The sequence below is a fragment of the Brachionichthys hirsutus genome, chromosome 22 (assembly GCF_040956055.1).
Source record: "Brachionichthys hirsutus isolate HB-005 chromosome 22, CSIRO-AGI_Bhir_v1, whole genome shotgun sequence".
In the NCBI taxonomy this organism is placed as follows: Eukaryota; Metazoa; Chordata; class Actinopteri; order Lophiiformes; family Brachionichthyidae; genus Brachionichthys; species Brachionichthys hirsutus.
This window is the reverse complement of record NC_090918.1, coordinates 4,137,082-4,277,142: the sequence shown is the minus strand read 5'-3', so window position 1 is coordinate 4,277,142 and position 140,061 is coordinate 4,137,082. Positions and strand designations below refer to the sequence as shown.

Sequence of the window (140,061 nt, the reverse complement as noted above, 5' to 3'; positions counted from 1 at the left end):
AAACACTGATCTACATTCATCTGCAGGACTCGCCTGTAAATGTTACGGCTTTGAAGTCATGAACAAAGACATTCTCACGACTCTGACGTCACTCAGTACAAATGTTTCTTTGAGCAGCACAAAACAAACGTTTGGGACGTTCGTCCATTTCCTTCTCCAGAGATCCCACTTCTGACACCGACGTAGCGAGCTCAAGGAGAAGAACCACACTGGAGTCAAACTCGCGTTATTTATTTATACTGTACACTTTAATGGGGGGGGGGCAGGTACATATTTACATATTTTAATGGGGGGGGGGGGCAGCTACACGGAGGTACATATTTATATGTTCCATGAGAGACACCAGGGATACAATTTCAGAAATATGTCAAATCTAAAGGTCCGTAGAATACGCACAACAAAGAAGGGTTTTTGTATTACTGTCTGTGGAGTAAGACTGGAATAGACTGAGTAATGAAATGAAAAATATGTTGAGTTTGACTTTATTTAAAAGAAGGCACAAAGAAATGATTTTGCAAACATACAGGGACAATACCTGACAATATCACTCGTGAGTCCAAACATGGGGTGAATTGCTATCTTTATTAGCAAATAATGTATATTTAAGTTTAGTGTATATGTTTAAGTTTGGAAGGGGTAGGGTTAAATAAGTATTTACTTCTTCCTACTCCCCTTTGCTCACGTAAATTGCATAGTTAGTGCATTATGGTTATTATTTATTGTTTGAGTTATTGTTAATTAATAATACATGTGCTGCGTGTGTGTGTGAATATGTCTTTACATATGTGTGTACAGTATATATATGTATCTATGTTTATGTATATGTGTGCACATGTATTTGGCATTGTTTTATCATTTTTGGTTGTTTACGTGGTCAAAATAAATAAATAAATAAAATAAAATATACTTTAATGGGGGGGGGCAGCTACATAAACTCGTCCCCCCGTTCCCAGTCTCCACTAGTTCCCAGTCTGTTTCCATCAGTCGTTCAGAGCTTCTTAGAAGTCTCACCAGCATCAGCTGATCCTGGCTTTAGATCTTTTATTTTTAGTTCTAGGACATAGAATATTTCATCATCAAGCGCTGAGACATTTGCTGGCTCCACTCTGACTCTGAAGCTAAACTACAACAGCTTTCTGGCCCTTCGACCGACAGATCAGCTCTCAGAGAGGTGGTGGCTCTCAGAAGAGCCGTTGGGCTGGTGGATCCGGGGCTTCACTTGGAGCTGGTGTACTTGGTCACGGCCTTGGTGCCCTCGGACACGGCGTGCTTGGCCAGCTCCCCGGGCAGCAGGAGACGCACGGCGGTCTGGATCTCCCTGGACGTGATGGTGGAGCGCTTGTTGTAGTGAGCCAGACGAGACGCCTCTGAGGCGATGCGTTCAAAGATGTCGTTCACGAAGGAGTTCATGATGCCCATGGCCTTGGAGGAGATGCCGGTGTCCGGGTGGACCTGCTTCAGCACCTTGTACACGTAGATGGCGTAGCTCTCCTTCCTGCTCTTCCTCCTCTTCTTGCCGCTCTTGCTGGCGGTCTTGGTGACGGCTTTCTTGGAGCCCTTCTTGGGGGCAGACTTCGCTGCTTCAGGCATGACTATTCCTCTCTGCGTAAAAACGCGGACGACGTGCGCCGGGAGAGGCCTCTTTTATAGCCGCTCCATTCAAATAACGCTGTGTGAACCCCCTCTTCTGATTGGTCCAGCTGTGTTTCAGCGAGCAGCTGCTCCTCCATGGAGCGTTTCCTTCATCAGATCACGTGGTCAGGCTGTATTCCGGATGAGGTTTCCCTTGCTCTGATTCATGTGGAGCTCCTTTGAGAACAGAACTCAGCATGGATTTATGTCCTGTATTGGTCTCTGTCCTTCATCAATGATGGTCTCGCGCTTCCAGCGTTCCCCGCGCGTCATTCTCGTATCAAGCTTCGTATTATGGCAATAGAATAATTACTAAACATAATGACAATTATATAAATTGATAAATGCAAGAGCAATCAAGTGGAGATTAAACAATGTTAAGTAACTGATCTACAGGGACGGTTAGTTGGACAATAACTGTCTGCAGAGGTTCCCATTCACGCTTCACCGAAAGACCTTCGTGTGCGGCAGAGTTTTCGTGATAAACAGTTCTGGACTGCATCTCCGTGTTTGACACTTAGAAATTATGACTTCCTCCCACATTGTTACTTAGAATTTCCCTTGTATAAACACCTGCCTGCTGTTCCAAGAACCAAAGAATGTGTGCCTATATGAGCGAGATGTGCTCACTGCCCTTGGCTTCAGTCGGACAACCGGTGTTCTGCTTGTCTAACTGAAGTCCCAAAGCTTTGGTAAAATAATTAAAGACCAATCTTACATAATCATGTGTCTTTATTATACATGTATTTAAAGTAACAGAAAACTGCCAACACAATTGCACACATATATTTATAACACGAATAATCAGATAAAGGGGGAGGAGCTCAGTGTGTCATGATGTTAAGCCACCAATGCTGCCTAATGACAGCAGATTGATTATACTGATTACTGCATCAATTAGTTATAAGCTTTGTTAAAAAGGAAAGTCTTTAATCTACATTAAATGGTGTCTGGATGGTGGTCCAGAACCTCTTTGAAGCCGTCTGGAAGTTGTTTTCCATGGCCTCACCGAACTCCTCCCATGTCCGGGTTTTTGCCCCAGCAACCGCGGTAGCTGCGCTCCGCTTGGTCTGTCGGTACCTGTCTGCTGCCTCCAGAGTCCCACAGGCCAAAAGGGCCTGGTAGGACTCCTTCTTCAGCTTGACGGCATCCCTCACCACCGGTGTCCACCAAGAGGTTCTGGGATTGCCGCCACGACAGGCACCGACCACCTTACGGCCACAGCACCGATTGGCCGCTTCAACAATGGAGGCACGAAACATGGTCCACTCAGACTCAATGTCCCCTGCCTCCCCCGGTACATGGCCGAAGCTCTCCCGGAGGTGGGAGTTAAAACTCCTTCTGACAGGAGATTCTGCCAGATGTTCCCAACAGACCCTCACAATACGTTTGGGCCTGCCAGGTCTGTCTGGCATCCTCCCCCACCATAAGAGTTGACTCACCACCAGGTGATGATCGGTTGACAGCTCCGCCCCTCTCTTCACCCGAGTGTCCAAGACATGCAGCCGCAAGTCCGGTGAGACGACTACAAAGTCGATCATCGAACTGCGGCCTCGGGTGTCCTGGTGCCAAGTGCACATATGGACACCCTTATGCTTGAACATGGTGTTCATTATGGACAATCTGTGACGAGCACAGAAGTCCAATAACAAAACACCACTCGGGTTCCGATCAGGGGGGGCATTTCTCCCAATCACACCCCTCCAGGTCTCACTGTCATTGCCAACGTGGGTGTTGAAGTCCCCCAACAGAACGAGGGAATCCCCAGAAGGAGCACTCTCCAGTACCCCCTCCAAGGACTCCAAAAAGGGTGGATACTCTGAACTGCTGTTTGGACCATAGGCACAAACAACAGTCAGGATCCGTCCCCCCACCCCAAGGCGGAGTGAGGCTACCCTCTCGTTTATTGGGGTAAACTCCAACATACAGGCACTGAGCCGGGGGGCAATAAGTATTGCCACCCCTGCCCGGCACCTCACACCAGTGGCAACTCCAGAGTGGAAGAGAGTCCAACCCCTCTCAAGAAGAGTGGTTCCGGAGTCCTTGCTGTGTGTCGAGGTGAGGCCAACTATATCCAGTCGGAACTTCTCAACCTCGCACACCAGCTCAGGCTCCTTCCCCGCCAGAGAGGTGACGTTCCACGTCCCTAGAGCTAGTTTCTGGAGCCGAGGGTCAGACCGCCAAGGCCGCCCAGCTCACACTGCACCCGACCCCTCTGGTCCCTCCTATGGGTGGTGAGCCCACGGGAAGAAGGTCCCACGTTGCTTCTTTGGGCTGTGCCATCAGGCACTCGCCATCGTGCCCCACCCCCCAGGCCTGGCTCCAGGAGGGGGCCCCGGTGACCCGCGTCTGGACGAGGGAAGCCCAGGACCAATTTTTGTACTCGTCATTGGGGTTTTCTGAGCCCCCCTTGTCTGGCCCCTCCCCTAGGATCAGTTTGTCATGGGTGACCCTACCAGGGGCATATAGCCCCGACAACTGAGCTCCTAGGATCATTGGGACACACAAACCCCCTCCACCACGATAAGGTGGCAGCTCAGGGAGGGGCGTGTCTAACTTGTATGCTTTTATTTATTTATACAAGTTCTATTTTTTGCATTCTTTTTGAATAAAACCATTTAAAGTGATTTTTTCCCCCATTTGTTTTTCTTTTCTGCTTCTATATATCATATTTTAAGTATTTTATTTCTGCCTTTTTTGTAGCTTTTTTTTCTCTTGTTGTTGTTGCTGTTCTGTTTATGTATCTCCTAGCTTAGGTAATTTTTTTCTGCTTTTTTTGTACCTTATTTTTTTGTGCATCTTTGTGTTCTGATGTCAACTTATCCTTGGTGTGCTGTACCATCTGTGCTTTCTCCACAAATTCAGTAATATCCTCAAAAATTTCCCTTGATAGGAGGGGTATGAATTCCTCCACTATTTGGTCGATCTTGGTAGCCAGTGCATCAATGGTGAAATGAATTCTAATTCTCTCAGTAAGAAGTTGGATCTCTGCTTTCTGTAGTATAACAAAGCAGAGATCTTATTCTCACGTTGTTTGGTCTGCCCAGTGCACGTTCCTCTTCTTCTTGTTCTTCTTGTTGTTCTCCTTCTGAACTGACTGAACTTGGACCTGAACAGGCTGAACTTGGATCACGTCACCTACTGAGCTTGGTGGCGGTGGATTGCAGTGGTCTGGGTGGGGGTTGCCAGTCTTACTGCAGGAATCCTCATGGATGGAATCCGCCTCTGTGATGCTTTCAAGGATGGCCACTGCATGAGATCTTGACATATTGTCTGGGAAATTCCGCAAACTAAACACAGATAGAAATATATTCCTGTTATCAATACATTGAAAAAAGCATCCCATAAACCTCACTCAGAGGTGATGACGGTTGACATGCTCAGAGAAAATCTCCTTACCTCTCTGGACTCCTCACATATGTTTGCGGTGAGTTGTTCGATGATGATTGGCTAACCTTCCATCCTCTTGATGGTAAGACCTTCTTAATAAACCGCAGGAACACCTTCCTCTTCTTCTTGGCCTTCTTGTTGTTCTTCTTCTCTGCTCCCTCAGTCTCAACATCAGGCTGAACTTGGATCACGTCACCTACTGAGCTTGGTGGAGGTGGACTGCAGTGGTCTGGGTGGGGGTTGCCAGTCTTACTGCAAGAATCCTCATGGATGGAATCCGCCTCTGTGATGCTTTCAAGGACGGCCACTGCATGAGATCTTGGCATCTTGTCTGGGAAATTCTGCAAACTAAACACAGATAGAAATATATTCCTGTTATCAATACATTGAAAAAAGCATCCCATAAACCTCACTCAGAGGTGATGACGGTTGACATGCTCAGAGGAAATCTCCTTACCTCTCTGGACTCTTCACATCTGTTTGCGGTGAGTTGTTCGGTGATGATTGGTAAACCTTCCATGGTGGTAAGACCCTCTTAATAAACCGCAAGAACACGTTCTTTTTCTTTTTCTTCTCGGTTCCCTCGTTCTCAGTGTCAGGCTGAAAGGTTGTTGGAGGTGGACTGCAGTGATCTGGGGGGCTGTTGGCAGTCTTACTATGGGAAGCAGGTGTAATAAAGGGATGCTTCAGGACTTCTTGTGGTGTTATCCTTCTTATAACATCCATCTCCAACATAGCCTTCAGAAGCTCAAAGCATTGCTCCGTTTCAACCTTGTCTGTCTGATTGTTTTGCTCCAGCTGCACCTAGTTAAAGAAGCAATGGTAAAACCAAAATCAGAACTTTATCCTTATGATCCATGAAAACATTAATTAATTACAAAAAAAGAATTTTTAATACTTGCCTTTTTCAGATGATACAGGGAATGCTGCTGCTGACCGTTAGGACGAGGATGGAGAACCTGCTCAAGCGTATGAAGGAAAAAAACATGTTTTAGTGGGAAATATTTTCTGAAGGAACATATTTGTGTTTGCATGACGGTCAGAAAATCCTTTGCAGCTTTAAACATGTTATATTCATTGCTGAGAAGTTCAAAGGTGTACCTTTTGGCTCCACTTGTTGAACCTATTCTTCATGAAAAATCTTGTGGCATAAATCCCCTCGTTAAGAAGATGGTCAGGTGGCATTCCCAGGAACCTAACAATGTTTGAAACCTGAAGATAAAACAGAGAACAATTATTTTTACTGCATCACCAATTCCATCCACTGAACTTTCCTACTAATACTTCCTTTCAGATTGGTACCCATCATACAGAAGTGAAGTACATTTACAAGTCGATAAACGCAATAAATATTTCAAGACTATGAAATTTAGTGTACTCTTAGCAGCTAGATAAATCTATTGTTTCCAGCAGCTATAATAAAGTGAGGCATCTGTCGGTGCAGGATGGGATCACTTCAGAACGCCGGACCCAACTGAACAATTGACAAGCAGACTGATTACTACGGATAACTTACCACAGTTTCTTCTGAGTTGCCAGCAAATGCAATTTCAAACTGGATCATTGCGGCCATCACACAGCCCAGAGACCACATATCAACGGCCTCAGAAAGTTGCAGTCCGAAAAGAACTTCTGGAGCCCTAAATGTAGAAAAAAGAAGCGATATGTACCGGTACGTATTATAAATATTTAAAAAAATACATGGAGCATGTCCCAAATTAAATAACAGAAATGTATGGACAGGAAGTTCAGTACTAATTTACGATAAATCTGGAAAGTACCAATTTACATGAATATTTGAATAATCAGTATTTTAATAGACTTTACCTGTGAACACGTGGTTGAATCGTCATGCCAAGCTTTGCTTCAGACTGGTACATGGCCAAGCCAAAGTCTATGAGCTTGACACGAAAGGGTCTCCATTGATCTACAGTCATTATATTATCCAGCTTTATGTCGGAGTGGATTATCCCAAATTTCTTCAGAAATGCCAAAGCATCAGCCAGCTGTAGAACACAGGGAGGAATGTGTTTCAGTTTCTTACAGGTCAGAGCCAAACGCTTCACAATGTGCTCCATCTATTGAACTTACCTGTTGAATTATGGCTCTGACTTCACCCAGAACCATTGGCTTTCCCCTTTGAATTAAGACGTCCAATAACGTCTTGTCCAGCAACTCGAACACTGGCGCCTTTCCAATCGTGAAATTGAGCCAGCCATGACATTTGATGATGTTATGCTTGTGTGCTTTTTCAAACATCAAGTCGCCACAAATTTGAGTCTGGAAAAACATGACAAGTTTGATGAGATTAGTTCCTGATATTTAATATGTTCATGTTCATGAATGTCAGGTAAAATAATTCAGGGAAGGCAGAAAAGCACATTGTGTTAGCGTTGTCAATGCATTTACTATTAATGTGTCAGCCACTGGCATTACCTTAAAGGAATCCGTTTTTATACTCCTATTTATAAAATCTAGTTCTCCGTGCTCACTGACTAAACTAACAAAATGATAGATGTGAACAGCAAACTCAACAAGTGTCCACTTACCTCCCTGTTACAATGGCCTTGGTGCAGCGGTCGTTTCACCCCCACAAGCTCGCCGGTTTTGACATTCCGGCATTTCCTTAATTCTCCGAACTTGCCATTTCCCAGCGTCTGCATTATCTCAAAATTCAAGAGATCAATGGAGAAGCTATCGGCACCTGAAGGATACTGCTTCGTCCATGGGTAGGACCCACGGCAGATGAAGGGATGATTGAGGACTTCAGTCGGTGTGATTCTTTCCTCGGGATCCATTTTCTGCATGGCCTCCCGAAGCTGCATGCACTCCTGTAACTCCGCACTTTCATCGTTTTCATCGGGATGATTCTAGGAAGCAATGGTCAAATCCACCAATCAGTCATCATCAGAAAATCTTTTGGAACCGCAAACGTCTTATATTAATCGGACTTTAGAAGTGTAGAAGAAGAAGCACTAGATCTGTAAATTTGACATTACAGTATCGCCATTTGTCACCCCCAAACTACCATTTAAAGGTGACCATTATACCCCTTTCACCACAAGTTAGTGCAGAACTATGGTCAAAGTAGCAAACAGATGCTGCAGGACGTTGTCCGTCATTTCTGTATCAAGCCGCTCTGCCAGGAACGCTCTAAACCCGGAAGCAAAAGTACATTCATAGCGGCACGTGCGCATGCACGCTACCATGGTAACCTGTGAGGGACGGGAGTGTGCAGTTTACGGCACACACAAAAACATTCTTGGCAACTTTTGCCGCAACATTACCACAAAAAAGATACGTCATACTCGCCCCTTCTTCGACTCGTGCAAGAGAGAGGGAGAGCAGTGCGCAATCAAGGAGCGAGTGTCTCTACACACGCACATCGCGCCGCGTTTGTGTGTGTGTGTGTGCGCGTCTATAATGCGTGCGAGAAGCAGCCTCCTCCTCAGTCTGAAGGAGATAAACTCATTACAGTAGAGGTCTTACCAGCAGTTGATGAAGATCTTCAGAGCTGTAAGCACAGTAAGGCACTAAATCCATCATGACCTGGCCCAGAGACCACATATCAGCAGCCTCAGAAAACAGTAACCCTGAAGATCTTTCTGGGGCCCTGCAATTAGTAGAAACAAACATTTTAAAGATTAACTTGTTTCCTCAACAGAGCGGCAAACCTCCACCAAGGCGACATAAAAAAACAACACCTAATAATAACATATGAAAATAGAGAAAAAAAAGGAAAGAAAAATTCAACAGAGTAAATTGATAGAATTATTTTTATCATCCTTACGTAAATTTATCTGCTTCCAGCTCTGGATTATTCCTTTTATCCAATCGCAGGTGGGCCGAACTGAAATTTCCCAGCTTGACCCTGATCGTTTTTGCCGATTGATCGACTACAAAAATATTTTTTGTTGATACTTTGCCATGGATGACCCCGACAGACTTCAGGACAGACAATGCTTTGGCCACCTGCAGAAGACAAGGCATTGGTTACACTTTTCCACAGCTTAAATGTGAGTTCCTTGATGTCTGTTTGAATTGAATGTGTTCCTACCTGTTGAATGATTTCCCTGATGTGAGTCAGGGTCAGAGTGTTTCTGACCATGTACTCTTCCAAGTTGACGTCGAATGTCTCAAATGCCAGCTCCTGACGATAATGAAAATAGCCATGAAACTTGAGAACATGGTATGCGTCAAAGTTTCGACACATCAACTCCACCAGGATGGAACGCTGCAGGCACAGATAAGCATTAATACAAGGGAATCCACTGGAAACATGAATAATCTGTAACTGACTAATACTCTCTATTAAAGATGTGAGCTCATGAAGCCTACCTCATTGTCAAAACTGTCCTTGTTCTCACTGTGTTTGATAGTTAGAGTCCGAAGATCTAAAATGTTCTTCCACAAATTCCAGCCATTGGACTTCTCGTCAATCAAAATATAATCTTTCAGATTTAACTCAAAGAACATTTTTCTCATCTTAGGTGCTGCTCGTCTTTGATCCACTGCTAAAAACACACGGATGCCTTTGGCTCATGAAGTTATATTTATAAAAGAGTTGTCTTTGATGTCTGATGTCCCTTTGAAGATGGTTTCTTTAGTTTAATCTAATGTAATCTAGACAAAGATCAAAGGAGAAGCTTTTAGCACACACTGCATTAGCATTAACCCTTTCATGCTAACATTCACATTGTGGTGGCATTCATATCATATTAGAGACCATTGTAATGCTGTTCCAGAAATGAGCTAACGTTGATGTGTGTTGCTGGTTGCAGCAGCAAAGCGCCCAAAGACGACCTCAGATATCAGACTGAACAGTCGGACCATCCAGACCCACAGAACCAACCAGAGTGAAGACAGGATTTCCCTGGAGGAGGAACTGACCCAGCTGATTGACTACATGGAGGATCCGGCCACAGCGGCACCCAGAAGTCTCTTTGCTAAACTGCTGGAAGAGTCGCAAGACGAAAATGTGCAGAAAACTCCGTCCAGCATGTTTCCCACTGCTGCTCCTCAATGGAACCTCTGGGGTCAGTGGCCCGTGCAGAGCATGCCAACAGTGGAGCAATGCTACCCTCCTGCTGCTCCCCCCAAAACCTCCAGAGCAACCTCCAAACGGTGAGTTCCCTCTCTCTGGGCACGTTCATCCTGAATGGACTCTTCTTCATTTTCCAGTTCAGACTAAAATGTCTTCTACCAACTCACGTTGTGAATCTCTCTGTTGACTTGGGCGCCCTAAATGTGTGACAGGATTCGTACCTCCAGCAATTTGGACGACGGCCGTCCATACGTGAAGAAGCCTCCAAACGCCTTCATGCTGTTCCTGAGGGAGCAACGGCCTTTTGTGGACCCCAGCATCAGACGCCTGGGGAGCTGCGCCGTGAATGCAGCGCTGGGGCGGCAGGTAAGACGTTTAGTTTAGGACGTTTGGGACGCTCACATTTCATCAGTTTCGTCTAACAGCGAAATACGCTGCAGTTGAAATACCCAACATCTCACGCTGTCTTTTTGAAGAAGTCCCCCGTGAACGGAATCACTCCGTCCCGCAGGCGTCGCTTTGAGGGCCAATGAGCTGCAAGTCTTCCCACTTTCAACTGTCATGACGTGATGATGACGAATTGGATCTTGCTTCCTCCTCTTCCTTTTCTTTGTCCTTCTATTTCTGTTCTTCTCCTTCATCCGTCATCCTCCTCTTCCTGTCTCTTATCAGAACAGAACACACTAAAAACACAACCCAAGTCTCTTTATTCACATGATATTATAAAACAGGAGAGTTGAATTATTACTTAAAGGAAAATATTAGGCCTCTAAAATGAACCATAGAAATCCATCCTTCAAAAACAACAACAAAAACAACAACAATGTAAAGTGCAGATTTCTCAGTGCATACAATTAATGCTTAAGACCATAGCAACCCTCAAAGCTGGTCTGTAACTCCTAAATGAACATTAAATGTCTTGGACAACATTTATGGGAACGCATGTCTTCACACAGACCAAGGGAATAAAGTGTTAAGATTAAAAACGACTCAATTTAGGATAGAATCGATCATTTGCAGCATGTTTATAGAACTCGGGTAAACATGGGCTTATAGATGCATGTCTCTCAGGAAGTCTTCAGTATTTCTGACGCCAGTGTCTTTGCATTTCTCATTGTAGGAGCTAATGGATCCTATGAATTACACTTTGTAAAACATTTCATGGAAAATGAAGTTGATGCTGAACTATCTTTAGTTGCAGGTCGAATATTGTGTTATTTATGAGGCTTCCTGCTGCTTTAACCTCTGATTAAGGAGAGAGGGCAGCTGAAAGTGATGAAGGAGTGAAACGGTTTTTCTACCGCAACATGAGCCTAATCAATCCAGAAGCCTTTCTGCTGAACCTGAACCCGATCGTTGGCGAGTCATAAACCTCCTCGTCAGAAGCCAGAGCAGCCCTGAAAGCAGCTCCAGGGTTAGCAATGTGGCTAACTTCCACACACTTACTGTAACTTGCAGAGAACCAGTTGCATCACACAAGAGTTCTTCTTAAAAAAGAAAATCCATGTCAAACCACTCATATTTAGAAAATGTGAAAATGATGCTAAATATTAACACTTGGATTAGTGTTTTAGAGTATTTTAGTCGAGTAAATGTTGTCAGTGATCCTGAGTAATTTTTACCAGGATATAAACTCAGTTTTATAAAATTATTAACAATAATTCAAACTCAGCATAAATAATGATGTCATATATTGAGTTCTAAAAATCAAATACAAATAAAAACAGTTATCATCATCATCTATTGTCCCAATACAGTATGACAGCAAAGTCGGAAATACACCAAGAACTTTGACCTTTTGACATTTGAGATTTAGGAAGTTCATGATTAGATTTTATGGACTACAGAAAGTCAGATAGGAGCCTTTCTATAAAATAAGATGAAAACAAACAATTTTCTGAGGTCTACAAGAAAGCAAGACGCAAGCTCTCCAAAAACCTCCTCTTGCAGCGGCTGCAGCAGATCGGCGAGTATCCCGCCGTACTCCAATGAGTTCTACACTGGCAGAAAATACGGGAACGTGGAAGAGGTGGTTACTGCCATGGCCGTTGAGGAGTTGGGTTGGGGTTGGGGTAGATAGGCGCCGGTGCCGGGTTCGGATGGGTGGGCACAGCTGTGTTGGGGTTAGGTGGGTACGTCGGGGTCGGATACTGGGTCATGATGTGAGGCTGGCTGGGTGCGGTCGTGTGGATAGGCGTGGCGGCAGCAGAAGACGGTGGCAGGTGGAGGTGGAGGGGAGCGGATGGGGCAGAAGGGGCAGAGGGCACCGTTGGGGTCGGGACCCTCTGCAGGACGACATGTGGGTAAAGCTGAGAATCAGAGCGGGACATTCTGGGCATGGGGGGTTTCAGCAAACTCTCCTGACTCCTGCGAGGAAAGACGGAGAAAGTGCTTTAGTGTGTCTTTTTGGGATCAATATAGATTGGACAAGATCATTATTGGTTATCAGTACTGGTTGAAAAAATATGACAGCACCGTGCAGGTCTTTGTGTAAACAGGAAATACTTTATTAGACGGATCAAATCTTTGCACTATTTTTGCACCAGCTCGTGAGAAAAGAAACAGGACGACGAGGATGTCAGCAATAATTGTCAAAGTCTTCTGCAACGTGTCAGCAGAGTTTAAACTTTGCACTTCGGTGTTTGTGATGGACAGTACCTCTGGTATCCTCTGTTCTCGTATCCACCGAGCCCCCCAGTCAAGTAGAGGGGGCTATCAGGAGCCAGTCGGGGATTCATCTTCTGGGAGAGATGGAAGATTTTAGGAGGAGGGTAAAACTCCCATTCGCCTTCTTCCTTCTCCAGCCAACACTCACCGCGACGGGCTGAGCGCTTATCCCTGCGCCTGAGAGGGAAAGAACCCATCAGCCTTTATGCACCATGGGAAAACATGGGGGGGGGGGGGGCATTCAGGGTTATGTTGTGTTCATTTATTTATTGGAGCAATAAACGTGCATGGAAAATGGATTAAGTCCACCGGAACTTTCCAAGTTCTACAGAATAGCAGATTCCGTCAGGCACCAGAGAACCAACACGTCACAGTAAACATTACAAAGCATCTAAAACACAAAGTCCCCACCCATAAATGTCCATTTGAGACACATCAAGATAATAAACATATAAACATCCTCAGAAATACTCTTTAAATCGAATTGGGCCAGGCCAGAATGTGACTCCTCGGCCGGACGGATTTCATTTATAACGCAGCAACAATCGTCCCTTCACAGCCGTGCTCTATTATGCGTGCACCCATTTTCGCCGGTCCTACCTGCTCCGGCCTTCCTTCTTTGTTCGGTCCCGAGTGGATCGTTCCTGCAGACAGCAGATTAGAAAGGACAGGGACATTGCAAGGATGACAATGCCACTCACCACCGAGGCCAAGACGGCCACTCGGAGACCCCGGTCCTCAGGTCTGGGGATTGCTGTGGAGGGAACCGATTGCATTTACGTTCTGTTTGGAAGCACGTTCACAAGTTCTGACTCAAGAGTATGTAAATAATTAATAAATAAAATAAAAATCTGATGCTGTAAATCAGGAAATGCACCAGGAAAGGTCATCTTAAAATCCTAAACAGCAACCGTTTGTGCCATTTTTACTCGTGATTTTAACGATAATAAAATTATAATGGGATGTATTTTTGACCTACTGTTGGCTTTTGGAATGCAACAAAAGTCCTGCTCTCTTTTCAGTCACAACGAGTCACATGAAAAGTCTACATTTTGAGAGGCAAAGGTTACGAAATGTTCCCCAGAGATGCTTGACGTGCTGCACAGCCAGATATGATGAACGAGAATGGAGTAGCTCGTTTCAATTGCAAGAGACGATGAAGTACAGGACACGGGGAGAACATCCAAAACCTGCACAAATAGGATTTAAACCCGGTACGTTCTTGCTGTACGGTGACAGTGCTAACCACTACGCCACCTATAGTGTCCCCAAATTTAAATTAGTCGTCAAAGTATATCGAAAAATGTTATTCAGCAACCTTTTTTTCCTGTGACTAAACAAGGGCAAGCTAGATGTAGATCTGTAATAGGAGGAATTATAAGGACATATATCTAGATGGGAGGCGAGCAGCTACGTTAGATGATTATTCATTTTGAAGATGAACAGAATAGTTGTATATAAATCTACTTTTCTAACTACATCTGCTAGCACGCTCCCATTACCTTCACAAGCAGGCAGGTAGTTGCTCCATTCTGCTTTGCCTTTCTTGACTTTGCAGGAGATCTTTTGGCTGCCGACCAGCTGGTAGCCATCCCTGCACCAGAAGGCCAAAACGCTGCCTATTGATACTCCAGTGCCAGTCTCCACATAGAAGGAGCTCCGCCGTGGTGGCAGGACAGGGATGCAGGACAGACCTGGGGGGGGGGGGGGGGGGGGCAGAGGGTTGAGTTCATCCATCAAGAAACGGTTTGCGATAAAATGGTACAAAATGTTACCAAATTTACAAAATGTATAAAAACAAACCATTATATACCGTATATTAATCCTTAAATGCTTAGTTGATATGTTGGGAAATGTGTATAAATACACATACAAGTACCAAATTGTTTTTCCAGACAGTCAGAATCCTTTGATAATTGTTTAGAGGTTTATTATAAGAATACAACTTTACATTACTGAATGGCCACAACTACATCTCGTCCACCCACAAGGGGTTTCCTGTGGACTTTCTACAGTCCCACCTTGATAGCAGACCGCACCAGCCTTTTTCTTTTTTCTTTTTTACCCAGGATTCATTGCATGTGGATGCGACACTTCTCCCAATGGCGACTAATAAAAATCCCAAATGTTTTGGAGTCGTCTTTAAGAATAAAAGTGGACGCTGTCCGGAATAAACACATGAAATCTGCTGAATTGAGTTCGTTAAACTGCTACTATTGGATTTGGTCATGCAGACAGCTGATAAACTGCAGACATCGTCAATACGCAATAGGGGTTGAATTCTCCAGCTATCTATTGTAAATGCACACTGCATGCTGTGAAACCTCACGGGACTTAAATCTGGAATGTCCCCCCACCCTCCCCCCCGCAAGCCTCCAAAGAACGCTCAAATACATACACACACATTCCTTCAAAAGAAAAAGCCATTACCTCGATAAAAGGCAAATAAAATATTGAACACGTTACGTGAGAGTCTGTGTTTGAACATTCTAGCTGAGGTTTTCTTTTTTTTTTTTTTGCAGGCTGTTGCCATGCCACAGCAGGAAAGTCATTGCCCATCCCTAAAAAAAAAACCCCTGAGAACTGAAGTAAAACCGGTCTCCCGTTGAGTCAACATACTGCAGCAAACACAGAAGAGGGACAATGCTAGTGTGGAGGGGGGGGGGACAGAACAGCATGAATAAAAGAAGAATTAATGCTGAAAAGATTAAAATGTGTTGTTGATTTTCTACTCTATTTGCTCTCTCCTATTGGTTCTGTCCAATTCACAGAGCTTCTCCCTCATTGTGGACACTGTGGGGTGTCATTCAGCTTGCCAGTGGGGGGTGCTATACAGCCCTGGGTCAGCAAACCTGGCAACCCAACATGGCCATCCAAATATCCGCCCTCCTAAAGCCTTCCCTCTTGTCTCTGTCAGGGACACGCTGTAATAGAATAGCTTGTGATCGCATGAGATGTCCAAACACAGCGGGAAAGGATGGACACACACGCTGATTAAATGCCATGCATGTATAAGAACATGAAAATGAGCTATACAATAACAACACAGATTTTTAATACATTAGTAAAGATCTTTATTTATATTTCTACCTTATAAACCTCAAACTGTGTATGTTAGTCAATAAACGGAGCATTACGTCTAAACCTACGAGTCCGGGTCTACTCAAAAGTAGAGTCTTGCACCCAGCGTGTAAATAATGTCTTTTTTATTTTATTATTATTATATTTGACTCCAGCTGGGAAGCCTGCGATTTCTCCCAACTTCCCATTGGCGTGAGGATTAGACCCCCCCAGGATTTTCATTCTTGGGTGGACTATCCCGTAAACTCTCCGTACACTTGAGGGAGCCACAGAGTCGGAGGTAAATCATTTGTGTGCTCACCACGGCCACAAACAAGCTAACAATGGCTTTAAAAAAATAGATTTGGTCTAAGTTAGACTTTAACCAGACTGTGAGCGTCTTCTCTGAAGTTAACGACGAGCTTGTTCCTGTCTGATTTTGAGTAGGCTCTGCTCCCTTTGCTCCGGCTGCGCCAGCTAAGGTGACCCACCCTAAAACAAACAGGAAGCCTCTCTGTCCTCTCATTCGGTGAATCTAATCTATCTATTACCGAATCCCCCTGGCGCTCGTGTAGTCTGTACAAACATATCGACGCATGAGTTTGCATCAACCTAATATTACCGCTGTCTCCAAGGAGGCCCGAGGAAAGTGAACTGAATGACCCGCCCGTAGTCCTAGTTTTGAAGTTGTATTTGTTGCTTGAGACTTTTCGTTATCGAGATGTAAAAATGCTGAAGGTTAAATGGAGTTCGACAGCATTGGCTGGATCTCGCAGGAGATGAAGATCTGTCCAGTTAAAAAGGGCAGGGCCTAATTTGACACCGTCGTGTCAGAAGTTTAAACATTTTGCCCGACCCCTTTATAAAACGTTTGCTGGCTTCCATTCAGACGCAACGCTTCAACGTTTTTTAAAAGATTTGTCTGCCAAATGAGCTAGCCAGCTGTTAGCAACAACTAGCATGACATTAGCAGTGAAAGATGTAGCTACGGCAGAAAATATCGTTGTCACAAAGAGTGTGTGGACGAGCTAGCCATTTCATTTTGTGTCCTATCTCGAAAGGCGTGGTTGCCTGGAAACGGAGGACGCTGCGTGGCTCGAGGAACTCGACCCTGAAGTTTACTGTTGTGAAACTGCGTTCATGTTTTAGCCTATTGTGCTAGCATTGCATGCACCCCCGCTGTACTCTTGGCCCACCCTATTGTTGTTCCCGTCCCTGTATAATGAAATGGACCATCATGGCGTCGATTTTAACGAGGTCTTTTTTAAAAAAAAAAGCAGCTTTGGATGAGATTCTTTTCCTCTTCCCAGTCACTCCTTCTGCCCTTCAGTTGCCATCCAGCTCCGACCAATCAGGCGAGAGCACAGGCTCGACTGAGTCTCCCCTTCAGTGATTTTTGTTCAGCCTTAAGCCCTGGGAAGCTAATAATGAAGTTGGGTCACTGCCAGCAACCATATTGGTTTGACAGTCTTTGTCTGAAGCCGGCCGGCCTGATGGAACGCCCCCCCCCCCCAGGCATGGATGCTGGTACGCCCCAAAAGAAATGACTCCTGTTGATCGTGGGGTTTATTGCTCCGCCTCCACCCAGATATTGTTTATATGTATCTGAAGTTTAGCCCTTTACTAACTCATAATAGGAAAACAGACTAATTATCAATCTTATGTCAATTGAGTATTTAATTTGTTTGCTGTGCTAATCTGGCATATATAACAGAAAGTATTTTTCTACTTTCAGGAACAGGAACTTTAAATAGGCAGCGGTACCTACTGTGTGTGTTTGTGTGTGTGTGTGTGTGTTTGTACAGTGTGTTATTGTATTCCTTGGTGTCAGCATGTCAGTGACTGGATTTCCCGATCTTGAAATAGTTTGGAATAGGCAAAGGTAATTGGCTTTGCTCGTTAGTTAACCAGATTACACGTTAGCGTTTTAGTATTTGTGTGAAGAATAAGGAGTTTATTGTAAATTGTGAGGTTCTTGTTGCTTTTGTCCAATAATCTGGAACTAGAAGTGAACAGACAGAACGATCCTGTATCTTGTGCATAGAAAATCTGTTTCAAAAAAAAAAAACAAATACAATACCAGAGTGGATTCAAATGTCAGATTAAGAGGCTGATTACCCGCTGAGTAACTGATATAGGCTTCATTAGCGCTACCATTAACTCACGCACACACACACACACACACACTGTTGGGGGGTGATCTGGAGGAACAGGTTGTTGTTACCATGTTAGCGTTAATGCTCGCACCGTCTGCCCGTAATTGCCCATCGAGCAAACTCAGCTCTGAGACTGAGCTCAAAGCACTGAGGCTGATTCTCACATGCGAGCTTTACAAATGTTTTTGTACTTCTTGTTTTAGAAATGTACTGCAGTTGTGTGTAATCTGTGCTCGCTGTTCTGATTATCTCCTATTAATATAATGCATCATGCAAGTTATGAATGAAATGATCTGCCCTGTAGTGAAGGCAGCATGGCAGGCGTTAAATAATGTTAAGATTTAACAAGAGAAATATGATAAAGCATAAATGCAGTCTGGTTAATCAATGCCAGAACCCTGATCACGTTCCTTCCAGGAACGACTGGCTGCAGGTATTCCGGGATGAACTGCATGATCCTTCTCAGTTTAGCGGCGGAGCCTGATGGGCCTGGCTTCATTTCTAAGGCTGATCTTTAAACGGTGGATTCGGTGATCAGATGAAGGGATGGAGGGGATTTCAGATTCTGTCTGTTTATCATGCAGACTCTGAATCTTTTCCTCTTGTGACCGCTGAGAGTTGGGAGTGTGCAGAATTGCTGACTGAACAGCCGGACATGAACTCAAAGAGTATTTGCTGCATTTTATTTTAAGGTGAGGAAGCAAGAAGAGCTTTGGTTTGTTTCTGACAATGTAGAATAGTACATACAGCTTGCCCAACGTCATGCTGCTCAACGGAAAGGAGGACTTTCCGGACACACACACGCCTACACGCAGACACACGCACACACACACAGATTCTGGTACACTGATATTAATCATACTTCCACGAGATCTCATTTTTAGAAGCCGTCTTAAATATATCCTCTAAAATGCTGCAGCAACTGCGTGAGGCATGACGTGACCGGCCAGCTGATCGCCTGTGTCGGATTTTGCGTGTTATTAAAGTATAAAGAACTTATTCCTGCTGTAACAGACAAGCCACTGTGTTTATTCTGTAAACCTTTAAGAAGATTGGTGTAATTTGGGCCGAGTACCGGTATGTTCATTTCCACTGTGTGTGTGTGTGCTGAGTGCATTAGACACGTGAGTTTTTTTGTCTTTTGCTGTAGGCTTTTTATGCGTGCACGTGAGTGAGATGGTCGCAGGCCAGGGACAAAAGGAGAAACGGTGGGAAATGAATTAGAGAGAGAGAGAGTAGAAGGAAACGAAAGAGGAAGTGACAGGCAAAGAGGGGAGGAAACGAAAGAGGAAGTGACAGGCAAAGAGGGGAGGAAACGAAAGAGGAAGTGACAGGCAAATGGAAAAACAAAGAGGGAGAACCTGCATGGCAAAGGAAGGATGAACAATGAGAAGAGATAGAGAGACAGAGAAACGGAGAGAGTATCAGCGGGAGCGGGGGAGGAGGAGGAGGAGCAGCTCATGCTCCAGTGGAGGTGAAGTCATGCGAGCAGCGCTGCAGCTTTCTCTCAGGTGGGACGTCCAGGCCTCAAGCGTCTCGTCTGCAGCCGCTTCAGCCGCTTCAGCCGCCCTGCTGCTCACGGATGTTGCTGGAGCCTAACCCAGCTGACATACGGATGAGAGGCAGCGCACACCCCGGACGTGTCGCCAGCGTATCGCAGGGGGGGGGGGGGGGGGGCACACACCTTCAGAGAATTTGGAGAGATGAGTTCACCTCAGCTGCATGTTTTTGGAGGCCGGAGGAAACCGGAGAACCCAGAGAAAGCCCCAGCCTCCAGTAAACAAAAGAAGTGCATGCTGGTCCTTGAACTAGTCGTTCATTTAAAAGTACGTTTTTGGATTACGTGAATTGAGTTGAAAATTAGACAAGCCAAATGCCAGGTCCAGATTAAAGCAAGAAGACTTTGACACAGCAAGCACAATTTTCAAGAAATCTGAAGCACCTTAAATCTCGATTTGTTTTGCCTCAAGGGTTCAGAACTGGGTCCTCAGACGGGCTAACAATCAGAGAGTCGTGGTTCTTCCTCTGGCAGCATTTCAGGGCGTTCTTAGGCAGATGCTGAACCCCAAAATCGCTCACAGAGGAGTTCCTTTTATCATTTGACTGCGCGTGTGAATGAACCATCACGGAGAGGAAGAGGAAGAGGAAGAGGAAGAGGAAACACTCCCTCTCCCGATTGATCAAGTGGCAGCTTCCGCCTTGAGCGTGCCAAAGGAAGGATGTGGTGAGACGCGAGGAGTCGATGGACCTCACAATCCTTCCGGGGTTCATTCATCACAGGAATGTTAATATGGCTGGCGGTGTCTCTCTCATTTAGTTTCACATAAATATCACCCAGCATCATCATTTTCTCTTCAGGTCAGCAGCTGAGAAACTTTCCCTTGCAAGTAGGAAGTAGCAGGAAAAGCTTTATTGCTGGGACAGACTGTTGACAGACTCACCTGTGTAGTCGCTGGTGGTGCCGCCGGCTGCCGGGACTGCTGTCCGCGCTTCCGTCTGGAGATCCGTCTGGAGATCCGGCTGCAGCCCGATCGTGGTGCCGGTCCAGTCCTCCGGCGGCGGCGATGTGGCAGCGGTGCTCTGTAGGTGCTCAGGGCTTGGAGAGAAGCCTCGAGTCAAGGCCGAAGCCCAGAGCAGGGGCCACAGCAGCATCCAGAAATGGCTGCCTGTGGTGCCAGAACTTGGTCCCGGTCTGAGGAACATGGGGTCAGGCAACGAACCGGCCCGGTTCACTGCCTCATGGTCTCAGAGGGAGATGGAAAAACCCCTCAGAGGAGAGTTTGCTCCTGTCGTCAGCGTTTCCTCTCCGCTCCCCGTCCTTCACGTCTTCGTCCTTCTTGACTGTCCTTGTCTCCTCAGTCTGTTGGCAGAGAGAGGTCCTCCGTGTTTCCATGCGTGTGTGTGTGCGTGTGTGTGTGTGTACTGTAGATCCAGCTGTAATCTGCTTGCTCTCTGCTCATGTGCTCTCGCTGTCTCCCCTTTCTGTCCTCCTCTCTGCTCCCTTCATCAGCTGCTCTCTCTCTCTCCCTCGCTCGCTCTCTGATCTCCAGCTGGGCTAACTGAGCTCTTGCATAAGAGTAACTCACTCGCTGAGCTGCAACTCATGCAGTCCTAAATCCTGACATTCCCGGCCGCTGCTCTTTCCCTCTTTGACTCCCTTCCTAAGTTCGCCTCCCGCTTTGAATGAATTTAAGTTATAATTGAAGGTATAGACTTATAGTACAAACACTTAACAGTTCATTTCTGCTCCTTTCCCTGCAGGAAAAGAGTTTCAGCAATGAATGATTAATGATTACATTCTAATTGATTTCTTAGCCCCCCCACAAATGTGTCGTTTCACATCCTGATGTGAAGCGTTTGAATATATGTCACCGTTTAATGGGAGAGCACCGAGGCCTTGTTGCAGGAAAGGCACAAAATGAAGCGCAAAGAAAGGCGCAGCGTCCCCACGAGAGCTCCTCTGCTACTTAATGCATTCTAATGTGCCTCAGCTGCAAGCTCAGGTGTAATATAACGACTCGGATAGCACCCCAGTCAGAACATTGATGCATAAATAATCAATAATTCATGCAGCTGGCGCCTAAAATAGGAGAAAGATGAAGTGATGAAAGAAAAGACAAATAAGAGGAAGGTAATTGGAGGTGGAGTTAGTGATGGCATGAGTGTGGGAAGGTAATAGAGAGAGTTAAATACCGGAGGAGAGTAGTTGTCCTGCATTTTTAGCCTCCTCTCAAACGCTCGGCCAGTAAACGGGGACGGCGATGCGGTGGACGCAAAGTGCATTATTTATAGCCACAGCTTTGGCAAAAGGGACGCAGGGAAGCTTTCAAAGATCTGATCCGAGACGCTAACTTGAATCCATCAAATTGCAGCTGCAGCGAGCAGGTTTTTAACGTGAAGGTAGATCCAGCTTGTAATATCTGAGGTGGAGCCGGCGGCGCTGAGAAACGCTTTGGATGCACAAAAATGTCGCTTTTAGTTATTTTAGCAAACAAATTTCCTTTCAAGCTGCTTTTACATTGAAAAATGAATATGTCCACTGTGTGTGACATGCCCCCCCCCCCCCCCCCCCACCAGAATCTATTTCCGTTATCACGAGGAGTTCATACATATAGAATCTGATTTTGAAAAGTCCTCAAACAAAACTCCAAATGAATGTCCAGCATTTGCTGAGCTATTTATCTACGCAGCAAATGTCCTGTTGCATTGTGGGTCCGGTTTCAGCCGGGTCTTCAGCCGCCTCTCCCCGCGGCCATGCAGGCCCTTGATGTTCCTCTCCTGCCCTCGAGTTTTGGGACTTTCATGGGTCGGTACCCATGTCCATTGCTACTCTGTGGATTGGCTCTCGGGCTTTCAACATTCCAGCCCTTCGTTTTTCTTATACCTGCTTGACTGAATCCTGCAGCGTACCGGCGAGCCCGCTTGGCTCGCTGCCGCACCTTTACGCCTCATCTAATCCTCTTTGATGTGCTTCCTTTTCTACCGTTGCGTGTGTGTACGCTGTTTCCTTTAAAATAATCATTTTAGGACATTGCACAGTTAATGTTACCTTTATTTTGAAATTGCTTTCAGGTGCAGATCAGGTTACAAAATCAAGATGTCCTGCTTTTAACAATCATTTAGTCCGTGCCTCTTTCTGGATGTTTCTGCTCCCAAACATGAGCTGCCTCATTATTTGCGCTACATATGAAACTCTGCTCTCACCGGCACCACACGATCCTCCCCACTATAAATAACCCTCAGGGTCTTAGTGTAGCGCAGTGGGGCGCTGTAGACTGGAGGATCCTCACAGATTGGATTCATCTCTTTAAGTGTTCTGACTCCTGCTGTGACCAACCACATCTGACCCCGGAGAGGTCAAACAAGGGTCAAACAAGAGGAAGGAGATTCTGCAGGGTGGGGATCAGCAGTGGATGGTGGCCAGTTCAAATCCCCGAAGCAGCTGGTAAATAATCCTTCACAGGAAACCACTGCTGGAGCGACCTTTAAGCGCCTTTTTACGACTTTCTGCAGCATTTTGGTGAAAACAGAAACATACCTTAGATGTCATTATTTGTTTATAGGTCAAACATCACCCCATCATGAAAGATACAATAATCCGTAGTTCCCTGCCGATGTCTCCACGAGGAAACTGGGCCATCAGGGCAGCTGCAGTGTTGGATGAAGATAAACGCCTGCAGATTACTGCTCAAGCCTCAAGTCCAAAGAATGACTTGTAAATCTATGCGCAGAGAGTTTCAGCAAAGATCTGAGCTTTGGAAGACTCCCTGAAGCTTTGCTGTTCATTTGGGGGGGCTGCAGTGGAGACGGATCAGACAGAAACAGGCTTCTGAGGCCCCCGGAGATCGACTGATCTTCCATAGGACTTACATGGCAGTTGAGAAATTGATAAGCCCATATGATTTAAAGACATTTCAATGATGTGAAAAGATAAACGTGATCTCAGGCTATCTTCCAAAAGAAATGCACTAAGCTGGAACCCAAGTAAAGAAAATAAGAAGATGTAAAATAGAGAAATTGAGAGAACTGATGGACAGCAGAGTCCAACGGATTTAGATTTGAGCTCACACCTTGAGTGTGAGTTTATGCCTGCACGTGGTTGTGTACATGCGCGTCTCGTGCACTTTGGATGGCTGTGATTCCTAATCTGTGGTCAGAGGTCTCTGCAGTCTGGCTCAACATTTTGTGGACCCCTCCTTTCCATCAGCAACAGCAAATGGAATAGAGCCCCTCAAAAAAGAATTAAAAAGCCTACAAATCACAAGAACAGTGCAAGCAGCCAGAGAAAAACAAAACTGGACAATAGTTTGGACATTTTTAGCTTTTCTTTACGCACACTGCATGTTTAAAACTACAGCTGGATGGGTGGACGGTAAGCCTCTCTCATCGAACAAAAGAAAAGAAAAGACTTGCTTGATGGGCGAGACTCAAACAATTGATCACAGGTCAAAGTCCATAGAAGTAAAATATCCCAATAATAGCAGGAATAAAGAAAATGATTAGAGAGAAATAAAAATGTTAAGAGGAAAGCCTTTCCCCGCTGAGTTCTTGTCGTTTGACTCGTTTCAGTCGTTAAACACACCAAAATGGTCAAAGAGTCATTTTGTTTTTCAACCTTTTTCAACCAAATAAGAATGCAGCTGGTAAGGAAACTTCTGCAACACGTGGTTGACCCGGTCCAAACAAGGACAAGGACTCGTATCAGCGACATCACGTTCCCTCCTGGAGTACAGCACCACCGTGTGGTGATCAGGGAATTGCACTTTGAGCTTTCACTGTTATGGCAGGATGACTTCGAGTTAGAGCTCATGACATTTTGAAAGGGATCTAGATACATGTTTGGATTCAAAAAGAAAACCCAGATGTTCCCATTCAGAATAGAATCGAAAGCCTTTTTTGTCGTTGCACAGTGGCTGCACAATGAGATTAGCAAGATTTAGGAGATTTACTTATAATGGAGGCTTTAAAAATCATATCTTGTAAAAATCTGCATCCAATTCACGTCATAAAGGGGTCCGATATGAACTATCATGTAAAATGTCTTCTGGATCTGATCCAGAATGAGGTTTGGAAAACATCTTACGTCTTAACATTAAAACCCATTTGTGAGGGTTGCTATGGTGACATTTGCTGCAGGTTTATTTCTGCCCCTGCACAGCTGGAGGCATCGTTGAACTGAACATCTGGACAGTTCTCTGCCAGAACGTCCTCTCTGGTTCCTCAGTACTTTTTACAAGAAAATTATTTTGTTTTTGGACCCTTTCAACAATGTCTCTTATTAGCTCCATAAAGGAGGTTCTGTTTCTGCTACCTTTACAGGACACTGTGGGATTAGTAGTGGACAAACGGAACGTTGTATCACCAGAATCTATGGAAAGTGTGCTTTTTGTGAATAACTTCTAAACTAATAATGATTTCAATGTGAATCCAGTTGTTAAAGGTTTGTTTTCATGGTTAAGGAATCTAGAAATTGTGATAAAATAAATGTAGGGACATTATTTTTAGGGGGGGGGGGGGGGGTCTGCCATGATAAAGTAAATACAGGTTGCCTGTGAAACTCTACAGGTCTAACATCTTAACCTCTAATTCGGGCCCCAAATGTAGGAAGTCATGTTTTAGAGCGGGTTGTCCCATCAGCTCCTGCAGTATATTGCACAGACTCCATTAATCCTCTAGGGGGCAGTGTGTAACTGAAGCTGCAGCCTGAGCTCAGCGGCTGCGTCCCATCATCTTGTGATGCGTCAACTTTGTGACGCATCAAGAATTCTTGTTCAGAAATATTTTAAATAGAAGTACACAACCTAGGTAGTACAAAGTACAAAGTAGGCGAAGAGACTAAAAAGGAATATTCTTATGGATGGATTCATGTTTTAGGTTTATTTTGATTCTGATATTATTAGAGACAGAATAACAAAATAAGTTACAAATGAAATAAATATTTAGTTATGATAGTCACAGTTCGTGTTTTATGTTTAGAATTTACCGAAGCCAGCCATTTCTACGCGCTTGTGATTGGCCGAAAGCAGCCAAAGAGGGTGGAGCTAAATCTTGATTCATTAGCATACCTATCCAGGCTCATAAAGAAGCCTGCGGCCTCACCTGATGCTCCACAAGGCTGCATAGAAGGGAAGCCGCGCGCAGTGCACGGCGCCTCTGTGGAGGTGAACTCGTGCACGGCGCTCACCTGGCAGAGGGACGTCACAGGTCGTCTCACCGGCCCCGGGCTGTGCGTAAAGACGCGCAGTCCAGCAACAGCTGCTCCCTCCTCCGTGGTGGGTTGCTGTGCCTGCGGCACCTCGGTGACCCCCAACCCCGGTTCTGCTGAGCTTTGGCGGGTCCGACCCAGATTCTCGGGTCACCCATGAGGCTGGAGGGCGCAGCCAGGATGGATGTTTTCAGGAAGCTGTGGAAGGCAAGGAAGCTGATCCTTGTGGTGCTCATCCCGCTGTCCCTGCTGCCATTACCGCTCATCCACCCCACCAGCGTGAGTGCAAGGCCATTGCGTTACATCCTTTTATTTTATAAGTGAATATTAAGTCAGGTGAATATTAAGTTAAGTGAATATTAAGTTGAGTGAGTATTAAGTTAAGTGAGTATTAAGTTAAGTGAGTATTAAGTTAGGTGAGTATTAAGTTAGGTGAGTATTAAGTTAGGTGAATATTAAGTTAGGTGAATATTAAGTTAAGTGAATATTAAGTTGAGTGAGTATTAAGTTAAGTGAGTATTAAGTTAGGTGAGTATTAAGTTAGGTGAATGTTAAGTTAGGTGAATGTTAAGTTAGGTGAATATTAAGTTAATTGAGTATTAAGTTAATTGAGTGTTAAGTTAAGTGAGTATTAAGTTAGGTGAGTATTAAGTTAGGTGAGTATTAAGTTAGGTGAATGTTAAGTTAGGTGAGTATTAAGTTAATTGAGTATTAAGTTAATTGAGTATTAAGTTAAGTGAGTATTAAGTTAATTGAGTATTAAGTTAATTGAGTATTAAGTTAAGTGAATATTAAGTTAAGTGAATATTAAGTTAAGTGAATATTAAGTTAAGTGAATATTAAGTTAAGTGAATATTAAGTTAAGTGAATATTAAGTTTAGTGAATATTAAGTTTAGTGAATGTTAAGTGAATATTAAGTTTAGTGAATATTTATCTGAAGAAGCTTCTTGGGTGAGCGGTGAAACTAGAACAAGTCCACTTTATGATTATTATTTATTTTTATTCCCCAAAATGTCATACTCTTCCAACCATGCGCCCTTCATATTCATGGTTGGTGGGTTTTTTTTAGGGAAATTTGTAATAAAATAGGATAAACCAAAGCTTATTACGGAGGGAATTGCAGATTAACAACAAAAATGTGACAAAGCCAGTAAAAGGAGAACGAGTCGGAACATTTCAAAGATGTTTCAGATACAGTGGACATTTATTCCTTATAAGATTTTAGGTTTTTGACGTACTGCTCTGCACAAGCGTGTCTGCTGTATGATTTAATAGGAGATATATCTTGTTGGTATTTATTTATCATCCAATAAATCCAGTAGCCGTATAAATACCTTTTAAACCATCGGGTGAAGCAGTCCGACCGATCGGCCGTCGTGTCCTGATTGTGTTGTGGAAGAATCAATCAAAAGGGACACTGTCTGTTGATGAATGCTTGTTTGAGCTGTGTGGGGAGAGGAGACGTCGAAAAGCGTTGATGAGATTGAGATCAGTGAGGGGGGGGGGGGGGGGGGGGGCAGCTTCACATTCAGGATCATTAATGGAAGAAACTTTGCATCGTGGCTCGCGTCGGCTTTAACTCGCCACCCGAGTGAAACTTCAAAGCGATGGGATTACTTCAGTCTGCACGGAGCATCGACGGCTACAAGAGTCACGTCGTCGTGATCAAATGATCGAAAGATGAACATGTTGGAGTTTCACGAAGGGACGACGGCGTCTCCTTTAGATCCTTTCATTTGGGCAGATCTGTTTATCAGCAGCAACTTTAGTCTCCCTCTCGTCAACGTTTCTTCATTCCAGATTAAATATATCCGTCTCTAAGCCGTCCATCATAGCTGTCCTCACCACTGTCTCTAAGCCGTCCATCATGGCTGTCCTCACCACTGTCTCTAAGCCGTCCATCATGGCTGTCCTCACCACTGTCTCTAAGCCGTCCATCATGTCTGTCCTCACCACCGTCTCTAAGCCGTCCATCATAGCTGTCCTCACCACCGTCTCTGAGCCGTCCATCATGTCTGTCCTCACCACCGTCTCTAAGCCGTCCATCATGTCTGTCCTCACCACTGTCTCTAAGGCGTCCATCAAAAAACCCATCTTAGATGTTGACATCACTTTAAAGGAATACTAACACGGAGAAGAACACGGTGATGGTTTCAGCATGTTTAAATATGTGTGACGTGGAGGTTGCTGGTTTGAATCTGGCTCCAAGGAGCAAAATCATTTTGTGGCTCAGTCGTGTGGGGCTTGGATTGTGTCTCAGGTTCACGTTTAAGGGTCATGTGACTGCATGACCCTTAAAGGTGACTGACTTAGGTGGTTGCCTAACGAGCGCCGCTCCACGGCTAAGGCAGGAACGGTGACAGATGTGTGGTTACGAGTTCTGGCCTAACCGCTCTGTATCAGAGAGCTGTTTGTGTTTCTTCTAGTACCATTAAAACACGAGTATGTACTAGTACATACCAGTCCATTTGTCGCCCAGGAGCCGTGCTGTTTCTGTCGGGACCGGCGGATGTTTGGCACGAGCAGGCGGCGCAGCATGATGCCAAAAAGTACAAAAGAACTTCACTACAAAGGAGAAGAGAGAAACAATCCAAGCAATTAGGTTATATAATCAACCGACCAGCGAGCTGGACCGGAGCCCCCCCCCCCGCCGAGCTGGACATGAGCCCCCACGAGGTTCCCTTACGACACCAGGGATCACAGACTGTGTCAAATATATGGCAGCGATTTGGTGTTTGTGTGTGTGTGTGTGTGTGTGCGCGTGCGTGTGTGTGGGCGTGTGTTTTGAGGCGTACTGTGCCCAGCTGCAGCAGGACAGAACATCTGCTGGGTGCAGTCAGATAGGTCAGAGAGAGAGAGAGAGTCGTTCTGAATCCTGCTTTTACCTTCTAAAGGAAAGCCACAGAATATTCAGGGGCGAGTTCTGGAAGACATCGATCAGTAACGGGCAGCGTGGTGGCGCAGTGGCTAGCGCTGTAGCCTCGCAGCGCAGCGGGAAGGTCACAGGTTCAGATCCAGCTTGGGGGGGCCTTTCTGCGAGGAGTTTGCGTGTTCTCCCCGTGTCTGCGTGGGTTTGCTCCGGGTTCTCTCCGGGTTCTCCGGGTTCCTCCCACCATCAAAAACATGCAGCTTAGGGGAATTGGTTCCGCTAAGCTGCCCGTAGGTGTGAATGATTCTCTGTCTATGTGTGGCCCTGCGATGAACTGGCGGCTTGTCCAGGGTGTACCCCCCCCCCCCCCCCCACCTTCACAGTTTGCAAACTCTGTGTGCGTGTGTGTCTGTCCCCTGAAGACCTGTTTAGCTGTGATGTAATCTACCCTTTAGGAGTCCTTAAGCTGCTTCAATCGACTCATTCGCTGTCCGCTGATAACAACCAGCTGATGGGATAATCAATAGGTCTCTGCCGACGGCCTTTCAGCTGTGGAAATGTCAGCAGTTTTGCAAAGTGTACCTCTTGTACACGGAAGACGTGCGAGTCCTCAAAGCAATTCAGTACATGTACTTGAGCGCTCTGCTTCGCCTTCATTTACTTCAGTATTTCTGTTTAAAGATACTTAATATTCTGAGTGTGTTACATTTAAGAAGGAAACGTCGTACGATCTACTCAATACAATGACAATTTAACATCCTACTAAAGTATACAACATCTTATTGGAGATTAAAGAGATTATTAGCAGCTCAAACAAATGTCGATTACTCTCTTAAAATGTCTCACTTGGTTTCCTGATTAAATGATCAATCACAAATGTTACTTTATGACGTAAAACCGAGCAGCTTTGCGTCTTGTATGATGTTTAACTCAAGCGTGTTGCATGCTAGTTGATTTAATCCTCAGCTCAGATCGGAAGTTGGACCTTCTGGCCAATCAGAATGATCGATTTCATTGATGCGCATGTTGATGTTTTAGTTCCTTTATTCATCTGCGTTTAGAGCGGTGCACGATGAGCCAGGACTGCTTAATGAAAAACTTTAACGATGCATTTTTAAGTCGCAGAAAGCGCCATCGAGTGGCTGCGCTGATGTACTGCACACACTCAAACACTGACCGTTCCTCCCCAGGTGCATCAGCGTGGGTCTCTTATAGTTATACGCTCATAAAATAAATCCAGTTTACTTGTTATTACTGTTTCCTCCGCTCCTTTTACAGGACCTAACAGTAGAGACTCCTGTTGCTCCTTCAGGTTCACCTGTTTAAGAAAACTGGGGGGGGGGGGTTGATTTATATTTAATAGGAATGATGGAAATTGAAACCAGCATGTATTGACGGTTGCTTTTCGACACGTCTCAGGATAAAGTCTTGCTGCTGCAGAAGTTGCATCAGAGTCGCAGCGATTCCTGCCGCTCTGCTTTGGGTTTAAGTTGCACAACTAAAAACACAAAAAGAAGCGCCGCTGCAGCTCCGTGTGATGGGCAGAACCCGGATCAGAGCATCATCCGGTGCCGGTTTAGCCTCGTACGTTTTGTCTCTTTTCCTCTTTTTATTCATCTCAGTTTGATTGATGGTTCGGCATTCGAACATTTAATCCTATTATCAGACTTTGAGATTACCGCGCGGCACTGACAGAGTAGCTGCCAAAAAGCAAAAAGAATGTGCAAAATGTGCCGCCCTCTTCTAACCACGTCAACTTTTTAGAGTGGCCGTGAGGTCTGAAGGTGTGCGCTCATGCGTCCTCCTGGAGGCCTGTGGCTGATTCAGCCTCCTCTGGAGTTATTAGTTTGAGATTAACTGACCTTTGCTGCTGCCAGGATGTTACACTGAATGTTCCACACACACAAGATGTGGTAAAAGAGCAAGAGACACGTTTAATGAATAAAGAACAATATCCAAATATTACATAAAAGAACAAAAAAAGAATTGCAGATGGACATTAGCACAGTAAAAGACGCAGCCGTGAAATTCTTCAATATGGAAGGTGGACGTTTGTCAGCAGAGGCCAAATGATTGCTCTTCGTAATAAGCTTCTGTTACATAACTGTAACCAGATGAATACGACATCAACGTACACAGCGCCGTGTGTTTCTGTGCATTCTCTATGCGGCGGTTCGGTTAGAATCTGACTACCACACTTTCCATAATCCCATCAACACTTCCCTACAAGATAATCTGATTAACGCCTGAGACGATATTCCATTTTACTTGTATTTCAAAGAGTCTAAGGGGACATTCTCGTGTGCGGCCATTCATTTTAGGATACATGCTCATTTCCTTTAATCTAATTTTGAACCCGATTTCCTTTGTGAGTATTGATCCAGAGCCTGTTTCTCAATTCCTAATCAACCAATCCAGCACATGACTCAGTTTATCAGTTGAGGAGACTGACAGCATTATATTATCTGTCTGCAACATGTGACCCTCCAGCCAAGGAGACAAAGTGATTGTGTCCTGTTACCGGCGTCTGATCGGTGCATGATACCGACTGCAGGCATTCTTATTCATGTTTGGAGGCGATGCATGAACAACCGAACGAAAACCCAACAATGCCTCATCCGAATGTCGATGTCTGATTGGATCCAAACATTATTCTAGACAGGCTGCACTTTGCTCTTAAAGTTAAAGGTCACACATTCTACCCACAAGGTAACGCAGTTCCCCGACACTGATATGAAATGTCTGTCTTTGGTCAAAGTAGCGAACAGATGCTGCAGGACAGTGTCCCTCATTTCTGTCTCAAACAGATGCTGCAGGACAGCGTCCCTCTTTTCTATCTCAAACAGATGCTGCAGGACAGCGTCCCTCTTTTCTGTCTCAAACAGATGCTGCAGGACAGCGTCCCTCATTTCTTTCTCAAACAGATGCTGCAGGACAGCGTCCCTCATGTCTGTCTCAAACAGATGCTGCAGGACAGCGTCCCTCATTTCTGTCTCAAACAGATGCTGCAGGACAGCGTCCCTCATTTCTGTCTCAAACAGATGCTGCAGGACAACGTCCCTCATTTCTGTCTCAAACAGATGCTGCAGGACAGCGTCCCTCTTTTCTGTCTCAAACAGATGCTGCAGGACAGCGTCCCTCATTCCTGTCTCAAACAGATGCTGCAGGACAGCGTCCCTCGTTTCTGTCTCAAACAGATGCTGCAGGACAGCGTCCCTCGTTTGTCTCAAACGACTCTCAGAAATGCCTCTGAAATTGAAAAAGAAACTAAATTTATAAATGCATGCTACCATGGTAACCAGTGAGGTAAACTAATTGTTTCTAGCACACAGAACGTTACGACCAAAGATGAACTTTGTCCACTCTGTTCTTCTTCTTCTTCGACTCTTGCATGAGGCAGGTAGAGCGCAGACACGGGGAGTCTTGTGAACATCCCCCCCCGATGTGACGTCACAATGGAAACTAAAACTGAGAAAAAACCATAAAAATGATTAGAATGAATTATTCATTGATTCAATATTGGAATCAATTTTAGTGTTCATTACTTTACTTTCTAATAAGATAGCAATATCATATTTTAGAATTGTAGAATTCATGGTTTGACATTACATAGATAGGAAGTCCATGCATAATGAAAAAGTACTGTATAAATATTGATAACCGCCGAGGCGAGCTGGCGGTTATGCAATCGCCGTGTCACGTGTCTGTCTGTCTGTCCGTTAGCAAGATATGTCAAAAGGTTCTGGGTGGAAGTTTCAGGAAATGTTGGGAATGTGACTGGAAACATCCAGATAAACTAAATAGAATAAAGATGATGTAGATTTGTGCTCTTCGCTGCGGCGAAGTCTGAGATGTGTGAACTCTTTGGTCCTCCCACCCCTAGGAGGCATGCTGTGCCTATGTGCTGATGGTGACGGCGGTTTACTGGGTGTCCGAGGCGGTTCCCCTCGGCGCTGCTGCTCTGGTGCCAGCGTTCCTGTATCCGCTCTTTGGGGTGCTGAAGTCCAGCGAGGTGAGTCTCTGTGTGTTAACGCCTGTCTGATAGGGAATCAATGCAAGCCAATGATCAGGCCTGTAAGAGGCGCTATCTTTTCACCCTTTGTCTGCTAATTACCTGCCTCTGGGAAGTCGGTTTACTTTTTAGGAGCTTCTTTGGGATTTTCAAGGCACAATCCGGTGGATTTTGTTTGTTGTCCAGATCCTGACACTGTTCAGAGGGAGACGTCCCATCGGCAGTCATGTCCGACAAACATTTGAGGACGAGTCCTTTTCAGCAGGACAGAATACAGATGAAAATCTACAGTTATAAGAAAAGCAAAATTCCACCACAACATATCAGCTTATCTTTGCACATAAATACACAGGAATAATAATAATATTCAACCTTGTGCTTTTCTACCTGTTCTTTACCTGCTGATCCAGAATGTTCACATTTATAGGGCGAACAGAAAATTGACTCTGAGATAACGAAACAGAATCTGGCACAGTGGTTAGCGTTGTTGTTGCCTTACAGCAAGAAGTCGCAGGTTCGAATCCAACCTGCGGCCTTTCTTTGAGGAGTTTGCATGTTCTCCCCATGTCTGCGTGGGTTCTCCCCGGGTTCTGCGTGGGTTCGCCCCGGGTTCTCCCCGTGTCTGCGTGGGTTCTCTCTGGGGTTCTCCCCATGTCTGCGTGGGTTCTCCCCGGGTTCTGCGTGGGTTCTCCCCGGGTTCTGCCTGGGTTCTCTTTGGGTTCTCCCCGTGTCTGCGTGGGTTCTCTCTGGGGTTCTCCCCGTGTCTGCGTGGGTTCTCCGTGGGTTCTCCCCGTGTCTGCGTGGGTTCTCTCCGGGTTCTCCGGCTTCCTCCCACCTCTGAGAACATGCAGTTTAGATGAATTGGTTATGCTAAATTGCCTGCAGGTGTGAGTGTGTGTGTCTGTGTGTGGCCCTGCGATGAACTGGCGGCTTGTCCAGGGTGTGCCCCGCCTCTCACCTGTAGATCGGCTCCAGCACGACCCGGTAACGGACAAAGCGGTTCGGAAAATGAATGAAATCCTGAAGCAGACCACCATTAGGCTTCCGTTTAATGACTGTCAGATTCACAATGGTCCCAATTCAATTCCAAATTCTCTAATGGGACCTAATCCAGGATGACACCTGGATTAAATGATGCCACGTTTCTGTGCTTCCTGTACAGTGAATCCAGATCAGGAAGGAAATGGGTGAAAGGTCCTGTGAGCATGTTTCAAGAATTTTAATCCACTTGGCACTTTCTCTACACTTTAATCCTAGTTCCTAGTTTGATCCTGGTTCTTAGGTGTGTTGGATATATGTGTCGGCGTAACCCAGAGGAGCCGTCACTATCCAGCCACTGACACACTTCACAAATACACAAGTCCTGTGTTACAAGACGCGTGAAAACAGAGCGGCGCCGTCATTTCGAGCGTGCGTTTTGTCTAAACTGAGAACGGACATTTAGGAACTGCGGGATTTACGAAGGAGCCATGCTCGTCTCGCTTTGTCCAGCGCTTCCTCGATTCAATCTCATCCTAAAAAGTGTGTTTGCTATTTACAGCAACCTTTATTTTGAAAGGTACGCGTGTGTGTCTGTGTCTAGGTGGCTGCGGAGTATTGTAAGGATACCACTCTGCTGCTGATGGGAGTGATCTGCCTCGCGGCCTCCATAGAGAAGTGGAACCTGCACAAGCGCATCGCTTTGCGTATGGTCATGATCGCAGGGGCCAAGCCCGGCATGTGAGCAGCACACACACGCACGCACGCACACACACACCCACACACACACAGCATCAGTCAGACTCCCTCTCCCACCTAGGCTGGTGCTGGGCTTCATGTGCTGCACGGTGTTCCTGTCCATGTGGCTCAGCAACACGTCGACGACGGCCATGGTGATGCCGATAGCGGAGGCCGTGCTGCAGCAGCTGATCTGCACCGGCCTGGCGGACGGTCGCGGCGACTCCGAAACGGCCGAGGCTCCCGAAGACGCGTCTGAAGGTGAGCGCGCCTGATCCGTGTCGCTGCTTGAGCTCGACTCTGAAAGACTTCGGAGGCTGATGCTGTTGTCCTGCAGCTTTTTCAGACGAAGCGGAGAACCTGGACAAAAACCAGTTGGAGCTTCTCTATCCCAGCAACAGGTGTGTGCGTGTGTGTGTGTGTGTGTGTGTGTGTGTGTTTTAATGCGTCATCACCTTCCAAACATTTTTCTCCCACCAGTGTTAAAGGCACCGAACAGGAGGACCTGCCACTCAATGAGGTGAGGCGCTTTGTGACGTGATTAACGGCAGAGAAGAGGAAACCTTCTCAGTGTCGGTGATTCAGGTGGTTTTATTTACAGCTCCAGACTGGGGAGGTTAATGGTCTCGGTCTCAGCCCCGCCTCCAGCCCGGAGGTAGCTGGACACACCAATGGACACCTGCCTCAGGTGAGGAGCGGCTCAGAATTCGCCTCTCGCCGCTCCACTCTCTTAACCGGCTACTTCCGGTTACCATGGGGATCATTTATGGTCTTCCTCACTATTTCCTCTTAGGCTGCGATAGAAATCCCGAACGTGAAGCGGGTGAAAGCGAGGAGAGACTCCCAATACCCCACCAAGAGGGACCACATGATCTGCAAGTGCCTGTCGCTCAGCATCACCTACGCGGCCACAATCGGTGGCCTCATCACCATCACCGGCACGTCAACCAACCTCATCTTCGCCGAGCAGTTCAACACGTAGGTCTGCGTCGGAACCATTTCAACTTCGGCACTGATTTCCCGGCCATCCTGCTGCTCGGCCTGAAACGGCGTCTGAGATCAAACTAATCAGCCCCGGCGGCCCCGGCAGAGCCGATTTCCTGCAGCCGCAGCGCTAAGCCTGGCAGAATGGCCTCCTTCATGTCACCTGATGCCTGTGTGTGTGTGTGTGTGTGTGTGTGTGTGTGTGTGCGCGATTGCAATCGTAAAGTGATGCTACCAGAATAGCCAATCAATGAACCAATGAGCTCGTCCAGGGTTATTCTTCTGGAGGCTACAAATAAGAGGTCGTACTTTATTTCTCAGTGTTTAAAGTGAGCCACGATCCGTCATGGTGAAGCTGAGCCGAAAGGCAAAGCCCTCGATATGCCGGTCGATCTGCGTTCCCACGCTCACCTGCGGTTACGAGCTTTGGGAGAGAGGAGCCAGATGAGGTGGCTCGGGCATCTGTTCAGGATGCCTCCTGGACGCCTCCCTGGTGAGGTGTTCAGGGCACGTCCCACCGGGAGGAGACCACGGGGAAGACCCAGGACACGCTGGAGAGACTATGTCTCTCGGCTGGTCTGGGAACGCCTCGGTTCTGTTCTGATCCGGTGTCGGTTTATTCCAACACCCTGTGGATGATTATGTCACTGCTCCGATGGTTCGACTCTCATCATATCACTCTTTCACCACTGAAACCTGCTGCACTACTAGACTTTGAGTCCCGTTAGTGCCTTTCCCATTTCGTGGATCGAGTCTGTTCAAGTTATTCAAATAAAACCGACTGTTTTGATCCACACCAAAATGTAGCGGTTTCTCCCGTCTCATATTTCACACCTTTCTAAAATATTTTATGAAGATCTGTCCTTTAGTTTTTGAGGAATTCTGCCAACCGTCAAAAACGTAAGACTCTCTTTCACTCCAGACGTTATCCAGATGCGAAGGTGATCAACTTCGGCACGTGGTTCATCTTCAGCTTCCCCATCGCCATCATCATGCTGGTCCTCACGTGGCTCTGGCTGCATTTCCTCTTCCTTGGCTGCAAGTGAGTGTGAATTTGGGCGTGCGTCTTTTAGATTGTGACATGTTAGTGTGTGTGTGTGTGTGTGTGCGTGTCAGATTCGCTTCCAGTACGTGATGGGACTGTGTTGTATCATTATGGGCTCAGGGTAATCCTTCTGTCCGTGCACTGCTGAGCCTCGGCTCCCTACGAGCGCTGCGAGTCACGCCGCGGTTCACGTTGTGTGTTTCCAGCTTCAGGGAAACGTGCTCCTTCAGTAAGAAACGCAAGACGAGGCGAGAGATGCTCTCGGAGAGCAGGATCCACGAGGAGTATGAAAAACTGGGACCCATTAGGTAGGCGCCGTCGTCTTCTTCTTCGTCTCTGAACATTTGGAAGTGGAAGAAACGGAAACGACATCCGAGCCGCGTCGTTTCTGTTTCAGAAGTAGAAAATACTTGTTCAGAGTATTTGTACAGTGTGTGTTACTCACGCACCTGGAGATGACATCACCAACGTGTGTGTGTGTGTGGCAGCTATCCAGAGGTGGTGACCGGTGTCTTCTTCATCCTAATGACTCTGCTGTGGTTCACCAGAGAGCCCGGCTTCGTGCCCGGCTGGACGTCTCTTTTTGAGAAGTGAGTGCACGTAATGTTTCCACACACACACCGCTGCACTATGATGATGGTGATTTTGACAGGTGGGAGTGAAATACATGAACGCACACACACACACACACACAGACAGGTGTGCATGTGTGCACGCAGAACGAGTGTTCCTACTCGTTTGCATACACGTGCGTTACGGCTGTCGCTGTCGTCCTTCCCAGGAAAGGCTACAGGACCGATGCGACAGTGTCTGTCCTTCTGGGCTTCCTGCTCTTCCTCATTCCTGCCAGGCGACCCTTCTCCTCCTCCTCCTCCTCCTCTTCCTCCAGCTATAGTGACACAGGTCAGGACTATACTCTCATCCACTTCTAATCCTAATCCAACCTGGTCACTCCCAAAGGAAAGATGATCTCTGTACATTTTATATAAATGTGCTGCTTTATAAATGCTTATTGGGTACGCTGTAGGAATCTGTCATTTGCTACTAACTGTGCCAATAATTGTATTTGATTTGTAAAAATATTGATGTAGATGCTGTAGCTGCCATCTAAGGGAGTAACAGATGCTGTAATTGGTTGGAAATTCAAAATTGGAATGTTAAAGTATACTAGTCAGCATCGTTTCCAATGACAAATGCATATCTTGCATTTAAATTGGATTAATTTTAACGTTTTCTTCGAATCGAGGCTAAATTATATTGGCTGATTTAATTCTCACAATGACAGCCCTAATAAATACATTTCTCGCTTTGATCCTAACTAAATATATGCAAATAAAAAGCAGTCGCTTTTGGGACTTTCTTGCTCTCTGTTTTGTGGCCAGGTGGCGACGACGCCCTGGCGCCGATGATCACCTGGAAGGATTTCCAGAGGCTGATGCCATGGGAGATTGTCATCCTGGTGGGAGGCGGCTACGCACTGGCTGCTGGTTGCAAGGTACGATCCATTCGTTTGGATGCGTTTAGTGCAGCACCTCCCTGCAATGTGCTGGCGACTCATCCGGGGTGTACCCCGCTTTTCGGCTGTAATCAGCTGGGATAGGCTCCAGCGACACCCGTGACCCGCAAGGCAGCTAAAGCGGCTGCAGACGAGACGCTTCTCCATGAAGACGGATGATTTTAGTTTAACCGAGTCGACCTGCCGTTCGCATTTATTCTTTTTCGCTCTTCGTCATGGTTCCAGAGGAAAGCAGCGAGAACAACTGAAGGAAATAATCGCCAAACATGAAAGTGGCGTCCGTCTTTCGGATACATTTTATTCTGCTTTTGTTTTTCATATACTTTTATGTGTTTTCTGTTGTTTAGATGCGTAGTTACATGAATAGAACTGTAGGCGTGTGAATGGACATTTATCTGGTGTGTAGAAACAGATTCATCCAGTTTACATTTATTATTATGGGAAATAGAGTTTCGGTTTTCAAACAGTATTATGGAACAAATTTTGTTCGAGAACCGAGGTTCCACTGTATCTGCTATCTTCGAGGTTAATCTCATATTACCTCATTAAAACCAGGCGAGCTCTTAGAAGAGAAGTTTAGAGTCTTAATTTTAAATGTCGTCATTTTGTGATTAAGATTGTACACATTTTTTTATATTGCGTGCAGGTGTCTGGCCTGTCGGTGTGGATCGGCAGGCAGCTGGAGCCCATGAGCGGCCTTCCTCCCTGGGCCGTTACCCTGCTGGCCTGCCTGCTGGTGTCAGCGGTCACAGAGTTCGCCTCCAACCCAGCAACTCTCACCGTCTTCCTGCCCATCCTGTCGGCGCTGGTACGACACACACACGCCCTCTCACACGCACACACCCTCTCACACACACACACACACGCCCTCTCACATACACACACACGCCCTCACGCACACGCACGCCCTCACGCACACGCACGCCCTCACGTCTTTTACTGCGTTCGATTGAAGCCATTTAATAGGTGAACTGGAAGGGGGGGGGGGGGGGGGGTCTGCATACCTCTGATTGGCTCATCCTGACGGCCGTGATTGGAATCAGCACAAAGTGATAAAATGCCTTATAAACGTTTTATTCTTTCTTCAGAGCTGATTTTGCTGCATTGTAGAAATGACTCGACTCAAACTTTGTCTTTGCTGCCGCCCATGAGGAAACGTTAATATCCTCATCATCAAAGCGGTGGCCTCGCATTAGCGCCACCTGGGATGGGATGTTTGAGCCCTCCCCTTCCCATGCTCTTCCTCTCCTTTCCTTCTTGCTCACCCTCTGTCTCGTCTTTTTGTCCTCGCCTCCAGTCGGAGACGCTGCACATCAACCCGCTCCACACTTTGATTCCCGCCACCATGTGCGTGTCCTTCGGGGTCATGCTTCCAGTGGGGAACCCCCCAAATGCAATCGTCTTCAGTTATGGCCACGTGCAGATCGGCGACATGGTACGACACGCGCACACACACACACACACGTTCTCTCTGCACCTGCGGCATCAAAAGGTTCAACCCTTAGGAACAAATCACCAAGTTCTGAGTTCACGTCTCTTGATTTGACACTATTTGTCCATTCCCATTTCCTCCAGGTGAAGGCGGGCTTCGGGGTGAACCTGATAGGTGTTGCCGTGGTGATGTTGGCCATCACTACATGGGGGATCCCCCTCTTCAACCTGACTGAGTTCCCAGCCTGGGCAATGACCAGGAACATCACGGGGGGGTTATAACCCCCGCTTGGGTGGGACAGCAAGGGGACGACTGGCGGAAAGACGGGAGAACGAACAAAGAGATGGCGCCGTGTTCCTTGCGAGGGAGGCCGACCGGGACGTGTGTGTGTGTGTGTGTGTGGCGCGGACCGTCCCGCCCACAGCGAGACCCTTTGAAAGGCTCATCAGACCACGCCCACAGGTGGATGAAGGCTGAAGAGGCGGTGTGATTACTGTGACTGTGTGAGAGGAATGAAGCCAGATGTTCGTAGCCGCGACCTGCGCTGCCTTTACCGAAGTTCCTGAAGCTGATTTTTGAGTCATGCTGTGCCGACGCGGTGCCCTGCCGTTCCCGGTCTGCCGTTCCCGGTCTGCCGTTCCCGCCCTGCCGTTTCCGCCCTGCCGAATCTGCATGCTGCCAGTGTGTCTGGATGAACGTCGCTCCGCTGCCGCCTTCCTTAAGCGATGGAACACAGTTGTTGTTTCTTTGCTCAATCATGTCTTGATGTCTTCCCAATATTAAAAATGTAATTTGCGCTGTATTTAAGGTGACGCCACCACGTGTTTGAGATGACTTGACGTCTGAGCTGTCTGGTGGCCAGTGGGCTTGTAGCCACGCTCCTGTGTATTCGTTGATTCTGCAAACGAGAGCCGTCACTGCACTCGCCTTCCTCCTTGATTTTGTTTTCGTGAATTTTCTTATTTCGATGTCCCCACATGAGACATTAACCATGAGCGACAGCTTAATGGCAGCCTTACAAATGTAGGACGGGATGTGCCATCATTTTCTTGTATGTCAGAGATGGGCGTTGCCATGGCGCCCCAACGGCCAGCTTGCATTATTTCAGCGTTGCCATTGGCAGCGTGGATGCAAGCAGGAACAAGAAAGGGCTTTGAGGGTTTCTGGTTTTCCAGTGGACGGTTTGTCTCCGAGTACAAAGATGTGTTTCTGGCTCCGATGTCCTGCTGGACACGCCGTCCTCTGAAGTCGGAGCTAAACGCATTGATCGCGTTCTCGGTCGAGCTTCTTGTTGGTCCAGAACAATGAACGTCTAAAATGATTGATAATGACAACAGGATTTAGTGTTGATCAGCAAGTAAATAGGAAAACCAGCAGCGGCTACCGCGTTTATAAAAACACCTTTATTGCTTCTTTGGACATTCCTTGCTTGTGAATCCAGAAACATTTGATTCCTTCTAAGTGAAATAATTGGTGAGCGTGGGATCCGAGTCCTGTTAGGAGGCATTTGGAACGTAACAGGCTGCTGGGTTCAGTAGTTTGTTCCGCTGCCAACCACTAGATGGCGAAACGGTCTGAAGTTCTGAACACAATCGGTACCGTCCAATAACACAAAGGCTGAAGTCGTTACATCACACCTGTGGCTTTTTAGCATCGCGGCATTTTAAACAGCTAAACCGAGGGAACGACTCGGTCCTGCAGGCCTTACACACTGAGGCCGTTACAGCTGTGACCTTTGACCCAGGCCCACACTCCATTGTGAATAGATTCATACTATAATGTGCCTTTGCCTGTTTCCAAACGAGCCGTACAATTCCTAAATTGTTCTAACTTGATATTTCTTATAAACTGCAGCAACGAGACGGCTAAAAGCACTGGTTGAATTCTTTTATTTACGCACACCACCACAAGTCGGTCCCAATTTGACCATTATTCATTCAAATATCACACGAAACCCCTCAAACTATTTAAAGGCGCTCTACAATGACGTGAGAAAACGGCATTCACGACCGGATCCTTTCCGCTCGCGTCCTTTCGGCGTCCCGGTCCAGCGAACCTCTCAGATCAGCCAGAGTCGAGACGACGACAAACCCGCGACAAAGTAACGCCGCAGCGAAGCTCGAGTCCGTTCTCCAGCGCTCAGCGGGGAGACGCCCTCCCGGGGGGCTGCTGGGGGCCTTCGGTGATTGTGAAGCCTTCCGTCTGCAACTTCTCCTGGTATTTCAGGAAGTCTCGCCTCTTCATGAAATATTTCACCTGAAGAGGTGAAGGGGGAAGCGGTCACAGCTTAATCGCAATGCTCGCAGTTAACTCTTTCCTACCCGCGACCTACCCACTGAGCCGGACACGTGGCCTCAAACTCGCCCTGAAGCTCCCGGCAGGACGCGGCGTCGCCCCTGCTGTCGTCCAGACATTTCCACAGGTGGTCTCTGGCGCTCCAGCACGCCTTCCGTTGGGAAGAGTTCGGAGCCGACATCGCCGCCACGCACGACGGGCAGCGAGGGTCTAAGAAGGAAATGCTAAGTGAGTTAGCAGGCGCGGCTACAGAGGGGGGCCACACGGAGGCAGACAACCTCTCACGCACACTACGGGCAATTTGTTGCATGTTTTTGGAGACGGGAGGAAACCGGAGAACGTACAAACTCCACACAGATAGGTAACGGGTTCGAATCCTCCTTGCTGCGAGGCGACAGCGCCCTCCTCCTGTTATATTAGGGCGCTTCATGCACCAGGATCATTTTAACCCTCCTCTGATCCTTAAATATGACTGACACATTTTATCCCCGAGATCAATCTGACCGCCAGAAACTTATCTACAGAAAATAGTTTTTTTATTTGTTGAATACATCAATAATCCCTTGACCGGTTCTCTAGCGCCACCATCAGGCAAAAACTCTAGAATTGGTTAATTATTAGAATTAATTTAACTTGAAATGGGAAAAAAAATATCAAAACTTATGATATAGAAGTCTCAAAATCCTGAAAGGCCAAGTGTATGAAATGTGACCCACTGATCTTTAAAAGTTAACCCTTTATAGGCACCACAGAACACCTTCTGAATAACTCAACACTGATGACCTACCGAGCTCCTTCTGGAGCAGATGTTCCTCTTCAGGTGTGAAGATGGAGACACGCCGGTCTGGAAGAGAGAAGGATCCATCTTTATGATTGAAGCAGGAAGTAAAGGAACAACGAGAGGAAACGATGCTGCAGGAGAATCACGGAGCGCTTTGAACCCTTTGATCTTCACTACGGTGGAAACAAAGTAACTCATGAATGTAATGTAACTAATGAACTGAACTACAGCAGAACATTCCGATACATTCATAGTAGCACGCACACGCGCACGCACACACACACACTAAGGGTTTACACAGTTAAAACTGCAAAATGTCTTCGGCACATTGAAAAAATAAAGTTTATGCTTCATCAATTGCACCCTTCAAATTAGGAAAAGTCATGATTTTAATAAATAAGTATATATTGAATGATAAACATTGACTGGGCTAACAGGAGGGCTAATAACACATTTCAAATAGACTAAAGGTACTCAGCGCAATGACGTCAGGTCCTGTTAGGCTAGCCGCTAGCCGCTAGCTCGATAAACACTCACCAGATAAAACGCTGAAAGCTCCAGACGAGCTTCGTTTGTCTCTAGGCGACCGCTGCGAGCTCTGACTGCTCCATGACCCCCCAAAACAAAGACTTAGACCCCTAAACGACACACGCAACACACCTGCGTGTGTTAGCCGAAGCGCTAAAGTCGAAGGACATGTACGTGATCGCTGCCTTGTCGCTCGGTGATGACGTCAGACGGCGCTGACCTCCATCTACCAGTTGATGGCGTCGTTCAAGCTCAAATGAATCATTTGTACCGGTACGTGTTTTAGTATTCCAGTACTCGAGATTCACAGCGAAATAAACACGTTTTAGGTTTATTTTGCACTGTTGCTTTCTTTTATTTATTTTTTTATTTCTAAAAAAATAATAATATAGAGATTACCAATAAAAGAAAACAAAAAGCGGCAGCCTACAATTTAACAAGAACAAACGAATAAATCCAAGCTGTGGAAGGCGTTCTGGACGCACAGGTATTTGTTTTAGGGGTTTTAATATTATTAAAGTATTTAAACTAGATTTGAGTGTGTTTGTAATGTTTGTATTTTATTTGTTTTTACAGTCTCATCCTGCTGTCCTTGTTGCCCTGCGTCTTGTTTTCCGTTAATCCGAGTCGTGTCATCTGTAAAGGACGGACTAACGTCTTATTTTTATATTTGTCTGGTTTTTATTTTGTGTGGGGGGGGGATCGCTTCCTGAAATATCGTTTGGTCGACTTCATGGGATTTATTATTTGGGACCTGGTTTTGTAGTGCGTTTCTTCCTTTTCCAGAATTTGAGATTTCCGTGTGTTTGTGTTGGGTTTGCCCGCCGTGCATGGTGTCAAATAGTTCTCTAACAGTCGATGTAATCAATAACATTGAGGGAAATATTGTTGTTCATACAAATAAGTATTGTTACATTTATTTTTGCATTTTAATGTCACCATCATAACATGGTGAGATTAAAATGTGTTTAAGATGTGTTTGTCATTAATTTTGTATGTGCATGCAGAGCTGGCCGTGACTCGGGTCAGATTGGACCTGTGTGTTGTTGATCAACCTTCTCCTCTTCTTTTTCCCCTCTCAGCCAAGTGACAGAGAATAGCCCCATCGGTTGCTATGGCAACCTGCAGCAATCCCTCTCAGTTTTCAGTTTGTGCGCTTGCATGGATAAAAAGGTCTCGGGGAAAAAAAAGTGCTCTGATTCAGAGGCAAGGTGATCAGCCCCTTCTTTGGAAAGTGTGTGCGTGTGTGTGCGTGTGCTTGTGTGCATGTGTGTGTGTGTGCGTGTGTGTGCGTGTGCGTGTGTGTGCGTGTGTGCATGTGTGTGTGTGGCGAGAGGTTAATTCACTATTCATGTCACACATCACTAAGTGACCTCGCTCAAGTTTGCTTCTTCTCCTGGCACTGAGTGGCGGCTAAAACATTCTTGTCCATGGCCTTTTTAAAGGGACAATGCGCGCGTCGTCGAAAGTTTCACCATCTGCAGCAGCATTTTCTCGTGCACATCATTAAAACGAGGAAGCCGTAGGAATAAAGAGAGGAAGGATTGTTGCTGCATCTCTGGCAGCAACAAGGATGGCAATGAATGAACCGCTAATCGATACCCACTCACTGCACGATGCACAGTAGACACACACACACACACACACACACACACACACACACACACACACACAGTCAGGAGACATTGTTTTAACCTGCAGTAACCAGATTTGCAGCTCATTCTGAGGATGGTTTTCAACTAAGATCACCTTTTTGGCCGTTCTTCACGTCTGCCATCAAACTGATTTTGCTACCCGTTACGTAAATGCTTTGTAGAACACTCATGGCCTAAGAAATGATTGCAATCTGGCTATTGACATCTTTATGGGATGGTTGGTCTCAACGGGAGCGACGCATGTGCCTCACCTGTTGATAGAATGCGGTACTGTATACTTGTAGGCCAATATCTGCCTTCATATAACTGGTTAAAATATTTTTAGATAAACCTAAACCCAATAATCCAACCCCCCTCCTCAGAGGGATTATTGCAGCGTCAGAAATGATGGATAGTCTGTCGGTTTCCCCAAAGTGCCATGAAAAACTGACCTCCAGAATGTTCCATGTATTAAACAGTGCAGGCTTAGAATGTTTGATGGCGGATGACCTATGAACTCCTGCAGAGTTGTTGACCTTGATCCTCAAACGCAGAGTTGGAGAAAGGATATGGAAAGCAGAGACGTAATCCATAATCCATACAGTGCGCCTGGTTGCAGTGAAAAAAAAAACAGCTTTCCACGGCAACGGGATCTGAACAAGCTCTCAGCAAAACAGGACCGTGCACTATGATCGTTCACCCCAGGTGTGTGTGTGTGTGTGTGTGAAAGTGCATGTCTGTCTGTATATATTTATTATGCAGCACATCCATTCTAATTAGTGGGCAGCTGCATTCATTGTTTTCATCTATCATTGGTAATAATTACACAGATTAATGTCGCAATTAATACGTTGTTATTCTGAGGTCATCCTCACTTTCCCACCGACACACACGCACGGACACACACGCACACACACACACACACACACACACACACACGCACACACACACGACTCAGAACATGCCAAAAGTACAGCGGAAGAGAGGAGTTTTTAATCTGGAAAAAAAGTTGGATCAACAAGTGAGACGAGGCTCCTAAAGAGGATTTTCCTCCTTAATTTATGCTAATTAATGCGCACGGAGTAACGAGAGCAGCGTGTTACTGTGTGCACAAAGCCGCTCTCACACACACGCACCTTCACAAACATTCATAAACCCCCTTAAGTGTGTGGTATCTCACCAAAACTGTTTCTTGTGAGGCTCCACTAATTCCTTTTCATACGACACACACACACACACACACACAGAGAGAGAGAGAGAGAGAGTTCTATGCCATTGTGTACTCCATGGGAATCTTGGTCGTCCGACTCTTGCCAATGTCCCACCCTGGAGAGCACGCCCTGCGTTCTCCGTGGGGCCGTCGTTTCTTCTCACCACCTTGAAATCTGGTTTCCCTGACGCTCCTTTGAAACTCCATGGAGGCGCTCAAACGAACATTCGTTGCAATATTCCAAGACTTGTTGTGTATTTAAAGGAAAGTGACAATGCTTTACGTTTATTAGGGAGGCGCCTCTTATGCTCGTGCATGATCTTTATTTGGTTGAACATCTCCTGTTGTGATTGATCTGTTAGTCTGAGTTCGAGCTGTTCCATCTGCCAATCCCTCAGATTTGGTGACATTTTTGGGGCATAACTAAGAAACTGCTGAATATTTTTACTAAACTTGGATTTTTTTTTTTTCTCCTTCAAATATACATTGAACAAGAATTGCGTCAATGAAATATCGTGCGTGATCATGAGTGTTTCGTAATCTAAATGTAAATTGCGTCCTGTATGAATGTTAGTCACTAAAACGTGCTACTAAACACCTAAAACGTATTTAAGGGATGAAAATGTAAAGCATTATGTGCGTCCACAACCTAGCTGACGTCATCATCGGATTATTTATACACTGTAGGAGATAAAAAAGCATCAAAAAGACCAAGAACGGGAACACGTGATCCCCACGGGGCGCTTTTGGACGATATCGCTCCACGTTGCTTCCGTTCCACGTAAACGGAGGACCCAAGGGCAGATCAAAGCCTCTAAATCTCAGCTGCGCGCGCGCGCGCACACACACACACACACGCGCGCGCGCACCATGTCCCTGTAGTAATATCATAAGACTCTTACAGGACTGATACAGTGATTCACATTGAGGGCAGCGGGCGGCGCGCGCACGCAACCGGTCTCCTCTTGCGATCCACGTGAGCGCGTTTCCCGTGCGCGGTGCGCCAGCGCTCCGGAGAGCCGGTCCACGCAGAGGCAGCAGAGCAGCGAGGATGCCCTCCTAGCGCGTCTTTACGCACCGACGCCGTCTCGAGACGTGGGTTTTGTCGCTGCGACCATGGACACGGCGGTTCCGACGCTGAACTGGTTCATCTCCCGGGTGCTGCTGTTCAACCACATCGGTAAGAAACACAAATAGATTGATTTGGTGGCTGACATATGAGACGAAGACGATCTGAACGCTGTAAAAATAAATAAATAAAAGATGGAACCGCGTCTAATTAATATCATGAAGACGCGACTGTTGAGGAGCAGCCGGTCGACAGTAAACATGAATGTTGCGTGTTGGATGAATGTTGCGTGTAGGATGAATGTTGCGTGTTGGATGAATGTTGCGTGTTGGATGAATGTTGCGTGTTGGATGAATGTTGCGTGTAGGATGAATGTTGCGTGTTGGATGAATGTTGCGTGTTGGATGAATGTTGCGTGTAGGATGAATGTTGCGTGTTGGATGAATGTTGCGTGTTGGATGAATGTTGCATTTAGGATGAATGTTGCATTTAGGATGAATGTTGTGTGTTGGATACATGTTGCATGTTGGATGAATGTTGCATTTAGGATGAATGTTGCATTTAGGATGAATGTTGCGTGTTGGATGAATGTTGCGTGTAGGATGAATGTTGCGTGTAGGATGAATGTTGCGTGTTGGATGAATGTTGCGTGTCGGATGAATGTTGCGTGTTGGATGAATGTTGCGTGTAGGATGAATGTTGCGTGTTGGATGAATGTTGCGTGTTGGATGAATGTTGCGTGTAGGATGAATGTTGCGTTTAGGATGAATGTTGCGTGTTGGATGAATGTTGCATGTTGGATGAATGTTGCGTGTTGGATGAATGTTGCGTGTTGGATGAATGTTGCGTGTAGGATGAATGTTGCGTTTAGGATGAATGTTGCGTGTTGGATGAATGTTGCGTTTCGGATGAATGTTGCGTGTTGGATGAATGTTGCGTGTCGGATGAATGTTGCGTGTAGGATGAATGTTGCGTTTAGGATGAATGTTGCGTGTAGGATGAATGTTGCGTGTTGGATGAATGTTGCGTGTTGGATGAATGTTGCGTGTAGGATGAATGTTGCATTTAGGATGAATGTTGCGTGTAGGATGAATGTTGCGTGTAGGATGAATGTTGCATTTAGGATGAATGTTGCGTGTAGGATGAATGTTGCGTGTCGGATGAATGTTGCGTGTAGGATGAATGTTGCGTGTAGGATGAATGTTGCATGTAGGATGAATGTTGCGTGTAGGATGAATGTTGCGTGTTGGATGAATGTTGCGTGTTGGATGAATGTTGCGTGTAGGATGAATGTTGCGTGTTGGATGAATGTTGCGTTTGGGATGAATGTTGCGTGTAGGATGAATGTTGCGTGTAGGATGAATGTTGCGTGTAGGATGAATGTTGCGTGTAGGATGAATGTTGCATTTAGGATGAATGTTGCGTGTAGGATGAATGTTGCGTGTAGGATGAATGTTGCGTGTAGGATGAATAAGCTATTTCCTAGTTTGTCCACCAGAGCCCCGACAAGTACAATTTCCTGGCTGTAGAATTCAAGTCGCATCCATTGTGTCTGTTTTCATTGATTCTTTCCCCATTAAATGATTGTATTTTCCATGAACGCAATACAGTCGTTTATAAATCTGGAACCCGGAGCCGGATGAGCGTTTGAAAAACGAGACAAGATTTGTCATTCAGATCACGATCACTCAGACCATTCCGTTTCAAGTCATTTCATCTGATGCGATATGTTAATGTCATTTAGAGAAATAGAGAAACGCTGTTACCTTTTGGGAAAAGACAGCATTCTACAGCAATCACTTAAAGTCACGGGCATTTCTTTTTTCCTTGTTCACTTGTTCTCTTGCTGTGCTGTGCACCAATGACATCACAGCCACTTGTGATGTCATTGGCGCTCACATTGGGTTTGTTCATCCCAGCGTTCACGCCAGTGAACACGGTCTTGAGCAAGAGATCTGGAGTCCATCATATGGTTCCCTCTCGTCCTCTGAAAGCTCAGTGGACGCCTGTTTGTGGCCTTACCCAAAGCAAGTTAAGCTCATATATTCCTCTGTGATGCAACACGTTGACATCCTGTGGACTCCTGTTGCTGAGTTTTAGTATCCTGTGATCCTCCTGCTTAGAGATTTAAACCGAATCTAGTTCAGCTCAGCATGATGTGGTAACTCTGCTGTTCTCTTCTTCTGTCAAAGCTCTTCTCTCTCTCTAGACCTCTTTCTTCTTTTCTGCTCAGCATCCCAAATATGAAGAACTGCGTCTGGCTCACAGCCAGTAGACTTCGTTTTAATTCTCTTGATGCACGCTTACATTTTTGAGATGCTTTGGAGCAATGATTTGGTCTTAGCAGAGCTGGCATGGCAGCAAATGTAAACGTTGTCTCGTCTATTTCGTATTCATTTCTGTCTCACAGATGCTGCAGGACAGCATCCCTCATTTCTGTCTCACAGATGCTGCAGGACAGCGTCCCTCATTTCTGTCTCAAACAGATGCTGCAGGACAGTGTCCCTCATTCCTGTTTCAAACAGATGCTGCAGGACAGTGTCCCTCATTCCTGTCTCAAACAGTTCTGTCATAAATGCCTCGGAAAATGAAAACTAAACGAAATTCATAGCCGGCATGCACGCAGCTGCACGTTACCATGGTAACCCGTGAGGTGACTTTTTCCTTTTAGCACACACTAAAACATTTTTGCCAATTTTCGCCGGAACGTTACCACCAAACTTTTTTCAAATGCTTATCCGGCTCCGGGTTTCAAACACAGCCTGATGAAGTTGAGCTCTGTACACCAACCAAATACAAATCTTCACTGGGGGGGGGGGGGGGGGGGGGATAAATCTCGTTATAAAAGATTTTCCAAAGCCTTCTTAACTGTCTGGCTTTTAGTGGAGGGATGATATCGTCAGGTTTCCTTTTATTGAGAGAGAGAGAGAGAGAATTATTTTCATGATAAGAAAAGATGCAATAATGTTTTTTTACAGACATTATTAAATCGTCATAATGGACCAATATGTTGTATGATTTCCGTTCTTTGCCCTGAAATAAGTCAGAAATCTGTTTAGATTTTCCGAGTGTACCAATAGAAGTGCGTTTTTCGGTTACGGCCGCCACGATGGCGACGCTAAACCCCCAGATGTTACCTTGAATAATTGACGGCCTGCTTTCTGCTGTGATGATGAATCTTCCCTCCCTCTGTCTCTCTCTATTTTTCATGTCTGGTTTCTCCATCTAAAGCGTTTACTCATAAGCTCTTATTCTTTAATCCACTTAGCTGCAGTCTGCACTTCCTGCGGCGGCGCATGGGTTCGGAAGAGTGGATCGGACACGGCGCTCAGTGAAATACTTTAACCATCAAAAAGTTCCCTGTCATAATTACAGCGATAGCAAAAATACATAATGATGGCGGCTGCCAGGACTCCCACCACTGATGCCGTTAGAGCTCAGAATACTCAGGTGATTGCTACCATAATTGATATTTGCGACACCCCTAGTAATCAATTATAAATGTGAGTATAGCGGATGATCGGTGAGCTACAAGAGGAAAGATTTACTTCACGCATTTTCAATTTGAGGAAGCAGGGGGGGAGGGGGAGAGATCAATCGGCAGAGTTGGTAAAGAGGGTCGACGGGACTAAAGGTAAAGAGGAGGTGGAGGAGAAACCCCAGAATGCTGGCGCTCTTTCTGGAGCCTCTCCAGTTGAGGTTTGTATGAAGTTACAGTTGCTAACAAAGGCCCTCAGTCCCAGTCGCTGCCCACATACAGAGGCCTCTGTTCTTTAAACGGCTTGCACCGATGACTGGGGCAACTGGGACAACTGGGGCAGCGACTGCAGACAGGGATACAATCGATCTGAGCTGTCTCATATTTGGAATGCGAGTTGCTGTCCTGGTTCGGTTGGGGCCCAGTTCTAGTAACTTCTCAATGTTCCTGCAAATGCGACACATGCAGTGTTCCTGTATTTGTAATAAAAAGGCAAACACTGCGCTGTGCAGCAAATGAGGTTCATCTTTTGGGCTCGGCTGAAACAGGGCAATGCCACTTGGGGTGGGGGTGGAGGGGGGGGCAGGAGTGTATTAGCTACAGTTTTCTTTTTTTATTGAGAGAGATTATTTTATAAAAAATCCTTAAAAATCCTCCATCTTCCTGCACCAATGGGGGTGTTGTTATCTCCGCTCTAATCTCCACCCCCTCCTGCCTCATATTCAGTCGCGTGGGGCATCATAAATAATGGTAATTTATGCAGATACTGTGTTTTAAAGGGCAGATCCTGCAGCATTGTTTTTTTTTTTTATGTCTGAATTGTTACCCCCCCCCCCCACACACACACACATCTTATTCTTGTTTTATTGATTCTTTCATTTCTGTTTTTCTTTTATTCATTTTGTATGAGTCACAAAAACAGAACTCTGCTACAGGATATAATATCATCAGATGGTGCATAATTGCAAGGCGGCATGGCAGCGTAGTGGTTGGCGCTGTCGCCTCAGGTTCTGGGTTCGGATCCCATCTGTTGTTCTCCAATAAGTAGTAATAAGCAAGTCTAGCCTGTCTAATGCCTTAAACACACAATACAATAACATATATAGACATATATATACACATCTTTATAACACCCTGTGATACCCAGCACCTTCCGTAACCTTGTGCCTCTTAATGATGACTTCTTTATACTTAATTTTAAACTGTTTCATGTTTTGACATTGTTTCCGCTCCATAATCTCAGCCCGCTGACTCAAACACTATGTTCTATCTAGACTAAAGCAAGAAGATTTAATCTAGAACATACTGTAACCTCAGGTCTTTACCATGTAATGTAATGTAAGTGTGCAGCAGATGTCGTTAACACTGCAATTGTAAATTGTATTCTGACCAGCTGTACTGCAGTACTACTAGGGTCAAGCAGTAAACTCCAAACAGCTGCCTATGCACAATAAAACAGCCTGCTTACTCTGCTCATGAGTATTTGCTCTTTGCTCTGAAGCCTTTTGAACGGACCTACCGGACTCAAGAGGCAGCGCATCGCTTTGGTAGCACAATGAGTCGGGCGAGGATGAGCTGCGAGCCACTCGCAGAAAACGAGGGAATACGTTAAAGATATAAAGAGTTCTTTATGTAATGGGGCCTCTTTGTCCTTCTTGCTTTGCTGCATTTGAGAACTGATCAGTAGGAGTAGCGTGTTTCATGCCAGATGTTCCTTTTACTCAGTTTCTATTCAAGCTTAGAGTTCAAAGAGAGACACAAAGACAGGAATCGACTGAAACTCAAAGTGAGTTTTCAAAGTAAAGCTTTTTTTTTTTTTTTACAGGGATTTCAACAGTAAAGCGGAAACAAAAATCAGTGGCTGAAAATCATTGGAAGGTTGTCTGCTTCTTTCCCATTGAGGAAGTCCATTGGTGGAGGTTTTGCTGTGACCGGTTGGTTGGTTGAAAGTTGATTAAGGCCCGCCCCCGCCAGCCCATGGCCGTCCTTCGTCACAGACGTTCTCATTACCCTCGCCGAAGGGGAGGCGAGGGTAATGCAATTGGGTCCGTTTGTTTGTCTGTCTGTTTGTCTGTCTGTCCGAGCACATAACTCAAAAACTAGTAACCCAATCGACTTGAAAATTTTACACAAGCAAGGTTCTGTCCGTGGCTCGGTCCTCCCCGAGAATGGCGTTGATCCGGATCTGGATCCAGATTCTAGAATTATTTTTACATCTGGAATTGTGCCTGTGCTGTAAACTGCCACTTTAAGAGGGAGGGACACGAATGGCATGATGGGAAAAAGAGTCCAGAAGGAGTCTTGTAGTACGTTCCGGAGCAGCAAGCTAGAGCAGGTTTGGCCCCTCTGATCCGGAAGCGCTGTTTACTGTCTTACAAGATCCAATAGTCTTTTGGAGGCGGGGTCTGCAATCTCGTTTTCTAGTTTCAATAGAATTCTTTCGTCGGCCCCTGAGAAGAGTCTTTGCTTGTGCTAAAGAACATGCGTGGATAAACGTGCATGGCTTACGTTTGCGTGTCCATAGTATCGGAATTCACACGTCATTGTGATATTGTTGCTGTTGGCGTGTGTGTGTGTGTGTGTGTGTGTACGTGTGTGTTTTCCAGACAAGTGAGGAATTGGGGGGGGTTTGACCCCGAACTCAAAGACAGAGAATAGAAGTAATGGTTTTGAAGCCGAGCAGGAAGTCAGTGTTCCACGTGCCATCGGGGGGGTTCGCCCGTTGTCATGACGCTGTGAACGGTTGTCATGGAAACTCTGCTGAGTTGAGGCTGAATGCTGATGGAGAAACATGCCATTGGGGTTCTCCAATGAAAGAGAATCATCCCACAGCCTCGCCTGTTGATAAGCGAGTGGTAACTGTTCAAAGTGTGCACGTGTGGATGAATTAAAAGTGTGCACGAATTCAAAGTGTGCACGTGTGGGCTATATATATTATATATAGCCCTGTTTACTGTCTCACAAGATCCAATAGTCTATTGGAGGCGGGGTCTGCAATCTCTGATTGTCGTTTTCTAGTCTATTTATGCGCCAGGATGGATTCGACTGATGGTCTATGAAATGAGTCCATACAAAGGGAGGGGTTGAAAGAAAGAGGTTTATGGACAATCATGGTCCTCAGAGGATTAATCCTTGGAGAACGTGTGTCTCAGCTGTCAGGAGGTTTGTCCATGATGAGTGTATTTTACACCGATTTATCCACCCTGACCTCCACAACCACGGCTTTTGCTGCGCTGCACAAACATTTCACTCGTTCATGCTTTTGGTATTGAAGCAGTTGATGAGTGAAAATTCATTTTTGTGTGGAACCTCCACAGCCTCGTGTGTCGGCCTTAAACGAAACCCCTCACGGATGCGTAACGTCAGTGAAGCAGATGCTTTTGTTCGTGTCGGGTGAAAGCACAGGCTCACCGTCCCTACGGGATCGCAGCGCAGCGCTTCGTTTAATCTACTGAGCATGTTTTTTGTTGTGTCGATGCAGCCAATGGAAGATTCCTTCATTGCAGGGACTCCAGGGTGAATCAGCGCCAGCAGTCCCGTAGTCCATCTCGCTTATCCTTACATTATCAACAGGCCGCCGCCTTTAGCAAATCCACAATTGCTACAGAAGGCTGTCGGTGCTTGTAGCTAAAAAAACAAATAAAAAATCTGGTCATCTTAAACAATTCAGTGCGATTACTTTCCTCTGCACACGTTTGCCGTTGTTCCTTCCTTTATGGGACTTTGAAAGGTAATTTTGAAAACATAAAACTTGAAAACTTCCAGACATGCTTCAATACTTGATTACAGAGTTAATGACCCGAAACTACCAAAATATGAGTGTAGAAACATGGGAAAAGTGATTTAAAAAAATATATACAGTCCCCTTAAACAGGAATATTAGCAAAAATATACTGAACAGTCACCTGGACTGAGAGGTAAAACGTCCAAGCTTCTCCGGCTGAGTTCATTCAGCACCGAGTTTCTAGAACTACAGTATTTGTTTATCTGTTTACTGCATTGGCACAATGCATCATTTTCACAGCAGTAATTCAATGCTATCTGTAGTAAATGAAATGAAATGCCTGATAATGCTTTGATGAATGATCAGGGACAGAAAGTAGAAAACAAACTGACTGCCCTTCACAATAAAAGCCTGTGTTTTTCCAGTTGATTTTCCTGAAATATTTTTTGAATGAATGAAAAGCCTGTTAACATGCAAACATCCCTGTGTTTTTAAAAATGCAAACTGTAGCTGATAACCTTTCTGTCACTCTCTCTACTGTAGTTGTGGCGGCAGAACCGCTGGCCAGAGGCCTGAGGAAGCTCCCTGAAGATATCGACTGGTCATACTCAGGTCTGTATCAGCCTGTCGCAGCTTAAGGTGAAATAGAATTGGCCCTTGTGTGTATGGCGACATCAGTCACAAATATTTTCAGTTATTTGAGGCGTTTTGTTCAAAGGAAGTGGAATATTTCAATATAAATCCAAACTTCCAGTGCTAATGCAGAATAATTGACTGTATTCATGCAGACCTGTTTCCTAGACAATTCATTAACCGTCAACCAACTGCAAAACCCAAAGACTCTATGCTTGACTTTTAAAATCACACAAACACTTCCCCAAAGTAGGCGATCCTGAATCCGCCTCCAACATACTTGTAAACGCTCAAACAAGCTGACTCAACAATCTGAAACCGAGCAAATGGATTGAAGGAATTATCTGACCTCTGACCATATGGTCGGATGACATCATCTAACTCGGCACAAAGCCCCAACTGAGCCAAGCTGTGGTCCCGCCGGGGCCAAAGAGTGGACAAAGACACCGAGTCGTGGCCCCTGAGGGAGAGATTAACTGATTAATGGCTGCAAGGGAATCAGAAGGAATGATCAGACTCAGGAGGTCAACAGATATTAACCGTATTTACCCTCCCCCATGGACATGTTGTTGTTTATTGCAAAGTGCCATGTGATGCTTTTTATTTCCCGTCTTTGTCTCCACACATCTATTTGATTGCCCCAACTGGTTCTACTTGCCCCTGACTAGATTCTAGTGTACATTAGCACCAAAAATAAACTTTATCCACTCTGTTCCAAGCCACAGGTAGAGCGTGGACACGGGGAGATTCAATGCACGTCTTGTGAACGTTTCTCCGTTGTGACGTCACAACTGTGGGGGGGGCTGCCAGACATGTTTCAATACTTGATTACAGAACTCCGAAAACGACACAGGATTGACTGGATGGTTTATTTTAGCAGTTTTTGGATTGGTAATGACCCAAAACCATGGATGGATGGATGGATTGATGGATGGATGGATTGATGGATGGAAGGATTAATGGATGGATTGATGGATGGAAGGATGGATGGAAGAATTGATGGATGCAATGACATGCTCAGACTTTCCGTTCACATTTTCTCTGCTTTTTTTTTACAGTTCAGGAACTGAACTTCTCCATTGCTTTTTGGTTGGTTACACGGCGCTAGACATGAAATCCGGTCATGAGCCGTGCTTTAATGGATTTCTGACTGGCTCACCCTCTCACAATGAGGCAAGGCAACATGAATATCAATAGATGCACATATATTTATCCTGTAGATCTTCACCATCACAGTCTAGGCACATGCACCTTTTTGACAAAGTGAAATAGGTTTCTGTGTCATGCACAAATATATTCAGAAATGATGAACAGCCAGTCTGCAGGCACCATTTCGCTATTTCTTTCACCTCCATTTTAAATATTGCTTAGTTGCTCTTGAAGGCTGTTTTCTTTCTTTCTTTCTTTCTTTCTTCCTTACTTTCTTTCTTGCTATATCCTATACTTTCCATTTGGGTTTGTTAGTTAATGAATGCTCACATTCTGTTTGTCGAGCATTGATGATGAGGAAACGTCTCGTTCTAGTTGCTTAGATTGGTAACTTTGTGATCAAAATAAAAGCAGGCAACTCTGGTTTGATGCAGGTGCTTCTAGAAATACACTTAAAAATATTTTTATTTAATTAGAGGCTTTTCTCTTCGGAGCCCCCCCATAATTTTCATCCTGTCCATCAATCACTCTGTTTTGCAATCGACCCGAACCCAAATAAAGAGCTGCGCGCAGGTTCCTCACAATGAAGAGTTTCTTTCACATGTTAATTATTTTACTTATGGCTCAGTGAACAGCACAAGGCGAGAAACGGAGCGACAAGATTCTGTGCAAACACACACACGCACACACCTACACTCACACACAGCTACACAAACGCACACACACGCACACACACGAGCGTAGCTACAGTTATTTTAAATCCAAAGAGTTAAAGACTTGCCTTCAGTTTGTTATTAATAAAGTAAACTTGCAAGTTATAAGACATCAAGTAAAAACATGTGCATGTCATAAAAGCACATAAAAAAATAGAAGGTGATAATCGAGGTAGAATTTAATTCCGCCTTTGTTAAACGGTTGGCAGTAGCTATCGATGGCAAATTAGAAAACAGAAATTAGTACGAGTAGATATGAGCTGCTCTGTCCTTAAAACATCGTATTAAATAAGAGTATAAATGCTGGCGCAGACAGATAATGAAAGCAGAAATCTTATATCCCGGCTAATTGCTCTCTTAAGTTGTTTATATATAAAAAAACTCTCCAATCTAGTCAGTCCACTTCACAGACACAGATCAGTCATCCTCTCATCCATAGGTTGGTAATACAAATGCATGCAGACATGTGACATTCATCACACAGGAACATGTCTGTGTGATGAATGTTTGATGTCATTTTGTTTAAACATGAAACGCTGTACACACACCAAACTGAGAGAAACCAGACTTCTCGTCTGCTTTCTCAGTCACCAGACTCCCACACAGGCCGGCGTCTCTTCCGCTCCAGTTGCCACTCGGCCTGCGTGGCTGCCTGTGGGAGAGATGATGCAGAGGTGTGCACGTGTCTCTGTGTATTTACATGCGTCTCCTGTCAGGCCGTGGTCTATTGAGCTGCCCTCAGACCATCCAGTGACCTCCATGATCCAGGCATGTCTTTAACACACACGGATGAGTGCATCTAAAGCTTGGGAGTGTTTCAGACTGAGCCTCTTTGAGCTCAGCAAAGTTTCATCAAGCCGGTGGAAACCGCCGCGCTAGAAATCCTCTTCTGTGTTTCTGATCTTTGACGACTGCTCACTTTTGTCGATGCGAGAAATAATGTTGCAAACATATAATAAGCTGCAAGCAGCAGTACCGGCGGCCATGTTAACAGCCGTGTTGAGAAGAGGCACTAGTGGCCAGATGAACCGAGTTAGTCTGCAGCGCCAGGCTGCCCTGTGTCCATCCAGACCCTTTTTCATATCCGCATGCTTAAATCCACAATAAGAGCATACGGGGACCCCGATTAATGCCCCGTCTGATCGCCAGATAGGCAGGGAGCTGATGGGTGTGACACTCTGTCATTAGCATTACAGGCGCACATCTCACTGGATGAGGTGTGTGTGTGTGTGTGAGTGTGTGTGTGTGTATTTGCATGGAGTCCTTTCAAAAATATTTTATTTAGTAGCTTAGATCTTGATATCCTGAGGCTTGCTCTCTCTCTGTGTGTGTGGGTGCGTGTGTGTGTGTGTGTGTGTGTACACACATGCACATTGTCATCTGAATATAGTCACAGACTATTCATTATTATATCTGCAGAGTAAAATTGATTCTTCTCAATCAAAACAGAAATCCTATTTCTGGGCTTCGACTCTGTTCTGCTGCAGATTCAGATTCTGGCTGAAGTTCAGACGAGGAGAGAGAGAATAGGAATATGGATGGTAATTATTTGTAACAAACTGCATCTTATATGTTGCTGTTTTTCCTAAATGTAATATATTTCATGAGGTCGTGGCCTTCTCTCCAACTTCAAGTGGTTTTTCCATTAGCATGGTTCATCTTGTAAATTCTTTCAGTACCACAAAATATAGATCTAAATCTTTTATGATCTATACTGAAGCCCTCCGTGCATCAGAAGTTGAACTCTTCAGCATCAGTAATGCAGATTTTAACCACCGCTGTGGCTTAAACTCAATCAGCAGCAGTTGTTTTTTTACTTTTAATAATTAATCCATATTCAGCTATTTTTGCCAACACTGATGCAAACATGAGCAGACAGTGCCCTGGGAAATCAAAGCAATGCATTATTCTATTTATTAGTCCTCCATGTTTTTCTGAATGGTGTCGTGTTTGCTTTGTCCAAAAGTACCTTCCAAGCGAGTTTAATTGGTGCAAATATAGGAAGATAAATCTTTACATGTATCTGTTAGCACAAAAACATCGACCTTCCTTTATTCTCCCCCTCCTTTCCCTTTTGAAGTTAATCCCAAAGGCCTGACCAGGAAATGATTATTTTTTGTTGATGATATTGTCTTCTTTGTTTATTCTTAAGATTAAGATATAGTCAGAGATAAAACACAATAATGCACCAATTATAATTGTTTCTATAAAGTGAAATTAACAATGATAACTTCACTGGCATTGTCAGTATACTTAATTCTGGAGCCACTCATGTGGAACTGAAAGATTTGAAGTAAAGTAATCTCCATACTTAGTCATCTTTTACTGTATGATTGACAGCATGCGTATGTGGATATAAAAGAAGACATACATGTGTAGCTTTAGGGTTTTTTATTTATTCCTTTCTCCATTCTGACGGCTACATGTTGCCATGGTTACGAAACATGATGTCAGAAACATCATTTGAGTGTGTGCACGTTTATGGCCCTTATAATTTAAGCCAGAAGTGGCTATTGATACACAGACAACCTGTCATTTCCTGAGCAGACAGATTTACAGAATACGTGTACAGGGTGATGATGAGAATGTTGAACTGCCATAGATGGTCAATATGACTGGGATGATTAAAGGAAAGCACGTTATGTCCAGCAATAGGAGAACAAACATTTGAAGAAGCAACTTTATCAATACAATTATATTCAATATTATGAGTGACTTGGCTGCACGTTGGTTCATTATGGGATTTTGAAAGTCAAACAGCAGACTGAATGAGACTCCGGCTGCATCCAAAATCATCTTTGTGTATTTAAAAATGAATTGGACTAGTTATCGAACTGGCGTCGTCACGTTTTCACTGAAAGCAGGCTTAACATGAATGACATGTAATCGAAATTGAACAAAGGTGTCTGCTTTCTCTCTCATACAAACAAGCAAGGGTCGTAAAACCAGTGCCTGTTACGCAACGTGCGACCGGTGACCGTTGAGACATCTGCTCCAACCTCATTGGCCGACTTCCACATGCATGTGAAACCGGCTTCACTGAGACACGTGCGTATTCAGATGTGTTTGTCAGCATGATGAAAGCAGACGGGGACTCGCAGACATGCCTGACTGAGCCTGGAGGGAATGGCGGATGAATACACACACGCAGCAAATTAGCACGGCGACTTACACAGAGAAGAGCAGGCCACGCCCGCTCACACACATCTACAGGCGTTCAGGTAGCTTCATATTGGTGTTCATAATTCATGGGAACAGCCTTGTTAAAACACAGAACAGCCACCACCACATCAAAAACAGAATTCATGTGGAGCACCCCCCCCCCCCCCCCCCCCCTTCCACACACACACACACACACACACACACACACACAGAATGAAAACGCACTTATGCATTAATAACTAGAAAGACAATCAGAGATTGCAGACCCTCGCCTCCAATAGACTATTGGATCTTGTGAGACAGTAAACAGGGCTTCCGGATCAGAGGGGCCAAACCTGCTCTAGCTTGCTGCTCCGGAACGTACTACAAGACACCTTCTGGACTCTTTTTCCCATCATGCCATTCGTGTCCCTCCCTCTTAAAGTGGCAGTTTACAGCAGAGGCACAATTCCAGATGTAAAAATAATTCTAGAATCTGGATCCAGATCTGGATCAACGCCATTCTCGGGGAGGACCGAGCCACGGACAGAACCTTGCTTGTGTAAAAATTTCAAGTCGATTGGGTTCCTAGTTTTTGAGTTATGCGCACGGACAGACAGACAAACAAATAAACAAACGGACCCAATTGCAATACCCTCGCCTCCCCTTCGGCGAGGGTAATGAACCCACAAACACACCCGTGTATACACAATAAGTGTAACCTCAGGCTAACCAGTAATGATGTACCTGCAATCCAGTTTTTTTCCCCCTCATTAGAGGTGTGTTCTGACAGCCCCCCCCCCCCCCCCCCCCCGCGATGCGCTGGTGACACGTCCGGGGTGTACCCTGCCCTCTCGCCTGTAATCAGCTCCAACATGCGACTGTCAAACTCTTTGTCTCACACACAGGCATGCTGAACCAAGGCAACTGGGCCGAGAGGTTCCCGTCCTGCAACAGTGCCAGGCAGTCTCCGGTGGACATCGACGAGACGTTTACCCAAGTCCGACTGCAGTACCAGAATTTGCAACTTGAAAACTGGGACAAACTGACAGCGGAGTCCAGCACCATCCACAACGATGGGAAGACTGGTATGCTCGGTCCCGTTTGGTGACATCGACTGCACAGCCTGTAAATAAAAATAAATTGGTCAAAACCGTTGTGCGACCACAACTGGTCTCTAAACGCGTCGTTGATGTTGTGGCGGCAGGATTCGACCTTCACCGTTTTAGAATAATTAACGTCTGAAAACTGCCTGCCCGAAACCATTTGATGGTTGCCCATAAATATTTTAATTTTTTTCCCCTCCCCGTCTTCAGTTGCCATTGAACCCCATGTTATGACAAAATCGAATCATTTACGTTGTTTTGACATTTTCAAGAGAGTTTTCTTGTATTTCGTTTTGATTTCGTGTCCAAACGTCTTGATGAAGTCGTTCGAACGACTCACTATCTGCGTTCGTGAGAAGTTAGGCTAAATGCTAAAAGCATGACCTGTTCCCATAATGAGACGGGGTATCAGCTTGCGCATGCGCACAACGAGCATTTTGCAGCCGCCAGCTACATGGTGCCACCGTGCGACACACTATCACAGCCTCCTCTCCTGTTACCATCTTTGCTGTTGTTGAAAGTTTTGCACCACAATTGAGTCAAAAATGTTAAATTAATGTTACATATGAAGGTTCATTTGTGTGTTTTAGTGGCCATCAATGTGGAAGGGGAGTTCTTTGTAAGTGGAGGAGGCCTGAGCTCCAGGTTCCGCGTGGCGAGAGCCTCCTTCCACTGGGGTCGCTGCAACGCCACATCCGAAGGGTCTGAGCACAGCCTGAATGGGATGAAATATCCTCTCGAGGTACAAAGATTCTCAAATTCTGGTTGGCAATTTCATAGTAAAAGTACGTGTTTCACACGTATTTGGAATAATCTGTTCTCTTGCGGAGATCCTGAGAACGTGATGATGGCAAGGCGACTGAAGTCTCGACATTTGGATTCAGCCAGAGCATCAACACGTTTATTGCTCATTGATTTTGAACAGCCCGGCTACCTCACCTCTTTCCTGCACTCTTTCAGATGCAAATCTATTGTTATGATCCAGATGACTTCCAAAGTCTGGATGATGCTATCCGGGAGGGAGGGAGGGTTGCAGCCTTGTCTGTACTATTTGAAGTAGGTTAACCCGTTTGTGTCCCAATAAACTGCAATAATGTCAAGAGATAAACCTAAAATTGGATTTATGACGTTTTGCACAGATCAGCCTGGAAGACAACAAGAACTTCGGGCCCGTCGTAGAAGCCATCAACACTGTCAGCAGGTTTGGTAGGTCATATGAATGGATGTGAGTCCACAAAAACGTCTACTTATTGACACTGAACTGGGCCGTGTAGTCCATTATATTGGTGTTAAAACCTGCTATACTAGACAAAAGTACACGGTAAGTCTGTAGGTTCTCAGAACTCAAGAAGCCTCTTGGATGAGAGGTGAAACGTCTTTGATCCAACATGAGCAAGTCCGGTTTTGCTCATTGTAAAGTTATAAAAGCTTGTTAAAAAGCTTCAACATAGACTTAACATTTAAAAAATTCCTTGTCCCGCAGCTTTTGACACAACATTTGTAACTTTCTGTGATGTTTTAATATTGACGGGCTGCTTTCTTACCAGGTAAGAGCCGGTCAATGGACGCCTTTGCATTGCAGTCCTTGCTGCCAAATAACACAGATAAATATTACATCTACAACGGGTCACTGACGGCACCGCCCTGCTCTGAGACAGTGGAATGGATCATCTTTAAACACACCGTGGCCGTATCAGAAACACAGGTCAGCAGGTCTTCAACCATGTAGAAAAGATATTTGTGTTCAGTCACTCTTTTAAACTGATTGAACATTAAAACTTGCTTAAATCTTGTATTTTTTTTTGGTATGGAAAATAACAACTTATTTTTAAATCAAGCAATTCCAACCAAAAACGAAGACCCGTTTCAACATATTCTGTAATTTGGTGAATTCTACAATATAAATGTGATTTTTTTTTTTTCCTGAAAAACCTGATGTACACAATCAGACATGCGTCTGCATTTTCCATACGCAAAAAATCCAGATTTTGCAAAACAATTGTCCAATTAAAGCACAAATATAAAAACATATGTACATTTTTGTCCTGTGATGAACTGGCAGCTTGTACCCCGCCTCTCGCCTGTTGACTGCTGGGATAGGCTCCAGCACGACCCGGTAACGGACAAAGCGGTTCGGAAGATGAATGAATGAATGTTATATATATATATATATATTAATACATTTGTTCGAAGGTTCCATGACGTCCTTATTTTCCAAAAGTCACATTTTTCTGACAATTACTTGACGGACTTAACTTAACATCTAAGTTTGGATTAAATCACCTAATTATATATCTGAATAATGGAATGTGTTTATTCTATGTGCATGCGGATTTTGTGTGTGTGCTCGCATTTCACTTGCTGCTTTCTTCCTGTGCGTCCGCCTGTCTCTCCGTGAACCCAGTTGGACGTGTTCTGCGAGGTGATGACGATGGAACAGGCTGGATATGTGATGCTGACGGATTATCTTCAGAACAACTTCAGGGCGCAGCAGCAGCAGTTCATGGGTCAGGTGTTTGCCTCGTACACCGGCGTGGAGGACGTGCACGCACCCAGTATGTCACCAAACACTGACATAAACTGTTGTTTTTCATTGCTTCATATTCAGGTGTATTTCTGTGTTATTACCTGTTTTTAAACACTTAAAAACATAGTTTATTATAGCGCTTCCTCGACGCAAAGTAACGACTTCATAATACTTAATGTAATGTAGGTTTTATGCGTGCAGGAAATCCCTTTTTCCTCTTCCATCATGGCCAATACACAAGCTAACGTAACAGGATCATCATCAGGTTTCACTTGTAGGGCAAAACACAAACTATTTGATCATAGGGATATGTTAATAGACATGAAGATGCAGCAACATCTAAATTATGTGTAAAAAACAACATGATTTAATAGAAAACAACGTTTTATATGACAGTTTTCTTTAATAAAGAGGAAAAGGTTAGCCAATATCTAAAACCTAGTTGCCCTCCTAAACTAAATATCTAGTGCCACCTTTACTTGAACTGCAACCAAACACATCTTTTAACGGGAGTCCGTCTTTGGCATCGCTGTGGTGGAAATTTGGCACTTTTTTCTTTAATGCCGTCCCATTTGAGGGGTGGTGAGCATAAAATGTTCCTTTCAGGTCCTGCCAGAGCATCTCAATGAGGTTCAGGTCCAAACTTTGACCCAAAAACCAGAATATTAACAAGTCTGAACTTCTGAGCCTTTCAGAGCTGGACCTACTTTTGGGACCTTTGCCTTGCTGATTTTCAGTCATCCTGGCGTTTTCTCCATTTGTGGATCTCACTGTGAATCCAGAGCCAAATGAAAAAATGATAATGACCCAAAACTACCAAAGAAACATGTGAACGTGACCCCCCCCCCCCCCCCCCCCCCATAATATGTCCTCTTTAATATAACATTTTATTTGACGAATTTGTGTTAAAAATAGAGCACACGAAACAGAAGAAAGTCCAAGGTTGAATTCACCAACACTTACTTACGCTGGACTGAACCGGTGGAGATCTCAGCAGCTCTTTTTATTGGCTAAATATTTTTTTTAATCTGATTTATACCAGACTTAGCCAGCAGAGAACACAACAGTCATGCAAGGCTCAGGATCATCCAATGATATAATTTACTAGCTTCAATAGCTTCATGAATTTGACCCTAAAATGAATTCATTTGTTATTTTTTTGACTTGCCAGGGAGTTCAGCTTTGTAATACAGTGCCCTTCATCGTCTCAGCTCAGGATGTTTATTTTGCGGCTCTCTTTGAAATTTAAATAAAGTATTTAGAAATTCAGAAAACAACAAAGCCACAGTGCCATACACACCCTCACACACTCCTATTCACACATCCCAGCCGTTGCCAAGCTCATTTCCTGAGCCGGAGTCTTTATAATTGATTTTGGTGTCGTCCATTTCACCGCGCTGATTAACAGGAAGTTACAACATGTGAGACGTTGCACGGTGCTCTTCACATTGAGACACAGTTATATCATGTCTCTTTTCTTTTGGTTTAGTGTTATCCACACAACAACTTTTTCTCTCTTTCTACGTGATGCAGCCTGCGGCTCAGAACCACAGAATGTACTGGCTGATGCGCAGAACGACACCACCGTTGTGGTGACGTGGGAGCGACCCCGCGTGGTTTATGACTCGCCCATCGACTGGTACGCGGTCACCTACCAGAGACTTCAGGGCCAAGACCTGAGCAAACAGGAGTACAGGACTGATGGAGACCAGGATGTGGTAAGAAAGAGTCTCTTCACATCTCTGCACAAGGCGGGGAGGGGGGGAGGGGGGGAATCCCACCCCCCACATGTACAGTAGTCCCTCATTTTCCGCGGGGGTTACGCTCTAAAAATAACCTGCAATAAGTGAAATCCGCAATGTAGTCATCTTTATTTTTTTTCAATTATTATACATGTACATAAATGTTTTAAGGCTGTAAAACCCCTCACCACACACTTTATACACTTTTAACAGTCAAGCATTAATCTAAATAGATTGTTTCAGTATTATAGAATGAAACCAAAGATCAGAACCTGTTTTCAGAACTAAACATTTGTTAGAGAAATAAAAATATACAGTACGTACAGTAAACGTTTTCCTGTTAATAATGTTAAGGCGTGCAGGTCGAGGAAAGAGCAGCTTGGAGTGCAGAAGAACAAATATTCTACTCGTGCTGTCTTTAGCCTCTCATGCTGCTTTATTGGATAGCTTAGCACAGCGGAACGGCAGCGGCTACATGTATCAACAGGAAGAAACAAAACCCAAAAGGGACGTGACATTTATGCTCCTACAAAATAAAAGCCTCTTTTTACACAGAGAATAAGAGCGCTATAAAACAAACGCTTAACAAATAAACATGATAGCTTTTAGAAATAACAAATTTAATTTTAATAATCAACCTACGAGGTTGAACACATGAGAAGTTATTAATAGCGACTCGCGCCTATTTCAGAGTTCCTCCGACCGTGCCGTTTCAAGGCGCGTTCAAGTGCAAAACACATCTGAAAAATTGCATTAAAAACGCCGCGAAGCAGCGAAGTCGCAGAAGATAAACCGCATTATATCGAGGGACTACTGTACACTCACCTTTAACAGCATGTAGGTTCATCCAGTCATTATCGACATCCACGCAATTACAGTACCGTATTTTCCATACGATGCGTTGCTCCGAAGTATAAGTCGCAGTCGTCAATTTATGCGCCATAAAGGAGAAAAAGTTACCTGTATTCAGCAGCATGTAGCATACACAACAATCGGAAATGAAACACATTAACATACCGGACACCGAGTCAGCTTGTTGTGCATGCTACACGTAGCCTTAAGAGGTCACTTGAGCTTCTCTGAAGGGGTCGTTTGTCGGGGATCAAACATTAAAAAAATGGAGCCACTCAATGCAACCTGTAATTCCACAGGGCGCCATCATCCACAGCCTGCTGGCCAACAGCAGCTACGTGGTTCAGGTGGTCGCCGTCTGCACCAGTGGACTCAGAGGCCGATGGAGTGACCAGATTATAGTTGACATGCCGTTAGAAGACCCGGGTACGCGCACACACGCTCAGAGGTCTACAAATGAGCAGCTGCAACCGTTAATAGTCTGTCTTTCCTCTGCAGAAAGTGATTCAGATCCCGATTCATCCACAGCCAGAGGGGAGCCGGCAGAGACCCAGAATCCGGTGCACGTGTCACCGCAGGACCGGAGCCCTGTGGAGGAGGTCCCAGTGGAGCAGACCCGAGTTTACCAGAACCAGCCTCCTCATGATGAGAACCAGTCAGGAAATCATAGTCAAGCAAATCCCGGCACCCCGATTCAGGCCAGCCCCCGTTTGCCCCCGAAGATGCCCTCTGAGGCTGCTGTTCTACAGAAAACGCGACTCAACCAGAAGGTGAAGAAGAACAGACCCAAACCTGATGGCATGGATCAGAACTGGATCACAGAGGATCGGAGCATCGCGACACAACGGCCGCTCACTAAAGCAGGCCTGGATGGCAACGGTGCAATATGGCTGACGGAGGCAACAGAGCAGCCGGGCTTCCTGTTTCCTGCTGCACGGACGACCTCTCTGCCCACGACACGTCGACAGAGCTCCGAAGAGGCCTCCGTGTCAGTGACGCCACATCAGGTAGTTTCCCCAAACGCGTTGCATCCGTCTCCCTCTGTCCTGAACGTCATTCAACGTGGGGCCTTCTGTTCCGGCTAAGAGCTGCACACAAGTTTGAAATGCAGCGTTGCCCGTTCAGTCATTTATCCTGTGTTCCGGTCGTCGCCTCATCTAAGAAAGTTGCTGTTTTTGTGCACGCCTCTGTTTTCAGTCCAGTGATCATGATGAATCCGAAGTCGGTGAAAGTAGCCCCCCCCAGTCAGAAGCCGACAGCCCTCCTGCGGAGGACGTTCGAGTCGCAGATGTCTTCTATGAAGACTCGGTCAGCATCTCTCCACCAGAAGCCGCTACCTCTGTGTTGCCAGGTCAGATTTTATTTCTTTTATCGGCAATCTACAGAAAACTACTCGAAACAAATCCTCCGCTGCAGAGTCAGGGAGGAACACTGGCGTGTTTACGGCTACATTTTAAATGGAATGTTTGCCCAACTTTTTTTTTTTATTATTATAATTTTTTGGGGAAAATAAAGTCTTAATTGAACCTCCAGACAAATTTGTAGAAAAAAAAAATCAACATATATTTTTATACAAGTGCTCTAATTTATTTAACTTTTGCTAAATACGTTTTTTTTTCATGGAATATGCGGATGCATGTGTTGGCTTGTATCCATCAGCTTTTTCTGGGGGATCTCAAACTTCTGAAGTAGAAGTCTCAAAATTCTGAAAGGCCACGTGTATCAAATATGATGCGTTTGGCTTTAAAGGGTTAAATGTGTTAAAATTGCTTTAAAAGAATGACGTGAACAATTATTGTTGCATAAGCGACAAACATTGGAATGAATAACATCTGCAAAGCAGCAGTTAGTGTTAATTTCTCCATTATTATACAGTGTATTGTCATTATTTTAAGTCATGTACATGAAGATTTTACAATCGTTGCTTGACTTTATCATATTTTGATGATTCAACACCATAAATCTGAAGTGTGAACATATTTCAGATCCAGTTGGGAACTCCATTGCTGACTCTGATCGTAATGTTCTCCCTGCCTCCACGCCGGCAATGTGTGCAAAGTATAAACGTCTCAGAATCCGTCCTATTGGACGAGCATGCCGATACACTTTACTCCTTTTTGAATCTTTAGTTAAAAATACAATATTTTGGATCTGATTAATATTTTTGATCAGTCCTGTGGATTGATTCAGGCTAGTTTAGGCTTGTGGAGTAATCTCATTGTTCATTTCATGTGACTTTGAAATGTTACTGCTGTCGCCTCACGGCGGGAAGGTTTGATTCCTTTCTGCGCGGAGGTTTTTATGTTCTCCCCGTGTCCTTGGGGGTTCTCCGGCGTCTCACCCGCCTCTCGCCTGTAGCCAACTGGGACGGGATCCAGAATAGCCCGTGATACGTGTCGGATAAGAGGCTGAAGACTATGGAGAGAATTTATTTTCTTTTTATGCAATCAACCAAAAAATGCATTTGCAACCAAAGAAAAGATTTGCAACCAAAAACAATGATGTTGATAGATAATAATAATAGCCTTGTTTTCAAATATTTTTTAAAATTGCAAATACATTACTTTTGGTTGCAAATCGTTTCTTTGGTTGAAAATCCGTTTTTTGGTTGTTGCATAAAAAGAAACAAATTTCTCTTCATAGAAGACGAGACCATTTCATCTTCAAGATGAATGATATGATCGTTATGCACATTCTGTCTCCTTGCTGTCCTCTGAAGGTAACGATCCTGTGAAGAACGCTCTCCCAGAAAGTTTCATCTCGGTTCCCTCCTCACCCTCCTCACCCTCCTCACCCTCCTCATCCTCCTGGGTCACAGCGAGGACGGCAGCTGCTCGCAACACGACGGCCGGGTCAGTTTACAAATCCTTCACCCCTTCGCCTCTGCTCAGGATGCTGATGCACACGACCCAGCCCACGTTTACCGGTGAGAGGAAACAAACATTATCAAACCTTTCCAAAGACATTTGCTTGTCTTTACATTTCCAATATGAAGCCTGGTATCCATCATTCTTTTGTTTCATGGTGCTTGGTTTGTTCTCTATAATCTTGCATTGACTCAAACGCTGTGATTAGCGTCTGATTGGGACTATCATTCTGGCTCAGTGGTGCCCTCTAGTGGTTATTCTTGTAACCTTTTTTCCTCCGAGCAGACACAGCAGCTGTTCCAGCCGAACAATGTTGGGAAGGCATTTTGCTCAGCGACAGTTCATTTATGTGAAGTCTAAATAGGACGCTGCATTCAGTCGTATCCGGGAGATTCCAGCCTTTTGATTTTATTTCTTCTATTCCATCTGGAATAAGGAATATCTTTCAGTGCTTTTAGAAGACTGACGAGTCGTCCATTGGTCAGGACATTTTAGTAGATTGATCTGCAAATCCTGCCACGTCTGTCCCGAGAGGACACACGAAGATTCATTCGTGTGTCCGTCTTAATGAACAAACCGGCAGTTTCCATACTTGTCTTTCTGTCTTATTTAAAGCACCCTCATCCTTTCTGCTGCCGTTGGGCCTGAGAATCCGGCGTCCGAGCACCATCCAAAGAAAGTCTAAATGCTTCTCACAATCAAAGTAGTGCATGAACTCTGGAAGGCTTTGTGTCCCATCACTCACGGACACCGAGGCCACGGTCGACGGATCATTCCATGCTTCATCTCCATCGTCATCATCGTCTGTTCTTGTGTGCTTCTCCCAGCCAGCCCAAACATCGAGTCAAACAAAGTGGTGTGTAAAAGGTTCAAACGCCGTCAGAGGAGCAGTGATAAGTTGGACACTCGTTTTTATAGTTTAATGCGTCGGAACAACGTCGTCTATTCCTGGAATCAACCGCTGAGGAAGCTGTGTCCCTGTCAGACACGCCTAGCAGCTCCTCCGGAGCCTCGGCCCTCGGTGACCCGGGAGCCCCTGAAGGTCGTCTCGTGGTGATCTCTGCTTTGTGACCCTCCTTTAACTCCCAGAGGGCAGCAACAGCAGCCACGAGTCTCGGGTCGGGATGGTCGGCGCCGTTGAGGACGACCAGAGGACAGTGATCCCGCTGGCTGTTGTCTCCACCCTCACCGTCCTCTGCCTGCTTGTCCTGGTGGGCATTCTCGTCTACTGGAGGTACAAGCTGAACCTGCACCCTCGATCAATGGCGGCTGCTCATTTCACGCCGATTCTCGTCCGTTCGCGTCAGGAACTGTTTCCAGGCGGCCATTTTTTACCCAGACGACAGCACGTCCCCTAAGGGCATGTCTGCCCCATTGACGCCCACGCTGCTGGCCACAGGTGAGGCGCTTCGTCGCACGGCCGCCGTCGGATCGAACGCCACCGGCTGAGTGCGACGCCCGCTCTTTGTTTGCAGACGGTCATGAGCCGCTGACGCTGAAGCAGTTTGTGAAGCACGTCCTGGAGCTGCACGCCACCAGCAGCTTCTGCAAGGAGTTCGCGGTGAGTGCAGCTTTCATAATCGAACCGATTGTAAGGGGGTGGGGGGGGGGGGGCATGTCCTCCAATCATAGCCCCTTAATGCTTTCCATTATCTGTATTAACATCACATTCTAAAGGAACGACACCGTGCAGTGTTCTCCTGCAACACATGCACCAATACGGGGGAGGGGTAACCCCCCCCCCCCCCCCCGCGGATCTAACCGGGCTTCAGTTGCAATCACGAGAAGCTGAAGATGGGACTTTATATTTGATCGGTATATGATGGCAGACGTTGGTATCGATGGACGCTTGTTGCCTTTAAGCGAGACGAGACGTCGCTGTGTGTATCTGAACCCCATATTCCTGTACCTGCACTGACTCCCCGTATGTCTGTCATCTTGTGACCCCCCCCCCCCCCCCCCCAACTCTCCTTTCACCACCATCGTCGTGCTTTCTGCATCCTCACCACCCTCCATTAGATTGTCAAAGAATCCTATGAGGTAAGACACCTGCAGTTTCACCCCCGTCCTGCAGCCGTCCGCAGACCGGATGAGTTGCGCCGCGTCTCGTAACGGAGGGAACGTTCTGAGGCTGGGGGGGGGGGGGTTCTGTGCTAAGCAGCACGTCCGCCTTCCTCTGGGCGAGCGGTCTAAATGCCGCTCATGTCTTCCGTGACTTTTCAGGAGGTGCAGACGTGCACGGCAGACCTGGGCATCGCCGCCGACAGCTCCAATCACCCCGATAACAAAAGCAAGAACCGCTACATCAACATCCTGGCATGTGCGTCCCCCGCCGACCTCCGCCGACCTCCGCATCCACCGGCAAAAAGCCGGCGGCGTCGACACTGACCAAGCTTTTCCTCTCCTAGACGATCACAGCAGAGTGAAACTCGCCGCCAGTCTGGGAAGCGACGGGCCGTGTGGCGATTACATCAACGCCAACTACGTGGACGTGAGTTTCGCCTTGAGCGAAGCAGACCGAAACGTTCGTGACCCTCAGAGCGTTTCCTCCTTCTTCTGCAGGGCTATGAGCGGACCAGGGCCTACATCGCCGCCCAGGGGCCTCTCGTGGCGAGCAGGGAAGATTTCTGGAGGATGATCTGGCAGCAGAACGTCGGCGTCGTCGTCATGATAACCAACCTGAAGGAGAAAGGACGGGTAGGAGGTCGCCAGCAGGCTAACACGCCTCCGTCACATCGGCTGTCTCCCGTTGGACCGTGTGATCGTTCCTCTTGTGTAACGTAACGCTTTCAGACGAAGTGCGAGCGCTACTGGCCGGAGGAGAGCCAGGAAGCGTACGGCCCGTTTCAGGTGACGGTGAAGAGCAGCAGGACGCTCGCTTACTACACGCTGCGGACGCTGGCGGTCAGAGAGGCCTCGGATCAGGTGCGCGGACGCCGGGGCGCTGTTGGCACGGCCGGCGGCAAACACACGATCAACCGCCTTTCTGATTCTCCAGGCTTCTGAACACACAGTCCTCCACTTCCACTACACCCAGTGGCCAGACATGGGCGTCCCAGAATACACTCTGCCTGTCCTCTCCTTCATCAGGGCGTCCTCCCGCGTGCGGACACAGGAGATGGGGCCTGTGCTGGTGCACTGCAGGTGTGTGTGTCGCTCCTTCAGAACGCACGTGTGTGTGTGTGTGTGTGTGTGACACATCTGACGTGCGTCACAGTGCCGGCGTGGGACGGACAGGAGCCTACATAGTGATAGACAGTATGCTGCAGCAGATCCAGGATCAGGGTGCGGTGAACGTTCTGGGTTTCCTAAAGCATGTCCGAACGCAGAGGAACTTCCTGGTTCAGACGGAGGTAAGGAAAGACACACACACACGCACGCACACACACGCACACACACACACACACACACTGATAGTAGCCAACTCTCCCCCGTGTGCCACATGCAGGAGCAGTATGTCTTCATCCACGATGCCCTGGTGGAGGCCATCTTGAGCCGAGACACCTCCGTGACCTCCGACCTCCTCCACACGTACGTGTCTGACCTGCTGACCCCCGGGGCGTCAGGCAGGACACGTATGGACAAGCAATTCAAGGTCATTCATGCTTGTAGATCTGTGTGTTTTTTTTTTTGTCCTCCATGTCCTCGCCAAGCCAAGTGCACGAACAAAATGTGTCTCGTGTGACCCCCCAACAGCTGATCAGCCAGCGGCAGGCGAAGCACGCCGACTACAGCACGGCCCTGAGAGACGGCAACGCTGAGCGGAACCGAGCCCGAGCTCTGATGCCCGGTAAGAAGGGGCGTCCAGGAGGAGCGTCCAGAAGGGGCGTTCAGAAGGGGCGTCCAGAAGGAGCGTCCAGAAGGGGCGTCCAGAAGGGGCGTCCAGGAGGGGCGTCCAGAAGGGGCGTCCAGGAGGGGCGTCCTTACTATTGGCGAGCTCACTAATGAGGTGAAGACTGACCAGAGGCTCCTGAATCATTTGTTCACGTTTGTGTTCTCCCACAGTGGAGCGATCAAGAGTGTGTCTGACGATCTCGGGAACAAACCCCACAGGGTACATCAATGCGTCCTACGTCATGGTGAGAGAGGACAGTTCACGGTGGCGTCGAGTCTGAGACGCCCGTTTAATGCACGCCGTGTTTCCACAGGGGCGTCGCCGCAGCAAGGAGTTCATCGTGGGTCAGACTCCCCTGCGCGGCACCGTGGCCGACTTCTGGAGGATGATCTGGGAGCAGCACGCACGCACCGTCGTGTGTCTGCCAGACACACGCTGTCAGGTGAAGCACACGCACACACACACACACACACACACACATGCGCTGTATTTACTAAACACAACATGTTTGTCTGCTGATGTCAGAGTGGAGAGGGGCGGCCTTGTGTCTACTGGCCCACTCGAGACCAGCCAATGAGCTTTGAGGATTTCACTGTGTCCCACTCTGGGGAGGAGCATGTCGGTTTATCCAACGACGAGAGGCTCTTGGTGCAGAACTTCATCCTGGCGTCTCCTCAGGTAACACGCAAAAACAAAGAAAGGGTCCTTCCAAAAGTGTTTTTAATTATCGCACTTTCTATATTTCCTTACCCCCCCATCTAGACCGATTGCGTGCTGGAGGTGCAGCAGTATAGCGCCACCTGCTGGCCTAACCCAGACAGCCCCACTGGGAGCAGTTTTGATCTGGTGAATACAGTCAGAGAGCACAGCAGGCATTCAGACACGCCTACCGTCATACATGATCCGTGAGTAGCAAACAGACAGGCTGGCTCCGTGTCTTTGTTCAGGTTCAACCTTTCTGTGTGTCCTCGCGTTCAGGCTGGGAGGGGCTTCCTCTGGACTGTTCTGTGCCCTTACCACCCTGTCCAATCAGCTTGAAGAGGAGGGAGCAGTGGACGTCTACCAGGTGGCACGGATGACCAACCTCATGAGGCCTGGGGCTTTTAATGATATAGTAAGTCAGAACACACCAAAGCAAACGCTCTTGTCGTTCTGCTTTCTCTGAAGAAGATGTGATGAATAAGTGTACGCTAGATGGGAGGAAAAAGAATCTGCAGGCTCGTCCAGGCGGCCTGCAGACGGCTCGATACCGCTTTCAGCTTGGAATCTACAGGGAAGGTTTCAGCGTAAAGTAACACGTTATCTCCATCAGGGCAATTTGAGTGTTTTTTTTTTTATGTTAAAATTTCATATTTTTTCCTGACCTCATTCTGGATCAGCTCTAGAAGTCATTTTGCATGATAGTTCATGTCGGAACCATTTATGACTGTGATTTTTAGTGAGTGAATTGAATGCATATTTTGCAAGATAGGATTTTTTTTTAAGTAAATGGGGAAAATCCAGATTTTTATTTGGATTTTTATTCGTTTATTTGTAATCCTGCTAACAAACACACTCAAAAACACAACCTCCTTGGTGGAGGTAAATATAGCTGTGTCTGTTGTCGTTGCCCCCCCCCCCCCCTCGCAGGAACAATACCAGTATCTCTACCGGGCTGTGCTCAGTGTGGTGAGCAGCCAGGAGGACCAGAAAGCCCTGCAGTGTCCAGAGACAAATGGATCGGTACCACTGGGACAGACGACCATCGCTGAGAGCCTGGAGTCCCTCATGTAGACCCGGGCATGCACACGTTAGCACGCCGTTCAGCCCGGCAGGGTTCTCTCTGCCCAGATGTTTCCGCACTGAGCGTGTTATCGCTTTTATTTTCAGTGTGTTAAACAATCAAAATAAATGTTAGTCCTGTGAAACATTAAGCAGTCCAGTCCTGAAAATACTGACTTTAAAATTCAATTCAGGCATTTTAGTGGGAAGTCCTTTTTTTTTGTGTGTGTGTGTGTGTGTGTCTCAGCACCACATTTAAGATCCGTCACAGGCATACCAAGCTAGCAGATAAAAGACTCAAAGGTCACCATCTAGTCTTATTGTTTTGTCATCTATATATTATTAAAAAGTCCCAGAGGCGATAGGCAGAAGTGGCAGCCGTGCCCAAAACCTGGCTTCATTTAAAAACATCATCAATATGAAAACGATCAAGAAGAATCTCTGCTCAAACACACGTGGCAGACGAGGGGATGGAACTACCATGCGTCCTTAGAGTGACCTTACAAAGACTGCTGAGCGTTGCTGTTCCTGACTTCCTGTTCGCATCGCGTTGCCGCCGGGCTCTGGTCCCCCGTGCCTTCTCTAATTCACGTCCCCGGACTTTAACCTGTTTTGCTACAGCTCTGTGACTAATGTGCCAAAATAATGACTTTCTTTTCTATTTTCTTACAGTCTTTTCGTGCTTCCGTGTTGTTGTTCTTGTCGTTTTTTTTGCATATGCGAAGTGGGATCGGAAAAAATAGAAGAAAATACCAGCTGTACAAAGTGTTTGAATCTACAGGATAATGGATTCCCACAATACCCAGGGCTTATAATGGACTGAAATGTCTCCAAATCAATATAATCAATAAAAGCAGAAGTGCATTATTCGGTATTGCTCTTGGACCAATTCTAAGATCGAAGAGGAGCATCCAAACGGTGTGGGTGAAAGTTCCTGAAAGAACCAGCAGGCCAAATTACTGTATGTTTATACTGTATCTCTATAAATTTTATATTTTACTATAAAATATTTTCTAGTCATTTACAAATATAACTGTGTGGATTCTATTTGATAATTTTAGCCCGGAAATATTAATGTTTATAGTTTATGGAATATTATCTGTCTGATTAGATTCGCAGTTTAATGTCCCCGACCTTCAACCGCAAGGGTGGAAGAAAACCTTGTTTGTGATTTAACTTTCTTTTTTCTGGGAGAAAATAAAACGTCCTTGTTTAGACCCGAATCCATGCCTTTCGTTTTCTTCAGCACATTGAAAATACACAATACACGTGTGATTGCAAAGTCGTCAAGCTTTTAATGACATAATAAAGTACTGTGTTGCATCATCTCCGTGCACCGCACGATAGCGAAGACAAAAGTAATCGATGCACAAACATGAAAGCGTAAAATGAGAGATAAAACCAAGAAATGTGTGTCATTAGAGTGAATCTGGTGCATTGATGAGCCTCAGCACGCACTGAGAAGATTGAACGATCATTTGTCATTTATGCAGAACATTAGACCGTACCCGAGTCCCAACGATCGGCGGTTTTCTTTTTTTTCACGCTTGCGCTCTGTCCGCTCTGGGTTCTTGTATTTCAAGCATAATATGACGGGCGAAGCTGCAAGTCTATTTATGAAACACTAACGACCGGGTACGAAACAGCCATAATGTCACACAACGGAAAGGTTTTTCAACAAGGGGTCTGACAGCAATTTTCAATCGCCAAGACTTTGACGAGCCTCATTTAAGTTCGCTGTCAGAGAGTTTTCAGGCCTCCAAAAGCTTTAAAATATCGATGCAGCCAAACCTGCATGAGGATCAGTGCTAAAACATTTCTCTAGACCTCCACCACCTGAACCAACAGCGCTACGATGAGAAGAAGAAGAAAAACAGGCTGAATAAAAGCTTGAATAAAGTTTTCTTTTTTAATTGTCATTTATCGAAGAACTGGAACTGTTTCTTTGTCTTTGCTGCGACACTCCATACGTCTTATTTTTTATTTTGTGACTAAAACTCTTGTCTGACTTTCGTTGGCATGAGGATGAAAAGACAATTAAATAATTTCTATTTTTCACTCCATCAAGATTAAAAAAACAATTTTCCTGATTTCTGATGAGTCTTTATTAGATTATTTCTGAAAATGATAAAAAATTAATAGTTTATGGCAGAATGTTTACACCCTTTAGTGTAATAAACTATCAACTGTCTTACAAAACAAACATTAAAAATAATTCACCCCATTCCACCTTCTGTGGAAACCGTGAGTAAACTGTGAGCAACATGAACCTGCATTAAAGTTTATCTAAGAACACTTATCAATAATATTGATAAGAAATTATCTAATGGCACAACTTCAAAATCAAAAGCTGCAACATAAACGCGTTCCTGTGATGAGGTCATCTTTAGCTGCTGTGATTCAGTGTTTAGCTCGAGGAAAGAAAGCCAGAAAATAAATAAAGGTGCTTCCACGAGTACCAGTACTGCATCGTACAGCTGCAGCATGCACTTATTCTCCACGATGTATTTTTATGCGTACTACTATTTCAAGTACCTGCTGGGATTACTACATTTCTCTTTGTTAAAACTCAACCCCTCCTAGAGATGTTGGGGAATTTTGTCCCTGAACTTCTGGGATTGACTTGAATTTTGAGAAAACTAAAAAAAATATATAGTAGCAAATGTATTACCGGTATTTATATTTGTTTCATAACTAAATATATTTGATATATGGCAAGCAAAGTTACAATGTGCAGCAGTGTGTAATACACTGAGTGCAAATACAAGTAATACAGTCAAGTAAATACGTTGTATACATATCTTTATATATAATGTTCTCCGGTTTCCTCCCGCCTCCAAACACACTGTTGGTGTGAGTCTGAGCATGTGTGTTTATTTGTGTCTGGTGTGGCCCTGTGACGAGCTGGCGCCTCATCCAGGGTGTGCCCCCCCCCCCCCCCCCCCACAACCTCCACCTGTTTCATGCAGATATTGAGAAACTGATAATGAGCGGAAGTTGCTTTTTTTATGACTTCATAAAATAATCTTCTATAAAAAAATAAAATAAAACAATGTCGCTGCTCATGTTTTTCAATCAATCTGGATCTGTTGTGTGAAAATATTCGATTGTCCTTTTCTGCCACACCAGTTGTGTGTGTGTGTGTGTGTGTGTGTGTGTGTGTGTGCGCACACCCACAAGTGATGTCAACTGTTTGTCTCCCTGTCTGCAGCCTTAATTTCCCTGTTGGACACAGAGAAAGAAATTAGACAGGAGTAAAAAAGCCTTTACTTGTGTGTGTGTGTGTGTGTGCGTGTGTGTCTAGGTGTGTATGTGTGTGTGTGTTCTTACCGAGTTGCTTCGTTTGCGTTTCCAGCAATCTGGATTGAGCCTTTTCTGCTCATCTGCAAGCGCCTTGGCCTGAAGGGTGAACACCCGGCGCTCCTCACTCCGCATGTTCCTCCAGCACTCACCAAGGAGGACGCTTATTGCTCTGAAGCGCACGCACACACACACGCACACACACACACACACGCGCACACACACGCACACACACACGCACCCTTTTAGAGAGCCTGTTGTGCGTGCATTACAGAGAGAAAGAAAGTGTCTCCGCCGGGATTACGACACCCACCTGTTGTCTTTACCTGGGTACATCTGTGTGTACTCCGCCCTGCACTGCTTGGCAAAGACCATGAAGGCATTCATTGGCCGCTTGCACTTAATGGGCGTGGCATTGAGGCTTCCTGCTGTGCCGGCTTCCTGGCTTTTGGTGGGGCTTTGCCGATGAGAGTAACCAGGACAGGCATCTGCGGGATTTGTACGAGACGAGTATTTTTTAGCTTCTGTGTATCAATGCAGAGATTATTCGCCGGTGGAGGAGATTTGAACCTCGTGATGCGTCTCTGATTGGAGACACAGCTCCCCCGCTGGATTGGGAGGCCCGCCGCCGCCTGGCCATGCTGCTCAACACGTAAACGGCAGAGGAGTCCAGAGGAGTGAAGTCATAACTGAGGAGTGGACACACAACAGTAGGTGCTTCACACACAGACACACACAGACACACACACACACACACACACACACCGAATGGTTCATTTGCTCTGGAGCGTCGTTTCACCTCCTAAACGTGTCAAAGACCGGCGACTCGTCAGTGTGTTTGGCATCTCTGTGTCCCGGAGGGAGGCACACACCCCCCAGCTCCATTTCATAGCATGGTATCCCATGATGCACCACAGTCAGGCTCGGGTGAAACGAAGACCAGCCTAGTGGAAGGCAAGACGGCGTGTAAGAAGTCGCGTCGCAGACTTAGCGTCGTCACGGTTCCTCATCATCACCCCGACCTTTGTTTTTCACATAGAACGGGTGATCAAGCTGACACCGGGCCATTATGCGGGCGTGTCCAAACGCCCCAGGGTCAAAGGTCAGCTGCAGGACAGCCTGACCAGACAGCACGATCTCTGAATGCTCCACCAGCTGCAGACCCTCAGAGCCATAAGTCTGCAAAAGAAAAAGGTTTTATCAGAATTGGCAGAACAAAGCCCTCCCTTCTGAGTTTCTTCTCCTTGATTCAGGGCTCGGCAACCCAAGGCGCGCGAGCCAGGCCTGGCCCGCCAGGGTGTTTATGTTGACACGGGGAGAGTCACCCCACCACCGCTTGTTGGTGGTGGGAGGAAGACGGAGAACCCGGAGAGAACCCACGCGGACACGGGGAGAACAGAAAAACCGGAAGTTGGGTCTGAACCTGCGACCTTCTCGCTGTGAGGCAACGGCGCTAACCACTGTGCCACCCTGCTGCTCCGAGTGTGCAAGGCTAAAACACACCGCTAGGTGGTGCTGTAGCGCTGCATATCCTTCTGCTAAGCCAAGCACTTTGAGTTGTTTGTCCTTCGTAGGACACCGTAGGTTACTGCTGTTCCCCAGAGGGCGCCGTGTTTAGCGCCGTTTTCTCAACGCGAGACAAGGAACACATGAAGGAGGCTTTCCTACCGACTGCAGTAAGTTCTGTGTGTCCTGCACAACACTGACCTAAGGCACCTGGAAGATAAGTGAACGCTTTAAAATACTGCAAAAAAAAAACTGTAAAAAACAGATCATTTACAGAATTATAAATAAAGAAATAAAGACGTGTTGGCACTCTGGGCTTGAGTATATCGTAAAGTGGTACGCGTCATGGAAAGGTTACTGCAGTTTTAGTACATAATACATTAACGCTGAACTAAACTAAATACTAAATTAAGAGTAAAAACAAAGAGCCCAAAGTGAACTCAGACGCCCGAAGCCGCGGGATCCTTGCTTTATTCACCTTCAGCTCCTCATCGTTGTAGTCTTCTTCAGCACATTGCAGCTCCTCGACATCCCGCCACGCGTCGTTGGAGGCGTGGTCGAAGCGTAGGAGTGTACCTGGTGACACAGAATCGCCGCTCTGGAATAAAAGCCTCAAAGGAATCGCACATTTCAGGGTGAGAGACGGGACACGAAACACCACAGATGGGAAAAGCTTCGGCCTCTCGGTCTTCCTCGGTGGTCGTACCTTTGAGAAAGCAGTGCCAAGCAGTGGGCGGCCACGAGAAGCTCCAGCCCACGTCTTCATCGTCCGACAGAGACGATCTCGTCGACACCGCCGACCCACATTCGCTGCTCTTCTGTGGAAACATGAAGCGGTAAGAACAAAGAGGCCAAAAGGTCGGGGCTTCGGGCCGACATCGCAGCGGCGCTCTGTGAAGGATGGGGATTCAGGGAAAGGTTTAAACATGAGCTGTACCCTGCTGCGCCAGCCCTCTCTGCCCCGGCCACTGGGGGGCGACAAAGCGCTGCTGGGTAGCGGCGGGGCAGGCCGAGCGTAGGAATGTAGATCACTGCTGGTGCTGAAGAACATCTGGGAGCTGAAATTCAATGTCACAGAAGAGTTGAGGAGACGCAATCGAGCACATTGTGAAAAGTTTTCCTTGAATTACTGAATCGAAAATAGACATAATGCCCCCCCCCCCCCCCCCCCCGAACGCCCCCAGACTTTACCTGCTGAGAGGCGAGTCCTCCACCAGGGGGCTTCGGGGTCCTGTGGCAATGTGAGCCAGCTGCGTCAGCCACAGCGCGTCGGGAGGCGGGCGCTCCCGGTGCGACACCCCCGGGTCTACTGGGTACGCCGCCGGAGGAGCGGCCGGCTCCACCTCCTCCTGCACCTCCTGCAGGGCAGGGAGGTCATCTGGGAGCAGGGAGGAGCAGGAAGTTGCTCGTTGTGCTCCTGAGATTATGTTCAGTATTCATGTTCTTCATTTTTGTCATCAGTTATTCGAGTCTGAACGTTGGACACAGGCAATTCCTCCAATATGCTAATGAGGAGCTAACTCAAAGCAATCAAAGCCAGCGCTGCTGCGGTTCCCCTCTGACCCCGGGAAAGCATCCGGCCTAATCGACGCCACCTCCTCTTCACCTTCCTCCTTGTGTCATGTGACATGAACCTCGCCCTCAGGAGGCGTCTGCATTCTGCTGCTTTACCGTATTCCACGCCGGGGGAGGGGGGGAGCCGTTCTTCACAGAGGAGCAGCTCACGTGATTGGTCCCCGTCTGCGTCCATCGTCGGGTCTGAAAGGTCAACGACAGCATAACGTCTATTATTAGTCTCTCGACGAGATCGATTGATTTGATGATTCTTCTCGTACCCATCTGCTCCTCCGGGCTTTGACGCTCGGGGCCCTTGGGCGGCCCCGGTGGGGTCGCGACCTCCCAAACCATGATGTCCGTAGTCAGTCTGACTTTATAATCCATTCATGTGTTCATCACACACAAAAAAGCACAGCTGGAAGAAAGTAACCGGTATATTATTCCTCATTATTGTTGAATGTGGAATAAAAAAATAAAGTAAAATCAATTGTTGCATCAAAGCTGTTTAAACCGTCGTGGGCCAAGAACCCACAACCCACGCAGGGAAACGATCCTCCTGCTGTTATAAATGCGTTATAAATGCGTTATAAATGAGAAAACGTAAACAAATGTTTCCAATATTCCGTTTCTCACAAGCAGTTCTTATCTATTTCTCAGCGGTCTCGTCATGTGACCGCCCCCCCCCCCCCCCCGCAGCCCCGCCCTCCTCTTGTTTATAAACTTTGTGATTCTGCACGCATGCGCATAAAGTGTCCATTCATTCACCGCTGAGCGGAACGACAATACAATTTAATTAATAATAGTTCCAAAGAGAATAAGAGGTTCGCGTCCCGGTGCGGCTGCAAAGTAACGCGTAATCAAAAGTAACGTTTCATTAAAAGTAACGTTTCATTAAACTTCAGCTGAAAGTTGCGTCCACGGAAACGTGAAAAGACGCGACGCGGTGAGAAACACGTGACGCGGTGGAAGTTCAAAGAGATTCGAGCTCCAGAAACGCGTTCAAAGGGACGAGCCGAGACGGAACAACAATGAAGCTTCGGGGAGGAAATAGAAACTGTCAGTCTCAGACTTTCACTCGTTTGTCGAGTGAAGCCCAAACGCGTTCAAAGTGCGCGATGACGTCACTCATTCGGTGTTTTAAAACTCCGCAATGAGCCCAATGAACTCGGAGTAACTCACCAAAACAAAGTCTTCTGGTGCGAGGAACGGACGGCGACGACACAGCCTCCCTGCGATCCCATTGGCCCAATCTGACGTCAGTCCTTCATTCCTGCCATTCTGATTGGTCGGTTGAACGCCTTCATTTCTTATCACCGCAACAATGAAGGCACTGGGCGGGGCTAAGGTTATACACATCCAGAGGAAAATCCCGAGAACTTCCAGATAGTTCTGGTGCACAGAGACCAAATATATTCAAAGTATTTTATTACAGGCGCACTATGAGACAAGATACATAAAAAAATATCATCTAGTTATCCTCAAAATGTGTCAATCAATCAATCAATCAATGTTATATTGTGGTGCGCAACACAAATGCGTACGTCACTGGTTCCCTCACACAATGCTTAAAAAAAGTCTTGGTTGATAAATAAATACAACTGTGTACTGAGATACTAGCGACCTGCAATCCGTATTAACGGGATATACACAAAGGTTGTAATGAAAATACTTTCATTGCAGCAGCGTCGGAGGTGAGAAGCGTTCTATGAGGAGCTGTTACGTAGTAGAACACTATCTGTTTACAAGTACAAACAAATATTCGTATTCTTATTCCAACGCTATAATAACTGCAGCGAGGCTCAGATGAACGAACTGCTTCAGTGACAGCGGTGACGCACTTTAACCTGAATCGTGTCAGTTTGCTGCCCTCCAGTGGTCACAGTGAGAAACAGCAAAACACGGCATATTTCCAGTGGACTCAGTCAAAAATAAATATCACACCAAAGAAGTAACATAATTAAAACTTGGAATCGTGTTTAACTTGTTGGTGTAGATTCTCATTCATTGTAATCCTTGAAGATTTGTATTTCACCCACAAATGGCAATCAGTGCTTTTGTTTGCTTACATTTATTGATATTAAATACAATAAGATAAGATAAGATAAGAGCTTCGTGTCTTCTAAATTGGGAAATAGATGTACAAAGTAAAGTAAAGAATAAATACAGATTACGTTTCGTATTACAGAAGGAAACAGCATTGACACAATGAACCTTTATGCTGCAGTTTTGATTATTCAGGCTTACAAACACACAGTTAAAGATACTCTGACGGGATATTTATAACCACAATAGCTTTTCATTCACCCCGAGGAGGGATGAAGCTAATCAAAGTAAAGACCCCCCCCCCCCACACACACACACGCCGACAATATTTAATTAAAAGCTGTTTTATTGTGCAGTAAATAGCTACTGTTGGTACATTTAAAGTGACCAATAATTAAAAGTAATCGATCACTTACATGTGATGTTCATTTATGGTAAAATTAAGAGCAACTTTATTTGATAATTTAACTTGATTCATTGTATTTGCGGCTGTTCCCCACTGTGACCACTAGAGGGCAGTAATCACACACGATTCAACGCAATGAATGGAAAAACTCCCGTTTTCAACCATCGAGATGAGTTCGGTGTTTTTGACATAACAAATAAAAATAAAAATAATGGAACATAAACAGAATAATAATAATAATAATAATATAATAATAATAATAATAATAATAATAATAATAATAATAGTACGTCCTGAAATTATTTTGAAGAGAAAAGTCGGAAGTATTCTTCATCCCGTTCACGGCCGTCAGACGAAAACATTGGGGGGGGGGGCAACGCACTTCCGCAACACAGACTTCCTGCTAAACTTTATTTGCTCCGGTTTGACTTCCTGCTAAACGTTATTTGCTCCGGTTTGTGCTCTCATAAAGTCGCATAAATGCAGTGTCACGTTAAAAGTCCGCGTTTCATCGCCGTCCGCGTCCACAGGTGAGCGTTTCATCTTCTTATCTGACAGACGTCTCTGCTCCGCGTTACCGCGGCTGTACCGTTACTTCCAGGTCCGCGTTACCGCGGCTGTACCGTTACTTCCAGGTCCGCGTTACCGCGGCTGTACCGTTACTTCCAGGTTCCGTCCATGTTCCGCTGCGTTCGCTGGACCGCTGGGGGGGGGGGGGGTCATCAAATCAACCATCAGCCACTCCAGCGAGCTTTATTTGTTCGGTTTGATGTTTTCTTTCCTTCCTTATTTTTAAACTTCCTCTGATGCGAGAGAAGCAGGAAGAAGAAAGTCATGCCAGTCAGTGTCACGCGCGTCAGCTGATAGAACACGCAAAGTGATAGAACACGCAAACTGATAGGAGACGCAAAGCGATGGTGCTGATCCAGATCACCGTGTGGACGGTGTAGATCCAGTTAGGAGGGGAACGAGCTGCTTGGGGGAGGTCTGTGCTCTCTGAGTGCTTTTCTAGTTGCTTATTTTTTTGTACTGCAGTCATAATATTTAATTCTGTTCCCCGTCAGCCTCCCATTCCAGAGAAAATCAGATAATGGAACAGAATATATATTTAAAAAAAAAAGCAGCTTTAAAGATCAGAGGTCACCACACACGCCGCAAATACACATTTAGATTAAATCGTAAGCCTGATAAACCTGCAGCATTAGGGTAGATGGAGCAGGGAGGGGCCAGGGGGGGAGGGGCCAGAGAGGGCGGGGTCAGAGGGGGAGGGGCCAGAGGGGGGAGGCAGGCCTTGCTTTCCGGAACAGCGCAGCCCAGAGACTCTCATCCTCTCCCAGCTAGGCGATGGATGATCCGATCCAGGTGAGCGACGAAGACCCCGAAGCGGCACAAGAGGCCAGCCGGAGGAGGAGGAGGAGGAAAGCCTTCACGTCCCCCCCCTGCACGTCCATGGACCAGCTCACGGTGGAGTTCCTGCTGCCCACCATGGCGCGGGGCGGGGCCAGCCCGGACACGCTGCTGATGGAGGTGGCCGGGAACTGGACGGTGGAACAGGTCAGCGGGTTCAGGTTCCGGGGCAGCGTGCAGCAGGAATGGCGTTAACGCCGTGCGCCCCCGTCCCAGGTGAAAGCTCAGGTGTGGCTGAAGGCCGTGACCCTCGACCCCGGCCGTGACTTCTACCAGCGGTGTTCTCCCGACCACTGCATCCTGCTGTACCAGAAGAAAGGCGGAGTCTGCGAGATCTACGACAAGCACCAGGTGTTCCAGACGCTGGACTGCGTCCGCTACTGGAGAGGTGAGCGCCGCCGCCGCCGCCGCCGCCGGCAGCGTGAACGCCGTGGCGCCGCGGGAAAACATCCGCCTTGTTTCCCCCAAAAGCGCTGAAGAAAGACGTGGGGCGGATCCGGCTGGCGGCCCGCCCGCCGCCCTCCGGCGAGTCCCTGCGGCGCCAGCGCCACCTGAACTACCTGATCGGCTACGACGTGACGGACGTCAGCAACGTGCACGACGACGAGCTGGAGTTCACCCGCAGGAAGCTGCTGACGCCGCGGCGCGCGGAGCTGTCGGAGCGCGACCCGAAGCTCTACGCCATGGACCCCTGGGTGACCGGCGCGCCGCTGCCCGACCACCTGCTGATGAAGGTCGGCGCTCACCCGGAGGACGCCGGTCCAGACCCCGCCCGGGGGGCCGACGCGTCTCACCGCACTTCCTTCTGGTCCGTTTCCTCTCGCAGGTCGGAAACGGACACATCCTGTTGGTGATCCACGTCAGGACGGCGAGCCAGACCATCAAGGCGTCCATCAACGACTCGCCGGCGCAGGTACGCGCACGCACACACACACACACACGGTTCTGTTCCACGCTCTGTGTGTTCCGATGTCCCGCTTCAGGTTCTGGCCAGTTTCTTCACTAAGGCGGCCAATAAGAGAGTCCTGCTGGGCATCCCTGACGGCATGTGCGAGACGGACTTTGTGCTCCGCGTGTGTGGACGGTACGCCGGACGCCGCGGGACACGCCCCCCCCCCCCCCCCCCCCCGCTCGCCGCTCGTCCAATCAGGTTTGAGGCTGAAGGTCGGTTTCATTCTGCTCTTGATGCCGCAGGGAGGAGTTCCTGTACGGGAACAGGCCGCTGCAGAACTTCAACTGGATCCGTCAGTGCCTGAAGAGCCGGGAGGAAATCCACCTGGTTCTGGAGGCGCCGCCGGACCCCGAGCTGGATCTGGTCCAGGAGGAGGACTGGGCTCAAGTGGACGACTGCACCGGGGTCGCGGGTAATCCAGATCAACCCGGTTGAGTTCCCTCCAACTTTCTTTGAGATACCAATTCTCCCGACTGCCCTTTGCCAGGGACCCATGAGCAACTAACCATCGACGAGAAGGACCACGAGCGGGTTCTGACCATCTCCATGTGGGACTGCGACAGGAAGTTCAGGGTGAAGGTTCTGGGCATCGACATCCCGTCTCTCCCCAGAATCCCAGAATTCGTTTGCTCCGTAGAAGCCAGCATCTTCCACGGACAGCAGCTCCTAGCGCAGGTGATCAGAACCCTTATCAGCGCCTAGCGCAGGTGATCAGAACCCGTAGCAGCTCCTAGCGCAGGTGATCAGAACCCTTAGCAGCTCCTAGCGCAGGTGATCAGAACCCTTAGCAGCTCCTAGCGCAGGTGATCAGAACCCTGATTTAGCGGAAGAGATTTCTGTTCCTGAACGTTTTCCAACGTTTGATCGGTGAATATTTGAAGACGATCAACATCTAAGAGAACGAGTCGATCGCATTGATTTCGACGGATTCATTGTGATCGTGACCTGAGGAAACTTTGCATGCCCCCCCCCCCCCCCACACACACACACGCGCCTGGAGGCCGCATGAAGGACTGTCCTCGAGCATCGAAATGATTAAACGGCTGCAGAATGTTGAGACATTCCTAACGGAACTGTCCCTTCCTCCCTCCCAGGAGAGGACGTCCTGTAAAAGCTTCACCGAGGAGGTTCTGTGGAACTGCTGGCTGGAGTTTGACATCAGGATTAAGGACCTGCCTAAAGGGGCGCGGCTCAACCTCCAGGTAGGCGCCGGCGTTCTCCCGAAAACACATCCGGGTGGACGTAAAACGGCTTCTCCTGCCCAGGTGGTTTGTGGGAAGCAGCCCCAGATGCAGGCCCCCAAAGGAGCAGGCTCCGCCCCCCAACACGACACCACAGCGGGGCCGGGCGGCCATGATGGTGACAGAGCCCGCCTCCTCTTTCGTGCTGCTCGTCGCCGCGCCGGGGCTTTAACCCGCGCGTCTGTATTTCAGGGAGGAACAAGAGTCGCCTCCTCTACTACGTCAACCTGCTGGTGGTCGACCACCGCTCGCTGCTCCGCCAGGGCGAGTTCGTCCTCCACATGTGGAAGATGCCCGAGAAGAGCGAGGAGAGCAGCAGCAGCGTCAACGCGGACAAGCTCACCTCGGCCACCAACCCGGACAAGGCCGCCTCCATGGCCATCGCCGTGTCGCTGGACAAGTACTGCTACCCCGTTGTGCTGCCCAAGAGCCGCAGCGTGGGGCGGGACGCCTCCCCCGGGGGAGGGGCGGGGGCGGGCGCGCGGCGAGAGATGGCCAATCATCTGAAAAAGCAGTTTGCGGCCATCGTGGATACCGACCCCCTCCACCCGCTCAGTCCCGAAGACAAAGAGCTGCTGTGGCACTTCCGGCACGAGTGCGTGCGCGACCCCCGGTGCGTCTCTCGCGCGCCCCCCTCCCAGGTGCTGCAGCGCTAAGCTCGCTCGATGAAGCTTCCTGACGGCCGTCCTCGCCGCTTCCTGTCTGCAGGGCCTACCCGAAGCTCCTGGGTTCGGTCCGGTGGGGGAACCAGGAAGACGTTTTGGAAACTCACCGCCTGTTGGAGCGCAGCGCCGCGTGGGACAAGAGGTAAGCCGGCCTTCTGGGGGCCGCCACGCCCACGCGCGGCGCGGCGGTCAGCGGTCCCTCCCCTGTCTCCCTGTCCTTCCCGTCCAGCACCGTGGACGTCGGCCTCGCCATGCAGCTGCTGGACTGTCACTACTCCGACGCCCGGGTCCGCTCCATGGCGGTCAGGAAGCTGGAGACTCTGGAAGACGACGACGTGCTGCGCTACCTCCTGCAGCTTGTGCAGGTAGGGGGAGGGGGGGGGGGCGCTCGTGTTCCGTTCCTCCTGTCCACAGCTGAGAGACGACAGGAGCCATCTTGTTTTATAAAGCAGCTGGAACATGAATCGTGATCTGTCGTTTAGTTACCCTCGCCGAAGGGGAGGCGAAGGTATTGCAATTGGGTGCGTCTGTTTGTCTGTTTGTCTGTCCGAGCGCATAACTCAAAAACTAGTAACCCAATCGACTTGAAATTTTTACACAAGCAAGGTTCTGTCCGTGGCTCGGTCCTCCCCGAGAATGGCGTTGATCCGGATCTGGATCCAGATTCTAGAATTATTTTTACATCTGGAATTGTGCCTGTACTGTAAACTGCCACTTTAAGAGGGAGGGACACGAATGGCATGATGGGAAAAAGAGTCCAGAAGGAGTCTTGTAGTACGTTCCGGAGCAGCAAGCTAGAGCAGGTTTGGCCCCTCTGATCCGGAAGCCCTGTTTACTGTCTCACAAGATCCAATAGTCTATTGGAGGCGGGGTCTGCAATCTCTGATTGTCTTTCTAGTTATTTAATGGTATATTACCAGAAATAATGGAGTGTATTTTAATGTCGTTTTTTTTTCTGGTCCTACAAACATATGAAGCGCTCCTCGTGTAAACTTGGACCAATCAATTTCCACCAGTAATCTGACCAATCAGGCGTCGCCTTTCAGCGTGAGAGCCGGCATTCGGGGTTTGTGTTGGAGGTCCGGAGGGGCGTGTCAACCCACCGCCATCAAAGTGGCATCTGTCACTCTGGTCGTTAAGCCACGCCTCGATCAGCGACAAGCCCCTCCCACCCCAGCGCTCTCGTGGAGGGAAGTGGCGCTCCGCTGACGCACACCGTTCCATCTGACAAGCTCTTCATCCTGCGACGCGTTTCCATAGCGACCCTGCGCTACTCCGACTCGGGGCGCAGTTAGAGGCCTTCCTGGAGGAGATTGTGGCGACGTTCAGGGCGCTCGTTGCTTTGGATTTTAATTCCAAGGTAAAAGCGAGTCGGGGGGCCGTGGCGGTCGGAGCGTTTCGTGTTTCTGCTCCTCCGATCGGGCGAGAAGTAAAAGCTGCTGCTGCGGCTCTCGTGTGAACGCCGTTTCTTCTTCTCCTGATGGGACGACGTGCGACGTCCACAAACCTCAGCTCGCCGTCACCTTTCTTTGTGTCCCGCAGGCGGTGAAGTTTGAGCCGTACCACGACGGCTCCCTGGTCAGGTTCCTGCTGAAGCGGGCGCTGAGGGTGAGTTTATTCCTCTCGTTACTACATGTTACGTTCGTTTTTAGTCTTTCTCTCGATTTGTTTGTATCGAATCTCGAATTGAATCTCTTGAACATCTTTTATTTGTCCGGATGGAACGACGGGATTCGCTGATCTGGTTTCTGGACCCGAGGAGACGTGCAGGATTTTGTTTGTTGGCGGTTTTCTGATTTGCCTTTTGCCTTTCCGCCCCCCAGAGTAAGCGCATTGGTCATTTCCTCTTCTGGTTCCTGCGCAGTGAGATTGCCCAGTCCATGCATTACCAGCAGAGGTACGCTGTCCTGCTGGAGGCCTACCTGAGAGGCTGCGGCGAAGACATGCTGCAGGACTTCAGGAAGCAGGTGAACAACCCGGGGGGAGGGGGGCGTGTGATCTTCAGTTATCGGTCGGCTCCATCGGTGTCTGTCTGTCTGTCTGTCTGTGCAGGTGGAGGTGACTGAAGCGCTGCAGAAAGTCACCCGCGAGATGAAAGCCATGTCCGCGGACAAGTGCGACGTTACTACGCAAGGTGAGACGGAGAAGTTGTCCCGCTGAGACGGAGAAGTTGTCCTGCTGGGACAGTTGTCCTCCTCCGTTATACAACGTGGACACGCTCCGGTTTTAAGTGTAGGAAGGAAACACGCGGCATTCAGTTGCAGCAGCTTGGTCTAAATCAAAACTGTGTGTGTGTGTGTGTGTGCGTGTGTGTGTGCGTGTGTGTGCGTGTGTGCGTGCGCGCCACTCAGTGGTGTTACAGTTGCGCCAGAAGCTGGAGACTCTGCAGTTGTCAGGTCTGCCTGAGGGTTTCAGGGTCCCATATGATCCCGGACTCCGAGCTGGAGCGTTGCTGGTGAGGGTCAAAAGCATCCGAACACACACACACACACGCACGCACACACACGCACGTTTCCATCCAGGGCCGACGCCGTGAAGCTAGGTGCTGTTTATGTGCACTCAGATCGAGCAGTGCAAAGTGATGGCGTCTAAGAAGAAGCCGCTGTGGCTGCAGTTCAAACGGGCCGACCCCACCACGCTGTCCAAAGACCCAATCGGCGTCATCTTCAAAGACGGCGATGACCTCAGACAGGATATGCTCATCCTGCAGGTGTGTGGGGAACGGCCTCTAACGAACGCAGGTGCCGACGCGCGGCTCGCACTCAGCTTCCTGTCGCTGTCGCTTCAGATTTTGCTGATCATGGAGTCGATCTGGGAGACGGAATCGCTGGACCTCTGCCTGCTGCCGTACGGCTGCATTTCCACCGGCAACAAGATAGGAAAGCTGCTGCCGCCGCCGCGCCGACGTGGAGCAGCAGGATGAGCTCTCCCGGCCTTTTAGTTACTCTCTGTCTTTCCTGCTGCGTTGCAGGCATGATTGAAATCGTGAAGGACGCCACCACCATCGCTAACATCCAGCAGAGTGTGGTCGGAAGCACCGGAGCGTTTAAAGATGAGATCCTCTATCAGTGGCTCCGGGACAAGTGCGTCAGCGAGGACAAGGTACTGACATGCTAGCAACGTGCTAACAGTTAAACCATACGTGTCAAACTCAAGGCCTGGGGGGGCCAATGTGGCCCGCCGCGTCATTTTTTGTGGCCCACAAGAGCTTTGTGCAGACATTTGTTTTTGTAAAATGCTGAAAAGTAAAAGTGAATCAGAGTTGATGTGTATTTGTAACTGATTTTTAACCTGTAAATGGGGTTTTAATGTTAAAATTAAACATTTGTTGCTGACTCCATTCTGGATCCGACCCAGATGATATTCAGTGGTGAGATAGACCCCCCCCCCCCCCCTACATGACTGTGTTAAATTCCCTAAATATCGGTCAATAATCAATGGAGACATTGAAGAACAAATTACAGACAGACGCCGGCGATTACATAACCTCGGCGGATATTTTTACAGCAGTAAGTTATCGATATATTTTTAGAACTACGCAATTGCATATGTAATATTTATAATTTAATTAAGTATGTAGTCGTAAATACAGTTATTTAGCAGCATGTTAAGGAGTAGTTACATTTTATTTACATTACATTCAGTTACATTTACAACTGGCCCTTTGAGAGCAACCATAATGCTGATGTGCCCTCGGAGAAAATGAGTTTGACACCCCTGGTTTAGAGAGTTAGATTACAATAATCCATGTTTTTGATCTTAAGAGAACCGTAAACTTTGTGTAATTTGACGTATAAGATGAACGAGAGCATTTAAATAAAGCTTTAGCAATACGATATAAAAGAGTGTCTCCAGAATATAGATGGATTTTAAGTTTCACGCTCAGCTGGGGCGAGTAAATAGAAAACTATTCCAGGTAACTATATTTCTGACAACAATCAAACAATAGCAGGAAAATAAAGGATCCTCAGTCGTTACAGGAAGCCGCAGACAGGAAGGAAGTAACTGAGGGGCTTTCCTGGTTCATCTTCAGTCACTTTTTTTTAAACTAATTATTCATACGGTACTTTCCTTTATGTGAAAAGGTTCTACAGTTTAACTGTTGAGGAAGGTGGAGGAGTGTTGCTCAGGGACACATCAAATGCATCTTTTCAAACCGGAAACCAACACCAGCGACGTCATGAACATTGTGTTTGACCCCCCCGCCCCCCCCCCCCTGTAGTTCCTGCAGGCCGTGGAGCGGTTTCTCTACTCCTGTGGGGGCTACTGCGTGGCTACCTACGTCCTGGGGATCGGGGATCGCCACAATGACAACATCATGATCACTGAGTCTGGTAATGGCCTCATTAGTTCTTCAAGTCATTGCAGAGCTTGTTACTGTTAAATATATATATGTGTGTATATATATATATATGTATGTGTGTAAAGTCATGCTGTGAAAACATTAAGTCACATGTTTGTGTAAAATAAAGACCCACTTTTTTGTTTCTGTTAAATTTCTATTAAAAGCTTAGCTAATATTAACATTTCTGATAAATGACAAAGTTGTTTGATCTCCACTGTTAGTCCTCATTTTAAAACATCAACACATAAATTAAAGGTCAATTTATTACAAAGGCAGTACGTGTAAAATGTGTACTCCATCGAGTAACCAGATTTGTATAAATTTATGATTATACAATTAATAATAACTTAAATAATAATACCTATTATGCAGTTTACGTGAGCAAAAGGGAGTAGGAAGAAGTATGCACTTAAATATTATATAAATACCTAACATTCAAGTTGAAAAGGTCTTTAAGGTCCTTGTTTTTTAAATCTAAAGTGGGGTTGTAGATGTTAATGCATGGAACGGTTTCAGTATTGTAACTATATTCTTTAATGCGTGTGTAGATGCAAACATAAAAACTGATACAGCAAAACAACAAACTGTAAAGCAAAGCTCTTTGTGCGTTTCTGCAGGAAACCTTTTCCACATTGACTTCGGCCACATCCTGGGGAACTATAAGAGTTTCATGGGAATCAGTAAGGAGTGGGTTCCCTTCGTGCTCACGCCTGACTTCCTGTATGTCATGGGAACCTCGGGAAAGAAAACTAGCGCCTACTTCCAGAAATTCCAGGTGCAGAAGATGCGAATGTGCCCGACGTGCACGTCACCCACAGATGCATCAAACGATAATAACTATCTCGGCTGTGAGACGCGTTAATCTGATGTTGTTCGCGTGTCCCAGGACACGTGCGTGAAGGCTTACCTCGCCCTGCGACACCACACCAACCTGCTCATCATCCTCTTCTCCATGATGCTGATGACTGGTAGGATTCCCTTTTCTCCCTTTTCTTAACGGAGAATGAATTAAAATAAACCAATAAAACGACATGTTTGATTTGGTTTCGGCGAGACGAGTTTGTCTGAAAGGTTGGGCTCGTCGTTTTTTTTGGTTTTCAGGCATGCCCCAGCTGACGAGCAAGGAGGACATCGAGTACATCCGAGAGACTCTGACCGTCGGCCGCGGCGAGGATGAGGCACAGCGCCACCTGTTGGACCAGATCGAGATTTGCAGAGAAAAGGGTTGGATGGTTCAGATTAACTGGTTTGTTCATCTGGTACTGGGAATCAAGCAGGGCGTGGAGAAACGGTCAACGTGAGAAATGAGGAGGCTTATTACATCATGCTTTGAAGTGTGTCCTCTTAAGGTTGTTGGTTGTTGTTTTCCCTTGTGAACAATAATGACTTGCGATAATGGAAATCAATCATTTATATGATGGAAAGAAAACAAATGTGATTTAAAACTGCCATATGTGCAGAACTGTCACAGAAACATTGACTGTAATGAATTGAATTCTATTGTGAGCATTAATTATCAAGGGATCAGCCGTCAAACACTCACTTCAATTATCGCTGCAACCGTTTCTTAGAAGCTACGGTTTCTGTTCCTTCTCCTGACTTTAAAGGATTTGTTTTCTCCAAAGTTTTGCGCCCCATCTGTTCCGATTTGGAAGAGAAAGGAACCAAACTTGGAGCAGCGGCTGTTTCTGTGAGTGCAGGAATCAATCCCTTCTTCTTTTCCGTCTTTATGCAAAGTGAAGCGACTTCCTGTTTTGAGCCGCCTCGTTTCCTGCTGAGGGAGACGCCTTGTTTCTTACATCACGTCGCCTTGGTCTTTCAAAAGGCTTCCTGCTTTGAACCCGTACGAGGAAAAGAGGTTAAAAAGGTTAAATTATATAAGTAATTACTGAATTAGTTGGATTCTCCTGAGATAATATTATTACTGAAGTGTTCAAGATGTGAATTTAATTTATATTAAAACAAAAGTGTATTGTTTTCAGATGTCTTATGTCAAAGGTCAAATTTAAATCTACCAGTTTATAGATACTGCTTGACCTCTTTGCCGTGACCCGGTGCAATGGTTAGTGCATGCATGCTGGTCAGTGCTGCAGTCACCTCGGGATTAAACCAGCGAACCGGCCATTAATAAAACAATAAATGTTTGCACTGCAGTTGGAGCTAAAGTTACATGAAGAGTTTGTATTTTGAGAATCTGGATTTATTTTTTATCCCTTTTAAAGCCAAACGTATCTTATTTGTTATTTTGAAACTTTTACTTCAGAAGTTTGATATTTAACACGGGCGTCTGCATTTTCCATGAAAATAAATTCTGGATTTAGCAAAAGTTAAATAAATTAGAGCACTTGTATAAAAATATGTCGATTTATTTGTGTGTGTGTATCTGACACATTTTCCAGAAGCTTCCATTAAGACCTTATTTTAATCATATTATAATTACAGTACTTAAGGGTTAATGAAACTTGCCATAAAGATCCAAACCTTCCTTTTTAATCTCAAGTTCTACTTTGTTAATAAAGTCTTTTGTCATTGCAAATACTTTCAGTCATCGACTCTGGAAATGGAACTGGAATATTCTTTTATTCTGTAATAACAGAATTAAACTAATTAAAGTTGTGCACTGTAAGATATGCTTTTGTGTCCCTCAGCTTTATATTATATGAACTGCACTTCATCTCTATACGCTTATCACAATTCCTCTAATATAATCTGAATTATCTGCCATTTTTTAATGCCGTCTGTGATAATTACCTCTGACCAGAAGATGGGGCAACACCGACTCCTCTCCTCTCCTCTCCTCTCCTCGCTCACATCCTTACCCTACTTCTTTCAGATTGTTCCTTCTCCTCTCCAACGCGGCCTCCCCCAGCTTCCCATTCATTTGCTGTTCCTGTTTAACAAAGAGTGAGTAGGAGTGAGTGCGTCACACGAACAGTCACTCTCTGCCACGTCTGTGTGCAACTGTAACGTTCTAAATGGAGGAGAGCGATGATCCCACGGCTCAAACCGTTACCCTGTTTATGAGGCCTATCCAGGAAGTGATGCTGCACAGGACTTCCTATTGGTTCTCTTCAGCACCTTTATTTTAAGATGCGTCTTGCTGTGTGGACGTGTGGAGCAATCGTTCTGCTTCTGCACCGCTTTGCCCGTTGCCGGGTCGTGTGTCGTGCTGGAGCGCATCACACACACACACACACACACACATATGGACAATTTAGTGTAACCAATGCACCTGATTTGCATGTTTCTGGAGGTGGGAGGAAGCCGGAGAACCCGGACCCAAACATGTGGCCTTCTTGCTGCGAGGCGACAGCGCTGACCACTGCGCCACCCTATTGACGAGGAGATTTCTTTTTTCAAACCAAATCGCTGCTGTTTTTTGTTCTATACCAGAGAGTGTCCTTATTGATGTCCAGGATCCGTCTCTTTTTGTTGTGAGAAGGACTCAAATGTGACGTGACCGTTGACCTCATTGACCTCAGAGCTTCCAGGTGGGACGGGATTCCTGGACGCTTTTTTTGGCCTCTTTTATGACCTCTTTTTCATCTTGTAGATCTTTCCAACAGAAACGCCGTTTACACACACACACACACACACTGACTACTAGAGGACTGACGGGGACATTTTGCTGCTGGACACACTTTTAAATCGAGGCTTTAATGGAATAATGTCCTTGGCTCTGAAGGTGTGTTCGGTCGGTGTGGGAGAAAACTGGAGCATTAAATTCTCTCTCCGTCTCTCGTTCTCTTGTGGCCTCTCTTTTGCTCCCCCCCCCGCCCCCCTCTATCATTGTCTCCTCTATCCATTGAAGACATGAACCAGAGCAGCCGACGGGGGAAATTACTCTGACTGTGCACTAAGGGGTTCCCTTACTTCGGATTTAGCGTGGGACAGTGTGAGGACGGGGACGAGGACAGTTCCGCAGGACTTGGCTTTATTAATGAATTGATATTTGTTTCTTGAAGCTTATTAATTTAACATCATTCGAGTTAATTAACACATATTAAGATAAGGCAGGTTCTGTGTTTAAAGATTGACATCCAGGCAGCATGTCTGTTTCTGCACTGTATACATGCGAGTACTGATGTACTTGTATGCCGCAACATGGAGTTACAATTACCACAGCTTTGCTTTAATTAGCAGGCTGAAGAAGAACTAAGGTCTTGAGTAGGAACCCTTTCTGGACTCTCTGTATATTTCTCTCAGAAAAGCACTGATTGCTCGGTTGTTTCTGCAGCTGGTCGTCCTTTTGCAGCATAAATACCTTTGCACTGTCCATGATGATCCCAGACTCGAGCTAATGAAACTATTTACGAGAGCTCCAGTGCCATTTTCTGCTAGTTTCCCCTCGTTTAAAGAAGTCATGAATTCAGATATTTCAGAATCAATTCAATACGAATGCATTTGGAATGGTTAAAAGTCTTTGCAGCTCTACTGAGCACCATTCTAATGCTCAATGTTATTGATTGCATTTATTAGAGTTTATCGCCACTACAAAACGTAGAGCATGTGTGAAAGTTTGAATGAACGGCGTCGGATCAGATTTGCTCTGGTTAGGTGCCAGATTAGGATTTCTTGGTTCACAGGATTTGCCGGGCGCTATTTTTGATTTGATGTTTGCGGATTCCTTTACCAAGGCAGCCTTTCTCTTTATTCTAAGCAACAGCATGCTAAATGTGAAATAAATTACTTTCCATGAGAGTAGCATCGATCGCATGAAGAGAGATGAATGCATCTGTAAAGAAGATACTGCCTTAGACTTGTATGGGCATAAGGTTCCCAGTAATGGCAGCGCGTTTAATGGACGTAACTGAGGCATGTCAACTCTCTCCTTTTCATAGTAACAATGATTTCCACCCTAAACTTCGTGATAAACACCTGATTAACAAAGGGTTAAATGCAACATTCCATAAGGGAATTGTGCAGCTCAATTTGAACACATCGATACACTTTTATTTTTAATTATCAGTCATAATATAAAATATGGCTGCCATCATGGTGAGACGTAAGATCCAGCGGGAGTCACATTAACCCTTTATTGCCCTTTCAGAAGACGTAAAAGTCTCCGAAAAAGCTGACGGACACAAGCATCTGCATTTTCCATGAAAAAAGATTTATCCAGAATTTGCAAAAGTTCCATAAATTAGAGCACTGATATAAAAATTTGTGGTTTTTTTTGGTTTTTCTTCTTGGACAACTTTGTCAGAATGTCTCTTTTAAGACTTTATTTTCCAAAAATTAGAGTGTTCTGACGACGACTTCACGGGGCGGGCTTTAAAGGGTTAAATGTGATTCAGTGCAGCAGGTTGCGTAACGTGGCCAACCAGAGCGGGCTGCAGGGAGAACTTGACCTTTCAGCACTTTTCTCTGTTTCGGGGCCCCCAGCTGTTAATATTACAGCCTTTATTATTTAACGCTCTGAGCCTATCTGTAACCGGACGCTCGTCTGCCGAGGTGCGTTTGGGTGATGTGCACGTGTGTGTGTGTGTGTGTGTGTGTGTGCATTTAGCATCAGTCGCCATCGGGTCGCCATTAGCGACTAAGCTGGTCGAACAAACAACTGTCCCGGGAGGGAGTCGAGTAGAAGCAACCCACCATTCAGAAAATGCATCTGCGTCACGATCTCGTCTCTCTTCCCCTTTGATTTGCACGCTTTGTCAGACTTAGTGGTGCGTTTTGCTGACGAGTGATGAAGACCCTTTTAGAGTAGCACAATTATGTTGTTTATTTTTATTTATTCTTTAAAATAAAAAGCAACAAACATGAAACCGTTGGATGATCAGAAGAATCTAATCAATAGCCTCAAGAACAGAAACAATAATATCAGGCCCATTGTATCACTTTAATTTGCAAACGAAGGCCTCCCCTTAAGCTCCTTAAGATGACCCTTAAGACCCCCCAGGTTGGCGGCTAAGCCCCAACAGAAGGCGCAATAATTAATACACATTACAGGGTCCAATAATCCCTGCTTGTCTGTCCTTTGCGAAAGACCCAATCAGCCAGCTGGCGTGCAAACCCTCCAGCCCGGCGCGCGGTGTGTTCCGAGCGCGTGCACGACCGGCCGGGCGGTTGTGGGCGAGCATTATCCCGGCAGCGCTAAGCCCCCGCTGAGCACCCAGTGAGTCAGAGTCGTGCTGCTGACAGCAGAGCGGCACGCCTGATCAGAGCCGAGGTGCAATGTCTCTGCGTAGACCCCCCTCCTCTACCTGTGCAGGTGAGTGCCACCGGAGCGCATAGGAACCCCAGCAGGACCCTCCTTTGTGCCACCTGTCCAGCTCGTCCCTCCTGTGTGCTCACCCAACAGAAAAGGACACTCTAGACGGGACCACCGTAGAGCAGCCGTCCTATTGTCCCTTCCCATTTCCCCTGGTGTGTGTGTGTGTGTGTGTGTGTGTGTGTGCGTGTGTGTGCGTGTGCCTCACCATGCAGCAGGGTATAGAGTTGCCTGTGAGGCTGCTCGACTTTAATTTGATTATTGGTTTCGACTCCTCATCCGGCGTCAGTCCGACTCGGGGAGAAACTTGTTTGTGCAGAACTCATCGGTTTTATAGAACGTTGTTTGTCCAACATGCGGATGTTGTCGGTAAACCCCCGAGCGCGGCCGTGACCCCGGCTCGCCGCCGTGCACCGCTGGGCTTTAGTCTATTTCGTTCTCTGACTGTCTCTGATTTAATGTTAGGTTAACGATTACGACATGGTATAAACTGAAATAGCAGCCAACAACAGTGAGAATATCACTTTATATCCATAAATAAATGGAGGCAGACAGATACAAATAGCTTATTGCTGCACGCACGGTAAATCATAGAGGTGTGTGTGTGTGTGTGCGTGTATAGATTGTTGGTCAGGCGGGAGCGATGAGGGTTGCTGCTCCAGGATCGAGACTTTCCTCCAGCAAGTTTGTCCCGGTTTTCATGTTCCTGAATCTTTCTCCTGCCGGTGATGAACAGACCTGCGTGACGACGGTCCTTCCTCGGCTAGCATACACAGCTAGCATTCACAGCTAGCATTCACAGCTAGCATTCACACTGTCGAGGTTCGGGAGGGGAGGCTGTGAAATCCTTCCAGTCCCGCACGCACACCGTTCTTCTGCACGGTGGAGGACGATGCTTTCTGTGGTCGCGTTAAGTTGAGTGGGGGGGGGGGGGGGGTCTGGCCTGCTCTTCTGGGCTTGTCTTCACCAGGTGGGAGGTGTGAAGGGACCGTTTGTCAGGTGGATTCATGAGAATTGGATGTTGTCTCAAGTGTGAAGTGGGGAGACAATCACTCAATTTGTGGTTTCCAGAGCCAGATTAGTGTCTCAGCACCACGTGGCCACATGTTGCACGTGTGTGTGTGTGTGTGTGTGTGTGTGTCCTCATTGTCATCATCGAATTCATCATGCGCAAACAACACTAGGTGCGTTTACGTGGACAAAACGTCTTTACTCCGATCAGAATTGTGATCACGGACCCTAAAAATATTGATCCGATTAGGATTTGCGTGTTCCTGCATCACACTTTCGATCGGAGTACATTATTTTGACATGCGCAATTTTACCAAATACACCGGAAATAGTAGAAGAAGCCGTAGCGACTAGCGATAAACAAATCATCGCTCTTCCAAATGGAGCTTCACTGTGACCTCCAGACCGCACTTTTATTTTTGATAGTGTCGATGTTAAAGCATCGTAGGACACCCAGCAACGTGTTTGTCGCAGACACCGATCAATTATACCTCCCGTTCGCCGTGCCTTTCGCTCGCTTTGCTTCAGCTAGCTTCAGCAGCGCGTGTCGCTGACGTCACAGACATGCGCAGTAAGGACGGCTTGTACCGATACTTCGGAATAAGTGTTTTCATGCGCCCTGATCGGATCACAAATCGGTGTAAACCACCCCTCTCGATCGGGATAGAATTGTGATCGGATCAGGCTTGATTGGGTCAGACTATTCCGATTTGGGTGTGTACATGAAGCATTTTTATTCCGATCAGGATTTTAATCTGATTAAATGTGTCCATGGAAACGCTCCTAGTGTCGTGTTGGAGGAGCATCTGTGTTGAGAGGGGGGGGACACGAGGGTTTACACTCAGCTCAGAGCTTAAACACACACACATTATGCATTGTGAGTGTTTGTGTGTGTTTGTGTGTTTTATTTTATTGGGTTCTGCAGGGTGTATATTTTGAAATGATGCAATCGGGAAATATTGATCGCGGCACCCGATCGATCAGGACTTACTATCGAGCCTCCTGGAGGTTCGTCCTTCCAAAATCATTACCATACCGTGTCCTTGACGGGAGGGGGGCCGATCGGTAGTCAATAATGGTGCTGCGGCCGCTGCAATCGTAGCCTTTTTGGGATCTGAGCCAGGCTGGAGCCACATGTGGAAATTTCCATCGGTGCTGTCGAATGGGAATTACCTCTTGAAACGCGTTCCAATGCTTGACTGCTTGTGCCACATTAAATGAGGCACGTGGGGTTAATCACTGTGACTCGTCTTTAAATAATGTAGGCACACGATGCATTTTGTCGTTTAATATCTGGAATGCCGATAATTTTAAGTGTTTCAGATCCTGGATTTCTGCACGACAAAATGCTTTTTAAATGCTTTTAAATCTCTTTTATTATTTAAAGTTGCCCCTAAAATGTTATAGCTCATTTTGTATTTGTAATATAACGGGGTTAAAAATATATTCTGCTTCATCCTGGATTAATCTATATACATCAACTGAGATATTAAAGCTGAGGTCATCAATAGACCGCCTCTGAAAGTCGTCCTCTGTCTCTGACAGCGAGATTTGACGTTTATTTATTTTAGTTGTATGTTTATTTTAGCTGCGTGAAATTCCAAAATGTTCTGATACAAATTAACATTCTGGTGAGAAGCTTTGCCCCAATTTAGAACAATTTATTTCCTGGAATACTCTGAGAGAAAATTAGAATCATTAAGTTACAAGAACATAATAAATAGGATGAAAATCGCTGTCTGGAACCGAATGCATGTTAACATATTTCTCATCGATAATAATATAATCAGAACTCTGATTGATGCCAACACATTTTTGAGACTGCCCGACTGCCCAAAGATGAAATGCGTAATACTCAGTGTCTGACCCTGCTTTGGGGATTTCTATTCTCGAATGCACAACGGGGCATCATTTTGGTTTTGATGATGATGATGATGATGATTTTTTATTTTGGTTGTCAGATTCTGTGATGCCCTGCTTCTTCACACATGCACATTTCTCATTCATTTCCACTCCTACCACATTCAAACTGGCGACCTTCCAGTTGCCAGCTTTCCTCTCTGACCTCCGGGCTTCTGTGCTGCTGCCAAGTGAGCTGAGAGGAAGAGGAAAACAACTGTTGTCATCAGCGCGCTTTCTTGTGCCTCTCGTAATGCTTAATAAAAAAAATACTCTCTCTTCACAAAAAAGGAAAGAGCACTGTCCATGGCAGTGAAATGAAAGTGCAGCGTGTGGCCTGATGCGTTACTATGGTTACAGTTAGCTGTATCTCTAAAATAACCATAGTAATCTTATTGGGGGGGGGGGGGGGGACAAACTGTTGCCGGTCCTGACAGCAGCAGCAGTCAGATGGATGACGTCTGGCCCGAGAACTGGAGGAGGAAGTGTTTGAACAAAATGAGCACGACGCGGCGTCTGAGCAACAAACAATGCCTGCAGCTCAAATTAAAGCTCTAATCCTAAGAGTGTCCCCTCCATTTATTGCAGCGGTACTCTCTGTGTTTGGAGGCAGCGCTCGGAGGCTGGGTCTGATCATTAGCACAGCGTGAGACGCAGACGCTCTTAGCATGGCCGTCGGAACGCTAACAGGCCTCGCTATTTCCAGGAGGGCCGATGCTCAAAAAGATTCTGCAGGGTCAGAACTTCATCCGCACACACGCAGACGCTTGCCGTTGTGTCGCTGAGCAAGGCACTCGGTTCAGGCCTGTGGACGCTGTGTACTTTAAAGTAGCAACAGGTTAGCTTAGCATGGTTACAAACTGCACGACTGGTTTCCTGTCCCACCAGTCCGTTTGTATGTGAGGATTCACTAGATTGACAGTTAATTATGTTTACTACTATTTAAAGATGTTGAAATTATTGTCTTGTTTTTGCCATTTTAGTGTAGGGGAGTCGTCTTTTTTACTTTTTGTGACAGTTTTGAAGTGCAGTTGACGTTACCTAGAAAACAAACAAAAACTGCACTGGACAGGATGCAGAAATACACTTGGATCAATAAAGCTGCGGCATCCGAGAAGCTCGAGCTCCACGGTGTCCTTTGTCTTTCATCCCTCGTAGATCTACCGCCTTTGGAAGGATTATTTCACTACATACATGTCTAAAATGTGGAAACAGATGCCATATAGAAGAAACGTTGAATAAAAAAACGTCGCTGTCTCTCTTATCGTCCAAACGCAACGCCTTCCAGATGCACGGCCCGATAGACCGAGCTTCAGCCGAGTGGCCACGGCACTGAGCGAGTCTTCCTCCATCCAAAGTGATGTCCTCTTCCCTTTGACTGGGGACATGTCTCGTTCTGGACTGGAGCCCATGTCCTACAACAGCCTGGAGCCTGAACCGTTTAAAGAAGATCCGTGGGCTGAGGAATCACAAACTTTGTTACAGGTAATAAGCAATTTTCTAATTCCTAACAGGGCAGATGATCAATATAGTTAAATCGACATATATTATGGAATGTATATTTAGAGGTGGTTCTGACACATGTATCGTCGTCTTGTATGATATTTATGAATGCATCCTGATTAAAGGACATTTGGAGGTAGCAGTAGATTCACACGAGGTTTCTACATCAAGATACCGCCGAAAAAAATGTTCCGTCATCTGGGAGGAAGCTGAAGCTCTGGAGTCTTTGGACATTCCAGAAGTTCAAGAAGCCCGAGCAGACCTTGAAGTCCACCAAGGCTTGGTTTCATAAAAAAATAATCACCTGACTGAACCCCCCCCCCAAAAAAAATAAACTCTTATTAGAAGAAGGTGGTTGTGCCACCTAAAGCCATGCAGGAATAATCCCTGAAATGGAAAACTGCGCCCCTGAGGAATGGGCTAAGATTCCTCAGAAGCACTCCCAGAGGAATTACATAATCTTCATAAAGTCATTATTGTTAAAAGAGTCTCGTCATAAAGAGACCGAAGCATTTAGAAGTCACAAAAAGCATGTGAGACGAGACTCATGCATTTAAAATGAACGTGTCATTGATCAATACGCAGCGTGGCTGATTCACACAGATTATAACTTGGCTTGGACTAAACATCAATGATTCTGGCAAACTGTAATATTCATCTGAGCAACTTGTTCTCCCTCCTGCAGTTTTAGCAAAGGGGGTTCATTCTTGACGAGTGGGATGGCGTTCGCCTCTCATGCGAAACTTCAAATGGCAGCAAATGACTGAAGGAGTGAAAGTGTTTGTGTGCGAGCAGCAAAACGTCCCAGTTCATAGGCGCCAGGAGGAATGTGTACAAGTACTCAAATCATGTAATGTTTCCTTTGTGGGTAATTCATTTCACCGCATTGCATCATTTTCAGTCAGAATAAAATGGACAAAATCTAATTCAGATATAATTAGTGACGAGGGACGGTTCCCCCTAAAATGTCAATATTCGTTAATATAATTTCATTTTCAATATCAGTCCGAGTTAGAATTCTGCTGACTGTCTTTCACTAGTAGGGGTGAGTTCAGTGTAATATGAGGAGTTACTCTACTTTCTCCGTGGGATTGACGTCTCTGAAATCTACCAGGAGTGCAAAATAATTTCAAAAACAAGACAAACTCCTTCTCTCGTGAACGAAGAGCTTTGTAGTGTCAGTCGTTTCAGATATTGTACGTGTTAGACTCCGGAAAATGTTTAAAACTATAAAAAAAAAAATACGTATTTCATTAACTTAGCATAAAGACTGTTAGAAATTGAATTTGGAGTTCGGAGGCCAGGATGAAAACAAATCGGAGATTTGTATAATAAAGTTTCAATAATACGAGAATTAAGAATTTAGGATCAATAAGGAAAAGGTCAATAATTTGAGAACAGAGTTGTAATTTTATGAGAAAAAAAAGTTCAAATATTCATGAATTCTTTGCTTTGTATCATGGGGGGTATCATGGGGGTGTCGTGGGGTATCGTGGGGGGGTATCATGGGGGGGTATTGTGGGGGTATCGTGGGGGGTATCATGGGGGTGTCGTGGGGTATCGTGGGGGGGTATCGTGGGGGGGTATCATGGGGGGTATCATGGGGGGTATCATGGGGGTGTTGTGGGGGGGTATCATGGGGGGTATTGTGGGGGTATCGTGGGGGTATCATGGGGGGTATCGTGGGGGGTATCATGGGGGTATCGTGGGGGGGTATCATGGGGGGGTATTATGGGGGGTATCGTGGGGGGGTATCATGGGGAGTATCATGGGGGGGGTATCGTGGAGGGTATTATGGGGGTATTGTGGGGGGTATCATGGGGGTATCATGGGGGTATCGTGGAGAGTATCATGGGGGGTATCATGGGGGGTATCGTGGAGGGTATTATGGGGGTATTGTGGGGGGTATCATGGGGGTATCATGGGGGGTATCATGGGGGGTATCATGGGGGTGTATCGTGGAGGGTATCATGGGGGTATCGTGGGGGGTATCATGGGGGTATCATGGGGGTATCGTGGGGGGTATCATGGGGGGTATCATGGGGGGTAATTTGGGGGGTATCATCAGTAATATTATTATTGGACTTTATTCTAGTAAAGTTTCTTCTTTATTCTCGGAGCACTTCATTCACTGTAATACTCACGCTTGTGATATTTCAACTTTATTCCTAAACCGGCACTTTTGGGGTATTTTTCCCTCCATGCCGTGCGTCTTCTCCTTCTTTTTAACGGCGTGGCACGCGCCGTGCCAAAAGCGCCGGTGGCGCGCAGGCTGCCTCCAGAGCGCACAGTTGGATGGATGGATCTGTATCACCAGCGTGTGATCAGTGCTGAGTGAACGCGGAGCCGCTTAAAGCTCACACGTCCTCTTTGACGCAACGACGCGATCGGGCTGCGTGGACCGTGGACCGTGGACAGTGGACCGTGGACAGTGGACCGTGGACCGTGGACAGTGGACCGCGGACCGTGGACCGTGGACCGTGGACAGTGGACCGCGGACCGCGGACCGTGGACCGTGCACTACGGCTGGAGTGCCATTCGGGAGTGATGTGGAAGAAGGCTCAGGTGCTTTTCTCTCTGTAAAGACAGTCAACTTCCACTCCGCGTTAGTCTCCCCTGTCCTTAAGCGCAACAGCATGCAGATGTCCACGAGCGAGGACAAGATCCCGGTGAGTCCACGCTGGATCTCCCCCCCACGCGTTTGCGTTTCTCCGCTTTGATTTGAGTTGCGTTTTATCCTAAATCTGTGACCAGTCTGTGTCGGAATCCTCTTTAGGAGGCTCCGTCACAGGTGTGCCTGGTCTCACGGTCATTCAGTGCACGCGCAGAGGACACTGTTTGACCCAGTTTACGCGCACGGTTATAGAAGTGAGGGCAGTACACGTTTGTGTTTTCATTACAACACATTTAAATGCTTCAGTAAAGCCTCCAGCTGAGGTCCAGACAGGCCGGACAGGTGATTTAACACCTGTTAAAAGTAACCGATGACTTAAAAAACACAACTAACATGTGAAAATGTGTTCACTGTACTGTTGCAATATCTGATACATTTGCCACTTGTGGGCACAAGTGGCAAATGTATCAGATATTGCAAAAGCATTTTTTAAAAATATTTTTTAATAGACGAAGCTTGTGCTGCTAACATTTGTTCAGTTTCTGTATTTTTTTTGAGTCAACTTTGGCTTGACTTTCTCTGTTTAACTGTCTCAGCTTTTTTGTCTTAATTATTGTTTCAAGGAAAACAACAACAGCATTTTCATGATGCTAAACTAGAGGTGGGCGAAGCTCTTTTGGAGGTCTGAGCAAAACAAACTTTGGGCAGACTTGATCTCAAAATCATTAAATCTAGTGAGTGATCATTCGCATGCTGGAAATCTAAAACCAATTTCAGTGGCATTCATTTTATTTGTTGACAGAGTTTCTTACATCATATCAGCCTGAACTCACATGTTTTACATATCCATGATTTCTAACCTTGGAGTGATCGGGTGTGAATTTACACTTTAATGTTAAAAACCACCCACACACACACTATGCACGTAAACACAGTTCAGAAGTCCGTCTTTACAAATAAGTGAGAAACTCGCTCTTCAGAAAAGATTTCCCATCATGCCTTGAGCCGAGTGTTCGCTCTTGGGCCCTCCGTGTTTAGGCTCCCTCGCCGCTTTGCCTCCGTCTAAATAAAGAACGCTCCTGCCAAAGGTGAGCTGACTGCCTCCTCTGCTGCAGAAGGTTCTCACTTCAGCATCGCTGAGCACCTGCCAAAAGCCGCTTCTGCTTACGTGCGCTGACGGTGTTCATTCAAACAGTCATTGCATAACAGTTGCTTAAAGGTTCTGTGCTATGCTAACTATGAAAACAATGTTTAACTGGATTATATCAAACAAATATATTCCTCTGTTCCACCCCAGCTGGAAGGAAGTCATTACTGGATGTGCTGAATTGTCCTTTGATCCCCCCCCCCCCCATTGGCTCCCTGCAGGTCGTCGGTTCACCTTCGAGCCCTCAGGGCAGCGGAGAGGGCCTTTACTTTGCCGACTGCCGACGGAAGGTCGACTACGTTTTGGTCTTCCATCAGCGACGGCACGGCTCCATTCGATCTCCCACCATTTCGGTCTCGCATGACAGAATATCCATCGTTTCCAATGGCAACTTTCCCTCCCCGGTGGGTTCGGACGTGGAGGCAGGGAGAGGAGGCAGCACACCGGGAGCAGAGGCTGCAACTGTCGGCGAGGTGTTCGTGGAACTCGGAGGCGCGGGAGGGAACGAGCAAACGGAGCCCGCTGACTACGAGATGCGTCTGATCAGGCAGGAATTTGAAGCCAACCTGCTGGAGGCCGGTCTGGAGATCGAGAGAGACAGAGAGGTGAGTGTGAATTCTAATGTCCAGGCGATCCCTCGCTCCTCTTTGTTTCAATTTATTCAAAAGCCTTTTAGAAAACACAACAGACAAGGAGAAACGACGTACTAGAACCCATCACAGCGCTCTCTATTTGTGTGTCCCTTGTCTTATAGTTTTCAGTCAAAGTCAAAGTTTTGAATTTGAAAATTCTGTGTATTCGTCCAGGGGGATTTACCAGCCAATTGGACCCCCCCATGCATGCCCTAAAGGTGCAGTTAAATGCAGTCACTATCTGTTCGCCCCTATGGTGACGGAAAATCATCCAAAGTCCTCTGGTCCACAAAACATTTCTGGAGCTGGGTGGACTATTCCTCTGAAGATCTGGAGTTAAATCTAAAAGAACAACTGAAAACGTTCATAGAAAGATTTCACGCTGCCTGCCTGGTTCGAGTCTGCAGATGCCCCTGAGCTCAAGATGCTGAACTGTCCAGACAAAACTTTGTTTTAGCTGAAATCTGCATTCTAAACGTCCAGGAGCTCGAATGTGTGGACATGAGGTTTTAGAATGTATCTTTCGTACACCTGCAGGCTGTTTTGCACACAACTTCAACTGAGTCTGAGTCTGCTGCAATTCATTTTATGTGACTACTGAGTTTTTCAGAGATAGCAAGTTCTCATTGGTTTCATCATCATTTTCAACTTCGTGAAGTTTTCAGTGTAATCAGTCTGGGTTGGTCTGGCTTTTGGAATTACACTCTACGACTTGAATGGACTCCGTCCTCATTTTTTGTGAGCATAGGCTCGAGTAGATAATGTCGACATTAAACATTTCCAGTGAACTGCACTTTAAAACAAGAAAGAACTTTGTCTGTGGTAAAGATTTAATCTAACTTTAATTTCTGGGTTATTTTATTCACAGTAAACAAATCAGGAAGCTTATTTTATTTGTCAAAACTTATCAAAGTTCCCGTGCGAATCACTAATGATGGGATGTCATCATTGCTGTCTAATTAATGAATCTAATGAATCTCTTTTATAATCTCACTGAAACATTGTTGAGAAAAGCCCTCAATTTGAGGCATTTTCATTTAACTTCATGACATATTCAAACATATTTTTATTATCACGTAAACCCACGGCTTCTCTCTCCAATGAATGTAAATCTTATCTCACCAAAGGTAAAATAGACAATTCAATACACTTGTATTTCTGTATCGCAACAGAAAGTCATCTCAAGGCACTTTACAGGTGTGGCAGGGAAAGACAGAACCCAACTTGGCCCACAACAGCAAGCACTTTGGCGATTCCCTTTAACAGGCAGAAACCTTGGACAGAACCAATGGTGGACGGACCGCCATCTGCCTGGACCGGCTGGGTTGAGAAGGAGCGAGCGAGAGAGAGAGAGAGAGAGACTGGCAACTGCTCTGCATTGTACAGAATCAATATCAAACATCTCCATTTTCCATGGTGGAGGAGCAGCTCTGAACATTTTGGCGATAAGATAAAATTACTTCCTTTCACATAGTGGACATTTAAGGAGTTGTCAGCTGTGAGAGCTTCCCTTTGATAGATGAACCACGCTCCTAAATGCAGTTGATTGATTGTAAGTCACACTTTCTGCTGTCTTGTGGCCGTGACCCTTCCGCTTCCATTCTGAACCTCATGTTAATTCTCTGCCGGTTCTCGTTCACCGCCTCCGTATGTGACCGACCGGGAGTCTGAATCGGCACACGAGGGCCCGATGGCTCTGAGCAAGCAGACTTGAATTCTCCGTCGCTGCAGCCGACGCAGCTGCTGCGCTATCCTCTTTGCAATCGATTTACCGATTTAGCCTGAAACGGCTCATTTTGTTTTGACATGTACAAATCACTTTGATGCGATTGTGCGTTACGTAGCAACCAGTGCTTGCGTGTCGGTGTGTGTTCAGTCCCGCTTTGGCTTGTGTGGATGTTTGTGTGTATAGTGGGTGGCTGGCAGACAGTGTGTGTGTGTGCATGTGTGTGTGTGTGTGCGTGTGTGTGTGCGTGTGTGTGTGGGCTCACTGCCACGGAAATGTGGTTATTGTTAAAGTTCCACTTGTTACCAACCAATCCTGAGGAGGATCATTTGGAACTCTGACGCGTTGCTCCCTATGGTTGCTGGAAGTGATGCTTTTGCTACTTTTTCCTGTTTACCATGCAGTTGTTGATGCTTTGGTATGTGATTTCGTACACACACACACACACACACACACACACCTGTGGGCTAGCATTAATCAGATTTGCTGACAGCGTGGCTTTAGCCAGGATGAGATTAGATTAGATTCCTTATCTCATACCATTGATGGAGGGGTAGATCAAATCTGCTGCCAAGTGCAGCCAGAACGCAGAGCCAGACGTGCATGCCCAGACGTGCATGGCCAGCGATGGAAACAGATTGCACTCCTTCCATCGACAGCTTAGCTGCAGTAGCTACGGTTGCAGGGGGTGTTATCAAAAAGAAGGAACATTGTCTGATAATAAGCGGCTGCTTTCCACTCAATCACCCACATAGACGCGATCACAAACCAGAATAAAATCATTCTTGTCTGTAAAGTCAAATGCATCATAAAAGAATTGCTACGCGACAGAGACAAAGCATTAAATGTTGACCTGTTGGTTTGTAGAGGCATTAAACGTGTGCAAGGAGATGCACTTAATCTGAGAGTTTGTGGGCCTGAATATTGAATAATCAACTTAAAATGAAAATCTGACATTTTAAAGCTTTGCGCTTATTTGGAAGGACTCCTTAGTTTGTGTCTGATTGCATGTAGAAAATGTGGCATTGAATGACCCACCGGATGATCTGTTCCCTAAAGGAACATTTAATCGTTCACAAAGTTTTGTATATTTAGAAAAGTCATTTCTTTCAGACTCATCTTGGGTTTGAAATATAGAGTTATACAGAGAAGACGTTAACGCATTAAAAACACATTAAAAACATGTTAAGTACTTTCATTGTATTTCATGAAAAATGAATCCAATGTATGTCTGATCGTTTTGCTTTCTGCCGACGGCATCCGTTCGACTTTAAATGAACTGGATGGTAGAAAAGGTGACTTAAATGTTTTTTGCTAACTGTGTCTGAGGATTATTGACTGACGACTGAATGTGGAGGAAATGGGTTATAAGTAATCACAGCGACGGTAGCGAAGCTGCGGGGAATCCTTGATCAGTGCAGGCAGGAGAGGGGAATTCCCGAAACTCAGCTTTATTGTTCGTCACCAGGCAGCCAGTCTAAATCAGCAGGCAAACGGTCGGCATCCAGAAGCAGGCAGGTCAGCTATGCACGAATCACAGACAAGATTGGAGCGCTGGAAGGAAGGAACAAGTCACAAACAATCTGTGGCATGAGCAGAGAATAAGTCGAGTCGGGGCTGATGAGAGATGAGCTGCAGGTGATCCTCGGAGCACAGGTGCCATGAATGAACCGGATGCAGGAGGAGGATCTGGGAAGACGGGAGCGCTCGTTGCTGGTTCTCCTCATGATGTGACAGCTTTTCATAAAATGCACACCATTTCCTCGTAACCAATATGAACCCAATGTTTTGATTCTGAAAATATGCTTTCCCAAATGGAACCACAGGGCTTCTGGTTCACTAAAGGCTTTCCTGCTTCCTCCTTCCACCAAAAACATGCGGCATATGTGAACTGGTTACTCCAAAATTGCCACGCATGTGAGCGGGAAAAAAAAGAGAATATAAAAACGGGTTAGAAAAGTGAAATAATTTGCCTTCTTTATTTATTTGTTTATTTGTTTGACAGGGGCAATGCATTCAGACATAGATATAAATTTTCGCACCTGATGTGACGCATACAGAGTTTATAGCAAATGCTAATTCTCAGCTCTGGTTGGGCTTTTCTACACGACACACCAATAACATACAAAATACACAATATATACAATATTAAAACACAAGTCAAGTGTATAAAACATAAATTATTCATTCAACTCTGATTCATTCACCTCAGTCCAACTCACTCATTCACTCACATACAAAATGTACAACTGGGCGCCAGTTTGATTGTCTTTTAGCCAACTCTTGAGCTTGCAGGTGAATGTTTTGAACTCACAGATGTTCTCGAGTTCTGTGGGCAGAGAGTTCCACAGTTTGCAGCTCTTACAGGAAAAGGCCGATTGTCCAAAAGACGCCCTGCACTGTGGGATTTTACGGTTTTGATTTTTTTGTGCTTCTTGTAATCCTTATTGTCTTGCAAGTAATTTTGGTTGTGTCAAAGTTAGGAGGTTCTTCCTATAATGTTGTTACTACAGTGAAAATGCTCCCCATAATGGAATTAGTAGCACTGATACCTCAAGGCCAAACTGGGTGCAAGTGAACAGTCTGTCACAACATGTATTAGGAGTGGGCTCTCCCTGGAAAACATTGTGAGTCTGCAGTGAGACACGTTTTATAATTCACCTCTCCCACATCGTTCTGGCTCTGAGCAGAGACGGGGATATCCAACGTATTCCAGTCATTCGCAGCAAACTGCTCCGATACGGAAAGGCAGCAGAGCCAGAAGGGCTTCCAGGCTGCTTTAAAAACAGACGGTTAGAGAGTTACCACTCTAAGGGATGAAGTGTAGACACAACTGTGCTGCAGAGTACTTCTGTAAGGGATGAGCTCAAAGTGGGTCTGTGGTACGGTAACCTGTAGCTGTTACTGTTTAAAAATACTTCAAAGACATCCTTTGCATAACATTTGAGTTAACGCATCAATAAAGTTACTGATGCCTTCTATCCGTTTTGCAGATTCCAGACCCCTAACACGATCTCTCTCTGTTCGCTACTTCACCGTCGATGCAGCCGGATGGTTTACCGGCTCATATTCGATGCCCATCTCCATCCAAAGAGCCCCCCCCCCAGCTGCGTCCTAGTTACCCCCCACCGCAAACACAAAGAGCCGATTGGAAATCCCTTTTCTAATTAACCTTCAGGCCGGGAGGTATTTTTATCACTTCTTTTTGATGGAGCAGTAGAAAGGAAGCAGAGGAGATCAGAAGAGAGAGAGAGAGGATGATGATGATGATGAATATATTTATTAGATAGAATATTAGAGTACAAGTACAGTCACACAGTAGAATGTATTACAGTACAAGTACAGTCAAACATCCCGTCTAAGAGGAGCATTTCAAAAAAGCCCTTGCGGTCTTGTTTCCGTTGAAAGTCCTTCGTACATAAATCATCAACATTTAACAATACAAATAAAACTAATATTAAATGACTCAATGGTGAGGAGGAAGAGGAGGAGGGGCCAATCAGATTAGAACAAGATTGCTGTGGTGCTTCAGCCAAGCCACGCTAGAGTCCGCATTGATTTTGTGTCATTGTCCTGGAACGCTGGACGCTGTTTGCTGTCTGTGTGTGCCAGTAGTAGTTTACTATACCAAAAACCCATGGGTCAGGGTGTTGTAGGGGCTGTCTGGGTTCTGTCTGAAGAGGCCGGTGGCTGCTGAGCCCCCCCCCCGCAGCACAAAGCATTTCCACCACACCTGCCCCACCTACTTAGAAGTCTTCAGATATGTCAACAGGTCTCCAAGAGCTTCATAGACGGTGACAGCTGGGGCGAGGAGTTCCCCTGCTGGGGATGTGCTTCCTGGGCATGTTGCAGTAGAGTCTGCTGTAAAACATTATATATGTTTACTATTTATATTTTATATATTTGTATTTGCTTGTGTTTTAACCATGCAACCTTGCAATGTGTGTGTTTTTTTTGTATCTGCTGCTGCCTATCTTGGCCAGCCCCCCCCCCCCTTGAAAAAGAGGTTTTTAACCTCAACGGGTTATTTTCCTGGTTAAATAAAGGTTAAAAAATACATCATAAAATACTCCTCTGCGTCTCATTGTATGAAGGAAAGTGTGGCTCCACATGACAGAGGAGGTAATGAAATATAAGAAGAGCAAGAGTGGCTGTCAATCAGTCGGTGAAATAGGGCCTAGCAGGTGGCAGGAGGTACAGTAATATATATATATATATATGTATATAATATACATATATAAAGAGGGGTGAAAGAGCTCAGGAGAGTAGGAGTCGAGAGAGAGGAGAAAGGGAATCGTTTCACGTTTCCATCATTTACCATGTCACCTTTCTGTCACTCCCCCCCCCCCCCCCTCTCACAGAAGCAGCTCGGGGGGGCTAAGGAGGGTAGAGTTACCTGGCTACCAGCCCCCGCAGCCTGCTGCTCTTTTCAATTTCTAGCTTTGTAATGGTTGCTTAGTGAACTGCAGAAGAACAGAGCAGGTTCACCATTTCTCACCAGAATGTATCTGAATGCAAAATAACAATGACCTTCAGTCATCACGTTGCACATATGAAGTGTCTTTGTAATTTATTGTAATTTATGTAATCTATTGTCATTCATAGTCGTTCTGCGTCAGTGGTGTAATTTATTTTAGATTTATTGTTAGTTTGCATCGGTGGTGTAAAATCATTTTATTTTTCTAATGTTACTTTGCATCAATTGAGTTATCGAATATTGGTTTTATTTTTATGTTTTATTTTTATTTTTATTGTATTGTTAAATGTGTATTGTTAATTGTCGATGATTTATGTACTAAGGACTTTCAACGGAAACCAGACCGCAAGGGCTTTTCTGAAATGCTCCTCTTAGACAGGATGTTTGACTTTATTTGTACTGTAATACATGCTACTGTGTGACTGTACTTGTACTCTAACATTCTATCTAATAAATATATTCATCATCATCATCATCAGCTGAGTGAAGTAGATGAGCCATGATTTTATCAGAGATAAATTAGATTTGATATCGGCTTTCTCAACAGAGCAGGAAGGAAAAACGTGCTGTAACAGGAAAGAGGCCTCGTACAGCTTACCGGCAATGTTGCTGCCGAAGCTGAATTGGAATTTGAGAAGAGTATTGTTATCATGATTGATCTGTTGCTCATTCAGATGTACAGCATCGTGGTCATTGTTGAGGTCTGAAGGAAAACTAGGACGGGCTAAGTTCTCGTGTTTATGCCTGTCGCATACGTTACTCAAAGCTCATCTCGTAGGCAGGGAGTTTACAGTAGCGCTGTCTAAAGAAGAAAATCTCATGTACCAAACAAAGAACGAGAAGCTATGCCTCTCCTGTTCCTGGCATTCAGTCACTTAAGCGTATCTTGACGTGAATTATGTTTGCGTTTCAGTTGAAGACCCACGGCCCCAGCTTCACCCGTCTCCACGCTCCGTGGCCGGTGCTGTGTCGAGAGGCTGAGTTTCTCAAGATCAAAGTCCCCACAAAGACGGTGAGACCCGGTGGCGAGCAGCTGTCTGTCTGTCTGTCTGTCTGAAGCTCAGTCGTCCATCTGCTAGTACCATCGGATTCATTTCTAAATGGACACGCTGTGACAAAAGTTGAGAATAATTTGGTTAATTGTGTGTTGTGTGTTTTTTCAGAGTTACGAACTTAAAGAGGAAAGTGGCTTTGGGTCCAGTATGAGCACAGTGTGGAGGAAAATGAACCAGCCGTTCCAGCCCAAAGTACCACATCAGGACCAGGAACGCACAAAGTTCCTCTCACATTGCTTCTCCAGAGACAAACTCCACCTGTAAGAGATGCATGTACACACACAATCACACACAATGTCACACACAGCATCACACACAATGTCACACACAGCATCACACATAGTTTTGTGTATGTTGCACAGATAAACAGCTACCAATTAATAAAAAAAAAGTAAATATTGAGATGAAAATATAGTCATTTTAAATTTTATTATACCTTTTAATCCATTGACTAGGGGAAGCTTAACTTCACTAAAATTGTTACACAAACAATTTAGAATAAAAACAAGATTTTGTTTTAATTAAATTTAATTCTATGTTGATGTTAGAAAGACATCAAAAATGAACACAGAGGTTATTTATTTAGTTATTGAAACTAGGTACTTTCAAAAAGCATTTCAAAATAATACAACATTTGTGTAACACATTGTAGTTTGAAGACATTTAACCTGTCATCCAGGAAGCTACTTACGTTCCAGCATTAACTTCTGGCTAATGTTAGCTATGATAGCTGATATTGGTAATTGTACCTGAAACACAGTGTTGCCTTTACTGCATCCTGAATCCATGCAAAAACAACAACAGCAAAAAAAGATAGATTTAATCAACTTACGGTTTAAAGCAGATATTGTTGGCTGTGTGATGAAATTTGAATGCAGATCAATCTCTCTTTGCTCCTGCCTTCAGACCACTGGAAGATCAAAGTGAAGATCTGTGACACTGAAAACAAAAATGAAATTCTGTCATTTAAAAGACAGACAGAAGAAAAACAATCATTAGAATTTCACATAAAAAAATATAATACCGTACATGAAAAAGAAAAACATACAATTTTTAAAATCTTTGTTTAATTTCAGAATTTTAAATTCCAAATAGTGTTTCAGCACCTATGTGCGTTTTGCCAATGTCACATTTTAAATTAAATGCTATCGCCGATAAATATTGTAGAATTCTGTGTTCTGATTGATCAACAAATAGAGCTCATTCTAAGGGACACAACACCTTTGATCTTTGCCTGCGTGTCTCTCATCTCCTTTGTGAAGCAGGACAAAGTGATACGAGTTGAGTTCGTGAATCATTGCTGTTTCTTTTCAGGTACAACATCACATCCAAAGAGACTTTCTTTGACAATGCCACAAGAGGCAGAATAGTTAAGTGTGAATTCATATTCTAATTCGTGTCTTCATTATTGTCTCATGTCTAATAATCCCACGTCTTTCTCAGGTTTATGAGATCCTGAGACGGACAGTATGTGTACGAACCTGCCAGACCATAGGTGAGGACATAGAGCCGTTCGTTGTCTAAACACTGTGTGTGTGTGTGTGTGTGTGTGTTGAACACTTACAGCATTTCAGCCACACACATCTCCACATTGACCTTTCCACTTTGATTGGCCAGTGGTTAAAGGAGTGGCATTAGCTGGAAGCATTCTACAGGTTGCTCCAGACGTTAGCGTCTTTCTCTCTCCACACTCGTGTGCGTCACTGACAGACATTCTCTCAGACAACTTGTCCCCGTCCCCAGGTCTCAGACAACTTGTCCCCGTCCCCAGGTCTCAGACCACTTGTCCCCGTCCCCAGGTCGCATGTAAAGCGTTCTGCCTGGTAACATATGGAAACCTCAATTTCCTATTCCTATTTCTACTTCTTGTAGGAAGCAATGAGCACCAAGTCTTTTAAAACACAAGATAGAACGTGTCGCTTTGAGTTTACAGTCGCCGGATACGAAGCATCCAGGCCGGCGTGCAGAGTGTTGACCCTCCGACAGACCCAACGGTCCCACGCAGACGTGAGCTGACACCGTTTCCATTTCCAGTCATCCACCATATGTCTGGTTGGCTTCCACTTCACAGCAGAAGGTCTCTGCCTGCGGGGGCTGCTGGACCTGCAGGGCCAGAAGAAAATAGAGTTGCATCTATTTAACCTCTATTTCCTTTTTCCCTTTTGTCATTGGTGCATGAATATTGTCACACACACACACACACACACACATGCACAGAGCCCACTCCCAGAGTCTCAGTTGTCCTTCTCTAGCTCCTTTACAAGTGGGTCATACTTCCAGGGTCTAGCAGAGATTGAAGGGGGGGCGGGGGGGGGGGCACAGATAATGAATGCATGCGCCAGGTTCATTTGACTTGACGGCGTCCGCTGCGACATCCCCAGGCCACACCTTCACTTCTAACAGGACATTTTCTAGACCGGCGTGGCCGAGGCCTGGTTTCTGCTCCACTTAGGGCGGGTGTCTCTGGCGTGTGAGGCCAGCTGTGGCTGAATGGACTGCTGGGAATACAGTCAAGTGTACCGTCAGTGTACCCAACATCATTGGGTACACGGGAGTGGTGGATTGAATAACAGGGCAGGAGGAGAAAAGCACACTCAGGTGCTGTCTTGGGATTCTTTCTTTTTTTTTTGATGTTGCCTTCACTCTGTCTTTTCCAGGCATCAGCACTTTGATAGCCAAAGGCGTGTACGACGCTGCCTTCCCGCTCCACGATGTAAGTGCGAGGTTTGGAATTCCCTCTGGCTCCATCTCAGTACAACTCGTGTTTCACTACAACATTCAACATTTGAAATATCAATCCTGGTTAACGCTAGTTGCACCTCGACATCATAACTGTTTGGCCGAATATGAGAAGTTTCCAAAGTAAGGGTGGTAGAATAGTTACTGCTTACAATGAGATAATACCACGGCCGTGGCGTCGCTCAGATCCCTTCCAGATATTCACTGTCTGTCTCTGCAGAATGATTTCCCACTGGAGTCGCCATTAATCCGAAAAGCTAAATGTATGTTTAGACAAATCATTGCTCCTGACAATGTGATGCTTTTCACTGCATGTTGAATGCTGCGTCTCTGATTACGTGTCTGTGTGTGCTCTGAACGTTCACCCTCTCTCTTTGCTCCACAGGGCGACTATAAGGTCATCGGACACCTTGAGGAGAGGAGTGACAGACAGGTAGGCCGACTCCTTTCTCATTTCTCTCCATTCTCATCTTCCCTTCCTCTTTCTTCTCATGTATCTCTAATGACAATCTGGAATGGGGCTTAGAAGTGTGCGCATACATACTATTCTAGATACCTGTTCAATTGGCCCAATCCCGACTCTGTGCTGACCTGGCGGCTTGTCCGGGGTGTACCCTGCCTCTCGCCCGTACACAAAAGCGGTTATGAAAATGAAAGAGTGTGCTTTATCCCACCACAAACTCATTCTCTAGTTTTTGTACATTTTAAATACATATTTTATTATTATATATATATATATATATATTTGTCTTGTGGCTTTATCATTGGGCTCTTGGTTGGTGCATTTGACTCCACCTCTGCCTCTTCCTGTCAGGTTCTGCATGACGAGTGGGCCAAATACTCAGCCTTTTACAAGTACCAGCCCATTGATCTGGTCAGGTAAAACACACATGTCTTCAACTCCACACGCGTTTTTATTTATTCCAATTCACATTGCACGATAACTGCCATTGTCATCCGACATCTTGGTGGGATACAACAACTGTGCATTATTTCACAAAAAATTCCATTGTTATATTATATAAGACATTTTAAAACGGTTTAGGTCATATATGTTGCTGTATCCATGCGGCACAGAGATTCACATTCTTGATAAGACAAATGACTTTCGATGTTCACGTGCAAACATTTATATGGAGCTGTCAGAAAGGAGGAGGGCCATTTACCGCTTCTGTAAATATGAAAAGCAAAACATAAAGTCAAAGAGCATTTAAATCTGTAACGGAAACAAGACCGAAAGGGCTTTTTTGAAATGTTCCTCTTAGACAGGATGTTTCACTGTACTTGTACTGTAATACATGCTACGGTGTGACTGTACTTGTACTGTAATACATGCTACTGTTTCACTGTACTTGTACTCCAACATTCTATCTAATAAATATATTCATCATCATATATATATATTCAATCATTAAGATGTTAATTAAATATTAAGATGAAAAGGTAAAAGGTGAACATTTTGGACTCTTTCATATCTTTCACATTTTTTTGTATTGTTTTTTTTTCTGAGGCTCATTAAAAAAACGTAATTTCATACATGTCAACTCAAACGTATATAGCAAGGTATAAATGTGAATGGTATTGTAGTTGTTTTGTGGTTCTTTGTTTAAGATGCTCGTCAAAGGGATCTGATGAAAACGACGACGAATCTGGGCATCATTACGCTCAGAGTAATTAATGAACACCTGAAATAAAACCGCACTTACTCTTTTTATCATTCTATTCTTAACGCCTCTGTATAATTCTCCCCAAAATGAACTCAAATCTCACTTTGCAGCTTCTAATCTGTGATCTCTGCCCTCACAGGAAATACTTTGGGGAAAAGATTGGCCTGTACTTTGCGTGGCTTGGAGTTTACACCCAGCTGCTGCTACCAGCCGCCATTGTGGGAATCATTGTGTTCAGCTATGGAGTGGCCACCGTGGATACTAACATACCCAGGTACTGCAAATTGCACTGCAACTCATATCTCCTGATTTCAAATCAGAAGATGAGAGGAGACAAGAGGAGTTCATATAAAAAATACAAACAAAGGAGGGAATCATAAAATTAGGATTTCCTCCCACACCACATGTCGATTTATGCCCACGTGCCCTGAAGCACTAGACAGGGATTACCCAGGCACCTGCTGCACTTGGATTCAGTTGGGGTTGTGTGTGGGAGGGAGCCCAGAGTGTATGGTACAACAGAGACTGTGCATGTGTGTGTGTGTGTGTCCTGTAGTAAAGCGTTAGTCCTGCAGCAACTATTCTTTTCAGCTCAGAGCTATTCCAGCATCGTTGCGAAGTCGGTCTTAAGTTGACTAATTGACATCCGGATCCCCAGGAACCTGGCGGGTGAATAATCCATCCAGAAAATCTAGACCACTGAATTGCTTCTTAATTCAGTCTAAAAAGGTTACTTAAAAAAGAAAAGTGTGTTTGTGTGTGTGTGTGTGTGCTGTAGGCTGAAAAAAAAAGACTTTAGTTTCTCCCCTGGTTCTTTCTTTCTTCTTCCTTTTAAAGAAATCCCACCGATTATACCGTCCACCGATTTCTTTAGCATTGATCCACTCACAATGTTAGAGCCATGTTGCTCCTACAAACATAATTTTTGGGGGTCAAAGCATGTTCCCTTGGCTATCAGCTGCCTTTATACGCTCTAAAATGACTAAACATCAGTTCAGACGGACGATCCATGTGTTTGAACGTTGATCACAGGAGGCAGACATAAATAGTCACTCACAGATATGCTTACACAGAAGCATTGTGGTGATTAGCAAACTTAATTAACCCACTAACTGGAGCGTGCAGGGCGACTCCGGGGTCGTGGCGGGACTGAAAGTGCAACAGCAGCATCGTTGGCATGGAGATGGCATCCCTGTTTATTGATTAAAATTAAATGACGGGTTGGGGAAAGTGGCTGAATGAAATGACTGGGCTTATTACGGGCAAGCAGCATCCATCGACACCGGATTCTTAAAAGTGTTACCTGCAATTATAGCAACAACAAAAAAATGCTTCTCAAAATAATTAGGGCTCTACCTCCGAATGCACCGGCTGCATGATGTCTGGGACGAAGTGCAGGACAGGCTGTTTCTGTGTGTCTGTAGGTCTTTGTGTTCAGGTCTAAACTGGGAGTTCTTTGACCTTGGCTTTGATTTTCTACCCCCCTCCCCCCCCCCTCAGTCAGGAGATGTGCGACGAAAGTCTCAATTTCACCATGTGTCCTCTGTGTGACGGCGCTTGTGACTTCTGGCACCTCAGCACGGCCTGCGGCACTGCCAGAGCCTCGCATCTCTTTGACAACCCTGCCACCGTCTTCTTCGCCATCTTCATGTCCTTGTGGGGTGAGATTACGTTTTGGCGCAGGTGGGGGTGCATATCTCAGTGTGAGAGAGACGGTCCTTTTTTGTTGTGTTTTCGTGCAGCCAGATCTCACGCATTACAGCCACATTGTCCGACTGTCTGTAATCTCTTTACAAGGCAATGAGGATTGAAGAGAAAGGCGCTCTACGGGGTGTATCACATTGAATCTGTCCAAAAATCCTTTTTTAAAGATTCACTTTCTCTCTTTTGTCTGTATAAATAGTGGCCTCTTGCAGATCTGGTGCACGGGACTGTATTCTTTTAACCCTGACTTACAGCATGCGTTTCGCCAGTTCACCCGACTGTACTGAGATTCATCATTTAGTCTAACTCGCTGATCAAACCGATTATTGCTAATGCAAATGCATCAGGTTGTATCCGATGGTAAATTCATTCATTCATTCATTTATCTCCTTGAAGACGAGGCGATTGGGTCAACCCAACCGACGGAAGCTGAGCGGCCGGTCGTCAGCCATTTATTCTCTGTGTGTGTTTGTTTAGCGGTGTTGTTCCTGGAGCACTGGAAGCGCCGACAGATCAGTTTGAGCTTCAGCTGGGATTTGACAGGCATCGAGGAAGATGAGGTATGAACAGCACACGGGCACGTCTCACACGTGCACGTATCTCCTCACAGAAGTCAAGATTAGAGAACCCCAAGAAAATCTTGATCGCATGAGTGCACCAGTCATCGTGTGGATCAATTAAAGACACACAAAACAAACACAAATACAGTATAAAGGAATCAACAATATCAAAACTAGAAAAGCACTCAGAGAGCACAGACCTCCTCCAAGCAGCTCATTCTCCTACTAACTGGATTTACACTGTCCACATGGTGAATCTGGATCAGCATCAAAAGGTTCTATATTGTTCTTGGTATCTTTATACACCAACCATGAAAAGTAAAAGTACGAATCAGAGTTTTAACTGATTTTTGAATCCAAAAAGGGAGTTTTCAATGTTAAAATTAAATATTTTATACTGACTCCATTCTGGAGCCGATCAGGATTAAATTTGGTGGTGAGATAGAGACCCCCACCCGACATGACTGTGTCAAATTCCATAAACATCGGTCAATAATCAACCGAGATATTTAGGAAAAATATTTGAAGCTCCATTGACTGCAATGTTAACAAAAATGTCATTCATTCATTTATTTATTTTCTCAACCGCTTAATTTGAAATCCGGGTCACCGGATCTACTGGAGCCCATCCCAGTAGACTACCGGCGAGAGAGCTTGTACACCCTGGACAAGCCGCCAGAACTGCATGTTCTTGGTGGTGGGAGGAACCCGGAGAGAACCCACGTAGACACAGGGAGAACATACACACTCCTCACAGAGAGGCTGCAAGTGGGACTCAAACCTGTGACCTTTCTTGCTGTGAGGCAACAGCGCGGCCCACTGCACCATTTATACGTGAATTACTCACTGTCCTGCGTTTCCCTCAGGAACATCCCAGGCCAAAATATGAGACGATCCTCCTTCAGAAGCGACAGAGGAAGAAGCAGCAGAAGAAGAAGAAGAAGAAGAAAAAGAACGAGGTAAGGACGACTGGAGGCATGTCGAAGCGTCGTGGGCCTCATTTCCCATTAATCCCATTTATCTAATTATAGTAAGAGTAGAATGTTGTCCTCTATGTTGGACCTGAAGGTCAACGACATAAGGAAGGTGTCATACAGCACGACTCATCGGTTCGTTCTTAACATGCGCATCCAGAAATGCACTGAACAGAGGCAAGCTGCCAAGGCAACGCAATTTCTCCATAATCACAAACCATCAAAACCATCAAGGTCACAATAAATATAAATACAGCAAAATATCCCTGGATCACCCCTTTATATGGATCTACGAAACTTTAATGCGTTGTTTTGTGTCACATGACCAGCCACCCTCCCGAGTCTTGTGAAAGTCTGTCAAATAGTCGCGTAATCCTGGAACAACTTTAAAAAAAAAGGCAAACGCCTCACCTGGGATTAATTACATTATTATATTACAAGATCAATTTAAATGACATCAAGTTTTAAAACAACATTTTGACATTCCCATAAGATGTCATTCAGTAGGAAGAATTAAAAAGACAACCACTATCCCGAGTTGTGCATGCATTATGGGAAACGGTGTCATCAGCTGATCATCTGGCTGAGTCTTCCTTTTTTGAATCGGATGGCTCCGAATGATCTGATCCGATACAAAAAACTAGGCTGGTAGTCTAATGATTGGGAACAGCCTCGATTCCGTCCTTAAACTGGGCCAATCACATTCCTGTTGACCCGCAGGCACTTTGCTGCATGGCTGCACGCCACAATCAGATTCAATCGGGGGGGGGGGGGGGGGGGGGGGCTACTTCACAGGGTGGGGGATCAACGGCAATATCTGCTCAATGTGGGTAGGAAGGTAGGGAAGTAGGCGTCGGACGTGCCAACCGACGCCATCTGATGGTCGGCTCGGAAAAGTATGACGGTTAGCCGGGAAGGAAGTGAATGGGGGAGGGACCAAGTCATTGTAAGTTACGGGATCCGGTCCCGTGTCAAAACAGCGAAGTAAGAAATTTACAATCGGAAGAAGACATGTTTACGTTACTGCGGCAAACTTTGATCATTAATGCAATTGTGAAATAAACGTATGCATAATCAATCCAGATTAAAAAACGTGTAGGGAAAGTATGCCCGATGTGTGTGTAGGTGTGTGTGTGTGTGTGTGTGTGTGTGTAGGTGTGTAGGTGTGTAGGTGTGTGTGTGTGTGTGTGTAACCTGTCCCTCTATCTTGCAGCCCCAAAAGCAGGAGGATGGGACAGTGACAGGGAAGGACAGATGGAGACAAAAACTGCTCTCTGCCATGGCTGCAGGAATACCGGTAACCTCTCCTCTCCTTTCCTCTCCTCTCCTCTCCTCTCCTCTCCTCTCCTCTCCTCTCCTCTCCTCTCCTCTCCTCTCCTCTCCTCTCCTCTCCTCTCCTCTCCTCTCCTCTCCTCTCCCTTTTATTTCTCCTCTCCTTTCCTCTGCTCTTCCAGGCTGCAGTCTGTCTGTTCTTCTCTTCCTGTCCCATCATCTGGCTTCTACTGTCTCAACTCCTCAGGTATTTTTTCTTCATCTGTTTTTCCATCAATATCTTTTATTTACGGCAGTTAAAGTATGGGGGAAGAGTTTGTTGTTCTTTGAGTTGTTGTTTTTTCTAGCTGAAGTCGAAGACTCCATAAAACGCACCACATAATTAAGTAATTTGGTTCCAGAAGTCAGTATTTCCCGTGACTGATCACTTCTGGAGCCGGTTTACTGGAGACATCTTTGCTCATTCTTGCATAAATTCAGAGTATTTGGGAGGCACGAGGGAACAGAATGCGACTACCGTACCCGAGGAGACGACCTGAATAAAGACTCCAGCAGACGGACTTTCGGTTCCAAAGAAGAGGGAAATGTTCCAAAGTCAAACTTTCACCCTTAGATACTGAGCTCTTAAAGCTCTAAAGGCAGACAGCCATCGTTCTCTGTCGTTGTCTTGCCTGGATTATGTGTCTGTGTTTTATTTGTGAGATTTTATCCTGCACGAACGGCCACTGGGATTTTGTGCTTGAAGAAATCTCCCGTCGTTTCTGTGACATCCCAGTCGCATGTGGGACGATGGTATTTTGGTGCCGGCCCTACTACTCGTGTATTTGTGACTCCTTATGGTGGCCCTTTCAGTTTTTTAGCTCTGCCCCTCAGACAGTCTCAGTCCGACACTGGTTGATCGTTACGAATGAAATGCGAAGAAGAGACTCTGTCGGTCGCATTTAGTCGCATTTCCGGAGCGGATCTCAAGAACCGCTCTTTCTTCTTCTTGTGCACCTCCAAAGTCCTGGCTAAGTCCCCGTGGCAGGGATGTGAAATGTGTCATCCATGTTTCTGTACGTCTCCCATCAGCTGTAGCATTGATGTTGGACTGCTTCATTTTTCAGTGTCAGATATTTCAACGCCACCGACACACCGGCTGCTCTGTCGTTGCGTTTTTGCGTCTGTTACCGTGGCAACGCAACGCAGCATTTGTTTCGGTTCAGTTGTCTGTGGAACAAAGATCAAAAAGGAAAAGACAATCAAATGGATTTAGAGCAACACTTAGAGAAGTAGCGCGATGAAGAGAGAGAGGAAGGGGGGAGGGGGGGGGGGGGGGGTGAGTGGGAGGGAGGCATGCTGGGCAGGAAGCCAGAGGTAAGATCATTGAACGTCACTATGGCGACATGCAGAGCTCTTTCTTCACGCACACACACGCACACACACACGCACGCATGACTTCAGTTTGCGAAATCTATTGTACTTTAAAACTATGACTGCAGGGTTCTTTGTGCTCATTTTACTGCTCTTAAACCTCGGACGTAATAACACTAATGCAAAGAAGTCAGACACGTTTTTATTTGCACTACTGTTACTGTTAGCCATCAATGCTAACAATGCGAGTCACATCCAGAGGGCTGAGGATGGAGACCTGCATAGATCTCAGCTAAAGATCATCGCTCTGAAAACGCTCCACCAGTCAGTTCCAAACTGGTGTGTGATTTAATGTCTCGTTCCAGTGCGTTGAGCGGAAGCGCACGGTGCAACTCCCGCTGGCATCCATCATCCTCCATCCGCGTAGGAACCTCGCAAGAGCTCCAAATATATTGTGCAATATATCTATATTGATACTGGTACTGGTACTGATCAATGACTGACATGCTTGTCGAGAAGTAGGTATTATCAAAGGCCAAATCCTGCGGAAGGCCTGTAAATCTGGATTTTCGGCTCTACAGAAAGGCGTCAGCGACACAATTTATTTCTTCTTCACAACAATGCGTCCTCGTTTGGGTGTCAGGCCTGCGTCTCTTAAACTTCAGAGCGGTTTAAGGCAGCGGAATCTTAGTCTCGTACACCAAGGATGGGAATCGATGCCTTTTATTGACAAATGTATTCTTTTTTATGACTTTTAAGGTGAAATTCAGAGTTTTTGTGCGTGTATGTTTTGTTATTTATTTTCCTGTAACAATCTTGAGGTCAAGTCTTAGAGGTGAAGATGCATGTATTATATGATGGGGGGGGGGGATTTGTTCCACATTTTGGAAACCCATGTGGCATCGTGCAATGCAATTCCTCAAAAGTGCGTTCATTGTAAGAAAATGGGTTTTTGGAAAACTCCAAGACGAAGGAACCGAGCGATGAGACAGGCAGACGAACAGAGGGGGCGAGAGACATAGGAAAATAAAGGCTGTGAGTGAGACTGTGTCACATGGTAAAGGCTTTATTGGGCTTTTCTCAACGGAGGTAACAAGCCAAATATAACCCCCGACCCATTTAGTGCTGCCAGTTGCTCTGGAAGCTGCCCCCACCAACTATCACACACACACACACGCACAGTCAGCATCTAGTGGCATCTAGCGTTGTAATTGCAGATTGCAAACACCTGAAGTTTGTCCACTTGGGGCTACCATAGAAGCATTGCCTTTCTCATGTAATGGAAGAGTATTTTTGTTTGCAGCAGGTGTAACGGTTCTGGTGCTGAGGAAACACTTTATCCCACAAAGATGGAACCGAAACGGGGGATACTGCATGCAACACACTGATGACGGAGGATGGAGGTGGAATATCTTTCCTTCCTTTCTCTACAGATCGTAATAAAGGATACGTCAAATATACTTCATCACATGTGGAAGCGTAGGGAAGTAAAGTATTTTTAGCCAATAGACATGAATATTTATTAGTCATTTCCTCTGACAGACATTACAAATGATCTGAATATGACCCAGACTGTTTTTTTTATTAAAAATTAATTATTGAAACTCTCCAGGTTATCTATTGAAGCAAATTTAATTAAATTAGTTCTTTAACGGTTTTATTTGATTTTGGGTTGATAATAGAAGGTTAACGGTCATTTTATAAATACTCTAGAAAGAGGTTTTATTTGTTTTTCGTTAGATACAAAGCGGCATGTCTGGTGCTGTAGAATCTCCACACCAGATCGCAGACACAGAGTTCGTCAAGTATCCATCTTAACCGTAATACTGTTGCCTATAATGGCTCAAATCGGCTTTACTTTAACCAGATGAGAACACATGAGGAGAGAAGACTGACAATACAAGTTCAATATATTTATACCATTAAAGTGTATTCTGGAAAATACCTTTTCTCCTGTGAGAATATGTGTATTAAGTGGAGCCTTTACTGGTTGCATTGGGCCGCATTATTCGCTAGATGGTGGTGTTGTCCTGCTAATCCACATATTGTTTGTGTGTGTGTGTGTGTGTGTGTGTGTGCGTGCATGTGTGTGTGGAGTCTGCAGGTCAGAGGGCATCAGGCATCTATTCTAATTCTACCACCTTTTAGACACCATATCATCCAGATCTGCCATGATTGGCAACATTTTTAGAATACTGCAATATAAAGATGTAGTTTTACGCTGGGGGGGGGGGGGGGAGGGTTAGATTGGTCAGAATCAGGCCAAAGATTTGGCATGAAATTTCAGAAATTGCTTTAATCTCTGCTGAAAGAGAATTCAAAATGAAAATGAATGTAAACACGAATCTAAAATTAAGCCTAAACAGGCTTATCAGCCTGATCAGTGAAAAACACGATGCAGGGTAAACCAGGCTAACTTTTTAAAATGCCACCACAACTTTTATCTACTACCCCCATACTCATTTTTTTCTTTTTCTAATTATAAAAAAAATGACTTTACTAATTCACAACATTCCTGCCTACTGTTCTTCCACGTCGGTGCTGCAGGAATTCCGAATGATCCCTCGCTGACTGTTTGGAGGCTTCAAAGCGTTTGCTTTGCTCTGAGTTGGTCTCTAAATCCGGGATGCAGCCGCTGAACTAAACTATTGTGCTCCTTTATGCCGAGACGTGTGACATTTCCTGCGGAGGCGGTGAAATGCAGATGGTGCTTCTTCAACCAACCAGCTATTATCAAGCAGCGTTTGACAGAAATTTGTTGTTAATGAATTTAACGAAAGGCATTCTTCTTGCGTGTGATGTCCGATCTTTGTAGGCGGCTCAGGGTTTTTGCATTTTCACTTTCCCTGTTCTTCCTGTCAGGCTGCAATCGAGAAGCTGACCTGGAAAGACCGTCTCCCTGGATACTTCATCAATGTTTCCTCCATCCTCTTCATGGTTTGTACTTAAAGATTCCATTCATGCTTTTCTTAGAAACCCGTATTTCTTTAAAATGTTTGAATAAAAATAACCTACATTAATGTACGCTTTGCGATATTAATTGTAGCTTCTCCACAGTGTGTAATTGGACAAATATGTTTAAGTAATGACTCATTGATGATCTTCTTCTCCACCTGTTTGCAGTTTGGTTTGACCTTTTCAGCAGTTTTTGGTGTCATCATCTACCGCATAACAGTGTCTGCCCTGATGGCAATGAGCCCCGACCCGGAGACCAAGTCCAACGTCCGGGTAACAGTGACGGCCACTGCAGTCATCATCAATCTGGTGGTTATTCTGGTCCTTGATGAAATCTACGGCGCTGTGGCACTGTGGCTGACTGAGTTCGGTACAGAAACCCAAACAGTCATTTACTCTACCGGAACCCAAAGCGGCGCATCGTCGTAAACATCACGTCACCTCATGCCTGTATCTTTATACTGACCGCTTTGGTGTTCGCGTTCTCATTTATCTTTGAACAACAGCAGCAAATGTTGAATTATTTTGTTCAGCAGCTTTGAATCCGTTTTAGGTCCGTCCCTATTTCTTCCAGCTGAATTTACGACATCATTATTGAAAACTAACATTCACCAGCTTCATGATGGAGACGCTCTAAACACAGATGCTTTCACTCAGGCTACACACTAATAAATGTGTTATTCTGAATTCAACATTCAATTCCTCTCATTTATGCTCCTAAATCTACAGACGGGTCCTTTAGACGTGTGTCTCCAGTCTCCACCCAGTCAATGGATAACCTGACATAAAGCAAACTAAATGTACATTTGAGCCAGTACATGAAAACACAAAGCATACAAAGTAAAGTCGAAGGATTCTTATAATAAATAAAATATTCGCCTATGATGCCATGTTTTAGAAATCTGTCCAGAAAACACCAAAACATTATCTGAAAGGAACTCGATCAATTCTAATCAAAATTAAATAAATAACTAATTATAGAATATATAAAAAAGTCATTCACTTTGACTTTTGACAAATTTGCCTCAACAATTTTTGTGTATATTTAGCCTTAGCATGACAGAATTCCGCCACCTCCACCAAATCTCCTTAAAATCTATATTAATCAAAGAATCAAACTGTCTTAGATGATCATTCTCCTCGTACAACTCAAATGAGAAAATTATACCTCGGATGTTTACGAACAATATGGGCCACATTTCACGTCTTTTTGTTCTTTCTCTTCTCTCTAAAATTCCACCTGTTTACCTGTTCTTCCAGAGATTCCTAAAACAGAAACCAGCTTTGAGGAGCGTCTGATCCTGAAAGCCTTCTTGCTGAAGTTCATGAACGCATACGCACCAATCTTTTATGTCGCTTTCTTCAAGGGACGGTAAATCCTGCGCTTTGCTTGTTCATGTGAAAAAATACACATCACAAAACACATACATTAAATATGAAAGAAATGACTTGCGTGCTACATTTGACATATTTACAAGACAGAATATATGACCTCTCTCTCGTTTATTGTCTAGAAGATGCATCGACACAGATTTATATTAATATCAGGTGTAAACAGGGTGCAAGTCTCGTTTTCCTCATTGTTTATTTGCGTATTTTTTTTTTCACAGGTTTGCTGGTCGACCTGGAAATTACGTTTACGTCTTTAATGATTATCGAATGGAAGAGGTTCGTCATCCCACTTTCTTAAACAGCGTGATGTGATGAGTTCGCCTGCAACCCGAGTGTGATCTCTCCCTCAGTGTGCGCCGGGAGGCTGCCTCATCGAGCTGTGCATTCAGCTCAGCATCATCATGTTGGGAAAGCAGCTGATACAAAACAACATCTTTGAGATCGGCATTCCGTAAGTCCACAATGCTCTCATTTTTCCCTGCTCAGTCAGCAACACGTTCAGACTTGCTTTATGCTCTCAACAAATGGAATGCGAGTAGCAAATTGGCCAAACGACATAATCAAAGGTACTTAAAGCTCCAAAGAACCGGCGGCGGCACCTTAAATACATACCGACATGCACAGCTGCTTAGTCACAGGCGCTTACAGGATTCCCCTTCCCCTTCATTGTTAATAACATTCCTCACGTGTCTGTGCAGTGGTATTTTATCTGGAGTAGTAGATCAGCTTTTACACGCAAATCCCACGAGGTCAGCTGCGGTTCGACTTCCTGCGGTTGCCGTTAGCGTAGCTTGACCCGCCGACCTGTCTGGAGAGTCTCGTAAAACTTTATTCGTTTCTTCAGGCGGTCCAGAAGGAATCAGGAGTCAACAGCACACGCCACCGTACCTTCTGCATTTACAAATCTGCGTCGCGTTCGTCTCCTAATAAAGCTTCCACATCGGGCGAAGCACAATTGTACAGTCATTTGTGTCCTGATGTCCAGCTTTACGGGAAATCTTTAGCGTGAAGGCAGCGCTTACCGCTGCGCCACCGTGCCGCCCGTTCATTCATTATCCTTTAATTATTTTTCCGTTCCACGCCGCATCCTCCTCCTGTCTCCTCGCAGGAAGTTGAAGAAGCTGCTGCGAGCTATAAAGGATAAACGATCGACGGAGGAGGAGCGAAAGGAGGAGAGGCCTCCGCAGCAGTGGAAGCTGGACTACGCCCTGGCCCCCTTTGAAGGCCTCACGCCTGAGTACATGGAGATGAGTGAGTCGGAATGAACACACACACACACACACACACACACAGAGGCGGGGAAGAAGACACAGCCTCAGGGACAGAGAGCAGCCATTTAGGCACCAACATGTGTTTGAAATTAGTACCCTTAAATGTCACCTGGCAGTTCTGTGTAATTTCCATCGTCAAGGTCTAAAAGGAGTGAGAAAGTAAAACACCTGGACTGTGGAGCATCTGGACGTAGGATGTATTTATGTCTTATTACACCTTTTAACAGCGTTTGATGGATCCCTTAAAGGGCCAGCGGTGTTTAATGCGTGATGAAACTTTATTTTGACACATCAGAGTGCTTCCTGTCTTGTTTTGTCCCCGTTTAAAGTGCAGCTCAATGCGTTTTGCCACTCAGTCAACCTAGTTATATCCACAGAAGTGCAAAAGTACACACGTTGCATACATTTACATTCACGTCCATCACAAACCAGAGCACATAAACAGTGGACGCAACGGCGTCCGGGTTTCTCCGCCCTCGTGCATCAGTCTCAGGCGTGCAGCTAAATCTGTTTTCGATGTTTGGCCTTGAAATCAAAGACCGTAATATTATTTTGGTCACTCCGGTGCCTGCCAAACAGATTTAGTTGATTTTCTCGGAGCCTTATGAAGAAGAAAAAAAAGACTTCAGCTGTGTGAGTTAATGTTTTTTATGTTAATGCTTCTACTCAGACTTTGTGCTTTATTGTGGCTGCAGGGCCTTTTCGATTTCCCACAGTGCGTTTATTAAAGCCTCACATCGTCCTTCCATCGCTGCTGGAGTCTATCCCAGCTGACTACGGCTGAGAGGCGGGGTACACCCCGGACGCGTCGCCAGCACATCGTCTACTGCTAAATTCATTGTAATAGTGTCACATTCAGAGCCTTTTGTGGACGGGTCATGGAGCATGGCGAGAAATGAAAGTGTAACTCGTTCTGAATTTCATCGTGACAAAGTAGGAAAACTCAGGGTCAAAGTATAAAAAAACTACTCTTATTTTCATAGCTTGTCACCTGAAATGAGGGACAGTTGTTTCTGGTGTGAGGACAGAGGTTGAATAAAACCTAAAATAAAACTTTAAATGGTGTGAAAGACGAGTGAGGGTGACGTGGACAGAAGCAGCAGCGGTTCTGCCCACCCCAGCGCTGCAGCCCCGCCCTGCTGGAGACACCTTTAGGTTTAGGTTTTATAAGGAGCTTCTACAACGGTGGAAAGCAGCTTGTTGGAAGCAGCACCTGCAGTATTTCCAGAGTACAGGACAGCATTAAAGACAAGCGGTTCGGACTTTGGATAATGGAGGGAGGGGCCAAACGGAACGAAGACGGCGCTGATGTTGCTTCAGGGCACAGGAAGGAAGGTCAAAGTGTGCGTGTGACTGGGCCTCGGCTCAGGTGCATGGCATGGTTATTCTAAGCTCAGCCTCTAGCATTCTCTGCTTCGTGGCCAGATTTCCTTCCTCGCTGCTCTTTGTGTTGCCGTGGCGTCCTGAGGTGAAGCCGTCAGCCTCCGGCTCATTGGAAGTCCCCATTCTCACGATGCTGAAGTCGCCCTGCTCTGAGCCGTGTAGCAGCCGCCATGTAGCAGCCGCCGTGTAGCAGCCGCCGTGTAGCAGCCGCCGTGTAGCAGCCGCCTAGCAGCAGCCGCCGTGTAGCAGCCGCCTAAAATCCATATATAAATGTTTATTTACGACTGCTGCAGGATGTTCCACCGCTGTCGTTCCCTTTCTTTCAGTTATCCAGTTCGGGTTCGTGTCCCTCTTTGTGGCCTCCTTCCCGCTCGCCCCCGTCTTCGCTCTGCTCAACAACGTCATCGAGATCCGACTGGACGCCAAGAAGTTTGTCACGGAGCTACGAAGGCCGGTCGCCGTTCGTGCTAAAGACATTGGTGAGACGATGTGTTCATTACTGCCACACGCCCAAGAGCAAGGCATCCTCTACTGGGCGCGAGTTTGTGTGGAACGTGAATATTCTTGAGGCTTGGCTGCGCTCGGTCGGTTTCTCCTGCTGAGCGAGACGCACTCTTCACCCGACTGACGTCCATCTTTCATCTGTGAAACGGAAAGGCAGCTGGAATTCAACTTGGCCTCCGTGCTGTATTGCTTTCAATATAAATATCTATTTATATACCAGTACTCAACATCAAGTACAGTATGGTGTACTGTCATCCTGCACAGCCCTTTGGTCCAGACTTAAAGAGTCAACTAGTAGATCAACCAGACTGACTTTGGTGATCTCTGGCTCCTTATTTAGGGAAACATTTAATATTTAATCAATTATCAGATGATAATAATTATTGATTAACAAATGGCTATTTTCCTAGTTTTTCACTGTGATTAATGGAGATTATTCCATTTTTGTTCCCTTCTTATAACCTTAATCTCTATTCTCGCTCCCTCTCTCTCCCTTTCCCTCCCTCTCCCTCTCCCTTTCTCTCTCTTTCCCCCTCTCTCTCTCCCTCTCTCTCTTTCTCTCTCTCTCCCTTTCTTTCTCTCTCCCTATCTCTCTATCTTCATCTCCCTCCCCCTCTCTCTCTATTCTTTCTCTCTCCCCCTCCCCTCCCTCTGTCTCTCTGTCTCCCTCTCTTTCTCTGTCTCTCTCTCACTCCCTCTTGCTCTCTCTTTCGCTCTCTCTCCCTCTTTCTCTTTCTCTCTGACTCTCTCCCTCTCTCTTTCTCTCTTCCTGTCTCTGTCTCTCCCTCCCTCTCCCTCTTGCTCTCTCTTTCTCTCTCCCCTTCTCCCTATCTCTCTCTTTCTCTCTCTCTCCCACTCTCCCTCTTTCTCTTTCTCTCTCTTCCTCTCTCTGTCTCTCTCTCTCCCTCCCTCTCTCTCCCTCTCCCTCCCTCTCCCTCGCTCTCTCTCTCCCCGCATAGGTATCTGGTACAACATATTGAGTGGAATGGGGAAATTCTCAGTCATTATAAATGTAAGTATTTCTGCGCTGTTACTAACACTATCTTTGGACACGCAGCACCGTCTGCATACTAAAGCAGGAATTCCAAAGTAGCTCTATAAACATGACGTGGACTTTTTCCTTCCATTAACCCACAAGAGACACTTAAGTACCCGACGACATCAGCACCACGGACAGCGTTTGTTGGACAGACTTCAACCAACCAGCTTCCTTTCTTCTTGCTATCATGCGATTGACAGTTCTAGACCGGTCGGGATGGAACACGTTTCCCATCCCAGCTCCACCGTATCATCCAAATATGGTTGAGCTGAAAATCAGAATAAATTAAACCTTCATCTTCATCGTTGTCATTCCTTTCTACTGCTCAGTCCGTATATGGGACTACTTTACCTCGTAGATGTACTACTACTACCATGACTTGTGTTGAATAATCACGAGTCCAGCTGACTTCAGTTCTCTCTTTTAAACTTTCTAAACTTTCTGTCTTGTGATTTCTGACTCATTTTCAATAAGAAGAAGCCACTTTTTAAAGTCATTGCTTTACAAAGGGGGAGCTGTCTGTTACTGTGATTCCTCAGATGTACTGGTAATGCTGATCGAGGCCCAGCCTAACCTCTTGTTGGCGCTGAACCCTGCTAAATCCCACAATCTCCATGACATTGTGATTTGTGAAGGTCAGATTCTCCGTGAGCTCACGGAGTCAACAGGGTTCTGTTCGGGATTTGTCTTCATCCAGCGCAGCGAATCGTACTCTGTTTACTTTTAATATTATAGAGATTCTTTTTTTTAGGATTAAGAGGAACAAGCAGCAGGTGGTTATATTTATTTATTCTAGAGTTGTGCGGCATTGGGTGCAAAGACACACTTTTACGCTGCCCAAGGAGCTTCAAGAGAGCAAAAACGGGGGGGGGGGGGGGGCATAATTCCTCTTTCTACGCCTTTCATTTTGCGTATTTTATTTCCACAGACCGATCATGTCGTGTATGTGTTATCCGTGCTCATGAAGTGTTGCCCTCTCGCCCCCCTCCCCGTCTCTTTGCCCTCTGGAGGCCTTTGTGATCTCCTTCACGTCGGACTTCGTCCCTCGGCTCGTCTACCAGTACATGTTCAGTCAGGCCGGCACCATGCACGGCTTCATTGACCACACGCTCTCCTACTTCAACGTGTCCAATTTTAAACCTGGCACGGCGCCGCAGAACCCGGAGCAGGGAGTCATCACCGTCTGCCGGTAAAAACACGCAACACGCACACACACACACACACACACACACACACACACACTTGGAGCGTTCAGTGAAGTTAGAGACGCTGTACTGCTTATACTGCTACTACTTTTAATGCACTTTCACTTCACAAATAACCAGAGGTGGGCGGAAGTCATTGTTTTTCAAGTCATAAGTAAGTCTCAAGTCTTTGCACTCAAGTCCTAAAGTCACGATATATATATACGGCAAAGTCCGACACTTTGAATTTCGAGTCCTTTCGACTCATTTTCTCTGAGTTGAGTCTTCATATCTGCAAATAACTGCTGATTGATATATTTATACAGACTATTTTTCTTTGAACCTGACAGAGGGTTATCTGTGGTTCAGATAATCGGCTAGAGAGGGAGCAGCTCAGTGTGTCAAAGGGTCACGTACAAATATTCATGTGAAAATATTGCCTTTTAAAGTCGCTTTAAGCCGTATAACACCTTTAAAAAAATGGTTGCACTGTATAGACGTTTTCAGCTCCTTGTATTTCTGTATTTATTTTAAATGACGACTGGCCAGCATCATAAAGCAGCGCAATCTGCTGCCATCTTGATCCTTAATGCAAAAGCAAAATGGTCCTTGCCGTGACTGTGCCGAGCCGCCAGCGAACGTGAGAATTATCCATCGAGTTTTTGTTCGCGATACAGACGAGGCTGACGCGGCCGCTTTGAGCCCGGACGCAAACGAATGAATGCGGCGCCCCCCGGAGAGGCTCCACGGCGTTTCCTCCAACAGACAGCGCTCTAATTGTGTCTTCTGCCCATTTTCTCGTGGCACATCACTATAAAGCGTTGTAGAAGAGAAGGTCATGCGTCGGCGCCCACGGATGCCAACCTGCTGCTACGTAGGCCGGCAAAGAACGACAACGCAAGAATGGCGTCTTTGTGTCAATGTGCTGCGCTCACATCTCGCACCAGACAAGATACTGAAGATTGTGAAGGCTTGACGCGCTCCAATAATGGTGTGTGTGTGTGTGTGTGCGCATCTATGCCGTTTATTAGCAGCGTGTGATGCGGAGGCCTCCGGGGTCGAGGCCGATGATGTCACCGTCTGTGATTCCACGCATGTCAGACAGTTCATGTGTTTGTTTTGGTTTCCTCTCCCGTCGTCTCTGTCCTTTATTTTGTCCTTTATCCACAAGTTCATGCAGGAGGAGGCAGAAGAGGCAGGGAATAGATCGTGTCTAAATGGTCCGGTGGCATTAATGATGGATAAGATGCAGCCGGGGCTAAAGATGTAGAAATAATGAAAGAGAAACACGCTGCGTTGTATAAATGAATAGAAGCCGCTGTTGCATTTTTAAACACGTTTAAAAGCAGTGACGTGACGACCTCTTCTCCATCTCTGCTTTGCTGCTTTAGTTCTGAATGACTGGATTTAAATGTGACCAAACTGAGCCTGGCGGTTAAAGTTAGCTCGCTTCTAATGTCCGGCAAGCTTTCAGAGCATTCCTCGGGAGAAATGAACCTTTACTCTGAAGCGGTTTGACCCTTCACTTATGTCAGACGGCATTTGGAAGCTAATCATTGATTGCCGAGGATGCAGTTGACTTTGTCTTAGACTTTGTGTTAGAAAGTCGTTTTAGAATCAACACAAAATGTATTCATGAAATATAAATGTGAAAAGGGAGTAGCCTCCTGAAAGCGTGTTTTTTGTGAATAACTTAACTAATAATGACATCAAGCTGAATCCAGTTGCTAAAGGTTTGTTTTCATAGTTAAGGAATCTAAAAATAGAGATTAAATAAATGTAGGGCCATAATTTATGGTGTAAATCACAATATAGGGGGGCTGAGGCGCTCTCCGAGGGCTTCCCCAGCTATCATTGGATTATTTTAACGTGTAACTCGGGAGGATCCGTGTTTTATGACACGGGTTATTGGGCGTTTGTGATCTGACACACACACAGATCGAGGAAGTCGATGCGACACACACACAGATCGAGGAAGTCGATGCGACACACACACAGATCGAGGAAGTCGATGCGACACACACACAGATCGAGGAAGTCGATGCGACACACACAGATCGAGGAAGTCGATGCGACACACACACAGATCGAGGATGTCAAATAGATCAAAGAAGAAAGAGGAAGAAAAGAGTTGACTCTCGCAGGCAGCATTCCTCACTCATGACTGTATATGGAGAAGGAATTAGACACCATAGGGCTCTGCTAACACACACACACACTGCCTCACAATTATTTCTATACCGTGAGGCGAGTTCAGCCCAATGAAACCATTCCATCTTTCATTTTAGTAATGACACTGCAGCTTATAGAAGCTACACTATTAAACGTTTCACTCTAAATCTACAGTAATTAACGAGGACAAGGTTAAGGGAGGGCAGATTCCCATTACCTTAACTTTGAGGGAGAACCAGAGAGTTGCCCCCGACCATGTGAAACGTGTCCACCTTTCGAGCCCCCACTATCGCATTGGTGAGATGTCTTTGGATGGTTTCCTTCCGTTTTTCTGTAGGTAGGATGCAATCTTATTTCAAATGTGTACAGAGGAAGACTTTGTTTTTAAAAAGTTTTAGTTTTTTAATATATATAATTATAATTTAACAATTATTTATTTATTTTATTTTATTTTCATTTCACCAAAAAGTGTTTCTACTTTAGTTTTCTAACTTTGTCCAAGCAACAATCTGACATTTCTACATCAGGACACACTGTTTTTTTTGTTTTTGTTTTTTTGTTTCACTGAATCTCATCACTCAATGTCGAATGCTAAAAATACATTTAAAATAATGCAGGAAAAAAAACAAAAAACAAATCGCATTTTTCCTGTACCTCCCTCTTCTTTGCTTTATTTTTCTCCTCTTATCCCTCTTTGATTCATTGCCCTCATTTTAAGCCATCTTACCTGGTTTGAATGTATTTTCTTCCATTCTGGCTGCCGTGGTAATGAAGAGCGTTTACTGCGAAGCAAAAAACTAATGGAAAGGAATCCCAATAAACTGTAACACAGAGTTCAAACTCGAGCTGAGCGCGAGGAGGACCTGATTCATGCAAAGCCAAATTCATTTGGAACGGCAACAGAGTGGCGAGGATCGCCTGTCAATCAAACCGTGTGGGCGGGGCCTTCGTTGGCTCATCTTTTAATGAAGTTAGTGTGACTGTGCGTGGCGCTTTTGTCTAACAATATCAGTCCTCGTGTTAACACATACCAGGTTAGTCGATCTCCTCACTAACCAAACTTAGTTTAAGATGATCTCCATGAAACAAAGAAAGTAAAGCTTTCACCTCGTGTGATGGGTTGCAGGTATAAAGACTACAGGGAACCGCCCTGGTCCCCGGACGCCTACGCCTTCTCCAAGCAGTACTGGTGCGTCCTGGCTGCCAGACTGGCTTTCGTGATACTCTTCCAGGTAGGACCCGATTGGGTTTGTTCTCTAAGTTAATGCTCATTTCAATCGGCTCGTGGAGCCAAGGTCGCGCTGTGCTAAGGTCGCGCTGTGCTAAGGTGACATATTAATGTTATTAAAGGGCAGATGACGTTTTTTCATCGGTTTATGACGTGGATCATACGATAGTCTTGCCTGAATTAGTGGCCAGCCATTTTTCATTTTGTGTCCATCTGCACGCCGCACTAGCATAACAGATGTCTTCAAAGGTAGCGTACGTCGCACATAATATACATCAGGGTTTACAGAACAGCAACATTCTATCGTGATTCATTCCTCAATGCCCGACAATATATAAATAATTAAAACGATTTTTGACAAAAGCCATGAATATATTTAGATTATTTTTCACATTGCCCTATCGATCTATTTATTTTTTTGGTATTACCGGTAGACTGTTTTATTTATTCACTTATTAAAACAAGCGCTGCGTTCTTTTCAGTGTACTTGGGAGGAATTATTTTCTGTTACCTGAAACTTTTTACTTTTCATTTCTTCATATCCATCCATCTTTCCCTCTTGCCGCCCTTCTGCCGTTCTTCCTCCAGAACCTGGTGATGTTTCTCAGTCTTGTGGTTGCCTGGGTGATACCCGACGTGCCGAAAACCATCATGGAGCAGCTCAAACGGGAGAAGAAGCTCCTGGTCGACATGTTCCTGCGAGAAGAGAAGGAAAAATTCCAGCTCATTCAGAGCCTGTTCTCGAAGGACAACAAGCTCTACACGGGCGGCCACACGCTCCATCCGGGCCAGGGCCCCTTCGTCCCGGGACGTTACAGCACTCTTCCTCCGGGTCCAGCACAGGGCTTGGGTGACGACGGAGAAGGCACAAGGGTGAGGTGTCGGGCTGCCAGCTTCAGCCAGTTCACCAGGAACATTCCCCCCTCGCCCAGAAACAAAAATGAGAATTCAAGACACACGGCGGTGTAAAATGTAACGGACAACTCTAGAGGGGCGCTCCGGATGGGCTCGGGTTAAGGACTCCATTTATCTCTGGTTATTCCGTCCATGAATGCTTCTGCCTGTGTATTTTGTATTCTGGTGTGTGTGTGTGTGTGTGTGATGCGGTAGTTCTGTGATTTTATAAAATCTAAGCATCATTTTGAACAAATAGGTGACTTTATTGGACTCAGTGCGGAGACTCAGTGTTTAGTGCCCCCACTGGTCGAATGGATGTTTGCGTGTTTTTCTTCCTTGCACCGACTGTTTACCTGATAAAAGCGTTATCATTTTTACTTTTTGGTAAAAATCAATCAATGATTAAGCGAGGCTGACTTGCTTCATAGCGTAGACAAGCAATAATTACTGTGTTAGGATGAGCACATGAATACTAGAAGGAGCTAGGCAATCCTGGAGATAAAGGAAGGAGCGCAGACGGATGGATCGTCTCAATGTTCCTGCTTTATGTTGCGTATACACGTCATGTATTTTTGTCTCTAATTTAACTTGTAGCAAGTACAACGTTCCACATTTTCTGTACTTTTCAATACATGATACTATAAACACGTGAGCCTTCTAGAAAACATCATCGATTGTGTTTTAGATTCTATGAATCCTTTTTTGAATTTGACTCAAACTGTACAGTTAGTGAATTCTGCTGCCGTCGTTTCTCTTCCCTCTGCGTCCGGATGAAGACTGCATGCCTCCCGACACCAAGCTAATGTTTTAGAAACATTTTAGTAAAAACTATTTATTTTAATCTTATATTATTAGTATTTTTTTGGTCATTTGTCCTGTAATGGGAATAGGACAGCCAAAGGCTGAAGCAGGGAAGTGAAGGAGCGAGAGACAAATGTATGAGCTATAAATCTTATTTTCATTGCCAAGTGATGAAATAGGGCATTAATTAAGGACTTATTTAATACCGTACCGCGTTAAAACAAGAGTCTGTCCGCTGCTTTCTCAACGAGCCCACACAGTGTTGATTATCATCAAAAGTATTTTTACTTTACAAATATTCATTCCATTTGTTAAACACGAATGTAAAGGCTTCTAGTCCCGCTGTCAGTGTGCCGGTGGTAAAATACTTGTTGCATCGCTGGGTGACAATTGAAGCAATAAATCTGTTGGAGTCTGGATTGACTGAGGGGTCTGCGTTCTTCTGCTGTAAAATCTGTTCTTCCACACCGAGTGTGGTACTTCAGGCCGATTTACTGCACTCAATGTAAGTATTCTGATTTTTTTGTGTTTGTTTAGAACCGCAATAAATCATTTACAACTGAATTTTTTCATCAAGTTTAAAAATAGACAACTTTATAAGACTTTCTGCGTTTTTGTTTTTTGGGTTAGGGTTAAGGTTATTTCCTCTGAGTATTTATCAGTTCTGCTCACTACCCAACAACGACCCGTTCTTAATTTCTTTCGTCTTTTTCTTTCTTTCTTTCTTTCTTCTTTTTACTTGTGTGCATTTGTGCTCGAAAATGTTTGAGTTTCATGCAATCTTTTTTTTTATGCGACCGTGACTGCCCTCTTGGCAGAATAACTTATCATAAAGTTAAAGTTATCTTTATCTGCTTAGTTAAAGTTCTCCTCAATATCCTGGATATAAATTATGTAAAAAAAAGAAAGAAAGAGAAAATCTGGACACATTGTCCCATAACTACTTTATGATCATTATCTTTTGATGATTGATAATCAACTATGACTCACTT

The 140,061-nt window shown here is 45.8% G+C and overlaps 8 protein-coding genes across 9 annotated transcripts; 4 read left to right on the top strand and 4 right to left on the bottom strand.

Moving 5' to 3' along the window:
• Positions 1–401: 401 nt before the first annotated feature.
• On the bottom strand, positions 402–1,600 carry LOC137910641 (histone H2B). Its single transcript, XM_068755017.1, has one exon. The coding sequence runs from the start codon at positions 1,588–1,590 to the stop codon at positions 1,216–1,218; it is 375 nt and encodes a 124-aa protein (XP_068611118.1). The 5' UTR covers positions 1,591–1,600; the 3' UTR covers positions 402–1,215.
• Positions 1,601–12,099: 10,499 nt separating this feature from the next.
• zgc:162331 (uncharacterized protein LOC793007 homolog) lies at positions 12,100–20,652 on the bottom strand. Its single transcript, XM_068755514.1, has 5 exons — positions 20,391–20,652; positions 14,236–14,427; positions 13,334–13,487; positions 12,725–12,910; positions 12,100–12,433 (listed from the first exon to the last, which is right to left on the bottom strand). Exons 1-5 carry the CDS (start codon positions 20,650–20,652, stop codon positions 12,100–12,102), a joined length of 1,128 nt encoding a protein of 375 aa, XP_068611615.1.
• A 5,158-nt stretch (positions 20,653–25,810) lies between these two features.
• On the top strand, positions 25,811–39,510 carry slc13a4 (solute carrier family 13 member 4). The gene is made up of 16 exons (XM_068755307.1): positions 25,811–25,933; positions 32,408–32,536; positions 34,119–34,255; positions 34,335–34,513; positions 34,590–34,655; positions 34,741–34,772; positions 34,854–34,940; positions 35,046–35,230; positions 36,159–36,278; positions 36,488–36,589; positions 36,770–36,871; positions 37,063–37,187; positions 37,676–37,776; positions 38,444–38,605; positions 39,095–39,232; positions 39,373–39,510. The coding sequence occupies exons 1-16, from the start codon at positions 25,811–25,813 to the stop codon at positions 39,508–39,510; spliced, it is 1,926 nt and encodes a 641-aa protein (XP_068611408.1).
• Positions 39,511–41,102: 1,592 nt separating this feature from the next.
• coa6 (cytochrome c oxidase assembly factor 6) lies at positions 41,103–43,019 on the bottom strand. 2 transcript variants are annotated; one of them, XM_068755309.1, is made up of 4 exons: positions 42,843–43,019; positions 42,312–42,368; positions 41,562–41,734; positions 41,103–41,485 (listed from the first exon to the last, which is right to left on the bottom strand). In XM_068755309.1, exons 3-4 carry the CDS (start codon positions 41,703–41,705, stop codon positions 41,369–41,371), a joined length of 261 nt encoding a protein of 86 aa, XP_068611410.1. In that variant the 5' UTR covers positions 41,706–41,734; positions 42,312–42,368; positions 42,843–43,019; the 3' UTR covers positions 41,103–41,368. The 2 variants fall into 2 exon arrangements, with proteins under 2 accessions (XP_068611410.1, XP_068611411.1); XM_068755310.1 differs by lacking the exons at positions 42,312–42,368; positions 42,843–43,019 and having other exon boundaries at positions 41,562–41,709.
• A 3,774-nt stretch (positions 43,020–46,793) lies between these two features.
• ptprz1b (protein tyrosine phosphatase receptor type Z1b) lies at positions 46,794–74,286 on the top strand. Its single transcript, XM_068755513.1, has 31 exons — positions 46,794–46,857; positions 54,492–54,560; positions 60,493–60,672; positions 61,281–61,432; positions 61,651–61,746; positions 61,830–61,896; positions 62,238–62,395; positions 63,095–63,245; positions 64,751–64,935; positions 66,111–66,237; positions 66,310–66,844; positions 67,014–67,162; positions 68,531–68,737; positions 69,768–69,912; positions 69,986–70,077; positions 70,154–70,239; positions 70,698–70,718; positions 70,902–70,998; positions 71,087–71,169; positions 71,241–71,375; positions 71,472–71,624; positions 71,677–71,822; positions 71,896–72,031; positions 72,127–72,273; positions 72,375–72,468; positions 72,684–72,757; positions 72,827–72,955; positions 73,039–73,191; positions 73,276–73,418; positions 73,492–73,627; positions 74,143–74,286. The coding sequence occupies exons 1-31, from the start codon at positions 46,794–46,796 to the stop codon at positions 74,284–74,286; spliced, it is 4,254 nt and encodes a 1,417-aa protein (XP_068611614.1).
• A 3,201-nt stretch (positions 74,287–77,487) lies between these two features.
• LOC137911092 (HMG box-containing protein 1-like) lies at positions 77,488–81,855 on the bottom strand. Its single transcript, XM_068755512.1, has 13 exons — positions 81,817–81,855; positions 80,916–81,052; positions 80,752–80,838; positions 80,272–80,485; positions 80,018–80,138; positions 79,787–79,898; positions 79,559–79,656; positions 78,597–78,753; positions 78,374–78,518; positions 78,145–78,263; positions 77,888–78,071; positions 77,605–77,746; positions 77,488–77,496 (listed from the first exon to the last, which is right to left on the bottom strand). The coding sequence occupies exons 2-13, from the start codon at positions 81,019–81,021 to the stop codon at positions 77,488–77,490; spliced, it is 1,494 nt and encodes a 497-aa protein (XP_068611613.1). The 5' UTR covers positions 81,022–81,052; positions 81,817–81,855.
• A 2,575-nt stretch (positions 81,856–84,430) lies between these two features.
• On the top strand, positions 84,431–94,257 carry pik3cg (phosphatidylinositol-4,5-bisphosphate 3-kinase, catalytic subunit gamma). The gene is made up of 23 exons (XM_068755136.1): positions 84,431–84,640; positions 84,710–84,881; positions 84,965–85,227; positions 85,320–85,406; positions 85,477–85,577; positions 85,688–85,857; positions 85,933–86,120; positions 86,540–86,647; positions 86,711–86,804; positions 86,879–87,299; positions 87,395–87,493; positions 87,581–87,716; positions 88,894–88,959; positions 89,175–89,318; positions 89,404–89,485; positions 89,703–89,806; positions 89,915–90,061; positions 90,140–90,257; positions 90,323–90,453; positions 91,574–91,685; positions 92,314–92,471; positions 92,583–92,664; positions 92,798–94,257. The coding sequence occupies exons 1-23, from the start codon at positions 84,431–84,433 to the stop codon at positions 92,995–92,997; spliced, it is 3,393 nt and encodes a 1,130-aa protein (XP_068611237.1). The 3' UTR covers positions 92,998–94,257.
• A 3,616-nt stretch (positions 94,258–97,873) lies between these two features.
• On the top strand, positions 97,874–138,340 carry ano2b (anoctamin 2b). The gene is made up of 27 exons (XM_068755423.1): positions 97,874–97,910; positions 102,109–102,305; positions 104,951–104,992; positions 106,306–106,689; positions 113,833–113,931; positions 114,083–114,234; positions 115,289–115,343; positions 115,418–115,469; positions 116,632–116,687; positions 117,099–117,146; positions 117,528–117,592; positions 118,520–118,654; positions 119,881–120,041; positions 120,562–120,644; positions 121,511–121,603; positions 122,832–122,915; positions 127,106–127,180; positions 127,367–127,568; positions 128,459–128,570; positions 128,809–128,866; positions 128,941–129,041; positions 129,699–129,841; positions 131,571–131,723; positions 132,708–132,760; positions 133,798–133,976; positions 137,270–137,375; positions 137,960–138,340. Exons 1-27 carry the CDS (start codon positions 97,874–97,876, stop codon positions 138,338–138,340), a joined length of 3,306 nt encoding a protein of 1,101 aa, XP_068611524.1.
• The last annotated feature ends 1,721 nt before the right edge of the window (positions 138,341–140,061 follow it).

Bases quoted from the DNA above. Each gene is read 5' to 3' on its own strand.
- coa6 (XM_068755309.1), bottom strand. From the start codon at position 41,705: ATGTCGGCTCCGAACTCTTCCCAACGGAAGGCGTGCTGGAGCGCCAGA. The intron at 41,486-41,561 runs GTAGGTCGCGGG...TCACCTCTTCAG, and splicing joins CCACGTGTCCGGCTCAGTGG to GTGAAATATTTCATGAAGAG.
- LOC137911092 (XM_068755512.1), bottom strand. From the start codon at position 81,021: ATGGATTATAAAGTCAGACTGACTACGGACATCATGGTTTGGGAGGTC. The intron at 80,486-80,751 runs GTAAAGCAGCAG...GAGCACAACGAG, and splicing joins CTCCCCCGGCGTGGAATACG to CAACTTCCTGCTCCTCCCTG. The intron at 79,899-80,017 runs GTACAGCTCATG...ATGTTTCCACAG, and splicing joins GAGAGGGCTGGCGCAGCAGG to AAGAGCAGCGAATGTGGGTC.
- slc13a4 (XM_068755307.1), top strand. From the start codon at position 25,811: ATGAGGCTGGAGGGCGCAGCCAGGATGGATGTTTTCAGGAAGCTGTGG. The intron at 34,256-34,334 runs GTGAGCAGCACA...TCTCCCACCTAG, and splicing joins GCAGGGGCCAAGCCCGGCAT to GCTGGTGCTGGGCTTCATGT. The intron at 34,773-34,853 runs GTGAGGCGCTTT...TTTTATTTACAG, and splicing joins AGGACCTGCCACTCAATGAG to CTCCAGACTGGGGAGGTTAA.
- LOC137910641 (XM_068755017.1), bottom strand. From the start codon at position 1,590: ATGCCTGAAGCAGCGAAGTCTGCCCCCAAGAAGGGCTCCAAGAAAGCC.
- ano2b (XM_068755423.1), top strand. From the start codon at position 97,874: ATGTCTCTGCGTAGACCCCCCTCCTCTACCTGTGCAG. The intron at 131,724-132,707 runs GTGAGACGATGT...CTCCCCGCATAG, and splicing joins CGTTCGTGCTAAAGACATTG to GTATCTGGTACAACATATTG. The intron at 133,977-137,269 runs GTAAAAACACGC...GATGGGTTGCAG, and splicing joins GGAGTCATCACCGTCTGCCG to GTATAAAGACTACAGGGAAC.
- zgc:162331 (XM_068755514.1), bottom strand. From the start codon at position 20,652: ATGTTCCTCAGACCGGGACCAAGTTCTGGCACCACAGGCAGCCATTTC. The intron at 13,488-14,235 runs GTAATGGGAGCG...TTCCCTCCACAG, and splicing joins CTACCTGCCTGCTTGTGAAG to CAATCCCCAGACCTGAGGAC. The intron at 12,434-12,724 runs GTACTGTCCATC...CTTTCCTCGCAG, and splicing joins GAGAACAGAGGATACCAGAG to GAGTCAGGAGAGTTTGCTGA.
- pik3cg (XM_068755136.1), top strand. From the start codon at position 84,431: ATGGATGATCCGATCCAGGTGAGCGACGAAGACCCCGAAGCGGCACAA. The intron at 87,300-87,394 runs GTGCGTCTCTCG...TCCTGTCTGCAG, and splicing joins GAGTGCGTGCGCGACCCCCG to GGCCTACCCGAAGCTCCTGG. The intron at 90,454-91,573 runs GTACTGACATGC...CCCCCCCTGTAG, and splicing joins AGTGCGTCAGCGAGGACAAG to TTCCTGCAGGCCGTGGAGCG.
- ptprz1b (XM_068755513.1), top strand. From the start codon at position 46,794: ATGGACACGGCGGTTCCGACGCTGAACTGGTTCATCTCCCGGGTGCTG. The intron at 67,163-68,530 runs GTCAGATTTTAT...TGTCCTCTGAAG, and splicing joins CGCTACCTCTGTGTTGCCAG to GTAACGATCCTGTGAAGAAC. The intron at 73,192-73,275 runs GTAACACGCAAA...CCCCCCATCTAG, and splicing joins TCATCCTGGCGTCTCCTCAG to ACCGATTGCGTGCTGGAGGT.